The sequence below is a fragment of the Chenopodium quinoa genome, unplaced genomic scaffold (assembly GCF_001683475.1).
Source record: "Chenopodium quinoa cultivar QQ74 unplaced genomic scaffold, ASM168347v1, whole genome shotgun sequence".
Taxonomy (NCBI): Eukaryota; Viridiplantae; Streptophyta; class Magnoliopsida; order Caryophyllales; family Amaranthaceae; genus Chenopodium; species Chenopodium quinoa.
Window position 1 is genome coordinate 1794436 of NW_018742684.1, and position 144179 is coordinate 1938614.

General features: G+C 35.4%; 9 protein-coding genes, 1 long non-coding RNA gene and 1 other non-coding gene across 12 annotated transcripts; 7 read left to right on the forward strand and 4 right to left on the reverse strand.

Moving 5' to 3' along the window:
• Positions 1-19872: 19872 nt before the first annotated feature.
• Positions 19873-21654, forward strand: LOC110722515. Its single transcript, XM_021901785.1, has one exon. It carries the CDS (start codon positions 19873-19875, stop codon positions 21652-21654), a length of 1782 nt encoding a protein of 593 aa, XP_021757477.1.
• Positions 21655-34944: 13290 nt separating this feature from the next.
• LOC110722516 (B3 domain-containing transcription factor NGA4-like) lies at positions 34945-35640 on the reverse strand. Its single transcript, XM_021901786.1, has 3 exons — positions 35396-35640; positions 35129-35236; positions 34945-34948 (listed from the first exon to the last, which is right to left on the reverse strand). The coding sequence occupies exons 1-3, from the start codon at positions 35638-35640 to the stop codon at positions 34945-34947; spliced, it is 357 nt and encodes a 118-aa protein (XP_021757478.1).
• A 3155-nt stretch (positions 35641-38795) lies between these two features.
• Positions 38796-40342, forward strand: LOC110722717 (glutaredoxin domain-containing cysteine-rich protein 1-like). The gene is given in 2 exon segments (XM_021902006.1): positions 38796-39689; positions 39692-40342. Coding segments are annotated over 2 exon segments (1149 nt in total). The 5' UTR covers positions 38796-38878; the 3' UTR covers positions 40030-40342.
• A 4186-nt stretch (positions 40343-44528) lies between these two features.
• On the forward strand, positions 44529-47852 carry LOC110722517. The gene is made up of 3 exons (XM_021901787.1): positions 44529-44983; positions 45100-46286; positions 47572-47852. Exons 1-3 carry the CDS (start codon positions 44529-44531, stop codon positions 47850-47852), a joined length of 1923 nt encoding a protein of 640 aa, XP_021757479.1.
• A 45-nt stretch (positions 47853-47897) lies between these two features.
• Positions 47898-48818, forward strand: LOC110722518 (uncharacterized mitochondrial protein AtMg00810-like). The gene has a single exon (XM_021901788.1). The coding sequence runs from the start codon at positions 47898-47900 to the stop codon at positions 48816-48818; it is 921 nt and encodes a 306-aa protein (XP_021757480.1).
• A 2786-nt stretch (positions 48819-51604) lies between these two features.
• TRNAC-GCA lies at positions 51605-51676 on the reverse strand. Its single transcript has one exon. It is a non-coding gene; the product is annotated as a tRNA-Cys (tRNA).
• A 1723-nt stretch (positions 51677-53399) lies between these two features.
• On the reverse strand, positions 53400-56290 carry LOC110722718 (B2 protein-like). The gene is made up of 5 exons (XM_021902007.1): positions 55444-56290; positions 54608-54708; positions 54338-54421; positions 54019-54129; positions 53400-53901 (listed from the first exon to the last, which is right to left on the reverse strand). The coding sequence occupies exons 1-5, from the start codon at positions 56141-56143 to the stop codon at positions 53860-53862; spliced, it is 1038 nt and encodes a 345-aa protein (XP_021757699.1). The 5' UTR covers positions 56144-56290; the 3' UTR covers positions 53400-53859.
• Positions 56291-68525: 12235 nt separating this feature from the next.
• Positions 68526-69491, forward strand: LOC110722519. The gene is made up of 2 exons (XM_021901789.1): positions 68526-69165; positions 69247-69491. The coding sequence occupies exons 1-2, from the start codon at positions 68526-68528 to the stop codon at positions 69489-69491; spliced, it is 885 nt and encodes a 294-aa protein (XP_021757481.1).
• A 12308-nt stretch (positions 69492-81799) lies between these two features.
• Positions 81800-86319, forward strand: LOC110722716 (auxin response factor 9-like). Of its 2 annotated transcripts, none has more exons than XM_021902004.1 (15): positions 81800-82328; positions 82511-82626; positions 82723-82818; positions 82905-82961; positions 83136-83288; positions 83431-83515; positions 83700-83790; positions 83876-84040; positions 84169-84282; positions 84377-84449; positions 84536-84686; positions 84804-84859; positions 84985-85359; positions 85447-85634; positions 85731-86319. In XM_021902004.1, exons 1-15 carry the CDS (start codon positions 82271-82273, stop codon positions 85870-85872), a joined length of 1920 nt encoding a protein of 639 aa, XP_021757696.1. In that variant the 5' UTR covers positions 81800-82270; the 3' UTR covers positions 85873-86319. The 2 variants fall into 2 exon arrangements, with proteins under 2 accessions (XP_021757696.1, XP_021757697.1); XM_021902005.1 differs by having other exon boundaries at positions 82514-82626.
• A 19989-nt stretch (positions 86320-106308) lies between these two features.
• On the reverse strand, positions 106309-107677 carry LOC110722719. Its single transcript, XM_021902008.1, has 2 exons — positions 106538-107677; positions 106309-106348 (listed from the first exon to the last, which is right to left on the reverse strand). The coding sequence occupies exon 1, from the start codon at positions 107528-107530 to the stop codon at positions 106811-106813; it is 720 nt and encodes a 239-aa protein (XP_021757700.1). The 5' UTR covers positions 107531-107677; the 3' UTR covers positions 106309-106348; positions 106538-106810.
• Positions 107678-132726: 25049 nt separating this feature from the next.
• On the forward strand, positions 132727-135384 carry LOC110722720. The gene is made up of 2 exons (XR_002511632.1): positions 132727-134867; positions 135075-135384. It is a non-coding gene; the product is annotated as an uncharacterized LOC110722720 (long non-coding RNA).
• The last annotated feature ends 8795 nt before the right edge of the window (positions 135385-144179 follow it).

Below are 144179 nucleotides of genomic sequence, written 5' to 3' on the forward strand. Positions count from 1 at the left end.
GAAAAGATTAATTAATGTTGCATCATATGCAAGATTCAAGGTCAAGAGTATTTTGCCAAGCTTTTAAGGGAGTTTCTAGGATCCAAAACCTAAAACTAGGCCAAACACCATGTTTTTGGGAGGTAAGTTTTATTTCATCAGAAATATAGAAGCCCCAAATTAGATCTTCTCTAAAGACCAAAAAAAAAAAAAAAAAAAAAAAAAAAAGAGAAGTAGAACCCCCAAATTAGATCTTCTGAAAACAAAGTCTCAGGGAGTAGTTTTGCTCATTTAATGAAACTTATATTCTCTCATCTTCTTCCTTAACTGTAAACACTCGCAAATTCCCAAATACTTGTTTTAGTGATGAGAGAAACTCACCTAAATTCACAAAAAATACGTACAGATAGGAAAAATAGATCTATTGTCTTTGTCATTTACCAAAAGAAACTACTCATTGACAAAGCCACATGCATATTTAATTGAACTACTAATCAGATATTTGATTACATTCCATTTGGTGGTTATGCATGTATCCAGAGTTGTAATACATCAAGATTTTCGGTAGACGAACATTGTTGGAGGTTGTCATAGTTCTGGTTGAGAAAGGGGTAAAGAGGATCCGAGAGAGACTGAAAATTGTTATTAACAAACAGGGTAATGTTTCTACCAAAAAAAAAAAAAAAAAAAAAAAAAAAAAAAAAAAAAAACAGGGTAATGTTTCTATTTTACATAATCTCTTCTAAATATAAGAGGCCAAACAATTTTATTTTTCAAAAGGGTTTCTGTAGAAACAGTTCCTGGAAAACTAGGGCAAACAGACCCAAAGAATTCAAATGATCTGAGTTTATATATATATATATATATATATATATATATATATATATATATATATATATATATATATATATATATATATATATATATATATATATATATATATATATATATATATATATATAGTATATGCATCCAAAAATTTACAGAAAATGAGAATCACACGAGGACTTCATTTGATGTAAATTTCTTGCATGATATTAGCTGAGTACACATGCGCAAATTAAGTGTAAATCAAACATACAAAAATTAAATGGAGTTGAACTAGCTTAGCCTGACCTAATACATGTACGGAACACGGGAACAATTCCTAATGTTAGCTTGCATTGCAGGATCTTCTAGTCTGGTGAGTAGTAGCCGATGCGAGCTTTCAAGGTAAGGCCGTCTCTACATTACCTAGCTTAGTGTTAATTCGGATGATATACTACAAGAGGGGGGTGAATTGTAGTATGTTCCTAGTGCCTACTTTTCGCGGAATATAAAACTGATTGCTGTTAGGAACTTAGACAATGCAAAGCGGATTTTACGAGGAAACCATCCATGGCCCAATTGGAAGTAAAACCTCGACCCTACCTTAGGGATTTCAAACACACTTCACTATAATAGGGCAAACACCAAGTTACAACCTATTAGACACGGACCTTTATTTCACAAGTTCCTCACTGGACTTGCTACTTGATAGGACCCTATCCTACCCAATCTAAGTACCACACTTAGATTCACTCGTACCACCAAAGTACTACACGTACTGCCAAAGTACAAACTACTTGTACCACCTAAGTACAAAACTACTCGTACTACCAAAGTACTACCCACTCGGCCTCACACTAGAAGCTCAATCGGCCTCACCTAGAAGCTCACACATTGCACTCTTACAATATAATTATAACGAGAATCCTCACGAACTCTCACATCCCAATACATAAAACACTCAGAACCCTTTTTCCCAATTACAAGATATCAAAGAATAACTCTAAATACATACCAATGAATAAAGAGATAAAACTAATATGCTGGACACTCAAGATCTGTCTGGAACTTACTGGACGAACTGTAACTGGAACCTGACTGGAACTTCGACCTGGAGGTTTGACTTAGCTTCGTGGTGAAGGATGAAACCATTAAGCACGACCACTAAGCTTCATCAGCCTCAACTTTGAATGAATACATATGAGTATATTTATAGTACACCCAAATTATTCTTTTCATAAAAGATAAGTTTTATTAAAAGATAGAAATAAAAGATATTTTCCAAAAATATATCTTTTGTTAAGAATATATTCTATCAATAATAATTAGATATATTTACCATAAAATCAGATTTTATCTAAATCTTATATTTTTCAAATATACTAATATATCGTTTAACAAAAGATATACTTACCATATCTTTTTAACAAAAGATATACTTGTCATATCTTTTTATAAAAGATATACTTACCATATCTTTTTACAAAAGATATAATTACCATATCTTTTAACAAAAGATATACTTGCCATAAAATTAGATTTTATTTAAAACTTATTTTACTGAAAATATTTTCCAAAAATAACTTATCTTTTTCCAAAAGGGATTTATTAGAAAATAAATATTTTTATTCTGTAAAACCAAATCCCTAAAAGATATGCACGTATTAAGTAAATATTTATATCATAAAATTCGACCGGCGACCTTTAACGACGTGCAGACCTAAGTTCCGATTAGGTTTCGGAACTCTGACTGTCTCTGAGTTCCTGACAAATCAGTAACTCTAATTTCATTGACTATCATGAGTTCACCTTGGTTCTTTAGACTTGTTCCAGACTGACTTTTATGTCCAACATACTTACATGAATCCTAGAGCAATATGCTTCGATTTCTCCGTCTTCATGTTGTTTCTTTGAAACTCTTGTTTTGGAATCTTGTAGTATTGAGTATTTTAGATCTCGGGGCAAGTTCCTGTTAGGGAACTTAGATAGTTCTTGTTAGAGAACTAAGTTCCTGTTAGGAAACTCTTCATGTACCTGTTAGGGAACATGGAACTCTTCATGTACCTGTTAGGGAACATGGAACTCTTCATGTACCCGTTAGGGAACATGCTCCGGCTTTCGTGGGAAAGCCTGCCGAAAGTTCCTTCTGGATATTGTTAGAGAATACCTTCAGGTTCCTTCGTGGTTTGGTTCTCATGGGAGAACCTGCTTTAGGTTCATTCATTCTCTCTTGTTCCTCTTGAAGTCTTCTATGTTCCAACCCATTGACTTCACCTAAGTCAGTTCCTGTCTTCACATAAACACTTAAGAGAAACATTAGATTGAAGTTTGTTTGTCATAAACAAACTTCAAGTGAGAGAACTAATTAAACTTAAAGCTTATGTAAATACTCCTACACATATACAACTCATGTATGCATAGTGTACTTACCTTATGAAGCTAACATATGCAAACACCTATTTACATAGTTACCTTCATGGTTCTTTAGCCATCATCATGTTTATCAACCATAACACTCATCATTGTTCTTGTTTCTCTATTGCTTATCATATATTGCTCAGGTTCCTTATATATATATATATATATATATATATATATATATATATATATATATATATATATATATATATATATATATATATGTGTGTGTGACTGCTCAGGTTCCTTGTATCCTGTTCCAAGTATAACTTGTTCTTTCTATGCACAACTTAACAAACACATTAGATAGACAATCATCATTAGTTTACAATCATCAAAACCTAATTACTCAACACTTATCTACCTGCAAGAATGTATTAATCGTTTACTTATTTATTACATACAATTCAATAAGATTAATAATTATAACATTAAGGAAATCAAACAAGAAAAAAAGAGTAGAGAGTTTCTTACATTTAACTTGCACTATATGATGCTAAAATAGTTGCCTTTTATCACTCTTATAATAAAAGGTACTGGTTGTGGATGAAGATGAGCATCATTAACCATGTAGAACTCGACATGATCTAGTTCAGCACAAAGGTTTCTAGCACGAACGAATTTACGCCAATCACCAAATATTTCGGGCTTAAGATATTCGCCATTTACCCTCATTCTCAGCAGGAAATCCCAGCAACATTCACCTTCTAGGTCCAACACTTTGAACCAACCGGGACTCATATTGAGATCAATAGGTAGGTTTTCAATTATATGGACGTGTTTAGTTGGGAAAGCAAACCTATGATTTACATCTGTTTCTGTTAGTTGCTTACTAAACATAAAACTAGCATTTGGGTGATTTGCTAAAGCCATTTTTAGAACTTAACTTACCTCTTATAGAACTAATGAATGATTTGTTGATAATTGATTAATGTGTTTTATGTGAACTTGTTATTTAATTTAGTGGTCCTACTAAGTATATTTATAGAAGCCATATTCTCCCTATATGACAAAAGGCGGAGATCATGGCATTGAATAATTTGTGCATCTGTCTATGCACTAGTTTATGACATACTGTAGCTGGTGGTCATGATTATATATAACTACTTTATCTCTTGATTTCCAATACTTTTTTTAATTGAAGTGTTTTTTTTTTAAATAAAATAAAATTATATGTAGTATTTTAAACTCAAGCACTATACATTTACCAATAAATAAAGAACCGTATTCATTAAATATATATATGCCGTGGCATAAAGTTAAAAGAAATGGAAAGTTCATATAAAATTTATTAGTGGGGTTATGTAATTATGTAACCGGGTCCTAGGTGATTAAAAGATATTCTTGTACAAATGGGCTGTTTTTCATGAAAAGAGATTGTAGACTTATTGCTAATTAAGGTCGATTTAGGTCTTCAAAATAAAACAAAAAGATCGATTTATGTGAAGGGAGGGGGACAGGGGTATTGGTTGCCTTTAAAAAAAACTTAAAAAGAGAGATCACTTTTTTTAATTTTAATTTAATTTCTGAATCTAAAACTAAGATAACCAAGGTTGGACCATAAAACCGGCCCCACGTAATTTTTTGGTCATACAATTATGCTTCACATATAGAACTACTACGTTAGAATTTAAAAATCGGTGCATCTTTTTAGTGTGTTTTTTTTCTTTTTAATCGATCTTTATTACTTTTTCTTTCATAGTTAAAGTGAAATCGACGTCCATTACTTTTGAAATATTTGAATCCTTTTAGTTGTAACAATTTATCTTAGTAGCTTTAATTTGTAATTCTCATGCCTGGCTCCTCCCCTATCCTTGCTAGTTGCTCTCTCTAATTCTCTCTTGGCCTCCCTTTTACCGCCTCTCTTAATTCTTCCCCTTCTGGTTTCATAGCAGATGAGATCTCTCCCCCTCTTTCGACTTTTACTTCTTTTTACTTAACTTCCTTAATACCCGCGTAATCAATCCAAATGGGTCGTTCTTTTTGGGACGGAGGAGTATATATAATCATTAAATACACATTAAAAAATAGTATAAAGTTTGAAAATCATAAAAATACAAAACACTTATTACATTGTTTTACGCGTGTTTTTTCATAATTTTATACAATTTTCAAGAGCGTATTTAATACTTATTTATAGCCCTTAGAGCTACATATAGCATTGAGAAGGTTTTCTGACAAATAATTGTGACAAATAACGTCGTATAGAGTATATATTTATAATTTATAAAGGCCAAATGCTTTTGGAAAATCTTTAACATAACTTCAATTTTGTTTTTTTTTTTGTTTTTTTTTTTAAACAACACTTTAACTTTAATTAATCAGAGCTTTTTGTCCGCAACAACATAAAACACACCAATGCCTTTGGAGTTGAGAAAACATCATACAAGAGTAGTCGCATTTTAAGACAAAACCAGGTGCGTGATGCATAGTGGTTTAAATGGTTTTGCATTTACTTTTCTTTTTTTTTTTTCTTCTTAGTTTTAAACATTTTTTGCAGCAATTTAATTTAATTTGATCAACCATTGTAACTGCAGTTTGCTGGTAATGTGGTGACTATGTAAGTAAAGCTTATATGCTCGTATTATTTAATAATTAATTAAATTAAATATAAAGTATAATGGTTACGGTATGCATTAGACCACATACTATACAATTAAAATACTTAACAAAAAGAAGTTAGTACTCTAGTATTAATTAAGCGTAGCATAAGTGTACATACAACTAACAATGTGAAATTTTGTCGTAATCTATATCTATATCTATATGGACTATATCTATAATTTTTTTTACATATATTTAAAAGTGTTTCTAAAACTGAATATGTGTTACATGTCACCTGTTAAGTTCTATAAATGTGCCAAGTAGTCATCAATATATGTCAAGTGTCACACCTTTAACCAATATAAACATGCCACATCACCATCACAACATCTATCAAGCTACGACCTTGATAATAGACTAAACTATTGATAAGATAATTAAAAAGCTAACAAACAACTTTGACTAACCACACTATATACGGCTACTATAGAAGATATATTTGGGACAAATATCTTCTTTGACTAGTTCACAATATATACTACTCCCTCCGTTTCATAATGTTAGTCCCATATGAAATCAATCACATAAATTAAGAAAACAAATATATTTGGAATCTAACATTAAAGTACAACAGATTTCATAATTAGTTTACCTTATTTAACTTTTTTTTATTTTTCATTAGGAAAAAACAAGTCATAATTGCATAATATAAGGTAAAAATTTCCCTACTTAGACCACTCTCACTCATGGGCAAAAAATAAAAATGTCACTCTCTCTCTACTCACTTTCTCACTCCTCTTTTTCATTTTTTCTTATGGGCATTTTATTTAAGAACTCTTCCCACACTCATGGGCTAAACAAAAAAAAAAAAAAACCAAACCATCATCTCTCCTATATTTTCTCTCACAAACACTCATGGGCCCATAGGTACTGTAGCAATTTATTTTTGTCATTCCTATGGGCATTTGATAATCTCCCCATGGGCATATTTTTTTTGCTCATGAGTGGGATAACATTTTTAGCCTTTTTACCATTAAATTCTCCTCATGGGCATTTTTTTGCCCATGAATGAGAGTGCTCTTAGAGTCATGTCATCAATCAACAATCAATTAAAGTAAAAAAAAAAAAAAAATCAAGTCATAAATGAAATATATTCAATATGGGTAGAACTTTTTAAAACGCCCAAAATAGTATATGGGACTAACATTATGAAACGGAGGGAGTATATTTAACACACCCTCTCAGTCGAAGCGGGAGATCCACGGACACTGAGACTGTCCCTAAATTCTTCAAATAAACTAGGGGAAGGCCTTTTGTGAAGAAGTCAACTATATAATGTGGTGAAGGCACGTGAAGTACTCGGACTTGACCACGAGTGACTTTTTCGCTATCAATATTACGTGTCAATATGATCGGTGTAATTAATTTTCATTTAATTTAATAATTCTACTTTTAGTTATCTTATCCAACACGTCTAGGAAGTTCGTTGGTGCCTTAGTAAGCTGTTGCCTTTTGTATCTTGGGAAATTGACGAATATTAGTAATTTGATGGATCTGTGCATGTCAATAAGTTAATTGTGTGAAAACTGCAAGAAATTAAAGGGGCGTATATAAACAAATAAAAATATTCTCCATATATACCAGTATTTAAGATTGTTTAGAATGTTTACTGATGAATCAATGGATGGGTACCTTTTTCATCCATATCGACCATATGTGAGAGTTCATGACATTGAGACTTTTGTGTTTATGATAAATGTATTTTTTATATTTACTGTATGAACCAAACTCACATGCTCTTAATTACCCCCTTACAATACAATTATTGCATTTTTTGTGTGGTTGGCCACACAATAAAACATTAACTAGGAAAATTCTAACCAACTGAGTAACCCCGATCCTGATTGATCGAGTAACCTCAGCCCTGACTGACCGAGTAACTCCCCCACTGGTTAAGTAATCTTTAATTTGACCAAGTAATCCGAACTTATTGAGTATAATTTAGTAAACCTGAAATAAGTGAAAATTAGGTGAACAAAACATGCACAACCTTACGATTCATTAATTCCTAACCCCAATTACTAATCTAGTTCTATTAGTTTGGCCCTAAGTCAATTGTTCATAAATACAAATTGCTCGGATAATTAATTCTATTGCGCTTAATATATATCTATATGCATACGTCATACTATATACATCATGTGTACGCTAATTTCGCTTTGTGTCACATTGTTGGAGACAATGCCGTTTTTTTTTTTTTTAATTTTTTTTAATTTTTTTTTTTTTATATTATATCAAGCCTAGAACACTTGACTTTTCTGCTACTGGACAAGTACCTTTTCAAATATTTGCGTGCGATTCTTTTTCATTATGTTATGCTCGATTATTGCAAGTTTCAGTTTTAGTGATTTATGTGGCCGTCTTTTAATTTAATGAAAGCATCTACAAAAAATAATTGTAATAGCTGATACACATACAACAATCGTATATTGTCCCTATATACACATCATTGGAAATTTGAGACATCAACAGAAAATGGGAGAAAATTAAGAGTCAAATATAAATTGAATTTAATGAAACTTGTGCCTATTATTTTAACCAATAAAAACATGACAAATTAAAATTGTATGTAGGCAATCAGCAACGCAATAAATTCAACAATGTATGCTCCTAACTTGTACTTTAATTATTGCAAGTTTGCAACAAAGATTTATTCGTAGCTTTTTAGAATTTTGTCAAACAATAATATATAACTAGGGCCATGGCCGAGAACCTTTTTTCCCGAATAGGTAAAACACTGGAGTTTAGGACAAATTTCTCTCCATGTTAAACCATACTTATTTAAAAAGAGATAAAAAGAAACTTTATCATCAACAAAATGATCTATACATTATTGTTTACATAAAATGTCCCGATTTACACACCCTCATTGTATTAGAGAGTGAAATTTGGCGATATTTAATAATGAAGTTCAACAATATTGTATTTTTATATATGTTTTTTTAATAAGAACTACATACGTAGCTATGACTTTTTTATTTATTTTTATATATAAATTGACCTATAACGTTAATAATATACAGAAATTCTTGATTAAGGTAGACTATTATTATATTATTGCAAAGTGGGTTAAAGCATTCCTGAAAGTAATTAAAGTTAACCTTATATATTACTAAAATACAAAAGTTATCATTTTTCTAACATAAATTTTACCCGTAATACATTTATATATAATATATTGGATTAATCATATTAGCGTTCATAACATGTACGTATTCTGCACCCATTAAAATTACACATTAAAATACAATTAAACTTAATAAAATTAATCACGGATTAAAATTACCGTAAAAAATGTTAAAATTAGCATTCCTTATACAAGACTTATTGAATAATATAAATTAAAATTGGCACCTTACTAGTAAAAAAAGTAGTGCTAGAAATTACCTTAATGCTAAATTTCACATCTAATAATTAATTTTTATTAGACGCTATTATATATTTATTCCTTGTTGAACAAGATTACTACAATCGTGTTTGTTATAATATAAGTCATGTAACGTATTTATATGCAAGTTGAGACTATTATAATATTATTATACCACATTGAACGAAGGGAAATAAGATGATTAAATAATGTTTGGTGGGGCACTTCACCTATTAACATCTGCTTTTATGATGGTTTTTTGTGAGACCACGCCATCATATGGTTATATTCTCCTCTATAGTTGAACTTTTATACTCTGTATCTCAACAATGATTTTAAACACATCATCAATTTTTGTGATTTTTGAAATACGACTAGTATTTTACCTAGAGAGAAAATGATTCGTTGGTAAGTGATTTCACATCCAGAAAGCTGCGAATATAGCGGCTAATGATGCAAACGTAATTGTAAAATCTTGCTCTAACATAGAATATAGAAGCTTATATATAACAGCAGCGCAAATTTCACAATCTTTTACATATATTATACACTTATACTTACATAGAAGTGTAGAACACAAATCATAGTACACTCATTTTAACGTTTAGAACAGGTGATATGAGAGTATAAGACTTTAGCTAAAAACACAGACGAAAATTTAACTACAAATAAACAAGTAACACGCATCATGATTTTTGAAGATTGAAGATGACAATAGGCTGTAGATCGATCAGACGTCGAACGAACGATAAAATTTAAGTCTGTTGATTAACTTCAATAATCTTTCCTACATGCAATCACAACAAAAACTGAGAAGAGTTAATTTCTGAAGACAATTATCTTAACATACATCAAACATGCGCTGATGCACACTACTTTTAAACGTACTAATTTAATATTGAAGCATAACGACATAATCAAACATTAACATCAGTTCGACGTTATGGTTAGAGTATACACCTACCCTTGCGGAGCTTTAGAGATCACACCAATGAAGAAAGGCTTGTCAATGTAAGAAGCAGGGTCCATATTCTTGTAAAAGGCGATTTCATCATTTTTACATAATCCATTATCTTTAATGAACCTGTTTTCATTGAAATATAATGTACATGTTAGTTTTACAAAGATGTACTCATGTACATGCATAATTCGATCGTTAATTCACGTATAAAAAGGAAACAGAGGACAGCATGCAGTAAAATTGCTGATGTACTTTATCCATCTGATATTCATTGAAACACAAGGATTTTTTTTTTAATAAATGGTAAAGTATTGTTTGACCAAGCTCAATTCCTTGAACAATAAATAGTATATGTGTTTTCCAAACATTTATACAAGTATATATAGAGCTGTAAATGTACGTAAATTATTATATCAATGACATGACAAAGTTTTCTTAGATATTGGCCATCTAACAAGCTAGTTAATCAAAGTTTATTTATTTTTTAGTAAAATTGTTGCGCCAAGCTAAGTATATATACAAGTTCAGAGGCCGGAGGAGAATGAGAAGAGTACATACCTGGTCCAGCCACCCGATATGACAGGCTTAAGAAATTTGCTGGTCCTCCTAGTGGTGCAAGTTAGAGACCAAGCATTCCGCCCTTCAATGTCATAGACCTTAAATTCCAATTTCTCATCATTCCTATTGGGGGATCGATTAAGATCGATTGATGAGCAACGTAAGAGATTCATGTGTTTAGTTGGCCATGACAGTCTAGTTTCAGCATCAGTTTGAGTTAGCCTTTTGGTGAAAATCAACTCCATTGTTTTACTTAGAATTGCACAATATACGTGCCTAAAGACGAATAAAAATCACTGTAAGAGTACACACAAGTACACAACACTACACTAAGCTAGCTGGTGCTAGTTATATACTGATAAATTTGAATGTGTTTGTGCTTGCTCTTACCATATTTCGTGCTCGTATTTATATACTCGTTAATATCTGTTGCTTTTGCCGAGTTTGCAATGGCCCACTGCATGGCCCCATAGCTCTTTTGTATGTCTCTGTCGATTGTTTTGTTGAAGATGACAAGTCGGATCCAAACTCTAATTCAATCATAGATGAAGATTTCTTCATATAAAAAGCACTACTAACAAATTTAAGTATAATGAGTATAAGTTTTGACCAATTTAACTTATTGTTTTCTTTATAATTAACTGTAATAACTATAAGCTGTATTATTGTTGTAACATTTATTTGATAAATGTGGTTATGGTTCATATATAACTTTGTAGTTGAGGCTGTCTGATGTATAGTTAGACTTAGCTGATAAGTGTCTTTTGGTAGAGTAATTTTGACTAACAGAATATTCTTTTAACTTTAATACTTGTGTTTCTTGGTGAAATAATGACATATTTTCACTCTATTCTTGCATAGTGGATTGATCTAGTTAAACAACCTACATTAATTGATCTTTTTTTGTATCATGACAATTATATCGTGTAATCTTTTTGTTTCCTAAAAGATCAATATTTTATCTATATTGAAAAACAACGTTTAGATACATATTCACTTTCTCTAATTGTTACTTATCCTCTGATTTTTCTAACACTAACATATGCTCACACTATTTTTTTTTTTTTTTTTTTTTTCTATATCTGCTTAGATGGTCATGATGGACTAACATTGAGTATCACCTAGAGATTAGAGCTTGGTCAGTTTGCACGTAAGTAATTGTTTGGATCGCTTTTTATTGCTTGCGACAAATTGAAATTAGTTATTAGTCAACAATAACCTTGCAAAGTTTCATTCTAAGCTTCTAGACGTAGTTGGCCCCTCCAATTTGTCCGTGCTATTGTACAATCTCTTTGATTGATAAATATGCTTAGAAGATCAATTAGCATATTGCTATTTTGTTCATTCATTTTCAGGGCTCATGCTACCCCTATCCGCTTCAGAAAATAATTTAAGCACCAGATTAAAATGTCCACAACGCTTGTTGTTGGACTAATATTCCCTTTGCCTTTAATTGTTTACCTGATATATACTTCGTATATTTTTTACTTAATTAAGTTTCGGTTGATTGAAACAAATGTTAGAGAAAATGAATGGTAACGGACTACATATTATTTTTATGGGAGAGTTTATGGCCCACTATCAACATTTATGATTTAGACGTTTTTTTAGGGATGGTGATAGAGTATATAAACCGATCTTAGGCTTAACTATCAGTTTAAACTTTTGGTTAAGTTGGTTTTCTAACATGGTATTAGAGCTAACGTGACACAATGAGACAATGTTTTTTGAACAAAAAGAATATTAAGTAATAATGCAACATTATAAAAGTGAGCAAGTGTTTTTTTTCTCAAAAAAAAAAAAAAAAAAAAAAAGTGAGCAAGTGTTTTTATTCAAGTCAATCAGATACTCCCTCAGTGTTTTTAAGTGTTACAGTTTGACCAAACATGCATGCAGAGACACTACTTTGACCATTAATTTATCTAATTATATGTTAGTAAATTTTTTAAAAAGTTGATATTATGAAAGTATACATTATGACGAATCCTACAATATATTAAACAATAACATATGTTTTATTTAAATTAGTATATAATTAAGTCTAAACCATTATGTGAATAGTAAAAAAAGTCAAAGTGTAACACTTATTAAAACACGGAGGGAGTATTACAAATAACAAAAGCTCATCGAAAGCCTGAACTTCATATTGATTTTTTTTTTCTACTAAATGCTTATATTATACCTGAACTACATACCTTTATTCTTTGTTGATTGTTATATGCATAAAAAGAAAGATAAGTAAACTCACTACCAAATGATACAGGATAGTGTATATATTATGAAACTTCCAAATCAAGGTAACATTACAATTAGTAACTGAAAATTTTATACTCTAGCTAAGTAGCTATAAATTAAAATAAGTAAAATTCTAGTCTCAAATTGTACTTTAATTTGAATGTGACAATGGCAAAGGTTTTATTTTTAAGACCTAATTCAGTTCGTTCTCTATTACTATTTTTTTTTTTCTTGTTGCAAATAATTAAATGTCATTCTTTAAAAATAAATAAATAAATAAAATAAAATAAATGTCAAAGGTTTTGACGGCCGTCAGAATTAATGAAATGGTATCACCATGGACCACTGACAAGCATCAAAATCCATGGAGATATTGTTAGTCGGGTAATTCTCAGTTTCTCTTCTTGAGAAACAAAGTTTGTATCTCATGAGGTTAAATTTGGAATTATCTGAGCACCAAAAAAAAAAAAAAAATTTGGAATTATCCCATGTACAACTAAGGGTAAGAGTGACTTTTTCTAGAATCTGCCAATTTGGATGTTGCTAAGCTTAAAGCCTACCTTTTGACGGAGTTAAAGCTACTGTTAACCAAGTTTCCTCCTTACAACTTACCTCTGTCAGTGCCCAGTTTACCCACCGCGTGAGTTTTCTCCGGCGAATTCCTCAAAAGCCAATTCGATGTTCTGTATACATAGCGAGGTTTTGAAGGCAATTCATAACACGTCCGGCGATGTACGGGTAGCGGTGTATTTGTATGCGGCGAATTTCTCCATCCATTCTCTCACCTCCATCAATAGAATAAAACACGCACTTCTTCAATGGAGGTGGAAGTCAGACCCTACCCTTAAGGGTTAACCAAGCCCTAATTTCTCCGTTATTCCTTTGGATTTTTCGTTTGATTCGGCGGCGAAGTCGCCAAAAAGGCTTAGGAGGTTTCCGACTTTGCTACTGGATCGTCCCTTCAAATTACAGTGCTTGGATGGATATTGAGGAATGAGATCTAACGGCAGTTTTTTAAGAAGTTAACACCGTATACTAGGGTCCACATAAGCAAGTTGAGTGGTTTTTACAATCAGCAAGAAATAATATTAGTTTACAATTCCCAAAGCACAAAAATTTCAAAACTGCCATTAGAGAAACACTCCTTGTTTCTCAAGAAGAGAAACTGGGGTGCCATTGTTAGTCTGTTATTACTCTACTCTACAAGAATGACATGGGCGCAGCACATTGCGCACGGATATGTTCTTATTTTTGGTATAACGGCAAATATTTGGTACTTTCATTACTATGTATTTCTAAATAAATGCTTTGTTAACATATAAGTATTGCATTATACATTGGAAACAATTAATTATATTACAGCAAAGAGCCATACACGAGAAATTTGATTATTTAATTTAGTGAATTGCTTGATACATTGATAGTACTACTACTACTCGTAGTAGCAACCATCAAACAATCATGGTTTATGCATTAAAAAAAAACAAACACGCACAGTACACACAAACTACTCACACCATACAGTGGAAATTATTCAATTTGGGCTATAAGTAAAGACATTCTTTGAGACTTATAGTATAGTCTGGTGAGTGGTGACCCGGCGACCGAAGCTTTGAGCTCTCGATGTGTGAGCGAGCTATTGAGCAAAGGTTCGTTGGTAACAACTAATCTCACCATCCTTGACCAGTACACCCTGCACGAATAATGTATGCAATAGTACACTCATTCATCAGTAATGGTGATAAAATTAATGGCATGTACAAGAGAGGATATAAAAAGAAAGAGCACCTTACTTATGTGTGTATGATGCTTAATTGTTTCGTATCACTTTGATGATGAAAGGTACGGCTTCAGCACGAGCATCATTAGTCATGTAGAACTCGATACAATCTTGACCATCTTGTTCAGCACGAAGGCTTCTAGCACGGACAAACTCACGCCAATCACCGGAGACTTCAGGCTTAAAATAGAGGCCATTTGGCCTTTTGTTCAGCTTGAAATTCCAGCAACATTGACCTTCAAGATCCAACACTTTAAACCAATCAGGGTGCTTATTGAGATCAATAGGCAGTTCTTCTATAAAATGGACATGTTGGGTTGGAAAAGCTAATCGAAGCTTCACGTCTGTTTTAGACAGTGGCTTACTAAACATGAAAGTAGCATTTGGATAATTTGGTAAAGCCATTTAAACTTTGTTATTAAACTCAAATATGATATAAATGACTGATTAAATGTGTCAAGTAGTGGTTCTAGCTACTACATACAATATTTTTCGACCTATCTATTTATAGAACTATTATCCCAGGCCAGAACTCCAAAAGGACAAAAACTGAAAACCCTAGTTGGATAATGTTGATTATGTTAATGCGTTCATATTACTAAGATTAGCGTAGCACTACTAAAATTCGGTCATATTACGACTGTTTTCTTGCGACTGGCTGAAAAACGGTCGCAATTAGTATTATTTACGACCGTTTAATAGTCTGTCATAATTTTAATTTATTGCGACCATTTTGTAATAAATTGTGGCCGTTATAACAGTCTCTACAATTATTAGAATTAATTTTTTTTTAAAAAAAAAATTACGACCGGTCTAAACGGTCGTAGAGCCGGTCGTAAGAGTTTAAATCAGAAATTTAAACAAAATCGGGTTTCATTATGTTGAGAAGGGGAAAAGAAACGTTGAAGCAGAAAAGAAGGGGAAAGAGGGAGAACACCACGACGGTCGATGCTCCGCCGTTGTTCCCACCGACGCCTGTCTCCGGCCAGCGATGCAAGACACAGGTATGTCGTTCAATTTTTTTTTTTTTTTTTATTTCATTAGTTTAGTTAATTTGTTCGAAAACCCTAAATTTGGGTCTCAATTCAACCCCCACGGAGACCACCGTCGCCGGAATCCCTTCCAGGTCGTCTCTCCTATGCTTTCCGACGATTGTATCAAGGTAAGTCGATGGGTTTCATTATTTAGTTAATTTGTTCGAAAACCCTAATTTTGCTTTGAATTTTTGTTAATTTGGGCAAAAACCCTAAAATTGGGTCACAAATCAACGTGTGCAGGGCGAAAATTCGCCGGTTTCCTCCTTCTATCTTAGCCTCTTCCGTCGTCCGTCGACTGTCATCAGGTAAGTCATGCAATTTTTCTTTTTTGTTTTTTTTTTATTTTATTTTTTAAAAATTTATTTACTGTTTTTACCTTATTGTGGATTGATTAATGAAGCAGTTTATTTATGGAATTGGGTTTGATTCATTTTTTGATTGAATTAGGGTTAGTATGGTTATTCTGAAGTCTTATTTGGTTTAATTTGAGTTAAATGGTAACCAATTTTAATTTTTCTTTCATATATAATTGTTTATATTTTGATGATGAAATGTTGAAGTCCATTGATGTTGTTATTGATATATTGTGGTGTAGTCTGATGATTAATGTGATTGTGTTAAAATTGAATTGATTTGCTTTGGTGTAATTTGAGTAGAAAAGAACTAATGTCGAAGTGGATTTCAAGTTTGGTTTTAATTATACTGTTTGGGGTGGCAATTTGATTAGAAAGGGAGCCACTATCACATTGAATTGTTTGGATGTAATGAAATTTTTGTCTTGAATCGATTAAATAAGCCATGTAACTTTGTTTGCTTTGAGATTTACTGTTGAATTTGTACATGATTTTATCTAATATGCAAGATTCATAATGACTAGTTAAGAATTATATTAGACATGCACTACTAGAAATAGGCCGAATTCTGGCGGAAATGTTCCGACGGACACGAAAATCCGTCGCAAATCACAAAATTTCCTACGGAAAAAAATTATGTCGGAAAGTTCCGACGGAATAAAATTCCGTCGAAAATTTCCGACGGATTTAAAGCAGTTCCGACGGAAATTCGTAGGAAAGTATGTTCCGACGGAAAAATCCGTCAGAAATAAAATAATTTCCGACGGATTTAAATCCGTCGTAAATTTCCGACGGAATTTTCCGTCGGAAAGCATCTGACCACATTTATTTTAAAAGGCAAAAAATTTGGTATAAATAGCTTAACCCTAAAACTAACCCCACCCCCTTTCAGTTTCCCTTTCTCCCTCACTCTCCTCTTTCCCTCATCACCGCGCCGCACTCCCTCTCTCTCTCTTCATTCTTTATCTCTCCTCTCTCTTTATCTCTTATCTCTCGATCTCCTTCTCTACTCTTTTTTTCTCCTCTCTCGATCTCCTTTAATTTGTTGTTCATTACCAAAGCTAGCCCACGAAGCTTTTCCGACCATATTCCCGACCACATTCCCGGCGTTTATGGTTTTAAGGTCAAGTTCAACCATGGAAATGCTAGATCTAGCGTTTTCATGGTCGAATTTCGCCTTATATAACCAATTTTCAGACCAATTTCAAGTTTTTGAATCGTTGTGGTAAGTTTTTTGCTCTGATTTCCAACTTATTTTGTTCGGGTTTTTTTTTCGGTTTTCAAGTTTACTATATCTAAAATACGTGGTTATGGTGGCTGTTGAAGTTCGGGTTTAGGGTGTTGGGATTTTAATTTCTTTTTTCTGCTTTTTTTTGTTAATTTTTTTCGGGTTTCGGCAATGGTTTTAGGTGGGTTTCGGCGGTGGTTTTAGGTGGGTTTCGACGGTGGTTTTAGGTGGGTGGTGGCGGTAGGTCTGTTTCATTTTTTGTTTATTTTTTTCTTTTTTTTGTTCTGTTTTCAAAGAATTTTTCGGGTTTTAAGTTTTCATTTTAATTTTTTTTTTGTTTTTCGTTAATTTTTTCGGGTTTGGTGGTAGATCTGGTGGTTGTGGGTGGTGGGATGGTTCTAGACTGCTGATACGAGTTAGGGGTTGGTGGTTGTGGCGGTATATGATGTTGGGTTTTTTGGGGGTTGGAGGTGGTGATACGCCGTGCCAGTGGTGGCGCGGCGTATTTTTTTTAAAATTCAGAAAAGCAATTTCCGACGGAAATTCCATCGGAAATTTTCGACGGAATCAAATCCGTCGGTAATTTTCGACGGATTGTTGCTGTACCTGAACAGAATTTTCCGGCAGAAAATTCCGTCGGAATAGTGTTTCCGGCGGAAAATTCCGTCGGAATAGTGTTTCCGACGGAATTTCCATCGGAAAAGTTCATTTTTCCTACAAATGCTTTTCCGACAACCGCTTCCGACAGAATTCCGTCGGAAACCCTATTTCCGACGGATTTCAGGGTGTTTCCGACGGAATTTTTCCGTCGGAATTTAGCCTATTTCTAGTAGTGATGGTAAATGTGCATTTCAAATAAGCTACCTTATCGTAAATGTGTATTAATACATGGGTTTATCTCATTGTAATTACTTTAATATAAGGCTACATAGTTGAATATTTTCTTTAAATAGTATAAATAGCCTTTTCGCCTAATTTTTGGTTAAAAATGGTGAAATTTAACTCTTAAACTTTTGATTAAAGCTATGTTCTCAGTCTTGACCTTTTGGTTGATTTTTTTTTAATTTCGTTATTTAATCTGAAACAGCTAATTGTGAGTTGCAAATTAACCCCCTTTGCAGCTCCATCGTCGCCAGATTCCTCTTCTGCCCGTCCTTCCTCCTTTTTCTGTCTTTTTCCATCGCCCCCACTAGGTAAGTCGGCTGTAGTTATTTATTTTTTTCATTTTAAATTTTTTTATAAATACCCTGCCTAAAAGTGTAACACTACCATATACCAGGACCACATTCGTCGCCGCCTCTGCTTTTCTGGTCAACTCCTCCGCTGTGTGTTTTTCTTCCCTTCTTATTTATCTACTTCTTTTACTTGTGCAATATGATTCATATTTATGTTAGTTGTTTATGGAGTTGTGATCTCATCTGTTGGATAATTTTAGTTTGTTATTGATAGCTTGGTTCATTGTTGGATTTTTTATGCTTTATTGTGCGTAGGCTAGAACTTGGATGTGTTTTAGTTGGAATAGAAATTTATTTTGCTTTATGTCCAATGTAGGACTATTGGATGGTGTGAACTCATGTGTTGGATAATTTTAGTTTTCGTTTTAAAAAAAATGATTCTTATTGAATTACAATGGCTTTATTAGAAATATGTATGTTTAAGGGGTTATTATAATCTTTTGAACAATAATTTGTATTATGGTTCAATAAAGTATTTTGTAAATAATTTTGTTTTTTCATGAAGGATTACTTGTGGTTGTTTTTTTTTTTAATATTTTTATTTTTGATTTTTGTTATCAAACTCTCATCTTTGTTAAGTATACAAATCATATTGCTTCTATTATTTTATTAATGTTACATAAATTTACTTTGAAATGGTATAAATATAATTTTTTAGTGTAAGTTATAAATAATTTAATCAATATTGTAAATTATAAATAATAAGTATCTTAGAAAAAATGTTGTAAAAATTATAATTATTTATCAAGTTAGAAGCATGTGACATAACATATGTTTAAATCTCTTAATAAAGAATGTGAAATCAGCTTTCCTGTTGAAGTCATGATAAGGACCTTTGGATATCATTTCGATTCTAATTGTATTGTATGCCATTATTGTAATAAATACAAGTTCAGTGTGAATGATTAATGTGATTTGTTTTTCATAGTGTTGTAGAATTTGTCACCATGAAAAGGAAAGAGCGTTGGTGGATGTACGATAGATACGATGGCGGTAATGCTCGTAGACTTAGGCCAGAGTTTGTGGATGGTGTTGAACAATTCATACGGTTTTGTGAAGCTCATCCTGAGAGCCCAGGTATAGATGAAGTAAGATGCCCTTGTCTGTTATGTAAGAATAGACGTCTTCATGATGCCAACACAGTAAAACTCCATTTGTACAAAAAGGGGTTTATACCTGATTACTATGATTGGAAAGATGAAATCTTTTTATCTGTCTGGGAGTCGCTCTTGAATCGAGTTAGTGAAGATACCGGAAAGCTAGTCTTCTTCCCTACATCAAGTGTAGAGCAACCAAATACTTACCGTGAAATGGTTCTCGATGCTCTTGGGAGTAATCATGAACCACCAGGTGACGATAGTACTAGCGGTTCAGACGAAGAGCCAAATGCTCAAGCAAAAGCATTTCAAGAGCTTTTAAAGGCTGCCGAGCAACCTTTATACGAAGGTAGCTCCATGTCTGTGCTAGAAATGGCATCTCGAATTGTATCTTTGAAGTCGGAATACAATTTGCCCCATAGGTGCGTTGATGGGTTTGCTTCATTACTGAACGAAGCGATTCCCGGCAATAATAAGATGGGGAAAACATTATATGATACAAAGAAGATTCTTAACGGACTTGAGCTTTCGCACAAGAAGATCCATGCATGCCCAAAGGGTTGTATGTTATTTTGGAAAGTTGACGCTGAGTTGGATAAGTGTAGAGTGTGCGAAAGGGATAGATACAAGAGGACTTCAAAGGGGTCATTGGTTCCAATAAAAGAACTCATATATTTTCCAATCACTCCAAGGCTACAACGGTTGTTTGCAACAAAGAACGTTGCGGAGGAAAGGACTTGGCATTCCAAAAATCCAAGAGTCCAAGGCACAATGGCGCATCCTAGTGATAGTGAAGCTTGGAAGCACTTGGATAGATCCTTCCCCGATTTCGCATCTGACCATAGAAATGTGAGACTTGGTATGTGTACCGATGGGTTTGCTCCTAATGGAAAGTTTGGGGGTCAGTATTCATGTTGGCCAGTCATTCTGATCCCTTATAACTTGCCTCCATCGATGTGCATGAAAAAACCATTTATGTTCCTTTCTTTTCTCGTTCCTGGTCCTAAAAATCTGAATGGGAACTTGGATGTGTATATGCAACCGTTAATTGAAGAACTGAAAGAACTGTGGGATGTTGGTGCAACAACTTACGACATCTCGCAAAGAAAAAACTTCAATTTGCGTGCAGCAATCTTGTGGACTATAAGTAATTTCCCAACATATGGTATGATTTCTGGATGGGCAACAGCTGGTAAAAAAGCATGTCCATATTGCTTGGACAAATTAAAAGCTTTTTGGCTTGAACATGATGGTAAAATGTCTTGGTTTGATTGTCACCGACAATTTCTTCCTCCCGAACATCCTTTTCGAAACAACAAAATTGCTTTTTGTAAGAACAAGGTTGAAAAGAGGACACCACCTCACATAATGTCCGGCGATGAGCTATGGCAACAAGTTCAACACTTTGCTAAGGCAACAGATGGACCAGAAGCACTTGCAAGCTTGAAAAAGAAGAAACTAGGTTGGTTTAAGCAAAGCGTTCTTTGGGAGCTACCGTACTGGAAGACTCTTCGCCTCCGCCACAACCTCGATGTGATGCATATTGAAAAGAATTTCTTTGACCAACTAATTCACACAGTGATGGATTTGAAAAAACATACTTCAGACACAATTGCATCTAGAAATGACATTGCCATATATTGCAAACGACCACAACTACATGTGACGGAGGATGCGAGAGGCAAAGACACTTTGCCGAAAGCCCCATTCTCACTCGAAAAGGCTCAAAAGAAAGTGTTATGCGAGTGGGTAAAGAACTTGAAATTTCCCGATGGTTATGCTTCTAATTTGAGTAGATGTGTAGATTTACAATCATGTAAGCTTCATGGTTTAAAGAGCCACGACTGTCATGTCTTCATGGAGAGATTGTTGCCGGTTGCTTTGAAGGAATTGCTCCCGGTCCATGTTTGGAAAGCTATTACTGAGATTAGTCTTTTCTTCCGTGATCTTTGTTGTTCCACCATCAAATTGAGTGATATGGAAAGATATGGTTAGATTTTTATGTAATGACTTCATTTGTTTGCTTATTGGTACAAAGGTTCGATGATAACACCGTGAGCACCTCCATTACAAATATTTTTCAAGCACATTGGCGCGAACCATGGCTTAACTATGAAATGGTTGACAAGGATACTAAGACCCACTGGTGGAACTCGTTTACGGTATTATAAAACCCCCAAGTTTAGTTTACTCATCTAACTTTGTTGTTTTTTGGTTACTTATTACAATAAATTATTATACATTTTATTTTTCTTGTTCGCAGAAACAATACCTTTGGAATGCTGATCTTGATGCCCTCGTGAAGAAGGAGTATGAAAAGAAGGCACATAGGAGGCTGAAAGAGATTACATACAATGTTTTGGTCAGAAACAAGTCAGTTCCCAGATGGATGGGAGAGTCTATGTTTGAGCAAATTATGGCAAAAAGAAAGGATCCGGTATTTCTAGAGAGGTCAAAAAAGGCAAAGAAGAACAGGAGGGGCGGCTCCATGTCTAATCCAATTGAGCCGTCACACTTCCAAGGTTCTATCTCTGCATCAAAGCATGCAAAGAAAATGGTAATACTTAATGATATATAATGATACTGATAAATTTTAGTAGTAACATACACTAAGAATTTATGGAGTAATTTGATTTGTACAGGCTCAGAAAGCCGGTGGAGTGCTTCTAACTGCTCCTGAGGTGTTCCTAAAGACACATTTCAAGGAAGTTCCAGGAAAAGGAAAAGTTGCGGCTAACAAGAGGGCACAACAAATCTCGGTAACACATCTAACTTTGGAAACTAATGAAATTATTTTTTAAGGAAGCAAGCAAAACATAGGCACTTATACTTGTGATTTGAAATTTGAGGAACCTATAGCCATGTAAATGCTTGAAAATGTCTATGATTAACCAATTTGAACCTATAAACATGTTTTGTATGCTAAATATGAGTTGTTTGATTGATAAAATCTTAGAATATAACAAAAACAAAGAAAATAGGTAAGTTAGAAGGTCATTTATGCCATTTTAGCCTAATCATGAACCTATAGCCATGAATATGCTTGAAAATGTGTAAGTTTTTGCAATTTTAACCTATAAACATGTTTATTATGCTAAATATGAGTTGTTTGATTGATAAATTCTTAAAATATAGCAAAAACAAATAATATGGCTAAGTTAGAATGTCATTTAAGCCATTTTAGCCTAGTCATGAACCTATAGCCATGAATATGCACGAAAATGTGTAAGTTTTTGCAATTTGAACCTATAAACATGTTTAATATGCTAAATATGAGTTGTTTGATTGATAAATTCTTAAAATATAGCAAAAACAAAGAATATGGCTAAGTTAGAATGCCATTTAAGCCATTTTAGCCTAGTCATGAACCTATAGCCATGAATATGCATGAAAATGTGTAAGTTTTTGCAATTTGAACCTATAAACATGTTTACTATGCTAAATATGAGTTGTTTGACTGATAAAATCTTAGAATATAGCATAAACAAAGAAAATGGGTAAGTTAGAAGGTCATTTATGCCATTTTAGCCTATTCATGAACCTATAGCCATGAATATGCTTGAAAATGTGCAAGTTTTTGCAATTTTAACCTATAAACATGTTTAGTATGCTAAATATGAGTAACTTTGATTGATAAATTCTTAAAATATAGCAAAAACAAAGAATATGGCTAAGTTAGAATGCCATTTAAGCCATTTTAGCCTAGTCATGAACCTATAGCCATGATTATGCATGAAAATGTGTAAGTTTTTGCAATTTGAACATATAAACATGTTTATTATGCTAAATATGAGTTGTTTGATTGATAATCTTAGAATATAGCATAAACAAAGAAAATGGGTAAGTTAGAAGGTCATTTAAGCCATTTTATCCTAGTCATGAACCTATAGCCTTGAATATGCATGAAAATCTCTATGATTAACCAATTTGAACCTATAAACACGTTTTATATGCTAAATATGAGTGTTTGAATGACAAAGTCTTAGAATATATCAAAAACAAAGAAAATGGGTAAGTTAGAAGGCCATTTAAGCCATTTTAGCCAAGCTGTAAACCTATAGCCTTGTAAATACTTGAAAATGTGTATGTTTTCGCAATTTGAACTTATAAACATGTTTAATATGCATAATTTATTTTGTTTGATTTCAGGAAGCCTACCAAAAGAAGCTTGACGAGTCTTCCACTCAAGAAGGGTCACAACCGGACCCTAACCAGCTATGCTGGGAGGTTGTTGGTGGTAGGAAAAAGGGTGTAGTGAAGGGCCTATGTGCAAGTGCTAGTTTGTTTTACATCCCCTCTTATGAGAAAGGCTCGCAATCGTACAATCCTTCTATAGCTTCACAGTTGGAGGAACGTGTGCAAGCCGAGGTTGTCGAGCGAATAGAGGAGGCAAAAGTGCAAATGCAGGCACAGTTTGCAACGCAGTTGCAGGAGGCATTGAAGAAGGAGCGAGAAGAGGCGGCAATTGAGAGTAAGCGAATGATGGAGACAATGTTGCAGAACTTGTTCTCTAACTGTTCAGGTGGTCCTCCATTTCAGTTTCGTAGGGAAGATGACCCGGACATGAGTGGTGGTGGGCTTGGTCACTAGACTCCGGTGTCGTAGTTTTTGTTCATAAAGCTCTTACATTAGTATTGTTGATATAGGCCTTAGTATTTTTTTGGGGGAATATAGGCCTTAGGTTTTTTTTTTTGGGAATATAGGCCTTAGGTTTTTTTGGGGGGGATATAGGCCATTTCGTTATTTTTTGGGGAATATAGGCCTGAAATTGGTATTATATTGCTACATGTTGGCCTTATCTATTTTTTGAAGGAACATAGGCCATTACTTATTCATATAGACCTAACTTAGTTTTAAAGTTAAGCTTATAAAACTATTACTAACTAATTACTATTACTATTAACTTGAACATTATTATTGTTATGCATTGTTCGAAGTTGGACTTTTTAATTATTAATATTATTATCTATATGAATTACGCATTTTATTTTTATTTTATATTAATTTTGAAATTAATTCACATGATAACAGGTTATAGGTTCAGGTTAGGATGGCATCGATAATGCAAATTGTAATTATTTGAAAATTGCATTATAATAATAAATTGTGTTGTTGCAATTCTATGACGAATTGCGACCGTTTATTTAACCTGTCGCAGATCCCATGTTTTTGCGACCGTCAGGGCCTGTCGCAGATCACAGGAATTTGTGACCGTCTTAGGCGGTCGTAATTTACTGAAAATTGCGACTGTCAGGGCATGTCGCAGATCCTGTGTTTTTGCGACCGTCAGGGCCTGTCGCAGATCACAGGAATTTGCGACCGTCTCAAACGGTCGAAATTTACTGAAAATTGCGACCGTTACTGCCTGTCGCAGATCCCCGAGTTTTGCGACCGTCTAAAGCGGTCGTAATTTTCAGCAATTGCAACCGCTTTGCCTGTCGCAAATAACAAATTACGTCAGTTTAAAAGACGGCCGTTGAAAATACGAAAAACGGTCGCAATTTGATCTGCGACCGCCAAGTGGCCGCGATTTTTTTTTATTTTTTGCAACCAGTTAAATTACGGTCGTGCCTTTGCGACCGGTGACGGTCGCAATTCTAAATAGCAACCGTTTTCCTCAAAAATTGCGACCGGTGCTGGCGATCGCAATTCACTGGATTTTTTGTAGTGTAGTACTATATGCTTATGTGGTGGGCCAGGGTTACATGAAAACCTTTGTTGTTGAACCCTCGAGAAAATTCAAATGCGAGTGGTGTGTTATCCCATATTAGTTAATTTTATAAGTGAGAGTTTGTATTAGGATGTTTATCAATCCCACATTGAAGAAATATGAAAGCTGTGCCCACTTTTTAAGGCTAAGGGGTTACTCCTCTCATTGCCATATAATTTTGAGGTGAAACCTCTTTAATAGTATAAAGTGGACAATTGTGACGGGTGTGGCCCAGACCCGTTTATCATTTGTTTTTAGACACACATGAAAATAAAGGTAAAATAAAGAGCTTTCATTATATAATCAAGAGGCTAAGTTTACTCCTAATTGAAAATAGCTAAGTTCAGTTGGGTTGTTCGCATCATTTGATAGACATCATCTAAGACGTCTATGTAAGCCCATATGTTGTGTCTTTATATATTTACTTAGATGAAATAAATGTTTGATTTAAAAAAAAAATTAAGACATTCTAATCACATTTACTAATTCAAATACTTCAAGCTAGTTGAGCATGCGCAAGCATTAGGATATTTTTGTGACGAAAACAATATCTAGCTTGTTCAGGGCACAAGTATAAGCACGAAAAAACTTACAGCAATGAGCAATAAATTTGATCAAGCTTAAAATCACCACCCATCAATCATTAATTTATGCAAATTAAAGTCAATAAAGGATCACATTATTAGGCAAAAAGAGGGCTTGTTTTTTTATAAAAAAAAACAAGAGATCATCAACGGGTCATGCTTCTGCATGTGTCATTTTCACTATAGATATTATCCTCATATTCAACACTTGTTTTTTTTTGTTAATTTTAAGGTCTACATAATTAGAAAGTACCACTACTATTGAGCTTTATTTTCGCTTTGTATTACACTAGATGAAGCCCGTGCAATGCACGGTTTGTTAGTATTTTTAATTTATTTTTTTATTTTATATTTATGTGATTTTTGTTACTACGTATTATATTAGCTTTAAAATATTAGATAAAATTTCTAATCTCAAAAGATAATATTTTGTATTTAATTAATTTAAACTTTAAAATTTCATTCGTCAATTTTGCTAACGTGGCATTTGAATTATTTAATTATAAAATAAATTAATAATTTCTAATTTAATTGGCTACAACTTAAATTCAAAATCCTACATGGCGCGCTAAGAAAAATAAATCCTACGTGGCTCTCTAAAAACTCGGGGAAAAACTTCCCTTTATATATATATACTAGTTTTGTGCCCGTGCGATGCCCGGGTTGTTTATTAAATTTAAAGATATATTTTAATCTATATGTCAAATTTTAAAACATATCATTGATACAAAATTAATTAGTAATTGACGTGTTTTTGTGACGATTTAAACTTGTAGGCATGTAATGACTAATAATAATAATATTGGTGAAAAATATTTTTTTGACCTCGTCTGAAATGACTCGTGACCCGACCTGATTGACAGGTCTACACCCAGTAATAAAATTATATTATATTGTGAAATATATTATTTTAATTGATTAGAATATATTATAAATCGGATGTGGTACGTTTTGAACTAATTCCTTCTCTCCAAAAAAATATTATGATACAAAATATAAATTTATATGATAATTTATGAGAGTTATAATCTAATTATTTTTTGAATAAAATTATACTTCAATTTGTACATATAAAATATTGGTACTTTATCAAAAATAAAACTCTAAATTAACAATTTTATCCTAAAATTCTATCCAAATTTGATTGAAAATAAAATTCTAAACTACCTTTTTTATCCTACAAATTGAAATCTATATAACTCTATCCTACGTGGCACGACATTTGGCGAAAAGTTGAAACGCCAAGTATCGTTGTCTTATCGTCTGGCTAAAAGTTTAGCTTTATATATTAGTTATATGATGATATATATATATTAGAATATTGGGGGACAAAGAAGTTTAGGATGTTTGCACTTTTCTTTTAAAAGGTGCAAAATTAAATTTCTGATTGGATAAGAATCTTTTCAAATATTTGTGATTCACTTAGGTTTTCATTTTGTTATTCTTAAAAAAACAACATTTCACTTTTAATAATGATTGCAAATTTGCAGCACTTATGAAATTTAGTCAGACAATAACTAACCGTACTCCTGTTATGCCTAGATTCTCCTTTGTCTCACTGGACCATAGCTGCACGAGATCTTTTTTTATTATTTTTTTTATTTATAAAGGTAAACTATTAAACCATACCTTATCTTTAAAAAAAAAAAAAAAGAAATTTTGTTTTTAACAAAATGATTGATATAATGGTGTTTGCAATGTCCCACTCACCCAATGTATGTAGACACACAACTTCTTAATAGAGAAGAAATTTTGTGATTTTCATTGGTTAATACTATATTTACGTAGTATTTTACTTAATTGAATTTAATTGAGCGACATTAATATTAGAGAAAATGATGGGACCTGAATTTATTTTTGTGAGAGAATTTGTGGTTTATTAAGGTTGCAAATAAAACAAATGACAAAGGTTTTGACGGCCGCCAGAATTAGAGAAATAGTATCACCATGGACCACTGACAAGCACCAAAACTCATGGAGATACTGTAATTAGTCTACTCTACAATAATGATATGGACACAGCACATTGCGTACGGATATTTTTTGTTTTTGGTATAACGGCAGTTATTTGGTACTTTCATTACAATGTATTTCTAAGTAAATGCCTCAATTTTTTGTTAACATATAGTATTTCATTATGCATTGGAAACAATTTATTACAGTATATCACAGCAAAGAGCAATACACGAGAAAGTTGATCATTTAATAATGTGAATTGCTTGATACATTGATAGGAGTACACATGCAATTACAAAACAAACTACTAGTTACAACCATCAAACACTCATGCTTTATGCATCAGAAGAAAAAACACGTACGCTGGTACGCACACACAAACTCACATGGTACAATATTTGGCCTAAAAGTATTTAATAATATGGTCTTTTAGACTTGTAGTATAGTCTGCTAAGCGGTGATCGAAGATTTGATGAACTCTCTTAAACATCGTAGTACACATCGATGTGTGATGAGCAAGCTATTGAGCAAAGGTTCGTTGGCAATAACTAATCTCACCATCCTTGACTAGCTAGTACACCCTGCACATATATATGCAATAGTACAGTCATTCATCAGTAATGTTGTATTAGGGGGAAAAATGTTGATTAATTAATGGCATTTATAAGAGAAGATATAATAAGAAAGGACCACTTACATTAGTTACATACATATGTAAGATGCATTAATGATGCTTAATTGTTTCGTATCACTCTGATGATAAATGGTACGGCTTCAACTCGAGCATCATTAGTCATGTAGAACTCGATACGATCTTGTTCAGCACGAAGTTCTCTAGCATTGACAAACTTACGCCAATCACCGGAGACTTCAGGCTTAAAATAGAGGCCATTTGGCCTTTTGTTCAGCTGGAAATTCCAGCAACGTTGACCTTCAAGATCGAACACTTTAAACCAATCAGGGTGCTTATTGAGATCAATAGGCAGTTCTTCTATAACATGGACATGTTGAGTTGGAAAAGCTAATCTATGCTTCACGTCTGTACTTGACAGAGACTTACTAAAAATTAAAGTAGCATTTGGATAATTTGGTAAAGCCATTAAGATGTTGTTAAACTCTCAAATGACTGATTAATTATGTTAAGTGGTTCCAGTACATACAATATTTTTCGACCTATTTATAGAAATATTTTCCCATAAGGACAAAAGTCTGGATATGATGTTGATTATATATGTTAATGCGTTCATATTACATAAGATTAGTGTGTACTATATGCTAATGTGTGGTGGGGTTACATGATGACCTTTGTTTTTAGGCACGCATGAAAATATTAAGATATTAATTCTGAATATTACAATACAATCAGAATTATTTATTTGGTGCAATAAATTTTTTTATTTTTTTTATTTTTATTTTTATTTTTATTTTTATTATTTTTATTTTTTTTTTTATTTTTTTTTTTATTTTTTTTTTTATTTTTTTTTTTTTGTTTTTGAGTGTGTGAATGTGTGATACATAATTTTAACTTCACTTTTAATAATCGAAAGTTTTTAAATTGGTATTTTATTTTTTGAACTTTAGCACCATGAGTTCAATTGTTTTCTGTTCTAACATTTTAAATTCACAATTCACTTATGTTAATTAGTTGCAATAATTAAGCCGTTAGATTTTGAGGGATAAGCGGATAACACTATTATTTAATTGCATCATAGATAAGTGATAGTGTGTGAGTAATATATATTATGTGCCATATATTGAAATTAAGAGTTTTCGGTCATTTTATAATCCAAGAAGTCTACTCCTCATATTACTTACGAGTATTTGTTTTAGGATGAAACAACTATGCTAGGTTTTGTTAGTAGATTTCTCTTCTTTGTCTCTCCTCTATTGGAAATCACGAAATGGCATCAAAACTAGCTAAGTTCAGTTGGGTTGTTCCCATCATTTGATAGACATCATCTAAGGGTCTGTTCACATTTACTTAATTTCAGTTCAATTCAATTCAGCTCCAATCAGTTCAATTCAGTTCAGTTCAATTCAGCTCCAATCAGTTCAATTCTGTTCAGTTCAATTCAGCTCCTAATTTCCCTCTCTCATAAAATAATCATTTCAGCTCAGTTCAGTTCATTTTAGTTCAGTTCAGCTCCAATCAGTTCATTTCAGTTCAATACAGCTCCAATCAGTTCAGTTCAGCTCAATTCAGTAAATGTGAACAAACCCTAAGACGCCTATGTAAGCCCATATGTTGTGTCTTCATTTATTTACAAAAATGAAATAAATGTTTGGTTTTTTTTTTTAAAAAAAAAAACAAATTTAAGACATTCTAATCACATTTACTAATTCGGATACTTCAAGCTAGTTGAGCATGTGCAAGCATTGGGATTTTTTGTGACGAAAACAAGATCTAGGTTGTTCAGGGCACAAGTATAAGCACGAAAAAACTTACAGCATAGGGCAACAAATTAAATTGGATCAAGCTTAAAATCATCACCTATCAATCATTAATTTGTGTAATTTAAAGTCAATAAAGGATCACATTATTAGACTGAATTATATAGTTCAATTGTTATACGCAAAGAGATCATCAGAGGGCCATGCTTCTGCATGTATCATTTTCACTATAGATATTCTACTCATATTCAACCCTTGTTTTTTGTTTTTTTTTTGTTTTTGTTTTTTTTTTTAAAGGTTACATAATTAGAAAGTACGACTATTATTGATCTTATTATCGCTTTGCATTACATTATTGGGGGACAAAGAAGTTTAGGATGTTAACACTTTTCTAAGGTGCAAAATTAAATGTCTGATTGGGTAAGAATCTTTGTGATTCACTTAGCTTTTCATTTTGTCTGATTGGGGACAACTTTATTTTTGAGTTTTAATAATGATTGCAAATTTGCAACACCTATGAAATTTAGTCAAACAATAACTAATCAAACTCCTGTTAGTACATATGCACGAGACCTTTTTCTTTTTTAAAAAAGGGAAACTATTAAACCATACCTTATTTTTTAAAAAAAAAAATTGAAATTTTGTTTTTAACAAAAGGATCGATATAATGGTGTTTGCAATGTCCCAATCACCCAATGTATGTAGACACACAACTTCTTAATAGAGAAGAAATTTTGTGATCTTCATTGGTTTTGCTAACAAGGTATTTTGAGATGACTCGGGTTGCAAAACAACTAAACATAAGATCCAAGAAAAATAAGATCGAAAATAATAAGGGATACAAAATATAGGTGATGCGGAAAATCCGAATAACTATGGGTAAAACCCACTTATAAAATAATTAATATTCTAACAAATTTCACTAGTAATGATTTTTTTTTAATGATTGTTTTCATTGAGAAAACAATAGCTTAAGAATTTTAATAAGGAAAAATGGAAACTAATAATCCCACCTTTTCGAATTCCCAAAACAATCCCACCTTTGACCCCCATCTTCTCAAAATGAGCCTTTTACCGGTTTGTGAAATGGGTAACTTATTTTAGTAGATGACTTTCCACGTGTCACCTTCTGATTGGTAGAATTTTAATTTTTGCAAATTAAAAAAAAGCAAAAAAAAACCCACCACCGTCCACCGCATCACACACCACTTCACCACCCCTCCCCTTTCCCCACCTCCCCATTCCTGGTTTCGTGGGTGAGATCGGGGTTCATGGGTGGTCGGGGTTTATAGGCGGCAGTATTTCGAGGTGGTTTGGGGTTCGTGGGAGATCGGGGTTCGTGGGTGGTTTGGGTTTCGTGGGTTGGCCAAGATTCTGGCCGGGGTTGGTGGATTCCGTGGGTTGGTCGGGATTTCGGGGTTGGTGGGTTTCGTGGGTGAGATCGGCGGGGGTGGTTTGGGTTTCGTGGGTGGTCGGGATTTGTGGGTCACTACTAGAAATAGGCCTATTTCCGACAGACTGGTTCCGACGGACACGTAAATCCGTCGCAAAAATATAGATTTACGACGGAAAAAAAAATCCGTTGGAAATTTCCGACGGATTTTCAAAATCCGTCGTAAATTTCCGACGGAATATAAATCCGTCGGAATATATGGGCTTTTCGACGGAAAATTCCGTCGGAAATTAAACTTTTCGACGGAATTAAAATCCGTCGGAAAATATTCCGTCGGAATTTTTTTTTTAAAAAAAATACACCGAAACCCTAACATTCAACCCTCTTTTATTTCATTGAGCCGCAACTCCTCCCCCTTTTCATTCAGTTTCTCGCTTCCCCTTCTCTCTCCTTTTTACTCTTCAATTTCTCGATCTTCCCCTGTCTTCTCTTTCTCTCTCAACTCCTCCTCCCTCCTCCCTCCTCGGTCTCCATCTCCCTCCACTTTCTCTTATCTCACGGTATCCTCTCTCCCCTTAACTTTTGTATTTTCTCCTCCTCTTCTTTCCTCATTCTCTTTCTCAATTCGAACTTAACTATTTTCTCAAGATAAGGGTTCTCACGGTCGCCGCCAATGGTTCTCTTTCTATTTCATACATATTAATGGTTTATACGGCCAAATTCGACCATGAAATCTATAGATCTTGAGGTTTCAGGGTCGAATTTAGCCGTATTAAACCAAATTCGGGTGGAAATTCGAAGCTTTGGTTGTTAAGGTATGTTTTCTTGTTTTAGGTTTTGTTTCTTTTTTGTTTTTTTTTTTTTGTTGTGACTCTGGTTTTTGGCGGTGGTGGTGGTTTTTGGATGGGTGTTGGTAGTATCAGGGTTGTAGATCTAGGTTTGTCTTGGTGGTAGATGTTGATTTGGATGGGTTAGGGTGGTGAAAATGGTCGTTTCGAGTTAGTGGGTGGTCTGGTTTTGGTTAGTGGGTGGGTCTGGTTTGGGTTATGGTGGGTGGATCTGGTTCGGGTAAAGAGGGGATAGTTTAGATCTGGGCTAGAATGGCGGTGGGTGAGGGGTAGAGTCTGGTTGTGGGTGATGTGGGGATAGTGACGGTGGTGGTCTGCTGTTGGGGCTAGGGTGGTGACACGTCGTGCCCTTGGGTGGTGCGGCGTGTTTTTTTTTATTTTAATTGAAATACTTTCCGACGGAAATTCCGTCGTAACTTTTCGACGGACACGATTTCGTCGGAAAGTTGCGACGGACTTTGCTGAAGCCAGAAGATCTGTTCCTACAACAGAATTCCGTCGGAAATTCCGTCGTAAAAAAATTTCCGTCGGAATATGCCGTTTTTCCTACAAAGGGTTTTCCGACAACCAGTTCCGACGGAATTCCGTCGGAAAGGGCTTTTCCGACGGATTTAAGGGTGTTTCCGACGGAAAAATTCCGTCGGAAATGGCTTGTTTTCTAGTAGTGGGTGGTGGAAGTTTGTGGTGGTTGGGGTTCGTGGGTAGTGGGGATTTGGGGGTGGTGGGTTTCGGGGGATTCGTGGTTGGTGGGGATTCGTGGTGGTTGGGGTTCGCGTAGGTTGGCTGGTGTTTGTGGTGGCTGGGATTCGTGGGTTGGTGGGTTTCGTGTGCTTAGGGGTTCCGGGGGTTGGCTGGGGTTCGTGGTGGTTGGGGTTCGCGTGTGTTGGCTGGTGTTTGTGGTGGCTGGGATTCGTGGGTTGGTGGGTTTCGTGTGCCTAGGGGTTCCGGGTTCGTGGTGGCTAGGGATTCCGGGGGTTGGCTAGGGTTCGTGGGTTGGTGGGGTTCGTGTGGTTGCTAGGGGTTCCGGGTTCGTGGTGGCTAGGGGTTCCGGGGGCTGGCTGGGGTTCGTGGTGGCTGGGGTTCGTAGGTTGCCTGGTGTTAGGTGGTGATGTGAGGGTTAAGGGTGGTGGTGGTTATGGTGGATAGGATAAGGTGGGAGATGAGAGATTGAAAAAAAAAAAAAAAAAAAAGTTAACCTGTTAAGCAAGTTGTGAGTTAAAAGGCTCATTTTAAGAAAATAGGGGTCAAAGGTGGATTGTTTTGGGAATTCGAAAAGGTGGGATTGTTTTGAGCAGAAGTGACAAAGGTGGGATTATTAGTTTCCATTTTTCCTTTTAATAATATAACAATGACATAGTTCAATAAATTTATCCATCATAACATTCATTAATGATGTTCACAAAGTTATTATTTTTATAAGTACATAACTATGGCTTTATATATTCTTGTACATAAATTTACCTATAATGATGTAACATAAAATTTATAAATTGACACCTTAGTGACCTTAACAGTAACAAAAAATAATGCTAGCTATTAGCTAGATTTATGCTAAATTTCACATCTAATTTATACGAAGTACTTTCTAACATTTTTAATTTTTGTCGTCGAATAAACTTACTACAAGCATGTTTGTTATTAAGATGTAATGTAACCTAAGCTCGTGGGGACTACTTTAACCACATTGAAGAAATGGAAACAAGATGACTAGATTATAATTGTGATAGAGCACTTCAGCTATTAACAATTGCTTTCATGTTGAAAATTTGCTAGAAACTAATGTATAGGTACATATATATTGTCTTTTTTAATGAGTACAAATATATTTTAATGTGCCATATATATTGTCTTACCATTTTTTTTTTTTTTTTGAAGGAATTGTCTTACCAATTATTGTATGTGCCATATATTTTAATGTGTGATTTTTAAAACATTATTCCGCTAGAGAGAGCATGGATGGATGCGTTTAGTTGATAATGCACATCCCATAAAGTTGGGGATATGCACGTACGGCTAATGATGCAAACATAGTTGTAAAAATCCTTGCTTTAACATAGAAGAAGCTTATATATAACAGCAATTTTACAAACTTTAAACATCATACATTCATTCATACATACACTTAACTTAAACAAGAACACAAATTAAAGTACACTCATTTAAACTTTTAGACAAGTTGAGGCTTTCACTAAACCAAACTCGATTACTCGATTACTCGATCCCACTGAAACACAAATGTATGAAAAGCTGCATAAAAGTAACATTCTTAAAGATTGAAGATCACAATAGGCCGTAGACGTCAAAGGAACGATAAAATTAAAGTATTGATAGTAATGCTTCATATTACACAGAGCCTCGTTCAATTCAAGTGGATCGATAGTTGAATAACTTCAGTACTCCCTCCTACCTGCAAACAGACAAAATTTGAAGATAATAGTATTAAGACTTGCACGCTGCTACTTATAAAAAGTACTAATAATGATGAGGCATAACATTCATATAACAATGATCTGGAGAATGTACTTTTCTGAACATATATGGTTAGAGACTTGGGATAAATATATAAATACTCGTATCATATACCTACCCTTGTTGAGCTCTAGGCGTCACATGAATGAAGATAGGTGAACCAGGATCAAGATTCTTGTAAAACTTGATTTCATCATTTTCGCGTAATCCATTGTCTTTTACTAACCTGTTTTCATCGAAATATAATGTACATGTAACTATGTAAGCTTTACATACAAAGATGTTCATGGATTAATATAATTTGACCAATTTTAAATTTTTGTACAAACTCAAATATATATATAGGATTATTTGTTGTGTATAGGATGATGAGAAGAGTTCATACCTCCTCCAGCCGCGAGATATGACAGGCTTAGGATGTATGCTGGACCTAGTGGTGCAAGTTAGAGTCCAACTGCGCCCTTCCATGTCATACACTTGAAATTCCAATCCGCTGCTCTCATCATCATTGGGTGGTTGATTAAGATTGATTGATGACAAACGGCGTAAGAGATCCAAGTGTTTACGTGGCCATGACAGTCTAAAACCAACATCAGTTGGAGTTAGCTTTTTGGAGAAAAGTAGCTCCATTCTTTCTCTTAAAAACAGCTCCGTGTATACGTACAAGTGTACAACACGAATATCTATCACTTATAAGAGTATACTAAGCTAGCTTTATGCTAAGTTATGTAAAGATATTTTAATTTGTATGTATGTGATTGTTGCTTGTTCTAGCATAGTTTGATTTGCTTCATTCTATTCTTCTATATATATATAACCTCTAAACCGTCATTTGTCAAAGTTTGCAGTGGCCCGCCATGTCCCCTTTTTGGTCTGTATGTGTGGGTTGTATTAATAGAGATGAGATAGCAACGTAACTCATATAATAATAATTCCAAATTATAATCTAATCATATATAGATGAAGATTTTATTCTCCATTGAAAAGCACTTGATGATGACCAAATTAAAGAATCTAAAGAGTACAAGGTTTGACCCTTTTCTATTCTAACTAATAACGGTATGTACGTACAAATGTACAATGTGGGATCTTGTAATTATTTAACTTTATTGGCCATCTACTTCATGTCTTTGATAATCTTACATAAACATCATTAGAGTGAAAAACTTGTCTATGAGACTATCACAGTCTTGACATGTACTTAATTAATTTTGTAACATTAGTATGATAAATGTGCATATAGTTTACATTTATATGATTATGGGCAATAGTTTAGGTTGTGTGAAACGATATAAAAATATTATTAGTAGTAGTGGTACGGTGGTAGTAATAGTGAGATGTATGTCGCATTACTTAGTACTCTATACCATACTTTTGGTGAAAAAGATATCTTTTGTAGAATAATTTTATGATTAAAAGAATATTCTTTTGACTAAAAGACTTATGTCTCTTGGTGAAGTGACCCATTTTCAACTCCATTCTCAATATGTAAATGATGCATGACATACACATATGTGACTTGTAATATATTAATTTTGAGAATTACCTACATAGTTACATTCAATTCACTATCTTCTTGTAAATCTATATTAAATATCCAAAATTCAAGATTATTTTCATATGGCTACAATAAAATTGTAGTCACTATATTAGATTAAATCTTAACCATTCATTAATTTTTGACTAATCTAAGCTAAACTGTTTATGGGATGACTTTGTAGTTTAAAAAATATTTTGATAAAATAGAAAAAGAGAACAAAAAAAATAAAATTGTACTACACGTTTTTTTCGGTTACTATCTTTCAAATTTGTGTATAAGTCTTAGTGAGTCTTAACAGGAATTTGATGACAGCATTTTCAATGGGGACCACCAAAATGATGTCACATCCAAGTCCTAAGACTTGGGGCTAAAACTTGCTCTTAGCCTTAAGACTCAAATATTTGACATATTATATGTAGAAAAGTGTAAAAAAAAATAAATAAATAAAAGATAATAAAAATAAAACTTGAGACTTGTTTGAGATTTAAGAAGAAAAATGGAAAAAGTCTTAAGACTCAAAATTATGATGTCACTCCAACTCTTAAGAATTAGGGCTAAACTTGCTCTTAGTAGCTGCGCCTAGACATGTTATTGGGTTGCTGCTTGCATTGGGCCCTATAAATGCTATATTCAACAATCGTAATTTTAGGCTTTGAAATTTGGCACATGTTGTTGATCTAGGACAGCTGAAAGGCAGGCCCAAATACTAAGATAGCTCTAATGCTCAAGGAACATGGAGGCTACTTTGATAGGCCCAACCGCCCAAATACTAAGATAGCTCTAATGCTCTAACTCTCTAAGGAACATGCAGGATACTTTGATTTTTTTTTTCCCTGAAACAGACTACTTTGATGTGTTATTTCTAACAACCTCATTTAAATACTTTATTCATTTTTTTATACATCACTTTTAACTTTACAGTTTCTGATAAGTATTTTGGTGAGTCATACAGCTACAAAAAAAAAATTTGGACTGAGAGAGTATTATGTTCAAGCTAAATCTATTTTTATTAAAATTAATTACCTTTTGATTTTTATTTTTTTTTGAGTAACTATCTTTTGATTATTTAACTAATATTTAGGCCCGAGCGATGCCCCAAATCATTACTTTATTTTCTTGTAATTAACTTTGTTATACATATTAAATATTTTGTTTAAAAAATTAACATAAATATCATAATTTGGTGGTAAGATGCTTAGTTCTAGAATAAAAGGTTGCAAGTTCAAATCTTGTGGAGATTGTTGTTTTTGTTATTAGTTATGAGTGCATGACATTAAATGAGAGACAAATAGAAAGGAGATCCACGTGGCGTTAAGCGGGTGATGACATGGCATAATAAGACGTTGATTGGATGATGTGGCGCAATGAAGAAATCCTCGTGACATATAGACTGTTTTAATAACGTAGCTAATAAAAATTTAGTCAATCCGAAATAAATTATACGATCTACGGAGTATTGAAATTACAATATGAACGCTTTTAGAGGGTGTAATACACTTGTTATAGTTGTATGCTTGTATCCATCATTATCAAAGAAAGATGCTATAGTACGTGCTGTCTTTAACCTTGATAATAAAATGATTATCATCCATCTAAGCCATTTGAAGCCACTAAGCACCAAAACTAGTAGAACCGCTTATTTAGGTAATCTTAGCCAAATATGTCGATATATATGTGTAACGTGTGATAGATTATAGATGTGTCTAATACAAATTAAACCCCCTTGTTTGATTATTCCAATCAACATCAATCTTAGCTTAAATTATATCAACAATCTACTATAGTATAATTTTATTTATTTTTGGCTGTAATTCATTGATTATTAACAATAAACCTGGCCTTATCCTATATAACTTTAACATAATCTTTCGTCCTTTAAATATTTGTTCTATCTATATACTTAATTTATTAAGAGTTGTATTGAGTAATCGGGTACATTTTTAGTATATGATCTGAAATAGTAAATAGATTAGAAAGAAATTACACTAGCTATAGTTACATACTTAAATATTGTTCCATCTTTCTTACTTGTATTTTTAAAATCACCATATTAAAAAAATGGAACAATAATTAAGGGACAAAGGGAATACGATACAAGAATAATGTTACAGAATAAGAACAAAGAGCAATACTTGGCTAGCCTATAACCATTCAATTACCACCTACACGTGCCACATTTTAAGCCCACATGAGTCGCCCCTTATAGATAAAACCATCTCCTCCCATGCAATAACAACCCCCTCTTTTCCCAACTTAATTAAAAAAGGAAAATCAAAAAGAAAAACAAAAATTCTCCTATAATTAATTTTTCTTAAGTGAGGAGAAATTATGGGGTGTGCATCGTCTAAGAAAGTAGATGGTACAACCCCGTATATCTACCGTCCACCACCATCTAGTTTCGCGGTTTTCGACATCAACGCCATTGAAGAACCTTGGCTTAAGCTTGATAATGCCGCACAAATAAATGATCAGAAGAAATCTTCGCACGTGCCAGCTCACGTGCTTGAGAAGCTCGACACGTTTGAGAAGGATGCCTCTGATGGGCCTCGCACGTGGGAGGAGGTCAGCAAGGAATTGTTGGAAGAAAATCTCAAGAAGCCAGCCGCAGCCGCCAAGCCGGAGCCCGACCCGAACCCGACTCCAGGCCCGAACCCGGGTATTCAGAAGAACTTCTCGTTTCACACGCTTGAGGAGTTGGAGACTAAGAAGTACGATGATACGAAGCAGATGAAAGCTGAGTCGACTCAGGACGAGTCATCGGGGAATAACGAAGCGAAGAAGCAGCTGAATCGATTGAGGAAGTCGGGGTTGACCCGGGACGAGTCGGAGTCGCTGGAGGTTCCGGTTCCAATTTCGAGTAAGGTTGGCGGGTCTTTGAAGGCCAACCCATTTATATTAAGAGACATGTTAGAGAAGGAAAAGGAAGGAAAAGAAGCTGTGTTTGATAAGATAATGAAGAGTAAAAGGGACCCACTTAACGACTTTCCCGAGATATGTCCTCCTGGTGGAGCCCACTTAGTGGTGCTCTATACGACGTCGTTGGGTGGAGTAAGGAGGACTTTTGAGGATTGTAACCGAGTTAGGATGATCCTAGAGAATCATCGTGTCGTGTTTGATGAACGGGACGTGTCGTTACACGCCCCTTCCTTGGGGAGTTGAAGGAGTTAGTGAGCAACGGGGACGGGGCAGGAGTCCCCTGCCCTGTTCCCGTGCCAAGGTTGTTTGTGAAGGGAAGGTATCTAGGAGGGGCGGAGGAGGTGGTGGAGCTAAACGAGTCGGGGCGACTCGGGAGGATAATGAGTTCGGCACGAGTAGAGCGGGGGCTAGGTTGGCAAGGATGTGAAGGGTGTGGTGGGGCAAGGTTTGTGCCTTGTATGGAATGTGGAGGGAGTTGCAGGATGATAGTTGGAGATGAGAAGGAAAGGTGTCCCAAGTGTAATGAAAATGGGTTGGTTCATTGTCCTCTTTGCCACAAATGAAGTCAAAGCTAAGAGTTTTAAGGATTTCAAGAAAAAATGTTTAGATTACAATTAATCTTTTAATTACTACTAGTTTGATCAAGAGAGTTCAACAACATATTAATTAGGTTGCCTACTCTTTACATAAGTTTTTTCCTTTTTTTTTTTTTTTGTTTGTTTGGAAACTCTTTACATAAGTATCATTACTAATATGATCTCTAGTCTTAAATTGGGTATCTGTCATCATAAATTTTGTCATTTTCATAAGGAGTGTTCGTAACCATTTTGTGTATATGGCTCCAAGTAAAATGAAAATACACAAAACGAACTTTCGTAGAACTTTTAATTTTACTTGGAGGACTTTATATTGAAATTCTTGTCCTAAAAGTTTCATTATACTAAAAAAATAAATAAAAATGTCTTTAGATAAAAGGTTTTTTCATCTTTATTTGGCCTTTATTCAATTTATTTTCTTCCCTGATAATATTTTTACATTCAAGAAGTAATGTTAGTATCACTCTAGATATTTAACTTGTGCAGTATTCTATGAGACTCCTTTAGCATTAAAGAGCAAAATGAGAATAAAGTTGAGATCTCCTTCCAAGAGAACATGTTGTTCTCCACCCTTTTATGGCCTACTTATTGAAGTGAGGTACTAGCTTAACTACACCTAACTTGCTATAATTGTCACATTGAGTAAACTTAATCTTCTTTAAATTTTTGCATTGGATTCTAGGTACGTATTGCTCAGTGACATCTCAGGGTTCAATTCATATGCAACATTCGATCATGTATTCTTTGTTGCACTCGTAGAGCTTATTGGAATATGCACTCAATCAGAATAAGTAATACTTCATAATAATAATAATAATAATAATAATAATAATAATAATAATAATAATAATAATACATTCATCATACTTGATGACTTATTATGCTACACTCATCTAAAGTTATTTTATGTTTATATTTTCGTTTAGGTTCACTTACATGGCAGTGTCGGCAATATTCAAAAAGACATTTCAACTTTGATGGATATTGTAGACACCCATTTGTGTCTCCCCAAAACCAAACCCAGTGATGAGTGTCTTTCACGCCGAATCATAATCGAATGAAACGAAAGTGTGGAAAGGTCTAGTGTTGCGGAAAGTTTTATTTCTTTTCTTTTCTTTTCTTTTCTCTTCTCTCTGTTTATGAAAACTTTATTTTAAGAAAACATTCAATCCAGTTTGGTTGGTCCATGATATGGGTCCAATAGTGGTATAGTTATATGGGGCTTGCAAAGACCTTTCCAACGATATATTATAAGTCCAATTCCGATGAATATTGAGGAATTTATGGCCAATTTACTAAACTGGGCCCGGTTTGAGTTTTAAGTACGGCCCAATGATCTAGGGGAGGGCCTAATATGATTTATCATTCCTAATGTAATTAGGAATGGTTTTGGTCTTCTAGAAGGTTCTTATCATTCTTAATTCAATTAGGATTCTTTAGAGTTTTAATTAGATCAAATAGCATTTTCGACTGAAATTATATTATTTTATCTTCTAGTACGGTAAAATTATCAGATTTTCGAAAACGTGTTAAAAGCCGGTTTGGCGTCCAACCCCAAGCCTTGGCGCCAGACGCCAGCCATTGGCGCCTGGCGCTAGCCACTGGTCCTGGCGCCAATGAGCCAGGGCTGGCGCCAAGGTGGTTCTGCGATCTTCAGACTCTGTTTTGATAAATTATCTTTTTTGGCTGATTTTCTCTATAAATATCATATCAAAAACTCCGTTTTCATGGATCATCTACATCTATCGTCCACCAATTCTCTTTATTCTTAAGTCTTCATCAACTATCTTCATCATTCACCAATTAGCATTCATCTACAGTCAAATAATCCTTTTCACTCATCTCTTTTCATCAACTTTCATTAACATTCATTCTTTCTTTTCTAAACTTTACTTTTTCATACAAAATTTCGCATTCACAAGATCTTGAAACACCTAGCCATATTCGAAGTTGCCTTCGCCCTAGACGTGAAAGGTTTTAATTTCTGAGGGTTTAATCTCTATTTCAATTATTTGATTTAATTGTTTTGTTTATTATTTTCCTTGAAGCTACTAACGTGTGTATTTTGTAATTAGAAAGAGGTACGAGGCATCCAAGTAAGTACTTTAATGGTTTAATTGATTTCATGATGTAGATATCATGCTTAAATTGTTATTTTGATGATTCCTAGTATCATGTTTAGGGTATTTTTAATATTAAGCGTGATTAAAAATATGATGTTTCCTATGTTCTTCCTAATATTTATGATTATGATTAATTGATGATTATTATTATGTTGCTTGATATGCATATTTATATTGTTATTGCTTGATCACCTTTTATTGCAGGTTAAAGGGAATTTGGTACTTGTAATCACGCTTGATAAGATAATTAATAATCTTGTTAGGGCTAATATGATTATAATTCAAGTGATCACCAATAATAGTTTATTTGTGCATTAAATTCAACCAACATAGGTTAAACAAGTTTAGGGTTAATCCTATTGATTGTATGTTAGTCAGAAAGCGCACATGAATACAAGCAGAATAAAGTAGAGGCCTATTATTAGGGCAGGTTCAATCTCTTTTAGGTTGGATTTGTACCATCATCCCCGAACCCTTATTTGGTTCATGACCTTATGGAGTTGACGATCTCTTGGATCGTTAAGGGGTGTAACCTTCACCTCGTGAACGGTTTACAAGTTCCTTAAAAACTTGTTGGCGACTCTTTTGCTCTATCTTCTTCCCTTTTGGACGCCACCGTACTTTAGTGTATGATCACAGTGGGGTTCGAGCTAGTGGGATTTTAAAGGCTTGAAATTATTCCCTACAAATATCAAAGGTGGTAAATGGTTGGCTGATAACACAACTATCTACTTGACAATTTTAAAAGACCTCAAACTATAAATAAGTCACCATAATTGCTAAAAATTCTAAAACACACACATATATTGCACATATATTGCATGTATATTATGTATATAAACTACTTTCATACATAATTAGTAAATCTAATAAATTCACAAGAAGGTTCTTCCTTTGCCGTTTTGGAGTCCAATTAACATTCATATAAAGTACTTCGTACATAATAAGTAAATTATTACACACAACCTCTAATTCAATTAAGAAGTTCACAAATTCATATAAATTCAATCAACAAATTATCAAAATATACTTTTATATATATAACTAATTAAATTTCATTACAGAATTACCTTATTCGTATATATTCTCATTGAAACTAACAGTAGGAGAAGGTTGGTAGCCTGCATCTACTGTCTTCCATTTTCAGTATCGAGTAAATTACTCGATCCATGAAACTGCAAGGTGCTAATGTAACCTTCTGGAAGTGAGAAAGTTACCGTTATGATAGAATTATCTAATATCACTTGCAAAATACGAAGATATATTTCAAATTTCATTATGTCCACAAATATAATGATGGTATAAATAGTTAAAATAATACTCCTAACTTATGATTTTTAAAATTAATTCCCTAATATAAATTATCTGTCACATTTGATCAATAAATTCCATTCAATATACAATTCAAGTTTAGCAAACTCCAAAATCATGAATTTAAATTAGTTAATCATAGTAAATCACTAAATCAATACATAACATAGGTGAAAAATATATCAACTAAAAGTCAACAACATAAAGGGGCTTAATTAATTCCTTCGGCCAACCACCTTTAATCACCCAACAATTTCACAAAATGTATATATTATATTTATAATATTAATATTGACATGTAGCAATAGACTCTATTTAGGGTAACGCCTAATAGATTAAGCATAATAACACTAGGTAATCTCACGACACACCCATATGTAACAATATAATGTAACTTATAATATACTCTATGTGAAGTAAAGCATAATAGATTAAGCATAATAATGATTAAGCATAATAACAATACTCCGGCTCACGAGTCACGGCACACTCACATGTAACAATATAAAATTTCCAATTTTACACTCATATATCCATAAGTTGCTATATAATCCTATAAAACCATCAAATATATCCATAAGTTGCCATATAGTTCTATTATCACTGTCAAACAACTAACAAGTGGCATTAAGATTCTAATCGAATACTAATAGATATTATATTTGTTAGATAATATTTGTCGTATATTAGGATATCTTTGTATATATTTTGTTATATCTCGTATCCTTATCATAATAGGATTACGACTCTCTTGTAAATCGCTATATATATGAATCAATGGTACACACTCCAATCTGAGGAGTTTTCCCGAAATCCAACATGGTATCACAACTTAGATTTTAAATCTCAATTTTTTTATTTTTCCCAAAATTTAATTTTTGGTTTTTCGGTTTTATTGGGACCTTCCTGCTTTACGTTTTCCGCAACCTTTCCCCTATTTCTTTTTTTGTTTTGTTCTCCTTTGTTTCCAGATTTCGGCTACTAGTCAACTCCCTTTCCTTGTTCTTTGGTTACCTGCTATTTTCAGTTATCATGACAAAGGATACTGACTCCCCTCCTCCACCACCACCGCCTACGACGGAGTTTCACCCTGCTTTGGCGGTAAATAATATAAAGAATGCAATTCCACTTGTTCTTGACTATGAGAAAGTCCAATACTCCAATTGGGTGGAGTTATTTGAGAATCATGCTTGTGCGTATAATGTGTTAGATCACATTGACCCAACCGTATCCCGTCCAACTGATGTTTTGGATGCCTTGTGGAAGCGTCTTGATGCAATTGTTAAACAATGGATTTACGGCACAATCTCAACCGAACTTCTCAACACGATTTTGGCACCAAAATCGACTGCACAGAACCTTTGGGATCGAATTAAAGAAATCTTTCAAGATAACAAAAATACTAGGGCCGTATATCTTGAAAATCAGTTTAATTTACTTCACATTAGCAATTTTTCTAATGTCACTGCTTATTGTCAACAGCAAGAGTATAGCTGATCAATTAGCTAACATTGATCAACCGGTTTCGGAACAGAAGATGGTGATACGTCTCGTTTCCGGTCTCACAAACTCTAACTTTGACACGATGGCGATGATGATTCAGCAAACCGAGCCATTACCGTCCTTCAATACTGCCAGGTCTCGCCTTCTTCTTGAAGAATCGCGCCGAGCCAACGACCAAGGTCAACCGCAACAAACATCCTTTGTCGCACAACAAGACTCAGACACTTCACAATTGCAGCCCTCATCTCAGCCCGGCCGTGGCTCAGGTGACAGAGGCAGCGGTGGGCGTGGCGGTCGCACAGGGTGGCAAAAGCGGCGGAGGAAATGGACGAGGTAAGGGTCGTGAGACTAGCAACAATAACAAGTCAGCTAATAATTCCACTCAACAGCAGAATCAATTGCAAAACAATAATGGGGCTTCTTCTAATGGGCAGACCTGGGCTCAGCAGCCCCCTTGGCCCAATCCGCATCAGATTTTTTGGCAGCCTCAAGGTTGGGCCGTACCACCTGCTCCATTCCCAACCAATGGGGCCTATCAGGTTCGGCCCAATGCTGGTCCATCACGTGGCTTATACTCCCAGCAGGCTTATACAATCGATCAACCACAATATGGCCCATCAATGACACCCACGGAGTTCAACAGTACTTACTCTTCTATGAATTTCCCAAATCCGGAAAACGGATGGTACATGGACTCCGGAGCTACGTCTCATATGACAAACAATGCCGGTACACTTCTACCCTTTTTTAATTTAAGCACTAATTATCATATTTTAGTAGGTAATGGTCACCGCATTCTAATTACTGGTTATGGTCATACCACCCTCCTTAATAATAATTCCCTTAACCTTAAAAATTTTCTTCTTGCACCTCAAATTATTAAGAATTTAATTTCTGTCCGTAGATTTACTTCTGATAATAAGGTGTCTATAGAATTTGACCCTAATGGTTTTACTGTGAAGGATCTTCGCACGGCGAGGGTAATAACGAGATGCAATAATACCGGCGACCTCTATCCTATCACCTCAAGCTCACCAAGCACTTGCCTAGCCACCACCCTCACTGCAGTCACCCCATGGCATGATCGTTTAGGACATCCCGGAGTCTCTTCTTTAAGTTTTCTTAGGAGCAATAATTTAATTTCTTGTAATAAGGACCATGGTTCATCTTTTTGCAATTCTTGTCAAATAGGAAAACATGTTAGACTACCTTTTTATGATTCAAATAATAATACTTTCTTTGCTTTTGACATTATTCATGCTGATTTATGGACTTCTTCTATTCGAAGTATTAATGGTCACAAATATTATTTAGTTATTCTTGATGATTTCACTCATTATGTGTGGGCCATACCTCTTGCTTATAAATCTCAAGCTACCAATCTTTTATTCACTTTAAACAATATGTGCAAACACAATTCGAACGGCCTATTAAATCCTTTCAAAGTGATCATGGTCGAAAATTTGACAATGACCCATTCAAAAAAATTTGTGTTGAAAATGGCTTGGTTTTTCGCTTTTCTTGTCCCCACACACCTTCACAAAATGAGAAAGTCAAACGTATGGTTCGAACCATAAACAATGTCAAACGCACCTTATTATTTCATGCCTCATTGCCCCCTTCCTATTGGTCACATGATCTAGAGACGGCAACATATCTCCTTAATATCCTACCGACCAAATCTCTTAAGCAAATGACCCCGGCTCAGGCTTTGTTTCGTAGAAACCCATCATATGACCATTTACGGGTTTTTGGCTGTCTATGTTTTCCTAATCTATCGGCAACAACTTCTCATAAACTTGCTCCTAGATCCACTCCTTGTGTCTTTTTGGGGTACCCTTCCAACCATCGTGGCTATAAATGTCTTGACTTAGCAACCCGCAAAGTCATCATCTCACATCACGTCACCTTTGATGAGTCTACCTTCCCTTTTAAAAACTTGGAACAATACACCTTAAAGGAGTATGACTTTTTGGGTTTTGATGAGACTTCCCCTCTTCTACTCATCAATTTATGCGCCTCCCATCTTCTCAAGCCCAAATGCAACCAGGCCCAATACCAAAAGGCCATCAATCCCACACGCCACCTACCTCACCCATTCACAATTGCGCCCAACAGCATACTCCGCAAGGTGGAACTTCTTCTCCACCCACCTTGCGGACCCCACTGCCCCAGCCACCCGGTACAGTCGCCCTGGCCCAGTTAGCCCAGTCCAGTCAGCCGCCACATATACTCTGCCACCTATGCGTGGCATTCCACCTCTACAGCCTAGCCGTCCACCTCCCCCATCCCCACCTATAACCCGTAGTAAACGGGATATATTTAAGCCAAACCCGAAATATTGCAACCTCACTGTTCAAAATTCGGATCCCCCTCACCTAAAATCACCCCTTCCAAAGTCTTATAAACAAGCTTTAAATGACCACAATTGGAATGCGGCTATGAATGATGAGTACAATGCTTTAATTAAAACAGGGACTTGGGAATTGGTGCCTAGGCCTACGGGGGTGAATGTTGTTAATTGTATGTGGCTTTTTAAGCATAAATACAAGTGTAATGGTGACCTTGAAAGGCACAAAGCTCGTCTTGTATGTGATGGCAAATCGCAGGAAATTGGTTGTGGATTGTGATGAGACCTTTAGTCCGGTAGTGAAACTGGCCACTATTCGCACAGTTCTTTGTTTAGCTATGGCTAAGAAATGGTCGATACATAAATTAGACGTCAAAAATGCCTTTTTATATGGTGATTTGCAGGAAACTGTTTACATGCATCAACCTCCAGGTTTTGTTGATCGGAGGGCTCCATCTCATCTTTGTGATGGCAAATCACCATGCCTAGGCCTACGGGGGTGAATGTTGTTAATTGTATGTGGCTTTTTAAGCATAAATACAAGTGTAATGGTGACCTTGAAAGGCACAAAGCTCGTCTTGTATGTGATGGCAAATCGCAGGAAATTGGTTGTGGATTGCGATGAGACCTTTAGTCCGGTAGTGAAACTGGCCACTATTCGCACAGTTCTTTGTTTAGCTATGGCTAAGAAATGGTCGATACATAAATTAGACGTCAAAAATGCCTTTTTATATGGTGATTTGCAGGAAACTGTTTACATGCATCAACCTCCAGGTTTTGTTGATCGGAGGGCTCCATCTCATCTTTGTCGGCTTCGTAAGACTCTCTATGGTTTGAAACAAGCTCCCAAAGCTTGGTACCAACGGTTTGCGAATTTTCTCATCACATTGGGTTTTGTCATTACTAAAAGTGACAACTCTCTCTTTACCTTCCGGCTGGGAGATGATATGGCATATTTGCTCTTATATGTTGATGATATTATTTTAGCTACCTCCTCTGAAAAGTTACGTACAAGGATCATCTCTCAGTTGCAAACTGAGTTTCCCATGTCTGACTTGAGGCCTCTGAGTTATTTTTTAGGTATTGCAGTAACCCGAAAACCTTCTTATTTGCTACTTTCACAGGAAAAGTATGCACAGGAGATTTTAGAGCGTGCAGGTATGACCTCTTGTAAACCTGCAGCCATTCCAGTTGACACTAAGTCCAAACTTAGTGCAGATGCAGGACCACCATTTCGGGATCCTACTTTGTATCGCAGTTTAGCAGGTGCTCTTCAGTATCTCACTTTCACCAGGCCAGATATTGCCTATGCGGTACAACAGGTGTGTCTTTTTATGCATGATCCCCGGGAACCTCATTATGAGGCATTGAAATGCATTATGCGTTATGTTCAGGGTACCATTGATCACGGTTTACATTTATATCCTACTATTTCTCATCGCTTGATTACTTACACTGACGCTGACTAGGGAGGTTGTCCCGATACCCGGCGTTCCACTTCGGGTTATTGTTGTTTCCTTGGGGACAACCTCGTCTCCTGGTCATCTAAGCGTCAACATACTTTATCTAAGTCAAGTGCAGAAGCAGAATATCGAGGCGTCGCAAACGTTGTCTCTGAGGCATGTTGGCTTCGTAATCTTTTACTTGAGTTACATTGTCCTCTACGGCAGGCAACTATCGTTTATTGTGATAATGTCAGAGCTATCTACCTTTCCGGCAACCCGGTACAGCACCAACACACCAAACATGTGGAGATGGACATTCATTTTGTTCGAGAAAAGGTTGCTTTGGGGCAAGTACGGGTTCTCCATGTTCCTTCTAGATATCAGTTTGCGGACATTTTCACTAAAAGCCTACCTCGAGAATTATTTATGGAATTTAGGTCCAGTCTTAGCGTACGACCTCCTCCCGCTACGACTGCGGGGGTGTGATAGATATTATATTTGTTAGATAATATTTGTCGCAGATTAGGATATCTTTGTATATATTTTGTTATATCTCGTATCCTTATCATAATAGGATTACGACTCTCTTGTAAACCGCTATATATATGAATCAATGGTAAACACTCCAATCTGAGGAGTTTTCCCGAAATTCAACATATACTTTACATGAGTTAATCATATTTTTGTTGATTGAGTTTTCCAATTTTTCACCTTTTAATACTTCAACGTTTTTTCCACCTTTTGTTAATTGAAGTCAATATTTTATGGCCAACTAACCCATTAAAATTTCACTTAACCCCGCCTTTAAACAGACCAAGAACATAATCGTTTTTCACCATTTATTATGTACTAGTGTACTACTAACTAGGAATAAGTTAAAATTAGATGAAACATACATACCCTATATATAGTACTCCCTTCGTCCCTAAACATAAAGTCCCTTTCTCTTTATTATTTGAGTAATAAATGCTAAAAAAAGACTTTGTATTAAAGGATGAAAGACGTAAAATAGAGTGAAAATTTAATCACATGTAAAAAAAATACTAAAAAAATCACAATTTGCCATTTTTGGAGTCCAATTAATAAACTACCTCGTACATAATTAGTAAATTATTGCACACACACAACCTCTAAAGTGAGTCCAATATGACCCACAAAATCAAAGCCCCCATAACATTAAAAAAAAAAAAAACAAAAAAAACAGAGCATCAACAAGCAATAAGCCTCCGGGGAGTCACCGGACTTTTAAACCCTGCCGCAATCAAAGCCATCGATCGCCGCCTTAAACTCCTTTCCGGCGAATTCTCCGACGACTTCGCAGCCGATCTCATCATTTGAATCAAGGCTTCTGCATTATTCCCCGACATCATTTCCTCCAACTCTTTACTATCAATCGCCATTTTCACCCGCCAAACACCATTTCCTTTCGAAGGCAAAACCTCAAACGCAGCGTTTTGATCCTTCCTGAAGCTCGTAGGCTCACTCGACAACCCTGTTTCGGATAAACTCTTGCTACTAGACACCCCAAATGGTAGTAGATAGTAAACTTGACCATTAATAAGAAGTTCATCTTCGAACAATGGCAATGTAAGGTGACCCTTTTGATAGATGCCGTAACCCGGGAAATCATCGAGAACTTCTTGAGCTAATTTCGGACCATCGATTTCGATAACCCGACCCGAATCCGTCAGTATTCGGACATTGGTGTGAGTTTTGTTACATGTTGATGATGAACTTCTTAAAGAACAATTACCCATTTTCTAATATTTTTTGGATTTATGGTTAAGTTGATAAATGGAAGAAAAAAGAGGGTGGCATTTATATAAAGGATGAAAAATAAGAAATTGCAAATTGAGAGTCACGAGAAAGAGAAAATTGAGGGCAGATGTTCAAGGATTAGGGAGTCAAAATTAATTTGAAAATTAGTGCGGCGCTAATTTAAAATTAAATTTTATGCAAGTATCGACCGTTGTAGGGGACAGATGAACAGAGGAAGGTAGTTTAACTTCACCTATGCTATAATTACAACTTTATTTTTGGGATGTGCAAGATATAACTTTATGCTTGGAACCTAGTACTTTCAATACTTAATTATGCTTATTTAGGTGCTTTATTTGTCCACGTAACTAATTTTTATAATCAAATATTAATTTTTTAGGTGTTGTAATGTAGGGTTTGTTTAATTTGTGAAAGTGAAAATAAAAATTAAGAAAGTGAAAGTGATTAGGAGACGATTGTGTATATGACTCTTAATAACAACAAAAATTAATCGATGACAAGTATAATATGGGTTAGACAAAGTGTTTTCGTTACAATCCCATATTTTATAAGGTATTGTCTAATTCGGTGTATATTGCGTAGTTACTTTAATTTATTGAAATGAAATTATGAGTAAAGAAGAAAAGCGATGTGTTTGGGAATAGATTATGAGTAAACGGTATTTTCATCGTACTAAGGTCTTATGTACTTGTCTATATATATATCGTCAACACTCTTTATTGAGGATGAGCCATATTTTCCCAAATACTCTTACTATGTTATAAATTAAAGGACTCTAGGATCCCAAAACCAATCTCTAAATATTACACCATATATATAAACTTTTTTTAATGAGATGGATGATTTAAATCATTTGTTGAAATTCAAAGTTCAATGATATTATATCAAATGAACTCTAATGTTTTGTTGATTGTATAATAGGAAGTATAATTTACATTATCGTGTTGATATTATTCATAAACAGTATTGCGTAAGATTAGCTTAGAATCTTCAAAAAAATAGTAATTTTTAAAATAAAATAAACAGGAAAAAGGGCCCAACCGGGTTCGAACCGGTGACCTCTTGATCTGCAGTCAAATGCTCTACCACTGAGCTATGGACCCTTTGTGTGAATAATTATTCCTCAAATTATTATATAAACGTATTAATGAGGTTGAACTTTACATCTGCCACTTACTATTATTTTACACCACATTTAAATGATTCCTTGAAAGCTGGGTCCTTCAAAATTTGATCTGTTCTCTTAATTTAATTTTTAAGAAAATACCAATAGCTGGGATTGTAGGAGGGGAAAAAAAAAACACTTATGCATAATTTTAAACTTTGTTTGTTTACATATATTAGAAATATGAATATTCCTAGTTTCCTTCACTAACATATTTACACCGTACATATTTGTGTTTGAGGACAAAAACTTCATTTGGCTTTTAGAAGCTCAATTGTCAAGACTTGCCAACTTAACATAATTAACATATACCGTGTAACAATTTGAATAATAAACGAACCGAAATCAAGCACATCAAAGTTTGGATAACTAAAACTCCATAGGAGATAATATGAGCTCGATCAAAATATTAAGTTCAACTAAACTTATTGAGTCTGAGTGTTTGACGTCTACAAAGATAACTTCAACTAAACTAATCTTCCTAAAAATGGATATAATACTCTTATTATGTGATTATGAAAATGCATATTGAAGGAAAGATTAATTAGTCCCATAGTTTTAAATAAACCAAGTTTGGCTAGTCGTTGCCCTAAGATTGCAATGGATTTTCTTTAATACAAGTATGTCATTTTTCGTAGACTATGATTAGTAGATATTTAGTAGAAAACAATAAATTCATGGATAATAGTCCAAATTATGAAATAATCAAAGTTTGAATATGACCCTCAAGATTTGAATAAGTTGCAGCGTATAAATGAAGAGTTCCATTTAATAAACAATTGATAGTTCAACATCAACCCAAATAGTGGTTAACAATTTAACATTGACTATTATGTTAAGTTATGCATTGGGTGGTAAACCCCTATCTTATCATAATTCCTAACTACTCTTTCAAATGCGTTAATACAACTTACTTCTTCACTTGGATATATTAGGTACAACAACAAACCTTTACTTTCAATTTACACAAAATAAATAGCAATGACTATAACTCATAACTCATAAGGAAAATAGAAGCATCTCTACATCACTTAACAGAGGGATAGATTATTTTGAAAATAAAGAGAACGATATAGTGGATTGAGGACTAAGGCGTCATATGCATGATGCCCATGTTCAAATTCAACCATTAAAAGCATACAAAGCAGGCGAAAGTATCTAGTTCGAATATGTGACATACAAAGGTAAGGTTGAACGATATGGATAAAAAACATTGTTTTGTGTTTTGAAATAAGGAATGGGGATAAAGGGAATAGGGATTAAAACCCCTCTTATTCAACCAAAGAAGGTCAGATTATCAAAAATAAAAAGAGTTTATAAGTTTATTAATTTAACTTTTATCTCAATCTTATTTTCAAGAAAAAAAGTCATTATACGCGTATGCCTAGTCAACTCGCCCTTTCCACCAGTATACCTATCAGTTGCCATCTCTAAATCCTTATTCTTTTGTCTTATCCCCATCTCATATATCAAACCTAGAGGAAGATGGAACTAAAGTATGTACAAAAGTACCTCTATAGCTTCAAAAAAAAAAGTACCTCTATAGCTTCAAATTCAATCACCAATTGTAAAAGTAGATCTACACAAGTACATATCCTCACGAAAAGAATCTCTCCTCTTTTCACCTGTACTCCAATTTTGTATTGAAAAACAATTAAAGATAAACTAATCACTTAGCTTTAAAACAGCATATACCATATATCACTCATTATGAGTAAAAACCATAAAATTCCACTTATAGATAGGTTAGTACAATAACAGCACCAGCACCAGCACCACCCGCTTTGTGGTAAGCCAGGCTCCATGAAAATCATTATTCGCAGCAGCTCGTATCATCATTCATATACGGAGTACTTCATACTTATTTCCATAAATAGGAAGACATACAGGGGGTAGTGACATATCTACGCCAATTTTACAAAACGTATGTCACAGTCATTAACCATATACTACAAGTATATATATGTATAAACAAACTTTCTGTCTCTGATAGTATGTGTCCTTCAGTCTTCATACTCACCACACTGTATTACTATCTGGCTACTTAGTTCGGTCACTAATACTTTGTAGAATTGTATGATGTGTGCTGTATAGACGCCCCTGAACAAGGGTTGTGTTTTCTCAAGCCTTAGTCTCGTCAAAAATATCCAGAAGGGAAAGAGCCTGCAAATACACAGCATAAGGATATCAGCTTAATAAGACCTCAATAGTTTTAGGTTACATAGCTAAGATAAGTGCTATGCAAATGCCTATCATGTTAGATAGGTATTTAGTATTTACCTCTGGCACGCTTAACTCAAGGCGGAACTTGGGACCGTCATAGTGATGAAGGATTGGCCTGAAAGCATCCTCATCCAAAGGTTCACAAAGTTTCCTAGATTGAACTCTCACCTACAAGTAAATTCAGACGATAAGTACACAAACAAAATCACAGAACACCAGTACTATCTTACTCTAAACTCATCAATACACACATACTCACACCTAACTGTCATGTTTCATAATATAATCTTTCATCTACACAATTGAATCTAGATAACAAGTAACCCACTATGCTACTAACTAACTTATGTAAGCGAAAATACAAACTGTAATCTACCTGAGCAGGAAACCGAGATTCGCCAGGGTTCTTTTTGTCCTCCCAGGCTGATGGATCAATGTTAGTCCCTCCAAAACTTGCAGCCTGTAACAATAAAATACATCATTAGCTCTCATTTTCCATTACCTAATCACACTCAAGTTGGTGAAAAACTGGTAAATCAAAAGTCATTTTCCTTCCTTAAAATAAGCTAATCTAAAGTTATGAGTAACATACAAGTCATAACTAACTACACCAACACTAAGTAAAGTAATTGAAAGTATGACTCACCTCATATATACCATGAAGCTGATGGGTAGAGTAGTTGTACAGAAAGAGGGGTAGCCCTGGAGTTATCTGCCTCACCGAATCGCGGTAACGTGGCGGCAAACCTGTAAAAGTATTCAAAACACATGGTCATCTCGCCCATTTCCAACCACTTCATAGATCATATACTACCACTTTCTAACCATAATCATGTTTTATATTATATGTATAACTAAAACTACACATAATTAATTGAAATCAACATATCAACATTTAAAATCAACCCTTCAACAACATATTTGGATTTTAAGTATGATCTTATCTGATTTGCAAGTATGAACTACTCTTAAAAATTGATTAATTGTAGAATTAAAACATCATATTTGTTGATTTATAAGCATAATCTTATCTCATAAAAACGATTAGGAATCGTCTATAATTAAAGACAATTCATCAAATTCATATAGCATCATCATACAAAAAGTTAGATGATAAATTCAAATTATAATATAGGAAGCATATAAACCGAAAGCGTTTCGTGTTACATACTCCGTAAATTATAAATATTGCATAAAAAAAACATGTCATGTACAATACAAGTCACATAATTCCAATCTCTGAAATATCACATGCTTCCAATATAAATTAACCTAATATATACCCCTTTTAACATTCTAAATCATATACCATGCAAAATACAGTTAAAATTAAATTAATTGAAATCAATAATCCCACCATTGACCGAACCTAAATCTTATTTTTCAAACTCGAGTAATAGGAATAACACCCAGACAACGCACGGACTTAACAACTACGGGATGTAATAACAATAACAATAAGACGGGATGAGATTAACATACCAAAAAGATGCCGCTTGAGATTCTCCTCCATAGTATCATTATTGCAAACAAAGATATAACCACCAACAGTTTCATTTCTCGGAAGTGCTTCAGAAGGAGGTAAAGTCTTAAACCTCTTATCAACCCCACTTTTACTGTCACCATTATTACTGTTACTATCCTTATTGTTATTCTCCTTTTTTACCTCTTTATTCTTCTTCCCTTTTCCTCCTCCAATAATATCATCCCCTTTCAACGCCACATTCTTGTGCCCCTTTAATCCAACATTATTATTATTATTATTATTATTATTATTAACATTATTGTTATTATTATTAACATTAACATTAAAATTCCTCAAAAATTGATCATTCTGATTACTGATATGTCCCATACTACCCTTTGAATAAATCCCTTTGTTGAACCCGCCGTTGAGATTGATACCCGACCCGAGCTTCCAGCCATTGTTGAAGGAGTTGAAATCGGAGTTGTTAGGAAGAGGGGTGTTGTTGTTATTGACGAAATTACCCTTGGGCTTGGGGTTGGGCTCGAGATTTCCGCCGACCCGAATATCGAAATTCCGGCGATCCTCTGTTTTCTTAGTGGGGTAAGAATTGACGCTCCAGATTGAATCGTTAAGAGAAAGATTGGCTAAATTTGAGGTGTGAACACGAAGTTCATCGCTGAATTGAAAGAATGATTGTTGATTATTGCTCTCCATGTGTTCGACGAAATGTCTCTGAGAAAATTAAAAAGGGGTTAATTAAAAAATTTCAAAGTAAAATTGTGGGTTTATTTTTTTGGTGTATGATTTAAGAGAGTTAAGAAATGGGGGAAAATGGAAAATGGGATTATATATATAGAGAGAAAAGGTTTTTTTTGAGGAAAGTTCAAGGAAAATCAGTGAGATAACGTGTTAAGTTGTCAAAGGTAATGTAACTGTACATTTTTTGTGTTTTAGAGTGAATTTACACGGTCAATTAGTCTTCCGAGAATAAGCATTAAATATATTGGATAAAGTAAATTTGTATATTTTATAAATAAAATTAATAACAATTTTACACATCACTATGTATAATTAATGCTAATTTAATTCCATTAGAAAAATGCTAATTTATTATGGTTTTATCTAAATAGTCTTTTGTCAAAATGTCATGGGTAAAAAACAGAAAAAAAAAAAATTTGTATAAAAATGACATTTCGTACTTTATAGATCACTAAAAGGCTACTCGTAATATTTAAGTTATTACAAGAAATTTTCTAGTCACATAAATTGATTTTCTTAAATAGAAAAAAAAAATAGAATACTCCATAATTAAATTTTAAAGAGTGGGTTTAGGTGAGCGAATAGGAGACTAGCGTCGGCAAATAAGACGCGTAAAATTAAGAAAGATAAGAAAATGAAAAGATAGCATCTAGAAGAACGGATTATTTAGAAAAAGTCATAGGAATGTCCTAATATTTCTAGGATGTTCGGTGAGTTCACATTTGGAGAAGATACTTTTAAATGTAAAATAAAAATGGATATTTTGCTTAGTTGCCAAGGAGAGCAAAGTGTTGTAAGTTGAGATAATAAATAAAAGGGGCAAATGACAAGTGTATGAGTGTGACAAATAATAAGGTTGTTGGTATTTGTTAATAAGTAGACTAATGGTGCAATTCTATTGGTTGAGTTGTGTCATGGGGTTTGGAATCATGGGGTACATATTACATAGATGGTGATTGTATTCATGTGATTTTGATAATGTGGGTGAATTTTAGTGAGTGATTTTGATGATGTGGGTGATTTTAAGTGAGCGATTAGGGATAAATATGTGGTGGGTAATTGTGATTAGTGATGGGCTTATGTTGTACATGAGTGGGTTGGTTTCAAAAGTTGGTTTTTGTTGAGTGGAGTGGATTAAGGGCTAGAATTTGAACATGAGTCTTACATGAGTACATGGTGATTTATGGCTTTATTTTTATGGATTACATTGGTTATGACTTTTTATAGTTAAAGACGTGTATTGTTTCGAATTTTTAGATATATCATAAAAAGTAAAAAATAATACTTATAATTTAAATAAATTTAATTCAGAGTATTGAGCAATAAATTTATACTACATAGTAATTTACTTTAATCGACAAAAGGGATATTCAATTCAAATCATAGTTGAAACAAGTATCATAAAGTTTATTTTTTAAAAAATTAAGCGCTAATATAAAAGAAATTAAATGAATTAAACTTGTTTGTATTAAGGATTTTTATTTTGTTTTTGAAAAATTAAGTTTTTTTTTTAGGTCTTTTTTTTTTAGGGAAAGGTAGCACGAGATTTTATTAAATTAAATCCAATTCCGCCTGAGTGATGATACTCTGCGGGAAAGGTCCAGTACAAATAAGTTCATCACAAGATCCGGTATACCACCTAGCAATGTGGTGGGCAACTGTATTACAAGCTCGTCTAACATGAGAAAAAACACAAGCATTGAAAAAAGCTCTATTAGGCCTTAAATCCTGGTACAGTAGGTGGATTGGGGTTAGACCCTTATCCTTTGTCTAGTTTGTTAAGGTGTGGAAACTTTTTTTTTTTTTTGAAATATTATTTTTTGCAAAAGTAGTGTAGTTGTTTATAGGGGAAAAAAAAATTCTCTTGCAAACTATAAATATGCCACATGTTCCATCATAGTTTATCTTTTAACTTATTTATATGAATATATAATATACTGTTAGGGTCTATTCTCATTGAGTGAGTTGAACTAAATATTTTATGAGAGAAGGAAATTAGGAGCTGAACTTATTAGAGCTGAACTGAACTGAATTGAACTTAACTGAAAATAAGCTGATGAGAACAGGGCCTTAGAGGTGATCAAATATAATCCAGACCGATTCAGCCCATAAAATGCTTGGGTTAGGACATAATTTTTAGACGGAATTCTAGTTTGGGTCAAACTAATCCGAAATTATAATATTTTTGTAAAAAATTGTGTAGCCTAAAAAGTGCTTTAATTTTCAACTGAAATTCAAGACGAAAATAGTCGTAAATTGGCTATTTTTGACCTCATAAAACAAGTTTAGCACAAACTTTTCGGTCAAGCCCATCTTAGAATGCACCTTTTAGCCTAGGCCCGACCTAGATCGGCCATGACCATGTATAATTTAGTTGAGCTTATTTATTTTACTAAGGTAGCTAAGATCGTGATGCACGTTCTAGCTAATCATTCACAAAGAGCTCTTTTAGTTGTTGGCAATATAAGAGAAAACTTTTTTTTTTTTTTTTTTTTTTTAGGACAAGCGAGCTAATGCATATTATTAATCAATGGACAAAGAGTCCGAGAGTACATAAGGAGCAACCATTTCAGGACAATGGTTAACCCAAATTTGTTCTATTCCAAAAGGCATTAGCTTAAATATTTTTAAAGAGGGAACATATGTAAACAAATATTTTTAAAGGTTTAAATTTGCAAACATTAGTGTTAAGATTTTGCATTTTTTTTTTAAAGACAATTAACATTTATGAAAGCAAATAAGTATATAAAGCATCTTAGAGTTGTCCAAATACTATTTCCTAAGAGTTAGATCATTGAATCACACAAAGAAGAGCCTACAGGCAATTAACATACTTATCAATATGGGCATAAAAGTTAACAAACATTTTAAATTATAAATTATCCTCACACTATTTATAAGTGGTTTCTCATATTTTTTAAAATGTATAGATAGAAAACTAAATAAAAACAAGTTTAAATAATATCATCAGATAGACACGTCAATTTAGATGTATTGATCGGATTCAAATTAGTTTTCGGATCCTTTAGTTTGGACCGTTGGAATTAGGGGTGTACAAAAATTGGCTCGAACCTAAAAACCGACCTGAACCGGACCTGTAGATTCAGGTCTGGTCCCGGTCCTTGAAATTCAAGGATTCCGGGTTTTCAGGTCCGGGCCGGGTAAAACCTCAGATTCGGACCTGAAATCGGTAAAGCTACTTTTTTTTATTCAACAAGACTAAACAGGTCCAAAAAGATCTAAAAATAGGTCTAAATAGGTCAGCAGTTTTATATTATTTTTTAAAAAAGGAAAAAAAAATCAATAAGCAGGTATATTCAGGTCCAACCCCGGACCGGACCTGATTTTTAGGCTAGACCGGAACCGGACCTGGTGAATCAGGTCCGGTCTCCAATCCTTAAAAATCAAGGATTTAGGTCCCGGCCCATGTCAGATCCGGTCCGGTTTTGGACCGGTATACAACCTTAGTTGGAATTATCCTCAACAGATGGGCCGACAAATCTAACTGTTTCAGATAGGTCTTTTGCATGCTTTTCAAAAATGAAAAGTAAAAAACACAGTATTTCAAAATCAAATCGTCAAGCTAGCAAAACCAAAAAGGCCTTTAAAAGCCGAATTATACTCTCTATGGATTTAGCCCCAAACATAACGAGTAGAGCGGAGCCCATCTAATCTTAACCTCCTCCATTTTCATTTCCAACAATTATTTATTTCATGCATTCATATTAAGAATAGCAAAACAAAGAAATCAGGCCCATCTTATTTGGCCCAATATAGCCTGACATTTTAGCAATTGCTCAAAGGATTGATATGGGACCAATAACCTTTCAGACTTAAAATACGTTTTTGGTCACCTGTCCCTTTGATCAATTGTAGTTAGTACTTCAATATAAGTAAAATTGTGTTCTTGCCTTTTGTTTTTTGCTTGCTTTTTTTTGTTTTTTGCTTGCTGTATTTGCTCCTTTGCCTGGCTTGATGCCTCATTTGAATCAAAAAAAAAGAAAAGAAAAAACACACATTTCATCTTATGAAGTTATGTGAGCTAATTATAACTTATTTCAATTGAAATTTGAGCAACTCTGATTAACCCATATCAAAGCTTATTTAGTTGATTTTCCCGATCCTATCTAATCTGAAGTTATCAACTCTTAGATGTTTATCACAAAAACAACGTACTTCCTCCGTTTTTCTTTTATTGCACCATAAGGACTTTTACACTACTCACTTAATCTTCTTTGACTATCATTTGTAATTTATCCATTAATAAAAACATAGTCATGTGAAATCTAATTAGATTCGTTTTGAAATTTACTTTTCAACTATCAAATTTTTATAACTATTACAAAAGTAAAATTGAAGATATTAATAGCTAAACTAATGCATTGGGAAGTGTGAAATCCCTCTTGGTGCAATGAAAAAAAAAAAGAGGAAGTATAATAAATAAGGCCCAAATAAAAGTGACCGCGTTCCTTAAGGCCCAATATTGCTATGTAATATCTTCGCCATTACAAAATGTTGCCATGTAGTAACATTCTGCATACTACGTATATTAAGTTAATTTTTCTATACATTACAAAATTATAACATCGTTATTTAATCATTCTAGTATATTTAATATGCATAAAATCTAATTAAGCATGTAATCATGATTTGTTCATGGGAATCCTAAATGAATATGCTTTACAGTATCTTCATCAAACTTGTGACTCGAGCAATCGATTTTATTTAATTATTGGGGACTAATTATATAAAGTTATGAACAAACTACGGATGTCAACATGTACAGAACACCTTATACACAAATCAACTTGCAATATATTTTAGCACTAAATTAATATTGAATCATTAGTAATTAATTAGATTCTTGGAAGTATGACAAAATCAGCTTAAATTGCTTCAATAATCCATAGGTTGTTAAAGTGAGGCAAAGAAAGAGAGTTTGATATAATTCTTATGGCTTTAGCACCTATCAAAATCAATGAATAGGTAAATTCCGTTTTTCACTTAAATTTCTTAACTTTTAAATTGACATATGACAAATTATGTTAGCTAAATTTTCTAGTCTTCACTTTACACATTGTGAAACCTAATACAAGTTTGGCAATTAAATACTCGATAAAGTATGAATTTTTTTAGAGGCGTGTACAAATTTTAGATTTGCAGTCGTCTGTATTTTGTATGTTAATTGTTTTTTAATATTCAGTCCCAATATTGCGTGTATTCAAGTTTTCTTGCAAAAATTAATGTGGCGTATGATTACACTTAATACTAAATGAAGTGATACCTTGGAGAAAAATATCACTACTTGTCTTATATATTTGTGAAATTTGTAGCCGGGTCAACCAACAATATTTAGATTTAAGGGTATCAATCAACTTTATAGTTTTATATTTGATTTCTTTGGCATTTATAAAGAATTTCACCATTGAAGTCGATTTTCTGATCTATAATATTTGTAGAAAATGTATATTTTAATCATGGAATATGCCACAAGTCAATTCATCTTACAAAATCCATTTGACAAGAGAAATTTTTAAGGTTGAAATTCTTCACTGTCCTCCAACCAGATCAATGGAACATGGTTTTGCAACTTGATTAATATGGTGAATTTATAGCTTGTGAATTGAAAAGAGTGAGATTCAATATATATGAGGACAATTAGATCAATGACCTCGGGAATTCCCCTTTTTTTTCCTATTATCTTTTTTTGCCTAAAGGACATAATTCGTATGTTACATGCCACGGTTATTGATTGAAGAATTTAATAATTTTGATGGTTAAAGATTGAGTGTGACTTGAATAAGGTGAATAAGGTGTATTGTCATTAAATTTTAAGGTGTTTGAAGATGTAATTAGGGTAATTAGATTGCAAAATCAGGTTCAATGGCAATCAAAGTGTGTAAAATGATAGAAGGGTACATAGGAGAACAAATAGCATATAAAATTTGTTTTAATGGTACGGTGAAAATATATTGATATAAACTATATGTACGAAGAACACACAAAAATTGTTAATTTAAACACAAGCTAGCATGCACCAAAGCACAAAAGTGCATGAATAGTCGATTGTTAAAAAAAATTGAGGAGAACATATTTGCAAACTTCTTCCAAGGGCCTGTTCACAAAAACTGAATTGAGCTGAACTGAACTGATTGGAGCTGAACTAAACTGGATTGAACTGATTGGAGATAAACTGAACTGAACTAAGCTGAAATAAATATTTTATGAAAGAGGGAAATTAAGAGCTGAACTGAACTGATTGGAGCTGAACTGAACTGAAGTTAAGTTAAGTAAATGTGAACAGACCCTAGAGCTTTTTTTTTCTAAACTTTGATGGAGATTGTTCCATGAAGCCCATTTTGTATATGATCATGAAATTTTCTATCTAATGCTTTGGCATTGCACCGCTTGATAACTAACTAGTTCTTTTTTTTTTTTTTTTAAGAACTACTTTATATACATTGTTAATACGAAATATATAATTTATAACATTATACATGATAACTAATTTTAAACAAAAAAAAAAAAAAAAAAAAAAAAAAAAAAAAAAAAACAATAATCAAGTTAATGTGTATATACAACAAAATTTAAATTGTTGTGATTTTTCTAATATAGAATAAAGCTACATTGTACAATTTACCTTTCAATTAAAAAGGTAACTGTTCGATAAACTAAATAAACACAAGGACTTTAATGTGTTCCTCTCCTCTTGCCAAGTTGGTTTTGTTCAAACTCTCAATAGTAACTAAGGGTGAGAGAAGCTAGAAAGGTGCTAATACTAGGGTATCAAGTTAAGTTTTGATACACCAAATCACATATATTAAGCAAAAGCGCAAGAAATTTACTAAATCAATTAATGATAGAGAAGGCTAAAAAGGTCTAAGGAAGAGAAAAAAAAAAAGGAAGTAAAAGCTTTGATTTGCACCATTGAATAAAACTCATCAAGAGGAACCAAATTCCCACTCACCTCCATTTATATTATTAAAAAAATATAATAATTTTAAAAAACACTTAAACAAATTGACATTAAAATATTAATATGAGATAATATGATGTAATTGAGAGGATTAGAGAGTCCACTAACAAACTTTCAAGAAATTGCCTAATTCCCATGATTGTCTTCACATGGATTATAATCTCATATGCTTTGATTTTATTTGCCTTTGTGCCGTACAAAGTTAGTTCATAAACAAATCAATAATTAGTTCACCATTATTTATACTTTATTTCACTTTGCCTTTTTGGAGTATATTTACTCGTATAAAATAATGAAATAAACTTATGAATTGGTGCCAACCTTAATAATGGTGAAACCTAGGAATGATTAATTAAATATATATGAGTAACTTTATTACAATAATATAATTAGTATTATTATTAGAGTAAAACGCTAACTCATAATTCAACTTGGAGTGTTTCTCATTCGCAAGCCAAAGACCAAGTGCAACAGAGATAGGAAACCAACACCAACCGTATTGGTCTCCACGTGAGTGTCCCTCCTTTATCGTTTTCAATTTTTCCTCTTATTTTGGAGTTTTTTTTACCCTCATTATTCCATACTCCCTAATTAATTTAGTCAACATTTTTTTTGGTGTTAAATATTGTCAATATTTCTTCCTTCTATCAAAAAGGTGTGATCAAGCAATAAATAATCATCAAGCAACATAATAATAATCATCATAATGATAACAATTATAAATATTAATAATTAAAATAATCGTGTTAAAGCATAATAATAGCAAGATCCTATGAGGTAAGCTAACAGAAATTAGTTACTTTGAAAATTTCCTAATGAACTAATCATATTGCCGGTTGAAGAACATCCCATCATCATAATTACGAGTATCATTTATCTAAACCTCCAATTAGATAATCTAGTCTTTTCAAATATCAAAATGATAACTAAAATATGCTTGATTTATAGATTATTTGGGTGGTTTGATAATTATCGCTGATGCCAAACTTGTTGATAGAAGAAAGAATTGGAAAATAATATCGTTGGTTCCTATTTATTATGTGAATATGAATTATAGAAGAAAAAAAAAAACATTTTGTCTCGCCCTTTTAAAAAGTTTTTAGTTAGAAAGGAATGTGACATATTTCGTATAAAAGGATGCTTAGCCTAAATATTACATTTCAATTTTATACGGGGTTTAAACTACACCTTCCTCGCAATTTGCTTCCTCATTGTTATAGTCAATCGAACTCCATCATCCTAGTCCTTGTTTCGTGGTCACAACTCTAGGTTCTCCGTTGCTCTTGTTGGTCTCCGTTGTTAATGTCCTTGTATCACTCTTTATGGTCTCAGTTGGCTTCCCACAAAACCTTGTTTTCTCTTCTATTTTCTATTATAATTTTATTTATTTATTTTGGTTTTTTGGTATTCTATTTCGTATAAACCACTAATATTTTTTTTTAAAAAAAAACCACTAATTATTGTAATTGGTCTTTTAATTTCTTTGTGATATAGAGACTATTAGCAGTTGTATACTCTTTGAAAACTCATAATATTCAATTTCAAAAACTTCTACTGATTGACCACTTATGTTATCATGCAGTCTATGCTCCAACACTGCAATACACCACCAATGACTTGGAGTAATTAATATTCTACTCTCTTTTTAAAAAATAAAAATAAAAATAAAAATAAATTATTATCGCAATAAATTACTGTTGGAGATTTGCCTACTTGCCTAAGAGAAGAGAAGAGGTAAACTACAAGTGACACAAATTGTACTAAAAATGACCAATAATTGTCACATGTCGGATAAACCATTTTAGATCTCAAAAAGTAAGTCACAATTAGTAAAAGCTCCGTCCTTTTTTCTGGGGGACTCATGTGATCTGTTTGGTCTATTTCAAGATTCTAATTACTAATTACTTAATTAGGGTATCCAACTCTCTATCTTTAAGAATCCCTCAAACACAAATATACAATCAATGAACGAACATTTTGTTACTTGGTCAATAGTTTCATCCGTAACTGAGTATGTTGGATTACTCATTGCCAATGTGTTGTCAATCACCAAGTACTATTATAGGCGATAAGTACTTTTGTTGATTACTTTAAAAGACGTATAGTCATGTAAACTTGGTCGTATACAACTCATAAGTGTAGCGGGTGATGTAACAACACACTTAAATCACACTAAAATATGTGTTATAAGAAATGCTTCATGAACTTTATTACTCCGTACCACTTTTGAGCTTAGCACTGAATGCTTTGAAAATTAGTGAAGGTTAGTAGATGATAAGATGGATAGACATTACCTTAATACATACTTCAATATATTGTTTCTGCTCTTTAGGGAAAGATTGATATGACCGGATCAACATCTTACACGTTGACTCATATCTATATTCGTCATATATAATATCGTTTCAAAATAAACTATTGTTAATATTTTGCTAATTTACTTGAGATGCTATTAATCGGTGAGTTTTCTACCACAATACTATTCATCATATTAGTATTAGGGATTTTTTTTTTCCTATTATCGTGGTTAATATTGCATTTTGAAATATATAATGATGACAATAAATAATTAGACCATACCTTTGAAAATTTTGTATCGAATACCTATTTATAGGAGAAGCTAATAATATAGCTAGCTATGGTATTACGTATTTAAATTAATACTAAATTCTTTCATAATATACTTTATTAGTTCTTTAATATTTGTTAATTTATATTCAGATGTTAATAAAATTATAATATACCTAGTATTAACATGCAAAATGTTATTGAACTCACTTAATACTCCGTACTTTATTCGTTCTTTTATACTAGCTAGAGTAAGACCCATTATATTTGAACTCACTTATTAGCTTTTGAGTTTATTTTTATTCATTAAGATTCATTAATTTTAAAATTAAAGCACAAGGTCTATCTACTAACTATAAAATTAGATTAAATTATGTCTAATATATTACAATCTGCATTCAATTATTAAAAGATCATCATTTTATAAGAATTTCTTAGTTACAAAATCCTTCATGGACCAGATTTTTTTTTTTACTTCTATTTTATTTAGAATGGACCACATTTAAAAACAAAGAAAAAAAATAATCTTTCTTTAGGTTCTACGTACTACATCGAACTGATCCCAATAATTAGGTGAGTTTATCTTGGGTAGAAGTACTTAGTTGGAGGAACTTGGAAGTGGTAAAGGAGAAGGACCACAAACAAAATATAATTACGTTATAATTTAATATAATCCATAAAGCTTTCATCATTGTCTTTAATGTAAAATTGAGAAATATTTTTGGAATATCTTCACTTAAGTAAGTTTTGTTCTTCATTAAAGTTAAATTAATTTCATAAATTCTAAATCACACTTGAAACTTTACCAAACTTTGTTTATTTTATTTTCTTGTCTAACATTAGTTGATAAGTATTATTATTAGAAGCATAAAGAGATTGACTCTTCCAAATTGGCAAAGGTCGCTATTAAAACCTTTATTATAAATTAATTATTAGTTAATTATACTTTATTATAGATTAAAGCATGGGATTAATTAAAATACAGTAACCAACAGGTGTCCATCGGTAAAGTGAATGATACCAAATCTACCTTCATGCCTAATTTTTGCTAAGACAGACAGACAATACACATAACATACAATTCATTGGTTTGTCTTCAACTATTTGTGTCTAATCCTTTATTAGTCTAGCAATAGGAGATACATTTATAGGGTTATTAGCATATAATGCTAGCTTAGTCGCGCTTATCCACTTGATTAAAAAGAGGTTCTTAACACGGAGTATTAGTTATTAATTATTAAACATAATTATTATTATGTAATTAAAAAGATGAAGGAAAATTATCAAAGCAATGATATAAGCTTGCACCCATGATCATTATTTCATTACTTGTGATTTTCATTGGTGATCATTTATAAGGTGGTTGCCTCTTCTAGTTTAAATTATATTGTATTATTTGCTTTTTGGTTACATACTAGGATGTCATTAGAGAGCTAATTAGTATTTGCCAGCTACATTTCCTTCGTACAATTTCTAAATTAATTTATATATAATTTACTTGTGTGACTTATATTAGTGTCTCACTGAGCTAAACTAATTGACTAATAGAAAATTCAAACTTATTGATGGTGATTCAATTATTGCTTGTATATACACTACTTATAAACTTGACTTTATTATTTTAAACTACAGTATCAAATTCAGTTGTTAATTAGCTAACTACTATTATGAGAGATTTTCCTGAGGGTTGCTAATTAACCTATTGAAGATACTTCCCCGTCCCTAATTACATTCCTACTTCTAGCATTTGTTCCTCACATAATAGAGAGAAATAGAAATGTAATTTAGAGACGGAGGGAGTACTCATTAATGATAGACATCGGTTTGTATTCTACAAGATTGCCAGATTTATTAAAAATAATAATAATAATAATAATATATAGAGTGGTAATTGGAAAATCTCCCCTCCAACAATTAATTTATCAAAGTTGAGGAAAAAGTCTAGAGTGAGGGCAAAATTTTAATTTTTATACTACGTATATATTAACCAATACATACGGTGTTTGTGTTTTGTGCTTTTCGGACTATATTATGAGAGTTTGTGCTTCAATGATATGACCTAATAGTAGAAATCCCTAGCTAACAACTGAGTTTGAATTGTGAACAAAATAACATGTGTGGCTTTAGGGTTTGTTCACATTTACTGAACTGAACTGATTGGAGCTGAACTGAACTGATTAGAGCTGAACTGATTAGAGCTGAACTGAACTGAATTGAGCTGAAATGAATATTTTACGAGAGAGGAAAATTAAGAGCTGAACTGAACTGGACTGATTGGAGCTGAACTGAACTGAACTGATTGGAGCTGAACTGAACTGAACTGATTAGAGCTGAACTGAACTATACTGAACTGAATTAAGTAAATGTGAACATGCCCTTAATTATAAGTTTTTTAACCCACCAAAGCATTCAGACATCTTGTCCGAACCATATATTATTTCACAAAACTTTCAATTTTGGACGATTTATTTGACTTATGTCACTCATCTATTGATTATCTGGGAACGAATATGAAGACAAATATCAAGTAATTATTGGTCAACACTAGATTATATTTTTATGCCCCAAAAACTGTTAGATTATGTAAATAATCAAGTATATAATTAGTTTGTAAATTACTAATGTAGCCTTAACCCTAACCTAGTATACGCTTGTATTATATATTGACTTTTGATCAATGAGAAAGCCACGGCAAATATTCTCTCATCTCTCACATTCTCTCATGGTATCACGAGTCTAGGTTTTTCAATCCGAAACCCTAACTCTTCTGCTCATTTCTTCTTCTCTTCTTCAATGGCCGATTCTAGCAAACTCCATCCGGCCACTACTGTTAACAACATCAAAGCATGTATTCCGGTGACTCTGGACTACAAGGGAACTCAATACAACCTATGCAAGACTCTTTTTCAACTCCACTGCCGTGCAAACATGGTAATTGATTTTATCATTCCTCCTCCGGTTGATCCCTCTGCCAAGAAACCCGACCAAACTGCTGCCGATTTGGCTTTCTTGCAACGCCTTGATGACATTGTTAGACAGTGGATTTATGGGACAATATCCTTTGACTTATTCAACACCATCGCCAACCCCGATGACAAGGCTGTCAACGCTTGGAAAAGGTTGGAGAATTTCTTCCATAATAACAAATCTGCTCGTGCTTTAACCCTTGATGCGCAATTCACAAACACCAAACTTGACCAATTTGATGGTGTTAAATCATATTGCTCACATCTCAAAGCCCTTGCGGATAGTATGAAAAACGTTGGTGACACAGTCTCCGACAATCGAATGGCTTTGCAACTTTTGAAGGGTCTCTCGGAGGAGTATAAACCCTTTCGAACGTCCGTTCGTCATCTCGATCCCCTTCCTTCCTTTGATGCGTTGCGTTCCATGCTCGAACTTGAGGAGCAAACCAATGCATCCGACATGTCCAGTGAAATCCATGAGGAGGCGCATCTATCTCATACCTCTTCCTCGGCTTCACAATCTGTTGGAGATTAATCTCAAAATTCAGCACAATCTCGTGGTGGAAATTCTCGCAACAGTGGTCGGAAAAATAAGGGAAAAGGCGGTGGTGGAAAGGGAAAAACTACCACTGCCGGGGGTGCTGGCCGGAACACCCAGCAGCAGCAGCAGCCCCCGCAGCAGCAGCAGCGCTGGGGTCCTGCTTCCCAACAGCAGCAACAGCCTGGGCAGGGGCGGATGATGCCCCCTCCTTGGCAGTACTGGAATGCAGGGCCTTGGGCGTCTCCTCCCTGACCTTACCCTACACAAGGGCCTGCTTCATATCAGTGGAAGCCACGGCTGGCCGCTTCCCAAGGTCAGCAGCCGGGTCTTCTTGGTTCCAAACCTCCGCAAGCTTATTTCATGGGAAATTCATCCTCCTCTTCGGGTTATGCTCCGACGAATATTGAACAAGATATGCATACCTTCTCCATTGCCTATCCGAACTACTACATGGACACCGGTGCTACATCGCATATGACTAATTCCCAAGGTAATTTGTCTTCATATGTCAATTTGAGCAATAACATTAATAATTCTATTATTGTTGGTGATGGTAGCAAAGTTCCGATTAAAGGTTATGGTCATGAATCTCTAAACCAAAACACACTTCAACTCAAAAATGTCCTTCACGTTCCTAATCTCATCAAAAATCTAATTTCTGTTAGAAAATTCACTACCGATAATAGTGTTTCAATTGAGTTTGATCCTTTTGGGTTTTCTGTGAAGGATTTGCAGACGGGGAGAAAAATAGTGAGATGTAATAGCAGTGGCGATCTATATCCCTTCTTCTCGGATCGTCAAGTCCTTTCATGTTCCACTCCGTCAGCTTTTGCAGTTATTTCTCCTAGTATGTGGCATTCCCGCTTAGGTCATCCGGGAAATGCAGTCTTAGGTTCTTTGCGTAGTAGTGAATTAATCAAATGTAATAAGGCTCGTCTTGATGTTTGTCACTCTTGTCCTTTGGGAAAATTAATAAAATTGCCTTTTTACAATTCGCATTCTCATACTACTATGCCATTTGACATTATTCATAGTGATTTATGGACATCTCCCGTATCTAGTTCTCTTGGGCACAAATATTATGTTCTTTTTCTTGATGATTACACGAATTTTTTATGGACTTTCCCGATTGCCTCTAAATCTCAAGTCTATGACTTATTTCTTCGTGTCCGAACCTATATTCACACCCAATTTGAACGGGAAGTGAAAGCTTTCCAATGTGACAATGGAACTGAATTTAAAAATGACCCTTTTATTAAATTTGGTCACCAACATGGAATGGTTTTCCGCTTGTCTTGTCCATATTCTTCACCTCAAAATGGTAAATCCGAATGAAAAATTAAGACCATTAATAATATCGTTCGTACCCTTCTTTGTCATGCTTCTATGCCTCCCACTTTTTGGCATCATGCTTTAGAGATGGCAACTTATCTTCACAATATCCTACCTACAAAACTTCTCGACTTCAAGTCCCCTACTCAAATTTTATATTAAAAACATCCTGATTATTCACATCTTAGGGTGTTCGGTTGCTTATGTTACCCCCTTTTTCCCTCCACTAAGGTAAACAAACTTCAACCACGTTCTACACCATGTGTTTTTCTTGGCTATCCAAGTAATCATCGGGGTTACAAATGTTATGATATTTCGAGTGAGCGTATAATCATTGCGAGACATGTATGGTTCGATGAGTCTGTCTTCCCTTTCTCTAAGGTTCATTCCCCTCAAGCTCATACTTATGACTTCTTAAGTGAAGATTTGAGTCCTCTTAATCATTCCTTGCTTCGGCAAACTTCCTCAAATCCTTTCCAAGCCACCTCCCCATTGATGTGCTTAATTCAGGCATTGACCCAAGTAACTTATATTGACTTTGTTTGTAACTTTCGATATGATAGAATTAAGTCAACTTCAACAAGAGATTTCAACAAAAAGCACATCATGCTATTGATTTTGCAGCTAGCTGATGTAAACTTCAAAAGATGAAACAAATGGTTGCTGGTCTACGGGACATAACACGTATACCAGCCAACTCTAAACCCAAATAATGTTAATAAATAATGATTAGATTGATATATTATCTGGAGATATAGTAAATAATTAAGTCTGTCTTTGCTCCTGATCAGTCTTGTATGAACATATATGTAGACGATACGTATTCATTTAATTATAATTAATCAATCTATGTCATTGTCGTCGTAAAATGTGAAGGCAAATTTAAAGTATTTTGCAATTTCTACTCTGTAATAATAAAGTATACACAAAATAAGATTTTCTATTTTCCCGTGTTTAACCAATCGACAATATGAAGGTTTGTAAGTAACTATAGAGGCAGGGGACAATCAGTTGCTTGATTTGAAGATTATTTGTTCTCATTATGCAATTTGACATTCGATGCTAAAAATAGCAATCAATTCTTTTATTTATTTACTTTATTTTGGTTAGTTAATATTTTCATTAATACGGAGTAATAGTAGTAAAAATCTACTCCATGATGTCCAAAAATAAATTTACTGTAGAAATTGACTCCGTACCAGTCTACCAGAGTATCTTCAACAGTGGATAAAAAAGGTAAGAGTAATATTTGTGAATTTTAAGAAAAAACTCAAAAAAAGTAAAACGACAGCCATACACGTGGAAAAGGATGTACGGTAAAACACAACAAATCACGTGGTAACAATAGGATGGTACAGTGTGCTGACATAGACCAATCAAGGGGGACCACCTGTAAACCTTTGAGTCTAAAATTACATATTTACAATTTTACCCCTGATTTTAACAGAGGTATCAGTCCACCAGGATATTTCCCCCACCACGTTTTAATAAGATCCCACCAATTGGTCAAGTAATCACTGCCTCTGTTGAATGCTTCTATACTTCGTTCTATCTCTCTCACTAAATATCTTGTGTTTTATTATGCTGCTCCTCTATGCCTCCAATAGTACATACTCCCTGTATTTTCTTTTATTTGCATCAGTTTCACCGGTACAATTGATGAGGCACAATTTTAATCATTAATGTCTTTAATTGTCTATTAATAAAAATTATAACAAAATTATATTATGAAACTAGCTACTCCGTAGACATTATGACTAATCTAATGATATATTATATAATAACATTTATTTATATTATAGAGGTGAAAAAATTAAGTCGATCATGGTATGCGAATAGTGCAAAAATCAAAGTGATGCATTTAAGGAAAAAAACAGAGAGAGAGAGAGAGAGAGTACTTTTCCGTTTCTTTATGGTTGCAACATACACTTTATCACGATACTTGAGATAAGTGGATCACACATGATATAATACACTTAAAATGGGGATAAAAGTTTAGACCGTTAGAACTTAGATTTATAATCAAGTGAGCCATGAGGTTTAAATAAAGGTAATAGTACAATTTTCACTATAAAAACTTTTCTTTTATAGCGTGTTGCAACTATTGTGAAATTTTTATTTTAGGAAAATGTTGCAATCATAAAATAATGGAGGAAATATTTTTTTAAGTGTTACTCCCTCTCTCTCTTTTTTTTTTTCTTTTTTTTTTAATGCATTTTACACTATTCACATACTATAGTTGACTTAATTTTTTCACCTCTATATTATATAACATATTATTATATTCATCATAATGTCTAGTTTCATAATATAATTTTGTTATAATTTTTACTAATTAATAATTAAAGATATTGATGGTCAAAGTTGCGTCTCTGTGTCGGTCAAACTGATGCGAATAAAAAAAAAAGGGAGTATAATTTTTTTTTTTTTATTGTAAATATATATATATATGCATGTTTTGATGATGACCATAGTCGGTTCAGAAAAGCACAACAATTTATATTGTAATACTCCCTTCGTCTCTAAAAAAGTTCTTCCCATTTAAATTGGTTGCCAACACCAAACTTTGATCATAAATATATTATTACTCGCTCATTAGTGAAAAACACAAGTATATAATTGAATAACTACTCCATACAATATATCCTTATGTGGCAAGATCCCCTAATACGTAGTATTTGAATGTTTCCCACTTCCTTTACATCATTAGATGCTTCATTATTTTGGGGGAAGTGTATGAAGTTAATATTGTATACTATAAAGATAAATTGTTCCTCTCCCATAAAATATAGTTGTATAATTTATTAACGTGTTAATTACATCAACGTTTACATTATGATATACTCCGTGTAAATTTTGCTAATAAAATAATAAATAAAAAAGCCAAATCTTAAGTCTTATGTTTTAAAACGAGGAGTGTAGGTAAAATTCTAAACGCACGTACAAGCCTACAAGGCAGTAGAATTTATTCCAGTTCAAAATTGACATTTAAAATAAACAATTGACACAATCTAGCTTAAAATTTTTAAAATTAACCAACTAATCATGTGTTGAAAACTTGAAACCTATACTTATTTCTATAAATAGAACATCTGAAGTGTATAACATTAACCCTGTGTATTTATTACTCGTATATAATTATATGCATTATTAAGATTTGATATTGATGAAGCATGTATTGACACGTACAAATCTAACAAAGTTTTACATATAATTAAATAAACAACTCTTAAAGTGATAATTGCAACAATTTATAATTTAAACATTATGAATCTGTTAAAATTATACATGATGCAATGATCATGATCATATATTTTAAAATCGGTCTACTGGAATAAAGGATAGATGTAAATTGATGAGAGATTCAACCTCAAACACTAAAGTAAACAATAATACTCCATCCTCAAATCATTTGCATGCATTGCTTCTACGTACACCATCTTCATGGAGTACAAGGAACTTAGGAACTCATGTGTAAAATGTGAGATAATAAAGTAGAGTATGTCAAAGGACATAGGCTAATAGGTATCAAGAGATGCCAACAAAAACCACCTAACAAGGAGAGTTAAGATAATTCATACTTCATATTCCCTCCGTTTTTTTTATATGCATCACTTGGGAATGCACATAATTTTAGGAGATAAATATAATATTGTGAGTGGGTGAATAAATTATTATAATAAAAGTATTATGGGGACCATGAAAGAGAAAGTATGTGAGAGAGAATAGATATTTTATTATTTAAGTGGGGACATAGAAGAGAGAGAAATGATAAAATAATTTGAATGGGGTTTAAAGTAAGAGAGAGAAATAATAAAATATAGTATAACTTTACCAAATATAAAAGTGATGCATCTAAAAAATACACCCATAAAAGAAAAGTGATGCATATAAAAAAACGGAGGGGGTATATAGCTGTGATTTTTGTGAAAGTGAAAACTCTAACACAACAACTAAAGCCCATATGCAATTTCTTTATTTGTTTCTTTCTAATGTTTCCACTAGAATACAAAGATTCCGTCTTAAATCATAAATTTGACCATAAGAATTCACAAAATCGTGTGGTATGTACCTTATTAATTTTGTTTCAAAATTTACTTTGAGATATTAATTCTTACAAAATTTATAGTATGATCATTTTCAAATTAAGGTAATATATGATGAGCGGTTTTCAAAAAAAAAAAAGGTAATATACGATGATGAAGAAGATTGATACACCTCACATTAAATGAGAGACTAGTTGTACGTTTGGTAGACGATATATCCTAACGATGTAGAGAGAGTGATGGTGAGGAAACTGAGAAGATATTCAACATTGCTTTTATTGTCTATTTTTTGCTTAAATGAAAAGATTTTCGTGGACAAAAGAGATTGTTAAAATAAAAGTAGTTACACTGAACACTTTTTAGACCCATTATTATATCAAATTTAGGTAACATTAACATAGATTAATAGTTTAATATCATTTTGGTGGTGACAATAATAATTTAATTTATACTTAATTTATCAATAACATGAGCATAAAATACATTAATAAACAGGGTTATATTTAAGTCGCATTATATTCTACTTCCGCAGTTCTTTTTACTTGACCTGTTTCTTTTATCACGCTTGCCAATGCACAATTTTAACCATCAATAATTTTAATACTCTATAAGTTAATATTATAAAAGTTATATATTGTGATAATACTTATTTAGACAATTCTAACAAGATCTTACATGAATATATTTTTTTTTACCTATAATTCTCAAAAGACGGTCAAAGGTGGGTTGGTAAATAATGTAAAAGTCAAAGCGGGTCAAGTAAAAAAGAACGGAGGAAGTATGTACTATCTAAATAAACTAAGTGAATTAATAATTGCCTCAAAAAAAAAAAAGTGAATTAATAATTTTTTTTTATTAATTATTAATAATGCTTATATGGTTGTCAATCTTGTCATTAAAAACTTGGAGGTGAAATTTCTTAGATAACTTAAGTGGATATATAAATATAAATATATAATTGTTTCCTTAGCAAGAACAAGGAAAAAAAAAACACTTTTAGAAAATCTTAATTGCTGTAAATAGAAAAAAATCACATTATTTTTTTAATTTTTTTTATCAATACACTATATAAATTTTTTTTATGTAAAGACTTCTTTTTCATGTTTAACTAAACAACATTTTTACAGTTCCTTATTTATAGATGGTAAAACTGCAGTTGTCTTGGACAATTATACCCCTAAACATAGTTGTTACATATCAACAACTAAATTTATGATTTAAGGTCAAACCAAAATAACTTCCGAATATGCTAGATATGGCGCTCGCATCGTGCGAGTTAGCTGCCCTAATTTTAGAAAGTAATTCATATAATAAAAAAAAACAAAGACAATATTAATTTTGAACATAATATTTTAGTAATGCGTTAAAAACAAATTTTATCAAAGTATTGTATATATAATGTTCCATATTTTTTTTATATCGATACTCTATTTATTATATTTCATTTCCTTTGTTCTTTCTAAATAGCATAGTTGAAGATTTCATGCTTTTGAATTTATAATTGTTATATACTACATCCATTTTTAATTAGTTGACACGTTTTGCCTTTAGCACTATATACACACGTCTCTTTGACCATGTATTGTGATTTATATATGACGAAAATATAGCCAAGTGGGATCTTGTTAGATTTGTCACAATATATATTTTCAAAATATCAAAAAAAAATTTATAATTTTTGTTTACAGGTAATTTAAGATATTAATAATTGAATTTGTGTATTGATGACAAACGTAACTCAAGAAACGTGTCAGCTAAAAAGAAATGGAGGAAGTACTATTTATTATTATTTGAAACATTTGCATTTTTAAACTCATAAATAATCTTCAAAAGTTGCAAATTATATGTAACAAAAGTATTTTATAAAGTCAAAATATTACATTAACAATTTAACATCGATGTTAAATTTGACTATGTCAATTATTATGATTTTTATGAATTCAAATAAAACACCCAACAGAAAACAGATAACACATGTAATTAGTGCATTGATTCATTGAACAATTCAAACTAATATTTTAGCATAATTTTTATTATTAAAGATTCTTCCCATGTCTTAAAATTGAAAAATACTACTCGTACAGTCGTACTCCTAGTACATGTAAAAAAAATTAATAAAATAATCATATTAAAAAAAAGGCCCAAAATTTTCTGCCGGGTTTCCTCTAGCCAACCGTGTTGCCTGCCGCGAAGCAGACAGTGATAGTGACGAGACTTAGCGGTAACGGCAGCTCTTCCGTCACTGTTGTTTCACTTTCCCGTTAAGTCACGCGCTCCTAAACGACGCCGTTTTACTTTTACCACTACTATTCAGTCAATATGTGTCAACCTACTTATTAACTAACGGCTCCGTTAATTGATTTTGTTGTCCCTTACCACAACATTACACCAACATCCTTTTGATCCCGTTTAAGAATCTAACCATGGTTAAAAAATAACTTAACCATGATTTTCTAAATTAAATTAGTTAAGTTTTGTCAATTTTTGCAATTTGCCGGCCTGCCCACATCATGAATGAAAAAGAAGGAAGGTCCCCCACATTATGAAGTACTAGTACTAATGTTTTTGTAATTATTGAAATATTTGTGTGTTCTAGATGTGACTATCTCTAACCACATTATACTATTTGAATTGCAATGTAATGTTATCTTGATTTACCTAGGATTATATAAAAAGGACATGTCCATAGCTTATAATTAAGCTAAGTATAGCAACAAATTTGCAACTCTTTTTCAAGTAATGATAATTTACTTTTTACGTGACTGTGGCAGATGAAAAAAAAAAGTAACAATTAACGTAAGTGATAATATAAAAAATAAAAACGCAAACCTAACTATTGAACTTTATCCATGGCTTGGTGCACATCAATAGACACATGTTGTATGGTGTAAGTAAAAATGTAAAGCCCAAATTTACTGAATTGTATGTACGGTTTTGGCGCACATCAATAGACACGTGTTGTATGTGATAGTGATAATGTGAAGCCCAGGTTTGCTGAATTATATGCATGGCTTAGTGCACATCTATAGACATGTGTGTTTTATGTGTGAGTGTTAATATAAAGTCCAAACTTATTGAACTCTATGCATAAATTGGCGCACATCAATAGACACGTGATGTTGTGGCATATCTAATTACGAGATACATGGTATGGATAGCATAAGTTTCCGCCAAAGGAAAATTTTCTCCAACGTAATCTTTTAGACAATTTGAAAGCATTGTGATTAACCTATGATTTTTTATTTCTTTACTGATGACCTAGTTATTAATCTAAAAAAACACATAAGTTAAATTCTATTTTAGAATTTGAATTTAAATATATGATGTTAACGAAAAAAGAAGTATAATATCTTTTAACAGAATTAGATATGATGTTAGCTAAGATTTTTTTATTTTATTATTTTATATATTTATTTTTTTTTTAAAAAAATGAGTTCATTATATTAAGCTTAATAATAAGATATCGTAAAGTCTATTTCAAATAATATATGATTATTTAATTTTAGACATGAATGTATGAAAATAATAGAAAGATATAGTGGCTAATTTAATTTATAACAAATGCAAACGCTAACATAATCTCAAATTTATTGACCGCTATGCCTGCCTAAGCGCAAAATTAATCATTAGGAACTTAGCATGATATATTAAATCAACATATTTGCCTTCATCTAGCTTAACATACAATTAATGAATGTGTACATACACCATTTGTTTCATATAGATCTTTTCAAAAGTGAGAATAATATCAATATGAAATGTATTGTAAGAATTGAAGTATATATGAAGCATTGTATTCATTTTCAAGCTTAAAAATAGTACTCAAATGAAATGAATTAAACATCACAATACAATTGTATTCACATCATCGATCTTGATATTTTGCTTAGCTAGGTTTTAGTAGGGGTGAGCATGGGACGGGTACCCATACCATTAGTACTAACGGTTCGGGTACCCGATAACCAATATCACTAAAAGTGATATCCATAACCCGAATCGATAAGTTCGGGTACCCGGACTTTGGGTACCCGGATTTTCGGAACGGTTATCGCATACCTAATAAAGTATCCAATAGTGATAATAAAACTTAAAAAATTAGTTATTATGATATTTTTTTAACACTAATTAACAACAATACCACATGATCTTGACCAAATTATTAATAACATTACTAATTATTGATATTATATAGTGATTACGAAGTAATGTAAGAGTTTAAATATTGAAAAGATAGATTTAAGTAGGAAAAAAAAAATTGCTTATCGGAACGGAACGGGAAACCGTTAATTTTAAAATGATACTCAAAAACCATACCTGATAACAAATTATCGGAACGGATACCCGAACCGTTATGGTTATCGGATCGGGTACCTTAATTTTCGGAACGGTAACGGAAGGGTTTTCGGGTTTTCGGTTTTTCGGGTATGTAGTTTTGCTCAGCCCTAGGTTTTAGCATTGTATATTCATTTTCTTCCAGGACAGCTTAAAATAATACTAATGAATTCAACATCACAATTCATAATACAATTGAATTCACAACCTCAATCTTGGTCTTTCGCTTAGGTTTTGATTTATATAATTAGCACGTTTGAAATCAACTAATCTAGTAGTGGAATTTAGCTCTATGATGTGATAAATTTTCTACTCTTAATTCGTTTGTTAATAAGAACTAAAGGGATAGTGCATGACCACTATTGTTGTTCAATAACAAAATCGTTGATTTACCCGTTCATTGAAACACCTTTGTTATCTTATCCAAACCTTTTAAACTTATTGCAAATTATTCATATACTATGTTAAATATTAAGGTATTTAGAAGTTAGAGGACAAATGCTATTGGTAAAACATTTTAGAGTACAACTCAATTTCTTACGTAAATAAGCCTTAGCTTAAAGTGGAACATATCAAAGGGCAATAATAGGTTATTACATCATAGGGTTTTTGCTTATTGACTTATCATGCAAAGTATATAACAAAAATTTATGTGTGTGGCATCACATAATTCACACATACAAATGTGACATCACTACCTCTTTACCGAATATACGTATCATTAACACCTTTAATTGGATATTATCTAAACCAGTTGGGCCCAATTCACTTCTATCGTTTATACGAGTAGTCTTTATAGATACCATCTCAAGTGATAGTAATTAAGTTTAATTTCCAAAATTTACATACAATAATGCATTTTTGTTTTTAAAAAAGGGTCCATGTGTAATAATGTGTGAATTATTAGCTGTGTAAATCATATTAAAAGGGAAATAAATGATTTATTAATGATACCATTTCTTATATGTATAGCAATTAGTTGTCCATAATCTCACATTACCTTCTATTAAGATTTACTAATATATCATCCAAATATAAAAGATTATTTCTATATCATTAAGATTTTTCAAGCTATAAATACAATGGTCTAAATCACTGTCAAATTCCATTCAATAAGTTACTCCACAAAACATATACAAAAATATTCTTGAAGAATTCCTCCATATAGCAAAGGTAAGTCATCACATATTCTCTTAGTATTTGAAAGTCTATCAATTATAATTATATATTCTCCATAGATGTCTTCCAATCTGTTACTTTGTCAAAATATAGCAATTCGAATAATACCATTACTAAATCTTACATTTATATAAATTCATTTGTATAAAATAAAAAGCACCCATGCTTCCCTACAAACAGTATGGAATCATTCTATTTATATACGTACTATAAAATTCTGTATTTTATTTTGTTTATCATCTTTGCTTATAATTAGTTGCATCATTTCTTTTTTGCACTATCTATATATAAAGTTTGTCATAAACTCATCTCTCAATCCTAAATAACTAAATCACATGATTAATCTGCATGAGCATATAGATTAAGAATAATTCAAAAATCGAAATGACCCGATCCAACCTTGCCCGATGACCTGAATTTACATTGGTTTTGATCCCATTTGTTTTACATACTTTTTGTAGTACGCTGTAGTTTTATAATTATGTATAAATTTATGCGATATCAGATTAAACCTAAAGTCATCAAAATGGTGTTACGGCTATGTTTAATTCACCTTTATTATTTCAGGAACTTATTAGTTGTAGTTGATCAGATCATCAGAAAAAAAATAAAAAAATCTAAGCATACTTTATAAATTTATGTGCGAATTTTTTTTATCACTAAATATATTTAATTATAAAAATTACACATTAATTAAATATACATTAATACAAGTCCAAAAAGAACCTATTTGATGTATATTTTTTCTTAAGAAATTTAAATCAAATTAGATAAAATCAATAAAGTGAAAAAACATATCCTACGAGTATATCGTGTAATTATTAGTACAAAAAATTGTCAAGAATAAATTTTGAGCGTCTTTCCATAATCCACTTTAGATAAATAGAATTAAAAAATCGGTAATCTAAGTTGTATGACTTGTATAACTATTTAATTAATTAATTAATTACGGAGTAATATTTATTCAATAAATTTATCAATATAATTATTAAAATTGACTCTTTTAAGATTCATATTAAAATTGAAATTAAATTTTTTACAAAATAAATTGAAAAAATTAATGCAGAGTATTTAATATAAAAAAATAATAATATAGAGTACTAATTATAGTATTGCAAAACATGTCACTTAACTTGCTAAAATCGGTTATCAACCGGTCTTATTCTATTTAAAACAAATGCCCTGGGGACAAAGGTGGTACTAATATTATTTTGGAATAATTCACGGAAGGGCCAGTTAGTTAGGGAAGATCGATCAAAAGTCATAGTATTTCTAAATTTTCTAATCAATATGAAGTAAGATTTTTACTTCATATTTTCTTTGGCCAATTGACCAGATTGGTAAATGAAAAAAAACTCACATTGACAAAAAAAATAAATTTGAGAGAATTTGGTTAAAAAAAGGCTAATCCCAAGTGGTAATTTGTTTATTTTCTTATATTTTTTTTACCAATTTGGTTCAAAAAGCTTGGAGTCAGTTTTTGTTTTTTTTTTTTTTTTTCATCAGTTAGAGGTCTTTTTTATTTACAAATCTAGTTAAGCATAGTTTTTTATAAATGAAAAACTTTACTTTATTTCCTTTAAAAAAAAAAAAATTACTCTTTTTTTTTTTTTTTTTTTGAAAACTTACTTTATTAGTCCTAAAATAAGGAGAGAGAAAGAAGTGATGTCCGTGTGAGTCATGACACGGTGAAAGGCAACAACAAACGGGGTTAGAGGATGCGTATAATAAGACGCGCGTAAAGCGGTTTTGGGATTCTCTAACGGCGTTCATTTCCCCATCAAATCAAACTAACCCAAAAAAAAATAAAATTAGAGAGAAAACTCCAACACCAACAACATTACAACAGCAGAAGAACAAAAACCTGGTTTTACTCGAATTCTTAAGCGGTTTTGTTTAGCTAAAGAGCGGTTTTCCGGGGAGTAGAGAAGTGGGTTTTGTGTGATTTTAATCTTTTGGGGTGGTATTTTTATTAGCAGTTACAAACGTTTCGAAACTCCAAAGGTTGGAGCTTTAATTGCAGACAATAATATTGGTGATAAATTGAGTATTTATTGATTGATTCAGAAGCTTTGTATTTTTTTTGTTACCCTTTTCAACTCATTTTAAGATTTTAAGATTTGAAGAAGCAGAAGATTATTTATGGCAAATAGTATGGCATTTGGGCAACCCAATTTATCTCCTGGTGTTCGAGATTCAGGTACATATTTTTTTAAAGAAAATTTTCCAAATTTATTAGTTTAATTCCTGTGAATTTCTTAATTTTTTTTGTTATTAAAGAAAATTTTCCAAATTTATTAGTTTAATTCCTGTGAATTTCTTCAATTAGTATAAATTGGGTTTATTTATTTTATAATTTTTGTGAAATTGTGAATAATTTAGCAGGGGGTGGTGATGTTCTGTATCCAGAGCTATGGAGGGCGTGTGCTGGTCCACTGGTGGAAATTCCGCGCGTTAATGAGAGAGTTTATTATTTTCCTCAAGGTCATATGGAACAAGTGAGTGTAATTTTTCATATAATTTTGGGTTTTTAATTTTTTGAAGGATTTTATTTTTGGGTAAATTTTGATGAATATTTGCAAAATTGTTTGTAGTTGGAAGCTTCGACAAATGAGGAATTAAATCAGAGAATTCACATGTTTAATCTAAATTCTAAGATCTTATGTCGTGTGTTGAACGTTCATTTGCTGGTAATTGTTCTTTCAATTTTGCTATTTTATTTATTTATTTTTTATATTATAATGTTTTAATTAATTATTTGGTTGTTTAATTGTAGGCTGAAAAAGATACAGATGAAGTGTATGCACAAATAACTTTACTGCCAGAAGTAGATGTAAGACTCTTTGAAAATGATTGTTAATTTGTTTGATTTTGACAAGGCCTTTGCATCTTTTGATTTTGATTTTATTACTTTTTGTGTTGAAATTTCTTTTTGGGGTGTTTGCTTTTTTTGATTTTCTCCTGAAATTGTGGTTTGTTTTGGAAATTTTGTTATTTTTGTGTGTAGCAAACTGAACCACTTACTCCTGATGAATATCCATCCGAGCCACCGAGGCCGGCGATTAGGTCCTTTTCTAAGGTCTTGACTGCCTCCGACACCAGCACCCATGGTGGATTCTCCGTTCTTCGCAAACACGCGAATGAATGCCTTCCTCCTTTGGTATATTCTTGTTTGTCTTAAATCTTTGCTCAATTTTTTAGTTTGTGGTTCTGCTGAATTTTGATGATTATTGCATTTACGGGATTAAGGCTTTGATTGATTGATTGATTGAATTCTCGTGTTTTTTTTCTTTCTTTCTTAGGACATGACACAACAAATTCCATCTCAAGAGTTGGCAGCCGAAGATCTTCATGGCTATCCGTGGCGCTTTAAGCATATCTTCAGAGGTATGATCATTTTGTAGTTCAATGTGATGTTCAATTCATTAATCAAACAATCCTCAATTTTCATAGGTTAGTAAATACACCAAATTGTTGAAAGTAAAGCTGCTTGCTACCTTGTTTTAATCACATGCATAAGGTTGCCTAGAAACCACCTAACGTTCTCACCAATCATTTCATACTCGTGTAGGCCAACCTCGGAGGCATTTGCTTACAACTGGATGGAGTCATTTTGTGACTTCAAAAAGATTAGTTGCTGGTGATTCTTTTGTTTTCCTCAGGTATATTGCTTGTTCCGAAATTACTAGTATTTTGTTTGCAAATTGTCTGTGGGTTTGTATTAATGTTCGTCATTTGGTTGTTTAGAGGAGAGAAGGGTGAATTACTAGTTGGGGTACGTCGTGTTGCCCGTCAACAGAGCAGCATGCCCTCCTCTGTGATCTCAAGTCAGAGCATGCACCTCGGAGTACTTGCTACTGCATCCCATGCTGTCACTACTAATACCTACTTTGTGGTTTATTATAAGCCAAGGTAAGCTTCACTACTAATTATGAACTGTAATTTAGTTGTAAGTCTGTTGCTGTCTTCCAATGATAGGAGTCGAGAACTATAGTATTTTTGTGACATCAGTTGGTTTTGGTTCATCTTAAAACAAGCAGGATGAGTCAGTTCATCGTAGGATTGAACAAATACTTGCAGTCGGTTGCCAATGATTATAAAGTGGGCATGAGGTTTAAGATGAGATTTGAAGGGGACGACACTCCAGAGAGAAGGTATTGGAACGTCACGTGTCAGTTAGATTTGTTTCCTAGATTAGAGTTGCCATTAAATATTCTAATCTATTCTTAAATTCGGTGATTTCAACAGGTTTACAGGTACAATTGTTGGTGTTGAGGAACTCTCACCCCAATGGAAGGATTCTAAATGGAGATCGTTGAAGGTTCATAAGCCCTCCTTTTCTGTGTCCAATTATGAAGTTGCTGCGCTTTGTAGTCAAATTTCTTATTATTTGACCTTCTTTTGTAGATTCAATGGGACGAACCCACATCCATTCCTAGACCAGATAGGGTGTCTCCATGGGAGATTGAACCCTTTGGTTATCCTGCTGCTTTAGATGTTGTAGATCCTGTTGTCAAGAACAAAAAGCCCCGGCCATCTGTTGAAATCCCTGGCCATGGTTAGAGAAGCATTTTCTGCATTACTCCTTATTTTGTCTTTCGAGCTCAAAATTTTTAATGTTGCTTAGATTCTTCTTCTCAACTTTCGTTCCTAATTTCCACCATTTTACTTGCAGCTTCCATGTCAGTTAATGATTCAACTTCTCGGAACCCCATTAATGACAACTCTCAGGTCAGTCTTGAGTCTTTGAATTTCATTAAACATATTTATTATCAAGAATCTCGACATTTGGATTTCTTTTGGATTACTGCTAGTCTGCTATACTTTCTCTATCTTACATGCAAGTTTGATTTCAGGGAGAAATCGAGGATTGTAAAACTGCAACTGCATGGTCCGTTTTCTCTGGATATGCAACCCCACAGTCTGCAAAACAAAGTGGTGACCTAACTGAAGTTGGGAAGAAAACTGAGACCACTTCAAGCTACAGGCTGTTTGGTATTGACCTAATGAAACCTTCCACACCGACAACTGTGGAGGAGAACTTTGTGCAAGAGCCGAATGTGAATGGAGTTTCCAAAGAGGAACAGGGGCGCAGCTTAGACTCAGCTGCTGAATCTGAACAAAAATCAGATTTTTTAAAGATTTCTCAAGAAAAGAAGCAAATGCTACCATTGGCTTCATCCAAAGATATGCCAAGCAAGCAGGGTTCCTCTACCAGAAGTCGTACAAAGGTATATACAAGTGATGCATAAGATAGTACCCTATGATCCTAATTCTTTTTTAGTTAATTAGTCTAATAAGAACATTTGTTGGAATAGGTGCAAATGCAAGGTGTTGCTGTTGGCCGGGCTGTTGATTTGACAACGCTGGAAAGCTATGATCAGCTTATTGACGAATTGGAAGAGCTTTTCGATATAAAAGGACAACTTCGGCCCAGAGTTAAATGGGAAATTGTATTCACAGATGATGAAGGCGATAGGATGCTTGTGGGCGATGATCCTTGGCTGTGAGTTTTCTTTCTCTCTCGGTCTCATTAAACTGAAACAAAAAACTGTCCATTTCCAAATTTGCTGATTCAGTTTTTATATTTGTTTTCATACAGTGAATTCTGTAGCATGGCCAAGAAACTTTACATATGTTCAAGCCAAGAAGTGAAGAAAATGAGTGCGGGATGCAAGTTGCCCTCCTCGTCGTCATTAGAAGGTGATGGCACTGTTGTAAGCATGGAATCTTCTGGGAATTGAAGGGCTGTTAATCAAAACTTTAGTACCTTGATTCTGGGTGATAATCCTTTTTTTTTTTTTTAGTCTTTTTAATTCATTTTGATGAAATGGAAACTGTTTCATAATTTGTTAGTGCTAATGTGGTGAGCTTAGAGAAAAAGGATTCTTTTCCTTTTTGTTGGCAACTCACTTTTTAGAGAGTTATTTTATAAAAACTTGGTAGGCTAAGTAGTAGTCTTAAAAGCCAACTACTAAAGTTGGGTTTTTTTCAAGTGTTAAAAATCAATTTCAAATCATCAGGGTGATTAGTGGGAAGAGAGAGAGGGATAGAAATGTTAGGACTTTTAGACTGTTGTGAATATATAAAATGTTAAGCCATTTTTAGTGGTTCTTTCTTTCTCTTTTCTATGTTTGGTTTGTAAATAACTGTACTTGGCTTGTGGCAATTTAGTCATTTATTTTGCCTTTACCAGTTTTATGGTATTATTGGTATATACAAACAAAGTAGAGTAATTTCTTGTTATATCTCTACCATATGTAGACCAACTAGTTTTAGTGGACTACATGGGATGATTCTTGCAACTTTGCAAGTATAAAAGATTCTGAAGTTGGTACATTTTCTTGCTTTAGCTGTGAAAGTGTGACTACATTATTACCTTCCTAAGCTGCCTATTAGGGTAAAGTTTCTGGGAAGAGAAAATACGTCGGGACGGAATGTATGTGTTTCTTTATGACCATTTGTAGTTCGGGGCAAATTCAAGCCTTCAAGGGGACTAATCAGATAGAAAGATGGGGCAAACTCGAAAGGACAAACTTTGTACCTTTCAAGTGATATAGGGAGTAGCTGAAGAATTCATTTCCAATTTTTGTGTATTACAAAGGAGAATGATAAGTTTTGGATAGTGAATTTGCAATTTCTTTGAAGTTAAGTCTAGCCGCTTTTATGCAGAATATGGAGATTTCCTTTCTACCATCCTTTTCTCCTTAGTATGCTATAGGTTATTTTTCACTTCTTCAACTGCATAAGTTGGAGCTTGGAGACATAGTTGTCGTTTGGAATGAAATCTTACTCTAGCCATTGCCTATTGATTTTGGAATGAAATCTAATTTGGGCTTATAAACGGCTTAATTTTGTTTATATATTTAATGTTAAAAATATTCATTGGGGAAATCTCTTTCTTTTCCGAGGAAGATCAAGTGTAAATTTATCCATATTTCGATCCCATATTACCTATCACTCCATAAACTAGCAGGATAAAGATTTATTAGAATTTGGATCTTCTATTTCTAGAATGGAAGAAGTCAAATCCAATTAATCTATCGTGAGGACGTACTAAAGGAGACACTTCAGGATATGGTTTATCCAATTCAGAAATCAGGATATGGTTTGTCAGAGATTCCTTCAAGCTAATGGTATGCAACATCAACACACACTAATGTATGCACTATGCTACTATGATAACAAGAATGCAAGTATTTGTGGTGTGTACAACTTATTGTTCAGCGTGAATGCAACATGTTTTATTCTAGGTGTAACCGTGTAAGTAATGTAATCCTTCATTCTGTACATTCTCCTCGATAGCAAATGAGTACCTGTAGCTTGGTACCACCATGTCATTTGTCGTCCTGACCAATAAGTGTTGATATTTTAGGTTTTCAGAATGAAGCTTAAGATTGTGTTATGGAATTGTAAATGAATGTTAAGCGGGTTAAATTGTCGTGATTGATAACTTGATAAGAAGTTAGACTAGAGGATAGAGATGATATGGTGGTCTTATTTCATCCAAGATAGAAGAAAAAGGCAGATAGCAGAATGTAACTTACAAAGACAATTAAGTTTTTGATGGGCCTATGCTATCAGAAAGTTCAATTTAGTTGTTCGCTTGATGGTAATTCACGAGTATTGTTAAAGTTGGAATTTAAAAGGGGCCTTGATTTGCAATATAATTAAAGGATAGTGATCCATTGCAAATCTACAATATAAAAGATTATAAGCTATATTAAGCTCACAATTATTTATTACACCTTTTACGACGAGGAATCAAAGATGAATGTTTCTTTAAATTTTGAAATGACTTGTATATCTTTTGCAAAAGACATGTATGTGGTATTTACAACATCATTAATACAGAGATGGATTTCGATCTATATAACTATGTTGTCTTTCACCGTTGCTTCTAAGATACTAAATGGCAAATTTAATGGTTAATAAAGGGCATTAAACTCCCTATTATTTCGTAATAGTTTGACTTATATTTTATATATCAAAGTATTTTCATTGATCATCCGCTTAAAGGTTAAGCATTTAAGTTAGGGCCTATTCTGATTTATTGAACTGAACTGAACTGATTGTAGTTGAACTGAACTGAATAGAGCTGAAATGAATTGTTTATGAGAGAAGAAAATTAGGAACTGTACTGAAATGATCTGATTAGAACTGAACTGAATTAAAATTAAGCTGAACAGAACATATCCTTAGTCCTTTTGTTGGGAGCTACCAGTAATTGCTAACATAATTTTCTTCTTCCATTAGAAATTAAAAAAGGGCTTCCCAACTCACGTAGAGGTTCTGACAGATAACCATGCGTCAATGACCATGCTATATGGCCAATATGGGTCATTGAATCAACAATCTCACTAAGGGATGCCTTGCACGGCTGCACCCCACTATAGAAGTCAAAATCATCACTAGCTATCTAAAACGTGTTCTAAAAAAACTATCATTTTTACAACGAAACAATGTGTACTCGGTCAACATAATATTTGCGGAGTACAATGAAACAAACTTGTTTAGACTTCGTCTGAATTAACCGTTGTAACAACTTTACGGTATTAAAGCACGAGTATGCAAAGTGACGCACTTTGCATTATTAAACACTAAACAGAGTAACATGAGTCGATTAGGAAGCCAATTAAAAAAAATATCTTCTTCATTAAATCTCTACACAATCCTATGAGATTTTGCTACCCATTTCCAGAAACCCCGCTTTTAATAACACTCGTCAGTCGTCAATGTTGTTATCATCATATGCAACTTATATGTTTTGCCAACTTCTATACTCAAAATAAATGTTACAATACAAAAAATGTGGCTTCTATAAAAGCATTTTTCCCTTGAGTTGAAAGCAATGAAAATCCAAGCTTAAGACGTCAAAGTCTTTTTTGCAATTAAATTACAATGCTTAAATTTACGGTTTTCCTCCTCTTGATTATCCTTGCTTCCATCTTTGGTACGGTGATTTGTTCTTCTCCTTCAATTTTTTTGAGTTATTTCTTCTTCTTCTTTGTTAAGGCAAAGATTTTAAGTTAAATCTAGCTAGCTTAGCTTATTAAACTAGTAACGAGTTGTACTTGTATTATTTTTAGACGCTTAAAATAGAAATATGACCTACTTTGCAGTAATTATAAAGAGATAATTTATTATTATTTTTTTTTCGAAAAAGGTGACATTTTTAGTCCAATTAATCAATATGTATATAAATTTATAATAGTATATGACGCATGTAACTATTATTTCTAGATGATTATGTGTTACATGCAATTTCACTTTCATCTTATTTGTCATTTTTATAGATTGGTGTTTATTTTTGTATGTAGGAATTACAAAAGGGGAAAGTTGCACATATTTTGCACAAGTACCTGGAGGGTGCCCTGACATTAAACAATGCACAGAAACATGCAGGCCTTGTTACCGTGGAGTAGGGCTTATACTACCAGAATGTGTGGCACCGGGCGGCGACGTACATTTCTGGGAGTGTAGGTGTTACTTCAGAAATGGGGCACCCTGCCCACCACCAGGCAGTGGCCCTACATGCCCTAAGCCGCCTGGTGCATACAGTGATCAAGCCCATTGAGCAGTCTTAAGCTAGATTCGACTTGCACCGCATTTTGTTGATCCTAAAGAATCCTTTCTAGTCCTTGGTTAATTGGTTATAGTCTTAATTAAAGGACAATAAAATTTGAGAGGTTCAAGTTTGAGCTTTGAAAGAGTTAAATCTTTAATTTGATTTATTTAGCCTACAATTAAATGTTGTAATTGATCATAAAAATCAAGTACACATAATGTTTTTGGTAATAGGAATACATTGAAAATAGTGGATGATCTATTCATACTTTTGAGAGGAGGTTAGACACATAAACACAGGGAGGAACTGTAACATACTTACATGCATGATGTTACCACCTTATAGTACAAATCAGGGTGAAAATTCTAATGAGGTTATATGACTTTTGGCTATCATAATTTTTTAAAAAAATAAATGGTTGAGATTATTTCTTTTTTGATTTATTTTTAAGTAGTAATTTTAATCAAAAATTCTTTTTTTTTAAAATTATTTTTTATACATATATATTTTTTATTTCTAGAATTTTGAAAATATTTTGAAATAATTTCAGGAAGATAAAATGTACGGAGTATTTAATATGATTAAAAAATTATTTTAATTAAAATTACTAATTAAAAATAAATAATAAAAAAAATAATCTCAGTCGTCCATTTTGGAAAATTGTGGTAGTAAAAAGTCATAAGACTACATTAGAATCATCTCAAATTAGGGACTATAAATTGCAATCATTAAATTGGTTTACCAAAAAAAAAAAAAATTGCAATCACTTAAACAGGAAAATATTATAATTTAATTTCGAATAACACACCCAAATTAGAGAATTCGATCTTGACTCAGTGACGCAGGGGCACTACTGCGTGAGTGCGTGCGACCGTGAGTGCGTGTATAATCAAACTTTACATATGCATATTGTTTGGGTCCAGTTAAGCCAATTGAGCCTAGTCATTAAATGATTCTATATTCCAAGGTCAAGGCCCAAGCCTCCATTAAGCCAAGTTAGCATAAAGTCAGCGGCCCAAATTGTCATGGTTAGCCCATGACTACGTCCGGCCCAGTCATCCTCCTCCTTTTGTCATGCTAAGGTATAAAAGCCTTCAATCTGACCATTTATGATTCATTCACATTTAAAGCCTCAAGAATTAACTCTCTTGCATAACTTTCTCTCTAAACACTGTTTGACTTCGGCATCGGAGGGGCCTTCCTCGGATCCACCCCCGAGGCCAGTTTACGTGTGTTTGTTGTGCAGGAAACCTTCGGACCAACATTATTTGGACCAGATTAGTCTTCATCCACTTCATTGGACCTTCGGCAAGGTCCCATTGTTTTCACCCGAAACAATTTGGCGCCGTCTGTGGGGAAGACTTTCAAAACATCTTTTAAGCCAACCAAAATCATCTTGCAAAAATCTTAGTAGCAATGGCTAAGAACCGCAAGAACAAGAGACTAAGTCAAGGAGCGGGCGAAAGGCCTAAAACTCCTACACCATCACCTTCTCCGGACCGAAACTCTTCCAAGGGTGCCAGTTCGGGGGGAGGATCATACCGGGAGGATTCCCTTTCTCCCATAATTCACCAATCTCATCATAGACCGAGTCCTCCTCGGTCTAACAGAAGTTAGTCCGACCATAGGACTCAATCAGTGCCTCAAAGCCAACCTTTGACCATCCTCTCTCACTCTCACTCTCACACTCAGCCGAGGACCCCTCTAACGAGGCCCAGCTCGGAAGAAGTGGCAAGAGCGCTGGCGGTGCTCATGGAAGCAATGAAGGCACAAAATATGCCTCCACCTCGTGACCGAACTCCTCCGCATACCAGGCATCAGCGGAGGAAGCTCAACCACGAGGGGGGGAAACCTCCCTCCTTCAGGGAGCTGGAAGAGTGGGAGGAGGATACCTGGAGGACCGAAAGAGAGAGGAAAAAGAACCCTCACTTTTTTAAAGGATCCTCTACCTCTCGGCCAGAAACTCATAAGAGCAGCAGCTCAGCCTCTCGGCCGGAAACTGCTCACCGAGAGCGACCTGAGACTGTTCGCCGAAGCGTCCTTGACCGACTCGGCGGCAGGGAGTCGAGTGTGCATAGCCGCCTCTCATTTCCTTTAGCCGAGGCCCAAACTTCCTAGCCAGGGACGAAAACCACTCCTACCTCTCCGAGAAAGCAGAGCGCGGTCCCTTCGGCCAGGAACAAGGGTAAGGCGGTGATGCTTCCTACCAGTTCTCCATTCGAGCAATGGATTCTGGAAGAGCATGTGCCGACGGTTAAAATCCGAAGGACCATATTGCCTCTTACGAGGGGCAATGCATCTTTGCCCAGGTCCGAAGCGACCTGGTGCAAATATTTTCCCACCACTCTCAAGGGGGTCGCGCAAGCGTGGATCTCCAAGGGAGTAAAGGAAGGCTCTATAACGGGGTGGGACGACCTGTCCACCAAGTTCAAGAGCAAATTCTCCACGGCAAACCGCCGAGAGAAGACCACTGCAGAGCTCATAGGCTTGCAGCAAGGGGAGACCGAGAGTCTTCGAGACTACTTGACTCGTTTCAGCAACGAGTCGTCCAGCGTTTCTCAGCTGGACCAGGGACTGGCCGTTTTTGCAATGCAGAATGGCCTTCAGCCCGGGAAGTTCCTTGAATTCATGGTCATGCACACCCCGCAAACCCTGGAGGAGGCTCTGAGCACCTCGGATAAATTCATCCGAGCCGAAGAGTGGAACAAAACAAAATCCCAACCCCAATCTGGGGGTGGGAAGCAAAAACAATCGTCTGAAGGCCAAGGCCAGAAGGGGAAAGGAAAGGCAAAAGCCTCGGAGCAATCTTCGGTAAATGAGCCGAAGAAAGAAAAATATGTCCCTTTCACAAGCAGATATGAATCCTATACTCCGCTGATCCTCCCGCGCGCTAAGATCTACAGCGTGACGAAGGAAGAGCAGAGTTATAGGAAGCCGAGATCACTCCCTGAGTGGTATCAGCACAAAAATAAAAATCAGTGGTGTGAGTTCCACGAATCACCAGGACACAACACTGAAGAGTGTATCCAGCTGAAGGACCAAATCGAAGATATGGTTCGGAAGGGATACTTGAAAAAATACATCGCGGATCACCGCGAGAAAAAAGAGGCTGAGAAATCCGAAAAGGACTCTTGGCAAGAACTCTACTTCCCCCGAAAGAACAACAAAAATGCGGAGGGAAAATTTCCTCCAATTAACGTTATCTCGGGAGGAGTATGTTCTCGGAGGGAGCACAAACGTCACCTTAGGGCTCTGACCCATCAGGTGAACAATGCCAGCATTCAGCCTCCCCAGTCGCCGGTGCCGAACATGACGTTCACATCCGCCGACTGCCGGGGGGTGACGTACCCTCACGAGGATCCGTTGGTGATTATCGCCACGGTGGCCAACCACGACGTCAGCAAGGTTCTTGTTGATGGTGGCAGCGGGGCAAACATTCTGTTCCGAAAGGCCTACAATCAAATTAAGCTGAAGCCCAAGCACCTCACGCCGGTACCCTACCCGGTATCCGGGTTTAATGGGGCTTCGACTTACCCAGACGGGAAGGTAACACTTCCTGTCACCATCGGCTGTGATGAAGCAGCCAGGAACGTCATGACCGAATTTCTAGTCATTAACGCTCCTTCAGTGTACAATGTGATCATGGGGAGACCCATTATTCACGAGATCCAAGGGGTAGTCTCAACATACCATCAGCTGATGATCTATGTCTTGGATGCCGGCTACCCTGAAAGGATCGAGGGCAGCCAAAAGGAGGCCCAAAGGTGCAACTACCTCAAGCCATCCACTAGTCATTCAAAAGATGACGACGAGGATGAGGAGGAGAAAGACAGGCAGCCAAGCGCGAAGAAGCCGAAAGGCCTAAGTGCTTCGGCTCAAGGAGACCTGGCCAAAGAAAAAGGGTCAGGAAAAGAAAAGGCTAGCTCATCGTCAGAGCCGAAAGACTCAGAGAGCCAGTCGAAGAAGAAAAAATCTGGGACCCCTGCTGACGTAGACATCAGGCCAGAAAACGAAGAGTCCAGCCCCACGGCAATGGAGCTGGACCAGCAGATCGAAACAGTCGAGTTGACCGAAGGAGACGCCGAAAATTGCGTTACAATCGGGTTGGATCTTGATCCAAAAGTCCGCGTTGAGCTCATCCAACTCCTTCGGGACAACCAAGATGTGTTTGCTTTCTCGGCAGCTGACATGCCCGGGATAAGTCGAGGCCTCATCTCCCATAAGCTTAACGTCGACCCAACGTGTCGGCCAGTTAAGCAAAAGAAGCGGAATTACTCCGCAAACAAGAACCGAGACATCGCAGCCGAGGTCAAAAAGTTACTGGATGCAGGCTTCATCGAACCCTGTCAGTATCCAGAATGGCTGGCCAATGTGGTGATGGTTCAGAAGGCAAATGACAACTGGAGAATGTGCGTTGACTTCACGGACCTAAATAAGGCATGTCCGAAGGATTTCTATCCCTTGCCGAGGATCGATCAGCTAGTCGACTTGACAAGTGGCCATGCCTTGCTTAGTTTCATGGACGCATTTTCTGGGTATCGTCAGATCTTCATGCACCCTGACGACCGAGCAAAGACGACATTCGTCACGAAAGCCGGGGTGTACAATTACAGAATGATGCTCTTCGGATTGAAAAATACGGGGGAAACATATCAAAGGCTGGTGGACCAAGTTTTCGCCGAGCAAAAGGGCCGAAACATGGAAGTTTACGTTGACGATTCAATCGTCAAAAGCATAAAAGACGAAGACCATGTTAAGGACTTGGCAGAAACTTTTGCCACCCTAAGAAAGCACCAGATGAAGCTGAATCCGAAGAAGTGTGTCTTCGGCGTGAAGTCAGGGAAATTCCTTGGGTTCATGGTCAGCAGAAGAGGGATTGATGCCAATCCCGCCAAGGTGCAGGCATCGCTCGATCTTCCCGAGCCGAAAACAAAGAGGGACGTTCAGTGGCTCACCGGAAGAATGGCATCCCTTTCGAGGTTCATCTTCAGGGCCTCGAATAAGGGGTTACCTTTCTTCAAAGCCTTGAAACTCCCGAAAACAAAAGAGCTCGTCTGGGAGGACGAGCAAAAAGGAACCTTCAAGCAGCTTCGGGAGCACCTGGCTCAGCTCCCAACGCTGTCTAGCCCAGTAGAGGGAGAGTCCCTGTACTTGTACGTGGCTGTCAGCCCAGCCACCATCAGTGCAGTGCTGCTAAGGGAGGAAAATAAGGTTCAGCAACCGATCTACTTCGTCAGTCACACTCTGACGGATGCCGAGACCCGCTACCCCTTACTCGAAAAAGTTGCTTATGCAGTGGTGGTAGTTGCTCGGAAGTTAAGACCCTATTTTGGTTGTCATCAGATAGTGGTTTTGACTTATCAGCCGCTGGAAAAGGTTCTCGGCAAAGTTGAAAAAACTGGTAGGCTGGCCAAATGGGCTTTCGAGCTCATAGAGTTCAGCATCAGCTACCAGCCGAGAGCAGCCATAAAAGCTCAAGCTCTGGCGGACTTCCTGGCCGAATGCTCGTACCAGGAAACGCTAGATGATGAAAAGAAAACCTGGACCGTGTTCACGGATGGATCCTCCACCGTGAATGGTTCGGGGGCAGGGGTGGTTATAACCTCTCCTGAAGGCAAGTCCTTCAAGTATGCACTAAAATTTTCATTCAAAGCTTCGAATAACGAGGCCGAATATGAGGCGGCAATTGCCGGCCTAGAATTGTGCATCTCGCTGGAAGCCGAACATGTTTGTCTGAAAACAGACTCTCAGCTAGTTGCATATCAGATTGGTGGCAGTTACGAGGCCAAAGAGCCCTCGATGATATCCTACCTTGCCAAGATCAAATCAGTTATTGCAAAGCTGAGAACTTTCGAAGTTCAGCTGATCCTAAGGGGTCAGAATGCTCAAGCCGATGCACTCTCCAAACTTGCTAGTTCAACTCTCACTGAGCTGAACCGATCAGTTTATGTGGAGGTGCGCCGAGAAAGAAGTGTCGACGAAGCACCTGAAGTGTGCTGCGTTGACCAGGAACCAAGCTGGATGGATCCCATCTTAGCTTTCAAGCTTCGGGGAGAAATTCCCGAAGACAAAATTTTGGCCTCCAAGTTGAAGCGAACCGGTTCAAGGTTCGTTGTCTTTAAGGGAGAGCTGCTGAAGAAATCCTTCTCAGCCCCGTTGCTGAAATGCGTGGGGCCCTTAGATGCAGATTATATCCTTCGGGAAATCCACCTTGGCATATGTGGGAACCACATTAGGGGAAGGACCTTAGCCCACAAAGCATTAAGCGCAGGGTACTACTGGCCCACCATGATCTCAGACGCTAAGGAGCTGGTAAGAAAATGTGAAAAATGTCAAAAGTTCGCACTAGTCATCCATCAGCCAGCCAGGAGCTTCAGCCTGTGCTGAGTCCACTTCCATTTGCTCAATGGGGGTTGGATATCCTTGGCCCATTTCCAGATGCCGCATACTAGAAAAAATGGCTGATAGTCGGTGTTGACTATTTCAGCAAATGGATTGAGGCCGAAGCAGCCTCGAACATTACAGAGCAAACTGTCAGGAAATTTATCTGGTAGAATATCATCACTCGTTTCGGCATCCCGAAAGTATTTGTCTTTGATCATGGAAGGCAATTCGATAATCTGCCGCTGAAGCGGTATACAGATTAGTTTGGCATCAAGCTGGCATATTCAGCGGTATGCCACCCGCAAAGTAATGGACAAGCCGAAGCTGCAAATAAACAGATCCTAAATGCCCTCAAAAAGAGGGTGGAGGATCAAAAGTTCAAGTGGCGGGAGGAGCTCCCAGGAACTCTCCGGTCCCTTCGGACAACCGAAAAAATAGGCAACGGGCCATTCACCCTTTGAATTGGTGTATGGCGCCAAAGCCGTTCTCCCAGTGGAAATTGGCACTGAAATCCTGCGGGTGCACCACTTCTCGGCCGAGAATGAGCAACTTATGAAGGAATCTCTCGATTTCCTTGACAAAGTAAGAGACTCGGCTCGAGTCAGAATGGCTGCATACAAGCAGAGAATCAGCAAATTTTACAACCGAAGAGTTCAGGCAAGGCCTCTCAAAATTGGAGACCTTGTCCTTCGGAATGCTACTGCAGTACAAAAAAACCGAATTCATGGGAAATTCTCAGCTGCTTGGGAGGGACCCTATGAAATCTATGATGAGCTTCAGCCAGGAACATACCGGCTTCGGCAATTGGATGGAACTGAGCTGAAAAATCACTGGAATACTGATGTACTTAAAAAATATCATGTGTAAACCCTTCGGGGCAGAACAATCTTTGTAAGTACATTTTGAATTATTAATGAAAGGCCTCAGAGCCACTATTTTCTACAAACATTTGCAATATTTACTTTCCCACTTTTTCTTTATGCTATCTACTCTTTAAGGGTTTCCTTCGGTCCTGTCCGAAACCTTCGCCCTCAGAGCACGAGGTTTTGGAATGCCGATAAACTCGCTTTTTTTAAAGAACTCTGGTCTTTCAGCTGGGGTGAAAACCTCAGTAAGACTTGTTCTACAAGGCAATGAGTCTATGGAAAAATCTAGGATATTGCCTTAACTGAGCCTTGTATCCCATATAGCCATTATTTGAAACACTGCCTTCGGTTAGCCCTGTGTTTGAGATATCCATTTTTAAGATAGACAGAAAATCAAGAGCAAAATCATAAACTGCTAGAAAATAGGCAAGGAAAGCAATAATGATCTCAGAAATCTGAAGAGCAAGTCTTCAAATCTCTAGGGGGGCAAGAAGCACAACAGGTGCAGACTGCCTCAGCTGAGACCTCTAAGCTGAAGCTTTGTACTTAACAAAAAAAATAAAAAATCAATCAATGCAAGTTCAAAGCAAGGCAATATGAGGGAAATATTTAATTTATAAATACGAAATCATGCTCGGATTACGAGCTACAAACATAAGTGTTTAATCAAACTAAAAGATAATATCGGCAGCTGCCCACAAGCGGAAAATAACAGCTGCCGAAATGCGTACAAGGCAAAAAGTAAATAAGTTTGTACACTGAGGCAAGCTGAAGCAAAAACAAAGGCAAAAAAACAGTCAGAAGCGGCATCCATCACTTTAAGAGCATGTTGATCCGCAAGATTCTGAAGACGACTGCTCGAGTCCCTAGGCTTCAGCTGGAGGATCAGGCATCCCAGCGAGGGTGGAGTCCAGCGCGGCATCAGCCCCAGCTGCAGAAGAGGCAGGTTGAACTGAAGCCTGGACTTCAGCTTCCTTCATCTCAGCTTCTTTCATCTCAGCCTCCTTGATCTCAGCATCCTCGGCCTAGAGGCGGGCCAGCAGATCAACCTCAGCCTGACTGGCTTGCTGCATATGAGGATCCTTGGGGTCTTCAGCCCAGATCTCGCGTTGATACCAGTCCAGATCAGGCGCAGCATGAAGAGCCAGTCTCCGAGCCACCCCATAGCCATTGAGGTAGGCAGTCGAATACTCCTCCTGGGTGTAAACCCTGAAGGCTAGCTAAGCCTCAGCATCGGCCAGCTTCTTCTGCACCTCTTCCAAGGCTTTCTGGGAGGACTCTCGCTGCTCCTTCAACTGAGTCTCGGCATCAGCAAGCCTCTGCTCAGCCTTGTCTCGGGCCTGGGAAATATCTTCCTCCTGGTTCTTCAGCTGAACCTCCAGGCTGGTGATGCTCTGCCGCTGAGACTCTAGCTGAATCCCAGCCTCGACCAGATCCTTCTCCCTCATTTCACAGACTTGGCGGTGTTGTTTGGCGTCAGCCTCCAAGATCTTGAGCTTCTGCCGAGATATCTCTTCTCAGGCCAGCACTTGAGATTTAACCTCAGTGTCGATTTTGTGCTAGATCTTGGCTTTGAGGCTGGGAACGTCAGCCGCGCCGAAAGCCTTGAGCAGGGCCTCACCCTCATCTATTTGAGGCAAGACATCCTTCTCCATTTCATCGCAGAAGGTGTTGAAGGAGTCGATCACGACCTTAGCCCTGTGCTCGGCTTTCTCCTGCTTCAGCTGGGCAAGCTTTGCCTCTGTCTTAGCAATGTCTACCCTTCCCTGGAGCGTGTCAATCATCTCACAGGTCAGGGTATGGTTGTAGACAACCTGCAAAACCAGAATCGAATTTAAGTTAATAAAAGTTACAAGCAAGTGGAGCAAACTAGAAATGCTGAAGGTGTAGAATCTTATTACATACCTGCATCAGCAGCCTCTGGTTGTCTCTAGCTGGATCTGGTACTGAGGGACCGGGTTCGGCAATTCCAGCGGTTGCCCGAACAGACCACTCTCGGACTTGCTCCATTTCAGATAATTCGGAGCAACCACCGAAGTAAGCTTCAGCACTTTCCCTGTGTCTCCCCCAGATTTCGGCCCTAACGCCATCTGGGATAGAACACTTCTTGGCTGAGAACCCCATGTCCCTATACTGAAAAGACTTGAAAGAGGGGAACGAAGTCGATAGAACTTCGTCCGCTTTCTCGGGCTCAGTCGTTGCCCCTCCTTCAGCACGGTCCCCTCCAGCCTGGACCCCTTCATCCTCGCCGAGAGGTTGACTTGTCAAGGCGTCAACCTTCCGCTGAATCTCAGCAGTGAAGCTCCTAGGGGCCTCGTCTTCAGCAGTAGCCGCCTCTTCGGCTACTTCAACAACTTCAACCTCAGGGAGCTCAGCAGCACTCCCCTTGTTGGAAACCGCTTCAGGAACCCCCTCCTTGGGATCAGGAGTCCGCTGGTCCACCTCCATGTCAGCAGTAGGAGGTGGTGGAGGGGTCCTCGGCGGTGGTGGCTGAGCCGAGGGCGGAGGACCCCTTGTACCTCTTGGAACCCTGCCTCGGCTAGCAGCAGGTTCCCTTATTACTACACCAAGCATCGGCCTCAGCGTGAAGTCTCCCGGACCCATAACAGCTGGGCCCGTCCTTCTTCTCTTCCCTGCTCCAGAGGCTGGTCGTCCATATCGTCAGAATCCGAAGAATCAAGTTCTGAAAAGTCGTCTGACGATATTGGAGCCTTCCCTTCTCTCCTTCTGCCCTCTTCCTCAGACTGCAGAAGTGGGGGGGCAAGGAGGGATCAGTAAAAAAAAAAGGAATAAGAAAAAGAAAAAGTAAGTGCTGAAAGCCTTACCAAAGTCCTCAGCCGAGCCTTGGCAGCACCAGAGGTCCCTTCACCCCTTTCTAGGGAGTTGATGGCTCTAGTCACTTCTGCAGCAGCCTGAGCGGCGAGTACTTCTTCGGCTAGCAGGGGCCTCAGAGGATCCTGCTTCTCCCACCAAGGCTTCTGCTTCAGATAATCTGCAGCAGCCTCCATCTGAAGGCCCGTCGAGTGTAGGTGCAGCGGACGATCCTTCGGAGCAGTAATTGCTGGAGCTCGGTCTAAGATGACCCTTTCAGCGTTTACTCCTAGCCGATCGTAGTCGATTTCAGAGGTAGCCTCGCTCAACTCTGAAAGGAGAAGTTGAAGGTTAGCCTTAAGATATAGACAAAGCAAATGAAGCAATAACAAAATAAAGTCCTCGGCCCCAGCCGAAGGTACTTACCGCCTCTGTGCTTTCGGCTGAGGCCGACAACTGCCAACATCTTCTCTTGGAAGACGTAGTGGTTATCTGGAAGCCATCGGGTGGGGATGAACTTCATTCGGCCAGTCCCACCAGGATTTTTCTGCTTCCCGAAGAAGTTCATCTGTTCGTAGCTGGGGTAGCTAGCGACATCAGAGTCTTCGGGACCCAGGTCCTGCATGTTCGGATTGGGGCTGGAGAGGTAACGGGGGAGGGGGGGCGAAAAAATGTGGGTGCTCCGGATCAGCAGGAGCCCTTACCCAGATCCACTAGCCTCTCCAGTCCTTATCCGAAGAGTCATTCGGCCACATTGTCAGGTATTGTGGATGGCTCTCGATTCGCCACCAGCCAGCCCCGTGGTGACCGTATACACTTTGGGTATTCTGCACCAGCTGATGCATCCTTCGGAAACAGTGCAAGTTCGGTTCAACAGCAAAGAACCGGCATACCCATAGATAGGTCATCACCCGCCGAATACTGACGGGTGTCAACTGGCACAGGGAGATCCTGTACTTTATCAAAATGTCCCTGAAGAAGGGATCTAAAGGGAACCGAAGCCCATACTGTAGTTGCCGAGTATATACCCCCACGTACCCAGGGGGAGGGCGATGAATTTTGTCAGTAGGTGAAGGCATTCGGCACCAATACCCGTCTTCCTCAAAGATGCCATAGTGCAACTCAATTTGTTCGGCAAACTGATAAGCTTCGGCGTGCCTAACCCACCAATAATAAGGGGTATTGTCCCTCATAGCTCTCTGGGCTTCGACATTTTGCCTTTCAACATGCCCAGGTAGCAAATCCCAAAGCACAGGAGGCAGATCTTCCTCCTATTCAGCAACCCCAGCCTCGGCACCCTGCTGAGGGGCAGCCGCGTTCAAGGGGACAGCCGGAATCCCCCTTTCCGAGTCTTACTCGATGCGCTCCCCGTTCCATACGTCGGCGCGGACCCTAGGGTCCCTGGCCTGACCTCGTCTTCCAGTCTGGCGACCTCTTAAGCGAGCCATTAATGAATTCGCGAGAAAGGAAATTGGGAAAAGAGGAATTCTTTGGAAAAACTAAGAAAATCAAGGGAAATTCGAAGAAAATTACCTTTAGGGAATCAAAACTCGCCGATTCAGTGGGTCGAAGCAACGGGTTGAGCGTCAAGCTTTGATTTCGGGTGTGGAGTGAAGTTTCGAAGCGGAAACAATGGACTTTTAAAGAGTTCGAAAGTGAATTGGTGTAGAAATGAGGAGAGAAATGGCGAATTTGGTTTTATATTTCCAGAAAATGGGAATTTCGAAAGTCAGAATGCTTAATTTCTCTTAAAAACCTCCTTAAGTAACCGTTAAACTCTCTCTTTCTTAATTAACCGCCCATTATCCACTCAACTTCCCCACTAATTATCCTAATTACAGTTATTTAGTTAATGACTGTTTAAAATTTAAATCTTTTGATTTAATTAAATCATTTACTTCCCTCCATTTTTATTGGATTCAAACTCGACCCGTCATCCTTCCAAATCGGGTCTGGGGGGCAAGTTGTTTGGGTCCAGTTAAGCCAATTGGGCCTAATCATTAAATGATTCTATATTCCAAGGTCAAGTCCTAAGCCTCCATTAAGCCAAGTCAGCATAAAGTCAGCGGCCCAAGTTGTCATGGTCAGCCCATAACTACGTCCGGCCCAGTCATCCTCCTCCTTTTGTCATGCTAAGGTATAAAAGCCTTCAATCTGACCATTTATGATTCATTCACATTTAAAGCCTCAAGCATTAACTCTCTTGCATAGCTTTCTCTCTAAACACTGTTTGACTTCGGCATCGGAGGGGCCTTCCTCGGATCCACCCCCGATGCCAGTTTACGTGTGTTTGTTGTGCAGGAAATCTTCGGCCCAACATCATTTGGACCGGATTAGTCTTCATCCACTTTATTGGACCTTCGGCAAGGTCCCATTGTTTTCACCCGAAACACATATTATTGCCTAGCTCGCATTGAATTGACATGTATATACATTATTATGCTCAAAATAATTTTCACATATATATATGGCTAATAGTTCCATGATTCAAGAACTTTACATATGCACATACATTTATTGCTCATAATTAATTGACATATTTATCTATTAACCTAGACTAAAAAAACAAATTCTTTTATGACACTTGTTATTAATTACCTTGTAAAAAAAAATTCGATTTTTTTTTGACAAAATCTTTAAGTAAACTATTTATACCTTATGATATTTTCTTTAATTTCCATATTGACAATCATATTATGTAAATACCCAAATGAAATATTTCTAAATATCTTTATATACTTTATATTTTGTAATATTATTTCAAAAATATTTAACAAGCGTGCATTGTATGAGATTTTAAACTAGTATGTACATTATGGCCATCCAAAATGATCAAAGCCGCCAACATTTAGTGTGAATGGGCAATCATGTCCTTAGTACTTCACTACTATCTCCCCTCTTGTCACAAATCACTAACACCTTGACACCACCACCCTAATTAATGACTAACACCACTACCACCACCAGACTGGCCGATGACGATCAGCGCCACTGCCACCCTGACCGATGACCCACCACCTTCTCTATCTCTTTTTACTTTATTTTTATTTAAGGCAACCGCGGTAACCAAAGCACAAAATCAATTACCGTGTGTGGTAACTGGAGCCCAAAATTGGTTACCGTACATGGTAACCGGAGCCCAAAACCGGTTACCGTGCGTGGTAACAGGTTTTGGGCTCCGATTATCATAGAATCGGTTAAGGTGCACGGTAACTGATAGGCTTATCGCGTACCTAACAAAAATAACCTAACTATTCCTTCTAACTGTGTAGTAGGGCAAGTAAGGATCGAATCCCAAGAGACTATGGTTCATTCAATTAATCAGACTCAATTAATCACTAAGCACGTCACCAATCAATAATGGATGATAATAATCAACTAATATATTAAATAACACAATTAACTAGAGGAAATATTAATCAATAAACTAAAGCATCCAAGATCAAGCATTACCACGATTATGATTGATAAACTAATAAATCTACCCCCAATATATAAATCAATTGACAAGAAGAAAAGCAATCCCTAATAATAATACCAAAGGTCTCTTCCGAGTTATCAATGGCTTCCCAAATTAACTATCAAGCCTACTTCCGTGGAATCAAGCGAATAAGGGACATTAAACACCATGCCTAGATTCCTAATTATTCAATCATCTACTTCCGTGATGATCTTCAAACCCTTAATTGGAATAACCTAATCCCGTTAATACCCAACTTCCGTTGCAATAAGAACAAAGGGATGATAACAATACTAATTATTCCTAATCTAGTATTGGCATAAACACAATCAATTAAGCATGTCAATTGGGATTATTATTGGGGAATTTAAAGTTTTAATTCATGCATCAATCATAATTGGGCTACCCTAGATCTTGGAATAGAAAATCTACTCACACATATTGAAAGAAACAATAACAATCATGAATATGGAAAACATAATTGAAAAGCAATTATAATTGAAAGAGAATGAAGTAGAAGTGAATACCAAGGATTCTTCAATTGAAAGGAATTAAATTGTTGAAAAACAATGCTCAAATCTAATGGAAAGAATTAAAATTGCTTCAAAGTAATAAACTAGAACTCTAGAGAGAGAAAGAGGAATAATGGAAAACTTAAAACTTCTTTCTAATGAAGATTACAAGGGGTATTTATACCCTTAATGACCTAAAAATAAGAAAATAATAATACGGAGTGTCGCATAACTGTGCCCGGTCCAACCGGGCAAGCACCTCCCGATCGGGCGGTGAGAGTACGGAGTTGCTTTCCTTCGTAGCACTTCTTCCACCACGTGCCCGGTCCAACCGGGCTGACCTTGCCCGATCGGGCGCGTGGGGCGGTCTTCATAAATTGCTTTCTACCTTCGAAAATACCAAAAATCATCTAACTCCTATGTGCCCGGTCCAACCGGGCGGACCATGCCCGATCGGGCACGTAGAGGCTGCAGCAAATAGTTTGTATTTAACTCATCTTAAATCAGTCATAACTTCATATCCGGAGCTCTGTTTGAGGCGTGTAATATATCGTTGGAAAGGTCTTCAAGTCTACTTTCCAATGCAATTTGAATCACTCCATTATCATTTGTATATCAGAAGTTATGAGCATAATAGTGAACAGGTGTCATATTTGTCAAGTATTTCATCAACGTTTTGCTTCATTTTCACTCAAGTTCGTCTCGAACACATGATTTGATATTCTTAAGCAATATGTTTTCATACTCCATGATTATTATACTCAATATTAGCCAACCATACTCCATTTGCATATAAATCACCTGAAATTCATCAAAACACACAAACGAAGAGTAGTAGAGCACAACTTAAGCAAATAATGCAAATATGCACCAAAGATCTCTAATTTTGTAATAAAATGAGCTTAGATACCCACCTAAAACATGTGCAAAATAGGACTTATCAAATTCCCCCAAGCTAAACTCTTGCTTGTCCTCAAGCAAGACAATTAACAATAATCAACAACAATCAACAACCAAACAACATGCTTCACCCCATAATGCAAAATCAAACAAGGATTCAAAATCGAAATCAAACGAGCATGCATCCTAATCAACCAATCAAATTACTCAAACCGTCGATCCACCTAATTAATCGTCAAATGAGACCAACCATTTATAATTCAAGAATCGAAGACTAGAGTATCTCACATCGGTGGTCACTCAACACACTTTTTATGTGGCGAGCTAAAAATGAGCTCGATCTCTCACCATCCCCACCAACAATGCAATCCCCCCATCTCACAACACTCGCGTGTTTAGAGGGTTATAATAACGCTCAACCTAGTCAATGTCGACTTGAAATGCAACATATACTCCAGCATTTTGACAAAAGACTCAATTCACATGAACGCAATGCTATGCACGAAGATCGGAAGGACTTTGTGAAGCTTGTAACGTAGGTCGGGAATAAGAATGGGTAGGACAATAATTTGGGGAATGAGAGCTATAATAGTCTAACCGGGGGGAACTATCAAATGCGATGAGTCACACCTCGATTCATCAACTTCGATCAATGAAACACAAACCCAATTACAATGAAAACACAACCATCATCTCATCCACCTACATTCTCAACTCTTCAACCTTCTTTTACTTGTTTGCTTCATTTCTTTATTTTTTTTTTTTTTATCTTTTTATTTTTTTTATTTCAATCCAACAATTTTTCATTTGAAACTTTTTCCAAATATTTTTCTTTCTTTTCTTTATTTCTCTCTTTCTTTTTCAAGAAATGTTACTTTTTTTTTTCAAGTAATTCAATCAAACCTCCTTTTCTCACTTTTTCTCTTCTTCTTCCTTTTCTTTTCAATATTTTCGCATCAATTGCAACTTGAAACAGAATCACGCAAAAATACCGCATAAAATAGCTCCCCCAAGCTAGACTTGGGAAAAGTAATCAAATTGGGGCCAAGGGGTAATTTTTGTGGAGTTAATGAAAAATATAGTCAAGCTACAACATGGGTAAGCAAGAAGGGAACTGATGTTCTAATTTTGTCTGGAGGCTACCTAATGAACATGGCCTTCGTCATTTCAATGTGCACGTGCAATGCATTACGACACACTACTAAGAGTCTAAAGTCAAAACTAAGATCAATGCTACACCAGGAACTAAACACACACAAGAATGAATATATAAGGCTCAAGCCTCACGGTTAACACAGTCAAGCTCCTGAATCATACATAGTTAAATAACCTTGACTCCTACTAGGGATCAACAAATTCAAGGTCAAATCATGATCTTTTAGTCCACTATGCAAGTCTTTCAATCGAAAATAAATCAAAACCTTTTGGCATAAAGGATAGGGGCACAGGGAAGTAGTTCAATGGCCGTTGGCCGTTCATTATCATGATTCTTTTATTTTTCATTTCTTTTTCCAGAAGAAAGCATTAAACCTTACTGCTAGTGAAAACACACTAAAGTAGAAAGAGAGAGTGAAAGATGTACCTTGTGTACACAAGAACTTCCCCCCAAGCTAAATCAGACAATGTCCTCATTGTCTTAAAGGGAAACTTGTAGTCAAACCTCATCTTCATCATCACCCAAAATAATGTCACCAAAGCCTCGAGGATTGCAATGCATCTCTTTGGAACAAAATTGAGCAAAAACGAAACAAAGTGTTAGTGGGAAAAAGAATAAAATTGAGTCATGTGCACTGTTTTGATCATAACTTTTGATGTATAAAATATAATGCAGTGATTCTAATTGCATTGGAAAGTATACTTAAAGATCTTTCCAACGATAGGTCACATAAAAAAAATCCGATAATTAACCAGAAAGTTATGGCCTGTCGAAATTGAGCAGTTTTGCTGATCCATACGCGCGCCCGATCGGGCGAGCTCTTCCTGATCGAACTCGAACGCAGTCCAGCGAATTCTTCTCCTTTTAAATCAGCCTTTTAGATCAAAATCTGCACCAAGAGAACTCCCACAAGCATAAGATGTACTCTCCTTACCTCTCTAAGAATCAAAGAAAAATGAAAACACACAAAAATTAGAAAAGACTAAAATAAAAATAATGAAATACGGGTTGCCTCCCGCAAAGCGCTAGTTTATCAAGGTCTTAAGCTTGACCATTCTCCTTCCATCAGAAGAATTTAACGCCTTGAGTAACTTATCATACGCTCCTGCAAACATTTCATTAAGCACTATATAGGGCTCAATTGCAAGCACAGTAATCCTTACATAGAAAAGATTAGGAGCACACAAAGATAACTCAAGGTAAAAAGAAAAATCAAAAGAAAAAGATGAAGATACACCACAACCTTCTGCTTCCTCCGCTAAAAATTTAGAATTAATAGAACGAACATGGAGGTAGTCTTGTTCTTTATCATCACCCAATAACGTCTCTATTATTTTACGCTCACGAATAAGTTCATTAGCAAAAGAAAAAGAATTTTCAACCATTGGTTCTACAACCAATGACTTTTCAACCAATGGTTCTACAACTAATGATTCTTCTTCTATTGGAACCAATGATACCTCAACCACTGATTCTATAACCAATGACTCTTTAACCATCGGTTTTTCAACAAATGATTCTTCCTCCGACGTATTATACAAATTATGATAATATTCATCATGAATCCTCCAATAAATTTCATTTAGAACAAACCGTTTTTTAGAATAATCATATATGAATGGAAAGATTCTAAAATCATCCGGAGCTCGAACAAAATACTCACTATAAGGGCAATCAGGGTTTTCATGATAAAGATAATAACAAGAACAATGGCCAGATGCAAGACGTGACAATAAATCATCCATCTCCAAGGCATGTATATCATCAACTCATAAGAGAAAAAGAAGTTAATAATAGCCAAAGCAACAAACCAAAATCTTAGCAAAAACGAATCACAAATAATTAGATGAAAACCGTTAGTCCCCGGCAACGGCGCCAAAATTTGATAGGCTTATCGCGTACCTAACAAAAATAACCTAACTATTCCTTCTAACTGTGTAGTAGGGCAAGTAAGGATCGAATCCCAAGAGACTATGGTTCATTCAATTAATCAGACTCAATTAATCACTAAGCACGTCACCAATCAATAATGGATGATAATAATCAACTAATATATTAAATAACACAATTAACTAGAGGAAATATTAATCAATAAACTAAAGCATCCAAGATCAAGCATTACCACGATTATGATTGATAAACTAATAAATCTACCCCCAATATATAAATCAATTGACAAGAAGAAAAGCAATCCCTAATAATAATACCAAAGGTCTCTTCCGAGTTATCAATGGCTTCCCAAATTAACTATCAAGCCTACTTCCGTGGAATCAAGCGAATAAGGGACATTAAACACCATGCCTAGATTCCTAATTATTCAATCATCTACTTCCGTGATGATCTTCAAACCCTTAATTGGAATAACCTAATCCCGTTAATACCCAACTTCCGTTGCAATAAGAACAAAGGGATGATAACAATACTAATTATTCCTAATCTAGTATTGGCATAAACACAATCAATTAAGCATGTCAATTGGGATTATTATTGGGGAATTTAAAGTTTTAATTCATGCATCAATCATAATTGGGCTACCCTAGATCTTGGAATAGAAAATCTACTCACACATATTGAAAGAAACAATAACAATCATGAATATGGAAAACATAATTGAAAAGCAATTATAATTGAAAGAGAATGAAGTAGAAGTGAATACCAAGGATTCTTCAATTGAAAGGAATTAAATTGTTGAAAAACAATGCTCAAATCTAATGGAAAGAATTAAAATTGCTTCAAAGTAATAAACTAGAACTCTAGAGAGAGAAAGAGGAATAATGGAAAACTTAAAACTTCTTTCTAATGAAGATTACAAGGGGTATTTATACCCTTAATGACCTAAAAATAAGAAAATAATAATACGGAGTGTCGCATAACTGTGCCCGGTCCAACCGGGCAAGCACCTCCCGATCGGGCGGTGAGAGTACGGAGTTGCTTTCCTTCGTAGCACTTCTTCCACCACGTGCCCGGTCCAACCGGGCTGACCTTGCCCGATCGGGCGCGTGGGGCGGTCTTCATAAATTGCTTTCTACCTTCGAAAATACCAAAAATCATCTAACTCCTATGTGCCCGGTCCAACCGGGCGGACCATGCCCGATCGGGCACGTAGAGGCTGCAGCAAATAGTTTGTATTTAACTCATCTTAAATCAGTCATAACTTCATATCCGGAGCTCTGTTTGAGGCGTGTAATATATCGTTGGAAAGGTCTTCAAGTCTACTTTCCAATGCAATTTGAATCACTCCATTATCATTTGTATATCAGAAGTTATGAGCATAATAGTGAACAGGTGTCATATTTGTCAAGTATTTCATCAACGTTTTGCTTCATTTTCACTCAAGTTCGTCTCGAACACATGATTTGATATTCTTAAGCAATATGTTTTCATACTCCATGATTATTATACTCAATATTAGCCAACCATACTCCATTTGCATATAAATCACCTGAAATTCATCAAAACACACAAACGAAGAGTAGTAGAGCACAACTTAAGCAAATAATGCAAATATGCACCAAAGATCTCTAATTTTGTAATAAAATGAGCTTAGATACCCACCTAAAACATGTGCAAAATAGGACTTATCAGTAACCGGAGCCCAAAATCGGTTGTCGTGCGTGGTAATCGGAGCCCGAAACCAGTTACCATCCACGGTAACCGATTTTAGGTTTCGGTTACTACGCACGATAACCGATTTTGGGTTTCGGTTACTACGCACGATAACCGGTTTTAGGCTCCGAATACCACGATTGCCTGAAATAAAATAAAATAAAAAAAAGAAAGAAAAACCACTACCTTCTCGCCGGCCAGCGAAGGTGGTGGGTTGTCATAGTGGGGGGGGGGGTGTGGTGGGTTGTCATAGAGGGGGTGTGTGTTGGGTCGTCGGTCAAAAGGGGTTGTGGGTTGCCGGGAGGATGAAGGGATAGTGAATTAGTAAGGATACGATTGTTCAGTCACACCAAATATTGGTGGTGGTGATCATTTTTGTTGGCGGTTTTTAGCAATCCACTTCAAGAACTTTAATACTTTACATATGTACATTATTCCTCATAATGAAACGACATATACATTATACTAAAAATAATCTCAGCGCATATAGCTAAGTTTACAGAACTTTACATAATTACTTATCCGCATGGACCGCATTGCTCATAATTAATTGGCATATACTACATAGTACATTCTTCGCTTATTATGATCTTAACATTTATAGCTAATCTTTCCAGGCCATAATACATTGTTTTATTTATTTTTGACGCTAGGAGTTTCATGGTTAAAAGTTGTAAAACTAACATTGTTATTTATTTATTTATTTATTTAATAACGATGTAAATTTAAATACGAGTGTAGGGAAAGCTCGAGGAGATGATTGTGATCGAGGAGATGATTGTGATAGAGTATAAAATAAATAAATTTACGGAAGCTAGATCGTAACCTAAAGTTCTGATACCATGTTAGTGGACCAACTCAACCAAAAGCTTAAGCTAATGGTTGAGGCCCACAAATATATTTTATACTCTATCAGATTGTGCTGCGGCCCCTTGGTAGTTTTATTCATCTTTGGGAATGTAGGTGTTATATCTTAAATGGAGCCCCGTGCCCGATTAGTCAACCGGGTTGTCCTCGTGCGAGCTTAGTACCTCCTAGTCCTCTTGGATTCACCCAAAACACAACCGCCCTTCTAAATTGATGTGCCGCGCACTTTCAATGATGAAAAATATTTTCCTATCTTTATATTATAATTACGTTAAATATTTGTTAGAATAATCCCTTAAAAAAAAATTATAGTTACTTTGGTATCTATCAGCCGTATCAGGAGTAATAACTTTATTTTGTTTGTTTGTTTTTTTTCTTTGAGGATACTTATTTGATATCGAGTCTGAAATATCATGTTTAATACTTGTATATTTGTATGCATGTTTTGAGATCAACAAAGGGTTATGCCTTTGTCAAATTACAAAATTGGCGTAGATACTTCCAATTGAGGTCCTCCGATTTTTAATATTGCACCACTTGCCTTTTAAGGAAGTTTTACAAATATTGCACCATATCCATTTTAGGAAAAGATTTATTTGTGTTCACACTATAAATACCTAATATACCCTTGCTTTTCAACACTTACATTTTATTTTGTGTATACTATTACATGGACAACTTTGTATTTCTACCTTTCTCTCTCATCCTTTTTTCCACTACCAAAAAATTTATGTCAATCTCTTATGATGCAATAATAAAAGAACGGAGGAGGTATCTAGTGATCTAGGGCAAAATTTTATAAACAGTGACTTTTAACTTTAGACAAAATACGGAGTATATTGATTGATTAGATATCCCAACGGATCTAAAAAAATCTTATGCTATCTATTAAATGCAGTACCTTCACTCCATTACCGCCCTTAGTTGCAATCATAAATGAATTGTTTGTATCAATTTCAGCCGCAATTATAGTGGTCCTCTACTAATTTTGTTATGGTACCAAATACCAATATAATGCTACGGCCTAGGACCAAGGTTGGGGTTTGCTCTAACTAGAAAAAAACGTTAGCCACTGCTGTTATCCAAAACTCCTACAATTCATGCATTTCACACCACATATTCAGTAAAATCGAGACATACTTGCTCTATTCCTTTTTTTGTCTCGTTTATAAATTTTAATGTCCTTGAAAATTGCTTCATTGTCTTATTAGGTAACTAAATTTTCTCTCTTGTAACTCTCTCTTAGCTTCTTCTCTCTTCTTATCAGTAACAAATAGCTTAGGAAATAAGAACATCAATATATGCATGGTTTCCTAATTCCTACTTTTCTTCTAGTCTAGCTAAAAGTCTACAACAAATGCAAGCGAATCGTTGTTTCACTTGGTTGTTCTCGCATAAAACATTATGTAGGGCGTATTATCAATTACTAGTATATAGTACAATAGTACCTCTTTAATTTCAGCCATACAATTGGTTTCACTAATTTTCTCTCATCAACTCTGGCCAGTCAAAAATGGAAAGAATGATTGATATTTATATTTATTTCAATGGAACAAATAAAAAAGATAACAAATTAAGGGTTCATAAACTGTTTTTACTTTGTACATATTGGAAGACTGGATGGGAATACAGCTAGCATAGGCTCCTGAAATGTCACATTTACTACAATTTTCCACACGTTGCTAAAATTGTCCCTTTTCCCAATGTAAGTTATGGTGTAATAACAAGTCCAAATGAAAAGAAAAAAAAGAGTCCAAATGAGAGGCAACTCTATGCTTGTCCATCTATATATCAAAATGCATACAATTTTGTACAAGTTAATGTCATTGTGTGTTGTATTCCTGTTGAGATAGAATTAGGAAACTAATTCTATCATATAATATATTGTGATAATATCTTTAGTGATATGATAATATTTCCTAATTTATGTGCTGTATAGAAATAGGAAATATTATTCTAGGGTTGTATTATATATATGCTGTGAAGTTGAATGAAGAGGTTAAGCGGAATTCCTTTCATATTATTTGTCAATTCCTCGTATGTAACAATGCTTAATGCTTGTTAGATTGTTGCACACATGAATCTTGTTCAGGCATCACATAGACAATATGCGCTGTCCTCTTTAGGGACATATAACAAACTTTTTTTCCATCTCAGATTTCTTATCATCACTACTTTCTCTCTCATAGTCCGTGTTAAATTATTAATTAGTAATCATTTTTGTATATAAACAATCAATGAGACAAATAACATGATTTGCTTTATGCTAAATCGTGCATCACATGTTGCCTAAGTAGTGGAACATGGTGGGGTTTGCAAATATATTAAAAATAGGTTAGGTCGTCCCATGCCATGCATGCACGGTATATATATTAATTTACATTATTAAATTATCAATATATTTAACTACAAAATTTCTAAAAACTATTGTGAACAAACTTTTACTAAAATATAGTTAATTTCTTCTTATTTATGCCTTTACAAAAATTTAAACATTGAATATCATGCAAAATAGTTGTGTACTTGTGTAGTACTTTAGTCAAATGAGTATTTTAAAATTATGTCGAATGACTGATTTTTAAAACGGTCAGTAATTAGCGACCATTTTTAAAATCATTTGCTAATATTTCATTTTACCGACCGATTTAACGTACGTTGGCAATATTAATTGCTAAAAACGCGTTTTCTTGTAGTGGACTTTGATCGTATGAGTAATTTTCAATTTTTAATTTAAGATAAAATTGATATATCATTTTTTATTTCTTACCATTAATCAAAGAAGTATTTACTTCATATAAATTATATATATAGGCTTTTTTCCCCCTAATCTAGTATTTATTCTTGTCAAGTATATGAAGATTATATTCTTAAAAAAAGATTCTCAAATATTGCTTTTTTTTTTTTAAGTAATTATATATGTTGCCAAAACACATACCTATAGTAGTTGCATATCCATCTATAGAATGTAAAAGATCTCAACTTATTTTATACAGTTAACTATGACAATTATTATTATTGTATGTAATAATTTCCTAAAATATAAATTTTTATAAAAGGATTTTTTTTTTAAATAAAAAAAAACTAAGAAAACATTAGATTTTGACATATGTCATTGCTGGTGTTTTTTTAGTATATAACTAATTTAAATCCCGTGCAATGCACGGTTATTATTAAATTTTATAAAGAGTTGTATTGAATTTTATAAAAAAAAATTAAACTCATAATACTAATTCAAAAATAAATATAAGTAACTCTATCAATGTCAAGATTAGTGACACTTAAACTTGATTAGAAAAAAAAAGAGGACTTTACAATTTTTATTTTTTGTAAAAAAATTCTAAGGATAGTACCCGCACATGCTGCGTTAGTATTTATACGAATTTTAAGAATAGAAAATAAAGTGTGTGTGTGTGTGTGTGTCTGTGTGTGTGTGTATATATATATATATTAACAAAATGATTTTATTTTTAATTGAATTAAACATTATTGCAAAAGTAACAAAATTGAAAGAAATAAAAAAAGTTAATAGTATTATTGAAGACTAAAATAATATATAGCAGTATTGTTTAATAATAATTACCTCATTTTTTTTTACAAAAATAATACCAAATTTAGAGACTACTTATATGTAAAAATATATTAGTTGGGTTTATATGGAGAATTATTATTGTTAAGAATTTTAATTGGAATAAAGATATTTTAAATTATTATAAAATGATTTCCTTAAAGATTCTGGGTAAAAACGGAAAATAAAATGGGCGGAAAAATTGTTAATGAGATTGTGACAAGTGTCATTTTAGATTCGCTTTTAGTATAGGTTAATTGATATTATTAAATTTTATAAAGACTTGTTGTATTGAATTTTATAAAAAAAAAATAAAATAAAAAAAATAAATTAAACTCATAATACTAATTCAAAAATAAATATAAGTAACTCTATCAATGTCAAGATTAGTGACACTTAAACTTGATTTTTTTAAAAAAAGGACTTTACAGTTTTTATTTTTTGTAAAAAAAATTCTAAGGATAGTACCCGCACATGCTGCATTAGTATTGATACGAATTTTAAGAGTAGAAAATAAAGTGTGTGTGTGTGTGTGTGTGTGTGTATATATATATATTAATAAAATGGGCGAAAAAATTGTTAATGAGATTGTGACAAGTGTCATTTTAGATTCGCTATTAGTATAGGTTAATTGATAATATAGTTATTGATGACTAGCTCTTTAATTTGGCATGTGCAACGTATAAGCTCTTTGTAATAAAAATAACTAGTGTTTGGCCCGGGCGATGCATCGGGTGTTTTTGTTTTATTTTAAAGAGCTTGAAAGATGTAGTTTGTTGTTTTTTATTTTTCAATAAATCATAATACCATGACAACAAAAATTAATTTTTATTATTTTCCCATTTACGATACATCTAATATGCACATTTTTTTAAAATTTTTGTAGATTTATAGAATATGAATTAATGTAATTAAGATGGTAATAAATGTTGTCTTTATTAAAAGAGGACTAGTGTTCAAACCTCTTTGCATGTATTTTTAATTTGGTTAATTATGACGTGAAACGGAGATTGTTAATGATGATGTGGCCGTTGATGTGGTGTGATTCTACTGCGAGAATAGATACACGTGACACATTGACATTCTTAGGAACGTTTTTGAAAATATAACTAGCTTTTGGGCCCGTTCTATGCACAGCTATGTATAAGTTATTATTTATGCTACAAAAATTATAAATTACTAAAATAACTTTTATGTAACATTCTCGTAGCACATATTTTGCACAACGTTTTTGAAGGTATTTTATGTCAATTTTATTAGGGGAATTTAGGTGATGTCAAAAATGTATAATTAAACATTTACAATGGGAGAGGAAATAAGGATGGATAATAAGGTCCAATGAATTAAATTAAATAACACATTCAATTAAATTGAAATTTTTGCAATACTGAAGTCGAAGATGAAAAGATTAATTAAATTAAAGAGGATGATACAATATTTTAAGAGCTATTGATAAATAAAAAGGGGGGGGGGATGCTGGAGAAGTTCTACAATAACTAATGAAAAATAAATTCATTAAAAAATATCAATAAAAAAAAAGGATCATAAAGAAATGTAAAAGGAAAGAAGAGCACGTGGAAAATATGGTTTGAAAAGGAGAACATGTGACAAATCGGTTTGTGTTTTTAATTACTAAGCAGAGTATAGATATAGATATTAATTTAGATTTTTTTTTTGTCATGTGCTAATTTCACTAGTAGAAAAATACAAAAAGGCACCGCTCTATGGCCACCGGTTTTTGAAAACCGGTGGCTTAAAAAATGGGCGGGATACACTAATTCACATTGCCACCGGTTCAAACCGAACTGGTGGCATATATGGTAAAGGCCACCGGTTTGAACCCGTGGCAATAATCAATTAAAAAAAAAACGCCCCCCTTATAAACCCCAAACCCTACCTCATTTCCCTCTCAGCCGCTCTTTCTCTCTCCTACTCTCCCCTCTCCTCTTTCTATCTCCTGCTCTCCCCTCTCTTCTTTCTCTTTCAATTCGTCTTCTCTGTTCTCATCTCCTTTTCTTCGATCTTCTCCTTCGATCTCCTCGTCTCCTTCTATCTCCTCGTCTCCTTCTCTTTCATTTCCACCATCACCAAGACCACCACCGAGGTTTATGTTTAATTAATCGATTTTTCTTGGTTAATTAATCGGATTTTGTTGTGTTTAATTGATTGATTTTCTGGGTTTAATTAATCGTTTTTGGAATTGTTTGAGTTTCTTAATCGATTTTAATTTGGTTTTTAATCGATTTTAATCAATTAATTCTGGGTTTTTGTTTTTTGAGTTCGTGAATCAATTTCTTGGTTTTTTTTTCCTCGGTTTTTTAACTTATTTCTGGGATTTTGTTTTTGTTTTTGTTTAATTTTTTTTTGGGTTTTCTTCTGGGTTTTTGTTTCATTACTAGTTATTGATTTTCCTGGGTTAATTAGTCGATTTTGGATTTTTTGAGTGTTTTCATCGATTTTAATTCGATTTTTAATTGATTTTAATCGATTCTAAGTCGATCTCGTTCTGGGTTCTATTCGATTTAATTCTGGGTTTTTTTTTTTAGTTCGTGAAAATCAATTTGTTTTTTTGAGTTCGATTTAATTCTCATTTTGTTTTTCATTCTCGTTTTGAAAATCAATTCGATTTTTTTTAGTTCGATTTAATTCTCGGGTTTTCACTAATTTCTGGGAATTTTGTTTAATTTTTTTTCTGGGTTTTTTTTTCTTTTTTATTTTTTGGGTTTTAGTTTTCTGGGTTATTTTCTGGGTTTTTGTTTAATTTTTGGGTTTTGTTTATATTTTTGTGTGTTTTTTCTGGGTTTATTTAACCGATTTAAATCGATTTATGGGTACCATGCATACTGTTCTGGTTTTTATTTTTTTCGCAGCTTATTTAATTTATTTAATCGATTTTTTTTGTTTGATGCAAGTATATTGATTTAGATGTAGATGTTAAATCGAAGAATAAAGATGCAGGATTATTGATTTAAGTGTTGATATACGTGTTTTATACAATGGTTTTCCCCGGTTTTACTTAGTAATTTTATATGGTTTTGAGCTCTACGGAGCCATTTCTTGCTAACAATCTCTTCTTTAGTGTATTCGATTGTTTTAGTAAGCTTTTCAGGAATATGAAGCGTTTCTAGGCAATTGGACGTGTTTTTAGTAGATTCGGAAGAGTTGATAGCCAAGAACTGCAATTTATGTGGAGTGCCCGACCGGGCATGGCTTGCCCGGGCAGACCGGGCAATGAAGAGTTCACAGGAAGAAGCCCAATTCTGAACGGTGCAACGCGCGCCCGATCGGGCAGGCTTCGCCCGGTCAGACCGGGCGATGAAGAAGTCAAGTTATGAAGATGCAATTCTGGAAACGTGTTACGCGCGCCCGACCGGGCGAGGTTCGCCCGGTCTGACCGGGCAAAGAAGGAAAACTGTCGTATTTTACGCAGCCTTCCTCCGCCCGATCGGGCGAGGTTTGCCCGGTCTGACCGGGCGATGTTCAAGATTGCGCGATTTCAGCTATTTCCGAATTTCTATCTTTTGAGGGTATAAATACCCTTTTGTAATTAACTTTTAAAGAGAGTTTTTCATTAGTTTTTCTCCTTAAGCCCTAGAAAACTCTCAAGAACCCTAGTTTTATTTCCTTTAAGCAATTTCAATCTTTTAATCCCAGATTAATCAATTGTTCATCAACAATTTGAGTTCTTTCAATTGGAGTAATTGGTATTTATCTTACTTCACTCTTTTCTGATATTCACTGTTCTCTAAATATGTTTTCTTTACTGTTTCTTGTTTTTGAACTTGATTTTGATTTTATTATGATGTGTGAGTAGTTTCCTTAATCCGGGATCTTGCTAAGCCCGATTATGATTGATGTATAAAGTAGATCTTTAAATTCCCCAATAATAATCCCAATTGACATGCTTAATTGATTGTGTTTATGCCAATACTAGATTAGGAATAATTAGTATTGTTATCATCCCTTTGTTCTTATTGCAACGGAAGTTGGGTATTAACGGGATTAGGTTATTCCAATTAAGGGTTTGAAGATCATCACGGAAGTAGATGATTGAATAATTAGGAATCTAGGCATGGTGTTTAATGTCCCTTATTCGCTTGATTCCACGGAAGTAGGCTTGATAGTTAATTTGGGAAGCCATTGATAACTTGGAAGAGACCTTTGGTATTATTATTAGGGATTGCTTTTCTTCTTGTCAATTGATTTATATATTGGGGGTAGATTTATTAGTTTATCAATCATAATCGTGGTAATGCTTGATCTTGGATGCTTTAGTTTATTGATTAATATTTCCTCTAGTTAATTGTGTTATTTAATATATTAGTTGATTATTATCATCCATTATTGATTGGTGACGTGCTTAGTGATTAATTGAGTCTGATTAATTGAATGAACCATAGTCTCTTGGGATTCGATCCTTACTTGCCCTACTACACAGTTAGAAGGAATAGTTAGGTTATTTTTGTTAGGTACGCGATAAGCCTATCAAATTTTGGCGCCGTTGCCGGGGAGCGAACCCGGGTCACCCGCGTGACAGGCGGGAATACTTACCACTATACTACAACATAAGGAGAGAGAGAGTACCACATGTACGAAGCAACTCCCCAAGCTAAATGCGGCAATGGCCTCATTGCAGCGTAAGGAGAGCATAGGAATCTCGACGGCTCCTCAAAAGGAACCGGAGGGGCCATCATCATCATCACCAACATCATCATCCTCGACATCATCATCATCACCAACAGCTGTGCCACTGCCACCTGCCATATCTCCCGCACCGGGAAAGTGATACCAAGAAGGATGGGGACCATCCCTCGGGATATTCCCTTGCCTGCAGAAGTAGTCATAAACAGGATACATAGCCAAGCGAAAATCCTGTTGGCCTGCGTTAAGCTCCCGAAGGCTAGTCTCTATGGTCTGGACTCGGGTAGAAAGGTCCAGCTGACCTACCCTAAGCTCCCTAATACCGGCCATAATGGCCTCGTTATCACTAGGAGGAGGCGGAGCAGGGGAGGAGGTAGACTCTCTCCTAAAATAGGTCCTAGTGGGGGCAGCTGGTACAGGGGTAGACGAATCACTAGGGAACTGGAGAAGGTAGGAGGGCTGGTGAGGCATAATCTTAGTTAGGGCAGGGGAAGGTAAAGGCACAGAAAACCTGTTGGTTCTCCCTATGATCCAACTAAATCTATTAAAATCTATGGATAACCAACCCGCAGTAGTGAGATAATGCTGATCTAAGGTAATGGGGCCAGGCACTGGGCATCGGCTGGCTTCATCAAAGCCTTCCCGAAGTGCTAGGTGAGTGACAAGGCCTCCTAAGACGATAGGAATGTTAGAGCGTTCACCATTCGATTTAATTGTCGTATATGTGGTGCCTTGCTTTTTAAGGTGAAGGGCAAACAAGTGTGCAATATTCATTGTAAAGTCTCCATCCTCATCCCCACGCCTTAAATAACTACCTAGGATCGAAATCTCGTCCGACCTAACATTATTAGGTTCGATTCTACCAAAAATAGTCCACCCAGTGAATCTAGTCCACAGCCTAAGGACTGGTTGGTGGATTTTGTGTGAAGGGGCGTGCTGGAAAACAGTTGGAAGACCTTCCCGTAAGGGAACCATCAACGATAGATATTGAGGGAATGAGTGAAAAACAGGGGATTTTGCAAAATTCTTCTTCGCCCGGTCAGACCGGGCAATGTCCGCCCGATCGGGCGCGAGAAGCAGTCGACGAAAAACAGGGGACTGTGCGAATTTCTTCTTCGCCCGGTCAGACCGGGCAAGGTCCGCCCGATCGGGCGCAAGAAGAAATTCCAGACAAACAGAAGAACATAAGCAGCTCTTCTTCGCCCGGTCAGACCGGGCAATCACTGCCCGACCGGGCGGGAGATCCAGACAGCCTAATTCCAAGGAATGATGTTCAAGAAAAGCCACGGGAACCGATCCCACCTCTCGCCCCATACATGCCAAGAGTCCCTTTCCCACAGAGGTTAGCCCAGGCTAAGTTAGAGAAAAAGTACGGTAAATTTCTAGACATCCTTAAGAAACTTCACATTAATATACCGTTCTTGGATGCAATTTCTGAAATGCCTTCTTATGCAAAGTTTTTGAAAGACATGCTATCTAACAAGAAGAAGCTTGCAGAGAATGCTACTGTTTCTCTAACTGCAGAATGTAGTGCCATTCTGCAAAACACTCTTCCTAAGAAACTAGGTGATCCAGGCAGCTATTCAATCCCAGTGAAGCTCGGAGATATAGAGATCAATAGAGCGCTATGCGATCTTGGTGCAAGTGTAAGCCTTATGCCGCTCTCCATCTGCGAAAAGCTTCAAATGGGTGAGCTAAAGCCTACAAGGATATCTCTGCAACTTGCAGACAGGTCAGTTAAATTTCCCCTCGGTATACTTGAAGATGTTCCATTGCGAGTTGGTAAATTCTTTATTCCATGTGATTTTGTTGTTATGGAAATGGAAGAAGATGCCCATGTCCCTATTATTCTTGGTAGACCATTCTTAGCTACTGCAGGTGCAATTATTGACATGAAGAATGGGAAAATAACATTTGAAGTAGGGGATGAGAAAATGGAGTATTCATTACTGAATGCTATGGGAAATCCGTCTATGGGTGAGACTATTTGTCAAGTGGATGTCCTCGATGATCTACAACAAGAACAACTTCCCCTGATCAAAAAGGAAGATGCTCTTGAAACGGTGTTGATAGGGAGTATCCATGATGAAGATTGGGAAGTAAGGGAGTACACGAGGCTACTAGAAGACGCAAAAGCTAATCCAATCATCGCTCCACTCAAGGAAGTCCTTAGTACATCGAGTGTTGGGGAGAGTTCGACGCCTCCCGAGGTAGAGTTGAAACCCCTTCCATCTAATCTTAAATATGCATATCTTGGTCCTAAAAATACATACCCTGTTATTGTTAATGCTGAGCTTAATAACATTGAATTAGAGAAACTTCTCGCTGTTTTAAGAAAATATAGAAATGTTATTGGGTATACCATTGATGATATCAAGGGTATTAATCCCTCTTTTTGTATGCATAAGATCATTCTTGAGGACGATCATGCCTCCTCTAGAGAACCTCAAAGAAGGCTAAATCCAACTATGATGGAGGTAGTCAAGAAAGAGGTTCTCAAATTGCTTGCTGCAGGAATAATCTACCCTATCTCAGATAGTAAGTGGGTTAGTCCTGTACAAGTAGTACCAAAGAAAGGAGGTATGACAGTTGTCAAGAATGACAAAGGCGAGCCTGTTGCCACAAGAACTGTTACAGGGTGGCGGATGTGCATTGATTACAGAAAATTAAATAAAGCCACCCGTAAAGATCATTTCCCCTTGCCTTTCATTGATCAAATGCTCGAACGATTGGCTAACCATTCCTTTTTCTGTTACTTGGATGGATATTCCGGTTTTTTTCAAATCCCCATCCGCCCTTGTGATCAGGAAAAGACTACATTCACATGTCCATATGGCACCTTCGCATATCGCAGAATGCCATTCGGACTGTGTAATGCCCCAGCCACGTTCCAACGGTGTATGATGGCTATTTTCTCAGGTCTCATAGAAAATTCTATGGAAGTTTTTATGGATGATTTTTCTGTTTATGGTTCATCTTTCGATATTTGCCTTGATAATCTAACAAAGGTGCTCCATAGATGCCAGGATGTCAATCTGATATTGAACTGGGAGAAGTGCCATTTTATGGTACAACAGGGAATCGTTTTAGGCCATGTAGTTTCAAACAAAGGGATTGAAGTGGACAAAGCCAAAGTAGAGGTAATAGAGAAACTTCCCCCTCCAAATTCTGTGAAAGGAGTACGAAGTTTTCTTGGCCATGCAGGTTTTTATCGCAGGTTTATCAAGGACTTTTCAAAAATTGCTCGACCCTTAACCGAACTGTTAGCTAAGGACGCCCAATTTGATTTTAATGATGCTTGTCTTGAAGCTTTTAACAGGTTGAAGGAAGCCTTAACCTCTGCTCCTGTTATGCAACCCCCGGATTGGGCCCTACCCTTTGAAATCATGTGCGATGCTAGTGATTATGCGATAGGGGCCGTCCTGGGGCAACGAAAGGATAAGAAATTGCATGCTATATATTACTCTAGTAAAACTCTTAGCCCTGCTCAAATGAATTATGCAACTACTGAAAAAGAGATGCTAGCTGTCATATATGCAATAGATAAGTTTCATTCTTATTTAGTTGGGTCAAAAGTGATTATCCATACAGATCATGCGGCATTGAAATATCTGATGAGCAAGAGCAATGCCAAGCCGCGGTTGTTTAGATGGATCCTCCAATTGCAGGATTATGATATAGAGATCAGAGATACGAAGGGGACAGAGAATGTCGTCGCAGACCATCTCTCTCGCCTCCTCCTTGATGAGGAGGATGAGGATAACCTCCCATTTGACGACTCTTTTCCCGCTGAGCGTTTGTTAGCTCTTTTACAGGTTGAATCTCCTTGGTATGCTGATTTAGCTAACTATCTTTCTACAGGTACACTGCCTCACGGGTACTCCTATCAACAAAGGAAGAAATTCCTTTATGAGGCACACCGACACTTTTGGGAAGACCCTTTCTTGTACAAACTATGTGCCGATGCAGTGATCAGACGGTGCATTCCCGAATGTGAGGTAAGCAATATAATTTCTCATTGCCATGACTTACCTTGTGGTGGACATGCAGGCCCCTCGAAAACAAGTGCGAAGATCCTACAATGCGGATTTTACTGGCCCACTATGTTTAAGGATGTGTACTCCTATGTCAAGGCCTGTGACCGTTGTCAACGAACGGGAAATATTTCCAAGAGGAACGAAATGCCACTCACCAACATACTCGAGGTCGAGTTGTTTGATGTGTGGGGGATAGATTTCATGGGCCCTTTCTCTTCCTCTAAGGGGAATCGATACATTTTGGTAGCCGTTGACTACGTGTCAAAATGGGTTGAGGCCATTGCTACACCAAGCAATGATGCCCGTGTGGTAAGTAAATTCTTCAAGAAAAACATTTTCAATAGATTTGGTATCCCACGTGTGTTGATTAGTGACAGGGGAACACACTTCATGGAGAGCCGATTCGAAGCAATGTTGAAGAAATATGGAGTGCAGCATAAACTTGGAATTGGCTATCACCCCCAAACCAGTGGCCAAGTAGAGGTATCAAATCGAGAGATAAAGTCCATCCTAGAGAAAACAGTTGCAAGAACGAGAAAGGATTGGGCTGACAAAATTGATGATGCACTTTGGGCCTACCGAACAGCTTACAAAACTCCAATAGGTACAACCCCGTACAGACTTGTATACGGAAAAGCTTGTCACTTACCCGTCGAGCTAGAACATCGAGCATTCTGGGCCATCAAAAGCCTAAACTTTGACGCTAAGGCCGCGGGAGAGAAGAGGCTATTGCAGTTGAATGAGCTAGATGAGCTCCGCCTCGAAGCCTATGAGAGTTCAAAGCTTTATAAGGAGAAAACAAAGAGGTGGCACGACAAGGGCCTCATAAGAAGAGAATTCAAAGAAGGAGAGCAAGTCCTTCTATTCAATTCAAGGTTGAAACTATTCCCAGGGAAACTCAGGTCAAGATGGTCGGGCCCTTTCACGGTCTACAAAGCATATCCTTATGGCACCATTGAATTATGGAACAACACCGGGGGCACCTTCAAAGTCAATGGACAAAGGGTGAAGCACTATCGAGCGGGAGATCCTATTGAAGAGAAGTCAGATATCACGTTCTCTTCCCCACCACAAACTCAATGAGGATGAATACGGTCAAGCTAATGACCTTCTAAACAAGCGCTTGCGGGAGGCAACCCGATTCTTTTTTTTTTTTTTTTTTTTTTTTTTTTTTTTTTCTTTTCCTTAGTATTTTATACTTTATCTTTCAGTTTATGTCTGTGTTATGCTGTTTTACAGAGAGTATCAAGCTAAGCACGAAGTGGGATGTCAAGAGAGCAGTCAAAGATCGAGTTACCGCGTTTTTGCTCTTCGCCCGGGCAGACCGGGCAAATTCCGCCCGATCGGGCGCGAGAAACAAAGAGCCAAAAAGAGAATATGAAGTTAAGCTTTTCTCCGCCCGATCAGACCGGGCAATGTCCGCCCGATCGGGCGCGAGAAACAAAGAGCCAGAAAGAGAATATGAAGCTAAGCTTTACTCCGCCCGATCAGACCGGGCAATGTCTGCCCGATCGGGCGCGAGTAGCAGAATCTGAAAAAAAAAAAAAAAAAAAAAAAAAAAAAAAAAAAGGTCCAGTCTCCTTCGCCCGGTCAGACCGGGCAAAGAGCGCCCGATCGGGCGCGACAGAATCCTGCGGGCTTAAATTAGAGATTTCAGCGTTTTCTTTTCTTCTCCATCCCTCAAACTCTCATACCCTCTACTCTTTCTCTCTCTAAAAATCCCCAATTCCACAACCCTAACTTCATCTCCCATCCAATTTCATCAAGATTCAACAATCAAATCCCTCAAATTCACCACGAAAACCCAATATTTTTGCAAAAATTTCTGCAATTCCGTCCCTCCTCCTTGTTTAACCTCAAGAAATCCCCAAGCTATCTCATCACTCACATAATTTCGGGCTCTTGATGATGTCTCAAAGGAAAAGAACGAGAAGCACACCACAACAACAACCACAATTGGACTTGGAAAGTGTACCCGGGTACCCACACGTGGTCTTCGTCCCGGAATTTCCAAACCAAAAGCAGCGGTTCATCGAGCTCTCGCGCCGAAAGGTAATCCCTACCCGATTTTTTTGACCGTTCATTGCTTTCTAAGCTAGGAATAGATTCGGAATGTAAGAATTTGTTTGCAAAATTAGGAATGTCTCAATTATTCAATATGAACTATAGAACTTATGAAGATTTAACTCTTGAATTTTTGAGCTCATTTGATATTGAAAAGGGTAGGAATGGTTTGGTGAAGCATGTTGTGTATAGGTTGCTGAATAGGTCTCATAGAATGTCCTTAGAAGGCTTTGCTAGGAAGTTTGGACTTCCTTGTACCGGCTTAACCGTGCAACCTAGTAGCTTCAATTCTGGGGAACTTTGGTTTGCCATGACTGGTGAAAACATTGAATCTTTCCAGCACGCCCCTTCACACAAAATCCACCAACCAGTCCTTAGGCTGTGGACTAGATTCACTGGGTGGACTATTTTTGGTAGAATCGAACCTAATAATGTTAGGTCGGACGAGATTTCGATCCTAGGTAGTTATTTAAGGCGTGGGGATGAGGATGGAGACTTTACAATGAATATTGCACACTTGTTTGCCCTTCACCTTAAAAAGCAAGGCACCACATATACGACAATTAAATCGAATGGTGAACGCTCTAACATTCCTATCGTCTTAGGAGGCCTTGTCACTCACCTAGCACTTCGGGAAGGCTTTGATGAAGCCAGCCGATGCCCAGTGCCTGGCCCCATTACCTTAGATCAGCATTATCTCACTACTGCGGGTTGGTTATCCATAGATTTTAATAGATTTAGTTGGATCATAGGGAGAACCAACAGGTTTTCTGTGCCTTTACCTTCCCCTGCCCTAACTAAGATTATGCCTCACCAGCCCTCCTACCTTCTCCAGTTCCCTAGTGATTCGTCTACCCCTGTACCAGCTGCCCCCACTAGGACCTATTTTAGGAGAGAGTCTACCTCCTCCCCTGCTCCGCCTCCTCCTAGTGATAACGAGGCCATTATGGCCGGTATTAGGGAGCTTAGGGTAGGTCAGCTGGACCTTTCTACCCGAGTCCAGACCATAGAGACTAGCCTTCGGGAGCTTAACGCAGGCCAGCAGGATTTTCGCTTGGCTATGTATCCTGTTTATGACTACTTCTGCAGGCAAGGGAATATCCCGAGGGATGGTCCCCATCCTTCTTGGTATCACTTTCCCGGTGCGGGAGATATGGCAGGTGGCAGTGGCACAGCTGTTGGTGATGATGATGATGTCGAGGATGATGATGTTGGTGATGATGATGATGGCCCCTCCGGTTCCTTTTGAGGAGCCGTCGAGATTCCTATGCTCTCCTTACGCTGCAATGAGGCCATTGCCGCATTTAGCTTGGGGGAGTTGCTTCGTACATGTGGTACTCTCTCTCTCCTTATCTCTCTTATCTTTCTTGTTTTATTTTAGTGTAGTTATTTTAGTTTTTTTTTTTTTTTAAAAAAAAAAAAAAAAAAAACATACAAAAAATACGATCCAATGAATAATAAATCATGCTTCCCTGTGCCCCATTCATGAAAATTGTTTTAATTCTTGGTATATGATGACGAGTATTGTGGATAGGTTAGCCATGATTTGATGTTTGATTACTTGGATGTCTTAACATGAGTCAATTTTGCCCAACTACTTGTGAATATAGTGCTTGACTAGTTGATTTGGTTAGGAATGTGTGTTAGTTCCTGGTATGTCAATGAAGTTGAGTATTGGTTTATAACTTTGAGTAATGTTTGCATGACTCATTAATATGCACATTGAGGAGGACGAAGGCATTTGTTCCTCTAGGTGGCTTTCAGACGATATTAGATACATTTGTTCCCTTCTTGCTACCCATGTTGTTGCTTGTGCCCTTTTATTGTTTATTTTGCCACATTACAAGCCTATTTAAGCCCCATTGGTTACTAGTCCCAAGCTTGGCTTGGGGGAGCTAATAGTGAGTGAGGTGAGGGAGTTGTAGTGTGCATGTAATCTGCACAATTTTGGGTGGATTTGAGAAGTTTTTATTTGTTCTTATTGTTGTGGATTGAAAAAATTGAAAATTTATTGTGCAAAGAAAAAATTCCAATGTGAGATGAAAAAAAGGGAAAAGAAAGAGCAAAAGAAAAAAATTGTTTCAATGTTCAAGTGTTCTAATTGAAGGCTGCTCAAGAAAAAAAAGGAGAGTTCAAAGTTTGTTTGTTCACTCAAGTTCTATAATTTTATATTTTGTATATATGAGTGAAATTTTAAGTGTTGGAAATTTTTAATATAATTGGATGTTTGGTGAATTTTTGGTAGAGTTGAGTTGTGTTGGAGATGATTTGGTCATTAATTCATTTTGACCTTGGTTTTATTTATTAGGATTTTGGCTCCCTTAAGCATAGCTTTACTCTTACATTTTCCCAAATATTTCCTACCTTTTATCCTAGCCTTACATTACAAGCTTTGAAGACCTTCTGACCTTTGTGCATAGAGTTGTGTGAATGTGAAATTAGTTGTTTTCCAATGCAAAGAATGATTTGATATATTTCGAGTCGACTGCTAGGTTGAGTGCTTGTTTTCTTTAAACACACGAGTGCGTGAGTTTGGGAGGGCATTGTTCACATTTAAAGGAGTTGGATGGAGAGCGATCGAGTATATCTTTTACTCGCCACATAAATGAGAGTTGAGTGTGTGAACACTAGTCTTGAATTCTATATGCTCTTGTGGTTTGCTCTATTTGACTATTGTCAGACAGGATGAGTAGTCAGATGGATTTGATTGGTTGACTTTGATGCATAACTGTCGAGTTTACCTTTAATCGTATTTATTGATTTGAATTGCTTTTGGGGTGAAGTATTGATTTATTTATTCATTGCTTTGCTTAGGGACAAGCAAAGGTTTAGCTTGGGGGAATTTGATATACGTGTTTTATACAATGGTTTTCCCCGGTTTTACTTAGTAATTTTATATGGTTTTGAGCTCTACGGAGCCATTTCTTGCTAACAATCTCTTCTTTAGTGTATTCGATTGTTTTAGTAAGCTTTTCAGGAATATGAAGCGTTTCTAGGCAATTGGACGTGTTTTTAGTAGATTCGGAAGAGTTGATAGCCAAGAACTGCAATTTATGTGGAGTGCCCGACCGGGCATGGCTTGCCCGGGCAGACCGGGCAATGAAGAGTTCACAGGAAGAAGCCCAATTCTGAACGGTGCAACGCGCGCCCGATCGGGCAGGCTTCGCCCGGTCAGACCGGGCGATGAAGAAGTCAAGTTATGAAGATGCAATTCTGGAAACGTGTTACGCGCGCCCGACCGGGCGAGGTTCGCCCGGTCTGACCGGGCAAAGAAGGAAAACTGTCGTATTTTACGCAGCCTTCCTCCGCCCGATCGGGCGAGGTTTGCCCGGTCTGACCGGGCGATGTTCAAGATTGCGCGATTTCAGCTATTTCCGAATTTCTATCTTTTGAGGGTATAAATACCCTTTTGTAATTAACTTTTAAAGAGAGTTTTTCATTAGTTTTTCTCCTTAAGCCCTAGAAAACTCTCAAGAACCCTAGTTTTATTTCCTTTAAGCAATTTCAATCTTTTAATCCCAGATTAATCAATTGTTCATCAACAATTTGAGTTCTTTCAATTGGAGTAATTGGTATTTATCTTACTTCACTCTTTTCTGATATTCACTGTTCTCTAAATATGTTTTCTTTACTGTTTCTTGTTTTTGAACTTGATTTTGATTTTATTATGATGTGTGAGTAGTTTCCTTAATCCGGGATCTTGCTAAGCCCGATTATGATTGATGTATAAAGTAGATCTTTAAATTCCCCAATAATAATCCCAATTGACATGCTTAATTGATTGTGTTTATGCCAATACTAGATTAGGAATAATTAGTATTGTTATCATCCCTTTGTTCTTATTGCAACGGAAGTTGGGTATTAACGGGATTAGGTTATTCCAATTAAGGGTTTGAAGATCATCACGGAAGTAGATGATTGAATAATTAGGAATCTAGGCATGGTGTTTAATGTCCCTTATTCGCTTGATTCCACGGAAGTAGGCTTGATAGTTAATTTGGGAAGCCATTGATAACTTGGAAGAGACCTTTGGTATTATTATTAGGGATTGCTTTTCTTCTTGTCAATTGATTTATATATTGGGGGTAGATTTATTAGTTTATCAATCATAATCGTGGTAATGCTTGATCTTGGATGCTTTAGTTTATTGATTAATATTTCCTCTAGTTAATTGTGTTATTTAATATATTAGTTGATTATTATCATCCATTATTGATTGGTGACGTGCTTAGTGATTAATTGAGTCTGATTAATTGAATGAACCATAGTCTCTTGGGATTCGATCCTTACTTGCCCTACTACACAGTTAGAAGGAATAGTTAGGTTATTTTTGTTAGGTACGCGATAAGCCTATCAAGTGTTATATGGGTTTTTTTTTAATTTTAATGTTGTAATTTTTTTTTGTTTTTTATTGTAATTTTTTTTTATTTTAATGTTGGAATTTTAGTTTTGCGTAATTTGATTAATTTAGTTCTTTTAAATTGGAATTGTTGTATGAGTAATTTATTTGTAGTTATTAATTTAGTTTTTTCACTCTTAAAAAGTGTACAATTACTAGATACTGATGAATATATATGTGTTTTTATGTATTTTACATATATATATATCATTTCTACTACAATTTAAGTGAAATAAATGCAATTTTTTTTTTTGTTTTTTGTGGGCATTATTGCCGCCGGTTAACAGGTGACTATACTTATTAATACCATTAAAAAAAAATTGCGGGAAGCATTATTGCCACCGGTTAACCGGTGGCAATATTTGTTTTGAACCGGTGGCTTTTTAATAAGATTATTGCCACCCCACAAATGGCCACCGGTTCAAAACCGGTGGCATAGGGGGGTTTTAAACCGGTGGCTAATTCATATTTTCGTCTAGTGTTTTATTCAACAAATATAGAGTTTGAAAGGGAAAGAAAGGGTTGAGAATTGATCACATTCATTACAAAATTAACTCATAGGGAATATGAAAGATATATGTAATACGAATTATATTGCATGTATGATTTAGTTTTAAAACTAATTATTTTTAGGAAAAATTGTAAACAATAATCCCAACTTTAATTTGCTCAATTTCTTTTAATAATAAGACTTGGATTATTCTAGAATAATCCTAACTTTGATAGATATTTACTTTCTTCAATCCTAAATTGTTCAACAAAAGCCAATAACCTATTATATCAAGTCACTTGACACGTGTCAAGCCCTAATCGGTCCAAAAAAATTATAAAAACAAAAAAAAACCACAAAATATTACCAACACTCATCCCTTCCTCCCACCGGCCCACCTAAACCCCACCATTACCCAGTCCGCTGGCCGCCGCTGCATTCCTCACTGGCGTCGCTGATTTCCCCTTTCCCCGAAACCCCCTTCCATTTAGCCATTCCCCCATGCATCACCAAACAAACCCCTCCCCCACTCCTAAAAACTCCAAATTGCCCCTCCTTCACCACGAAACCCTAGCAGGTATAGTGTTTTCGATAGTATGGGATGGGTGTTTGGATGGTTTTCGAAATTGGGGAAGGTGGTTTTAAGACTTTTTGAGTGTTTCAAGGGAGAATTGATGGTGGGGGAGAGTCGGGATACAAGGGAAGGGAGGCGGTGAATGGGTGGATCGAATCATCGGCGCGGTGGAAGAGGGGAAGCCAACGCGGAGGGACAGGGGAAATTAGCACATGGGAGGGGGAATAGAGGGGTAGGGGGCTGCCGGCTGTCGTCAAGGTTCTTAGCCTGTGGTTTACCGGCTTGAGGGAGAGAAGGGTAGTGACGGTCGTCCGGCGTCGAACGACAGGGGTTGGGTGGCCGACGTCGAGCGCTAGAAGTTAGGGTGGCCGGATTTTATGGAAGTGGGGTTTGGTTGGTAGGGCTACTAGGTGGTTAGGAAAGTGGTGGGGCCGGGTTTTCTAACTATTTTATTTTCATTTTTGTGTTTTTTTAATATTTTAGGCTAATTAGATCAACACGTGGCATTTATGAAGAAAAAGAAAAAAGAAAATAACCTCTTTAACCTGTAACCGGCAAAAGGGATTGAAGAAAGTAAACAACCCCCAAAGTTAGGATTATTAAAGAAAATGGAGCAAAGTTGGGATAGTTATTTACAAATTTTCCTTTTTTTTTAATTGCTCGTATAAATTATAGACGTTTATAAATACATATCGGTTACAATTAAATTGGCCAAAGCAATTTAAAAATATTGTAATTATTGTAATTATTCATTGTTCTAATTGAGCCCAAAATAAATACAATCGGTTACAAAACTTAATTTTGATGATGAAAATTAATGTAATTATTTTTTGTAACAATTGATTCAATTGAATTATTATACAATCAATACTATAATAAAATGAATTAATCATATAATTTAGGGCATGTTCACATTTATTAAACTAATAAACTGAAATGAACTGATTGGAGCTAAACTGAACAAAACTGATTGGAGCTGAACTAAACTGAACTGAACTAAGCTGAAATGAATATTTTATGAAGGAAGAAAATTAGGAGCTGAACTAAATTGAACTGAATTGAACTGATTGGAGCTGAACTGAACTGAACTGAACTAAAATTAAGCTGAAGTGAACAGGCTTATTGTACATATTTATCATGTACATGCAATGTGATCTCTTATGTGGCAAATTGATGATGTGGCTAAATAAGAAAAAGAAAGTGACAAGTGGAGATATAACATTCCTTGCCTTTGAGTTTTAATAATAAATAGTGTGTGGCCCGGGCGATGCCTCGGGTTTCCAGTTTGTACTTGTTTAATTTGCTAATCAAATCCGACAGTTTAGATAATAAGACTTGTTGGTTTCAAATTGAAATCTTGTTATCTAGAAACATTTTTTAGTTGTCAAACTCAATCATTACATATTGGAAATAAATAGTATAATATAGGACACAAATTAACTTATCAAAGTTAACTATAATAGTGATGGATGAAAAAACACGGTTAATAAATGGTTAATAGGGTAAGACTCTTAAGTTAAGACTTATTGGTCTTGAATTCAAGTCTTAGGGCATGTTCTCATTGACTGAACTCAGCTGAATTGAACTGAATTGAACTGAATTGAGCTGAACGGAACTGAATTGAACTGAGCTGAGCTAAACTGAACTGAACTGAACAGAACTAAAATGAATATTTTATAAGAGAAGGAAATTAGAAGCTGAACTGAACTGAGCTAAGCTAAACTGAACTGAACCGAACTAAAATGAATATTTTATAAGAGAAGGAAATTAGAAGCTGAACTGAACTGGACTGAATTGAGCTAAACTGAGCTGAACTGAACTGAACTGAATTTCAACGTAAGAGAACAAGCCCTTATTATAAGCATTTTTTAGATGCGAACTTAATAATTGTGAAAGTGACATGTCATGTTTTATAATGACATGTGGCACATATTGCTGACATGTTGAACTTGAAAAAGGTGACACGTGGAACATATTCTGTTTTAGGAACGATTTTTAATATATAAGTATAGATATAGATAGATAAGACTTCAATGGGGAAAACAAAAAGAAAAGATTAGAATACATTCTCTTTTAAATGTATATTTATAATTATTAAATGTTTATTTATAGCCTTAAAGACTACATATTAACATATATAATTGCCCTTTGATAGAGTATAAAACATATTCTTAGGCCTCAACCATAAGCTTAAGCTTTTGGTTGAGTTGGTCCTCTAACATATATGGTATCGGAGCCAATGTGACATAAAGGTCACGGGTTCGAATCTCATCCACCCTTCACTTTCAAGTGGAATATTAAGCGTTGGATATGAGGAGGGCCATGCCGTATCCACACTTCTAGCCCAAACGGGCTCTCGTGTGAGGGGGTGTGATAGAGTATAAAACATATTCTTAGGTCTCAACCATCAGCTTAAATTTTTGGTTGAGTTGGTCCACTAACACCCTTATTGTTACTATTATTATTAATTATAAAGGAAAAGCAGTATAAGCTGTATAGCCTTATTATGGTAAGAGTGGTGCACTGGCTAGCTTTGAAATTGAAAAAAATATAGGACCCCAGATGACAGTATCTATTTCTATTACTTCATAAGTTGATATTACAAGGCTTGCTACATTATCCAACGAGAGGCCAAGAGGGTTTGTGGGGTTTGTGTTGCGCCTTGAAAGACTCTAGAGAATTCATCAGGTAATCTCTTTAGATTTTATTTTCATCTTTTATTATGTTTCTACTTCATTCATCCATCTAAGCTATGGCTAATTATGCTCATAATCATCCTATCTTTTCATATAGAGTATTTGATTAGTTTGCTTTAGTGGTTGTAACTTATACTTCGTATCATTCATCTTAATCATGTCATAATTTATTTTTTTTGAGGAAAAATCATGTCATAATTACATCACTTACATGTATGAACGGCATATATAGGAGTAGTAATATATTTGCCCATTTTCATGACTAACTACATAAAAAATATTGGGGGTTTCAGTAATTTAATTTTTTCTTTATTTTTTTTCGGAAGAACTATTAAGTTTGGTGTAAATTTTCTTTTAATTTTCTCTCTTGAAGTTATATATGATAGATTGCATGTCTTTTATATATATGACTATCTATGGCCATTATGTTTGTTCAGTTTACTTGATCTGATTTTATATGAAATTTGTTTATATAATCTAAACTATTTTAGTTTGATGTGATATTTTCTTATCCAATTAGGATTTTTTTTTTGGTGTTTTAATTTTTTTATTTATTTTTTAAAAAAATGGATATGATATTATACTATAAATATTTATTATTGCATTTGATTTTCTTAGACGGAGTTCCTAATATATTTACCACCATTTGAAAGTAAGTGTTGAAATTTGAATTCTAATATCAAAATTTTAAGATTGAATATTAGAACTGTTTTTTGATTAATTTTAATTGGGTTGGGTAGTTTTGGATAGGTTTCGACTTACGCTTGACCATCTTGACCCAAAATATTTGGTTTCACACATAATATTTAATTTTTGAACTTTGTGTTCATGACCAATTATCGGGATATTATTGAACTATTGATGCCGACTCGAAAATTTCCATGTATATATATATTGTCCATTAGTTTAGATGCGATGGAAAGAATTTCAAATATTGTCCATATATAATTTAACTATTATTACACCAATAAAATTATGGGCATGTTCTGTTCAGCATAATTTCAATTCAATTTAGTTCAGTTTCTAATTTTCTTCTCTCATAAACAATTCATTTTATCTCGATTTATTCAATTCATCAGTTCACTTTAGCCCTAATCATTTCAGTTCAATTCAGTAAATCTGAACAACCCCTAAATGGGGAAATTCCGTGTTTCTGATGGTGAGAAACAAATTTGTTTCTTATAATGGCATTTTCGTGAATAAATCAACAACTTTTTCATTATTGTGGGCTCCACAATTGAATAAAGTTGTTGATTTATTTACGAAAATGTCATGTGAGAAACAAAAACCATGAGAAACTAGGACATCCTCCCCGACCCTAAATGTAGTCACTAGTTTAGTAAGGAAGCAAGTGTTCTATACTTTTATTTACTAGCTATACCTGATTTTTACTTATTTGAATTTATCTTAACTTATTTGAACTTATTTAAACTTGTTTTAGTTGTAAATTGAACTTGGGTAACCCTTATCAGAACTTTTTAATCCTGAACTGAATTTCTTATCTTAATCTAACTAGATTTATATGAACTTATATGCACTTATTAGACCTGACATAAGTGAAAATAAGAGGAATGGAACATGCCCTAATTATTGAGTAGGAGATGTTGATTTGATCTAATATGACTTTTCCTTGCCTTATTTGATGATACTATTTGAAATAAGTTCAATTAAGCGTAGCCTAAGATTCTCCATCCAACTAATTGATATTTCTTGTCGTTGTTACATGTCCTGTTGGGAAATTTGAATTGATGAAAGTGAATATTTTGAAGTAACATTTTTTTTGTTTGTAAATGAAACCTTCATTTTTATTTTTACTTTTGACAAAAAAAAAAAAAAACCTTTATTAAGGTGCTAGAGCAAGTTTCAACAATATGTCAATAAATAAAGGACCATATTTTATATATATATATTTTTTTTCCTATTTTTCAAATGTGAGTACAACAAGCCATTCCCAGAAATCAATCCACCAGAGATCAATGCTCAATTTGGTGATAATAATGTCCTAATCAGAATTACTTGTGTCATTCAAAAGGGAGTTTTCAGTAAATTAACCAGGAAGATTGAAGATTGTCATCTCTTTATTACAAACATGAATGTTGTGCCTATCAATGGTAATGTATCCCATTTAACAATTGTCGCTGAGGTATGTATTTTCATCTCTCTCTATCTTTTAAAGTTATCCTTTTCAATTTCAAATTATTTGCAACGATTTGATATTAATTTTTGCAAATATGTTAAAACAAAGATTTACAATATAGTATTATGTACAATGACTTTAAAATCTTTGTTATAAAACTAGTTCATATATATAAAGTTATAATCTTATGCAATCATATTTTGATACTTGTAGATGGAATCGGATTTCAGTAAGAGTCAAGAAGATTTGGTGAATGATCTTCATTCGATTTTCCTGTAGTCAACAAGATTATATACGTATATGATGCATTTATCCATAATTATGTACTTAATAAGTTAGCAATTTGGTCAATTTTCTTTCATTATTCTATCTCTCAAAAATCAAGTCCTCCCTATTTCTTTGTAACTCTAGAGACTATCAGTGTATCGTTGGTCTTCCAGGCTATTGATTGTAAATCGTAAGTATCTTTTCACTGTTATTAATTGCTTATTAGGAGGATAATGCTCAGAATAAAATTTCTCTCTTTTTATCAAGTTTGTGAGAGTTTAAGGGAGTATCTATGGTTTTTTATTCAACATCTACATTGTTCAATGGTAGTGATGTGATGGGAGTTTGGGTGATATTACGTGCGATAGATATTGCTTTTTGTCAAGGGAATTGCTAGAATGAGAAAATAATATCCTAACATATGTCATTGTCAAAATATGAGAAAGTTCAAAATAAAAAAGAAAGGAATTTGAATTTTAAACCAAGATAATGTGTCAAGGGATTAGTGATTTTCTTATTTTAAAGATGCTTATATGAAATAATAACATGAAGAATTATACATTTAAAACGTTAAATCTTATCTGCGATGATCATAATTTTTTTATTACACTTTGTTTGAATTAGAAGAAATGGAGGGAAAGGAAGGGAAGGGAAGTGGAAGAATACACTACGTAATATCTTTTATTTGGATAACAAATGATGAGAGAGGAATTGAAGGAAGTTGAAAAGGAGAGAAAGGGAGAGATTAATTTGTAAGATATTGATCTCTCTAACTAACCATGGAGAAATTTAAAGGAAAACTCATATGTTTTCCGTCCCCTCCAATAATCTATCCAAACACACTATATTATGCTATGTTTGCATAACAAATTAGAAGGGAAATGAAAGGGAGGGAAATAGGAGGAAGGGGAAGTGGAGGAAATGATGAGCACCATTTTCCTTCCAAATCTCTCCAATTTTGAAGGGTGCTCTTTATTAAAGGAGGAGGGAAAATGGACCCCTCCTTCCCCCTCCCCTTCCCTCCCCCAACATATTATCCAGACAAGGTACTTTGTCTCCCTCTCTTCCCCTTCCCTTCCTTTACTCCTATTTTTTGTTATCCAAACATAGCCTTAGGGAAGATTTTGATTCAATTTGGTATACGTAGCATTAGATTATTATGAATTATATATGTTACTTTCATTTGATAAAACTATTCTAAAATAAGAACTTAAGAAGAAAAAAAAAATAGAAAGTGAATTAAATTTAGTTTAATCTATTCCATCTATAATAAAAAGTGTTTAATAAGACTTTAATGTTTAATATTCAAGATTTTACATTTTTATGTAGTCATACACAACCCATGCATATTAAATTAGTAGTATATCCGGTATAATCTATTCCGTATACGATGTTAGAATTAGAAAAGGCATACAAAATATGTTAGATCCATGCAATACCGATGCCTTAATATGTATATACTTCGTATGATTAAATTTTACAATCAAACTCGTGTTATAATCCACTCTATTAGTATATATACAGTGGCGGAATAAGAAATTCTACATTAAAAATACCTTAAAAATCCCATATTAAGTCAACTTAGCTGAATATTTGTTTGAAAACATTTACAAAATTAAATTTTAAACATTATCAAGGGGTTGGCCATGGCCTACCCCAACCACCCCCTAATTCCGCCCCTGTATATATATGTGTGTCAATGAAAAGTTTCATTTAACTTATCTACGTATAAGAGGAAATTTTTTGGAATATTAGGCATGCAATGCAACCTATATAGGCTATAATTTTTTGGGAAATTCTCTTTGGTAGACCTCTAATTATAAACATTCTCATTGGTCAAATGCAAAAAAAGTTATTATTCTTGGTGAACCATGTTTTAAAAAGTTTAATCAATGGTAACATTAAGCAAGGTAATTAGACATTTCTTAACCATGGTAAACCATTCTAAGTAAAAAAAAAGTTGTGATGCCTAAAATACCCCCATTTTAAAATTAATTAAAAAAAATAAAAACCACCATCCTGCCACCACCTTCCCCACCATTCGCCACCATTCCCTCTCCCCCTCCCCCTCCTACACCCCCGCCGGCACTGGCGCCCAGCTCTACCTTCGCTGGTGCACCGGCCTCCCCTGTGACGCCCCGCCTCCCCCGCCCTCACCCCCTCTCTCTCTCCCCCCTTTTCGACCCTTCCTGTTTTCCCCACCCAATGCCCACCGCCGATCACTCTAACCACCACAAAACCGGCGCCCTTCCCCGACGACCCCCCTCCCTTGTTCGCCGGCCAAAAACCCTTAAAAACCCCAAAACACCAGAAAATACCCAAACCCGTTTAGGGTTTCGAAACCAAACCCAGGAAATGGGTTTCGGTTTTCTGGTGGTTTTGGATAGATTTCAAGGGTTTGTGGTGGTTTTTTCGGGGAGGGGGTTCGTCGGGGAGGGGTGTTGGTTTTCGTGGTGGTTTTGGGTGCGATAAGGGCCCACGAACGGTGGTGGGGGAACTGGGAAAGAGAGGAGGCGGGGCAGGTGGTGATTGATGGGGGAAATGGGAAAGAGAGGAGGAACGGGGCCGAAGTGGGGCGTCGCCGGCCGGAGGTGGGAGAGGTCAGGCGTCGCCGACCAGAGGTGGGAAGGAAAGCCGGCTGGGGGTTAGCCGCCGGTAGTGGTGCTAGTGGCTAGGTGATGGGTTTGGGTTTTTTTTTCCTTTAAAAAAAAATCTAAGAAGGGGTTAACCATAGGGTCAAATTAGTCATTATATCATTAGTTAACCATAGTTACGCTTAAAATGCCTAATTACCTCGCTTAATGTTACCATTGATAAAACTTTTTAAAACATGGTTCACCAAGGATAATAACTTTTTTTGCATTTGACCATTGAGAATGTTTATTATTAGAGATCTACCAAAGTGAATTTCCCTATTTTTTTTATTATTATTTTTAATTTACAGGAGCAAAGCAACCTATGTAGTTGGTTTTAAAATATAGGTTAGGATTAGAATTTGACATAATTTTTCCATATTTCATAAATTTTTTATATTTCATATTTTATAGATGTATAATAATGTTTAATTTTGGAATGCTAAGTTCTAAAAAAATATAGCATGTTGGGAGCTTAGGTAACGGATGTTGGGAGTATTCGTACATTAGCTTTGGATTTTTTCAAATCTCTTTATAAAGTTAACTCTGAGTCTCCTTCTGAGATTCGATCCTCGGTTTCTCAGTTTCCTTGGGAATCTCTTCACTTGCCTTCGTTGTCTGAGTCTCAGCGTCAGATGTTGCTAGTCCTTTTTTCTGATGAAGACATAAAACATGCTATGTTTAGTATTGGCGACGAGAAATCTCCAGGACCAGATGGGTTTCCTCCAGCTTTCTTTAAAACTCATTGGGATAGGGTGGGTGATCAGGTCATAAAGGCTGTTCAATTCTTTTTTGCTCATGGGTATTTGCTTAAGGACTGGAACCGTAACTTTTTGGTTTTACTCCCGAAAATTGATCATCCTGAACTTATTTCTCAATTTCGCCCTATTGGTTTATGTAATGTTGTTTACAAATGCATTGCAAAGTGTTTGTCTCATCGGTTGTGAGGGGTGCTTCCAGGCTTAATTTCCGAGTTCCAAAATGCTTTCGTTCCTGGTCGACTTATGTCTGATAATTGTTTGATGGTTCATGAGTTGAAATCGTTCATGAATGCTTCTAAAGCCAGGAAACGCTTTTATGCTGCTTTGAAACTGGATATGAACAAGGCCTATGACAGGGTGGCCTGGGATTTTTTAGCTCGTGTTCTTCAGGTGTTTGGTTTCCCTCCGTATTGGATTCAGCTGATTATGCAGTGTGTCTTGACTGTCTCTTACCAAGTCTTAGTTAATGGTGCTCCGACTGAGAGTTTCAAGCCTCATTGTGGATTACGTCAGGAGGATCCTCTTTCGTCTTATTTGTTTGTCCTCTGCATGGAAGTTCTTTCTGCTATGTTGCGCAAGGCAGAATCTGCAGGTTTTTTTTTCAAGGAATTAAAGTTGCAAGAGGAGCTCCGGCCATCTCTCACTTATTTTTTGCCGATGATTCCTTACTGTTTTTCCAGGTGTCGCCCTCTGCATGTGATCAGGTGATGCATGTGCTTTATGATTTCTGCGATATTTCAGGTCAAATGATTAATATGCAGAAATCGTTTGTTAAATTTAGTCCTAATACACCAGAGGATTATCGTGACCATCTATCTAACTGTTTGAGGTTGCGCTCTGTGTCCCGGCTTGGTTCTTATTTGGGACTCCCGGTTGATCTAGGGCGAAGTAAATGCTCGGAGTTTAATTTTCTTTTAGATTAGGTGGTTAAACGACTTGAGGGTTTTGCGTCTTTGCATCTCTCTTTTGCAGCAAAATTGGTTGTTATTAATTCTGTGTTAGTTGCTTCTTTAATCACATCTTATCGGTTTTTAAAATTCCTGAGACCATTTGCTCCAAGATAGATAACTTGTTAGCTAGGTTTGGTGGAAATCTTCTCATTCGAGTCGAGGAATGGTTATCAAGTCTCACGCTTTGCTGCATCTCCCAAAGGGATTGGGAGGTTTGGGAATTCAGAGTGTTGCTCCTTTCAACTCTGCTTTGCTAGCTAAGCAAAGCTGGCGTCTTATCCAGTCCCCTCAATTGCTGGTTTCTCGTCTTCTGTTCGCGAAATATCCTTCTTTGAGGAATAGGGAGGCTTCTTTGGTGTCTCGTCCGTCTTGGGGTTGTAGGGGTCTGCTCGCAGGTTTTTCGGTGTTATCTAGAGGTTTAGTTTGGAAGGTCGGTTCGGGTACCAAAGTTCGGATTATGGGTTCCAGGTGGGCCGGTCCAATTTAAGGATCGGTCGTCGGAGCCGGCTAGGCTGTCTCTTGTTTCTTCTCTACTTGATCCACGTTCTTACGCGTGAGATGTTTCGGTTGTTCACAACCTTTTTTATTCTCATTATGCGATGAGGATTCTTTCGTTGGATCGTCCGAAGTGGCTAATGGACGATTTTGTCTATTGGAAGTTCACTAGGGATGGTGTCTTTTCTACAAAATCGGCTTATGCTCTTCAATGTCAGTCTAGCATTTCTCGGGGTTTAGGATGTCAACTGTCTCCTTCTTGGTGGTGGAAATTTTGGAAGTTACCTTATCTGCCCCGTTGGAAATCTTTTGGTTGGAAGTTGCTACAGGACGCTCTTCCGATAGCCGCCCCCCGTTCTATTATTCCGTGCCTATTTATCTAAATACACGACAATTAAGGAGGATGGTGGAAGACTAGAAGTAGAATAATATTCTATTGGAATACAAAAAGTAGAGAATATTGTATGTGAAAGATAAAAAGTAAGTAATGATTATGAACTACTCCGTATTTTTAGAATATTTATAGATAGATTTTTGTAATCCAATTGTTAATTTGATAATGTTGTCCTAGGCTTCTTCAAGTTCCCAATTAGTCTTTCAAAAAAAAAAAAAAAAAAAAAAAATTCTCAATTAATGATGAAAAGATGAGCACATCTTGACCAAGTGTTTCGAAAGTAGAAACATTATCAACTGATAGTTGATAACTTGATATGCACAAAAATTAAAGAATTCATCAACATTTTGTAGGTGTTGTTAGGGCCCGGCGCTTGGGCAAGGTCTTCCTTGTCCTAAGCGAACTTCAGTTTTGGCCCATGATCATTGCCTAATTCATGCAAGTATATTTATAGTACAAGTCTTTCAATCTTCCAAGGATAAGTATACTTAACTTTTTAGCACGAGGAGAATTCCTATCAGAAAAAAGAATAGTAAACATGCTATAACTATTACAAACAACAATATCATATTATCAAATACTAAGTGACTTACATAGTTTAGCTACATCCAATTTGCTAATGATTTACCTTTTGACAGATACGCTAAATACTCTAATTGTGAAATTCAGTGATGAGAGAAACTAGTGTCTTCAATAATAAATGCTCGCTTCAGCAAGGAACTATCCAAACAAAACTTTAGTATTTATAGAATATTAGATTGAAATTGTTGTAACGGGATTTGACACAAATGAAACTTGGATTGGATTGGACATAACACCATACCAACCAAGTGTTGGCGGACCCTAGCTAGTGTAAGGAAAGGATTTTTAAACCTTGAAATTAGGGCTTTATACTTACTAGGGGCACTTCAACATTAAGAATCCCTTACTCTTCCTCCATTCACAGAGTGCATGTCTTTCCCACCTCTCCCTTCATTTTTAATAATGGATTTTTATTAAACGTGGGTCTGGGCCACACCCGCAAATCAATAGAGAGTTCACTTCACAAGTCCAAGAAGGTTCCATCCCAAAACCATATGGCAATAGGAGGAGTAGCCCTTTAATCTTATAAAGTGTTTAATTCTCTCTTCTTCAACCAATGTGGGACACTTACATGTGGTGACACTTGAGAGGTTTATTCTTCAACACTCCCCCTCACATGTAAGGTCCCTTTAACTCAAGGATCACTTGATCCAATTCAATTTGGCCCAGAATACTTAATGCCATTAAAGGTCCCAAACTTTGGGCCTAGCAATATACTCAAACCATTAGAGGTCCCATATCATGGGTCTGACTCTGATACCATATTAAACGCGGGTCTGGGCCACACCCGCAAATCAAGAGAGATAGTCCACTTCACAAGTCCAAGGAGGTTCCATCCCAAAACCATATAGCAATAGGAGGAGTAGCCCTTTAGCCTTATAAAGTGTTTAATTCTCTCTTCTTCAAACAATGTGGGACACTTACATGTGGTGACATTTGAGAGGTTTATTTTTCAACAATTTTGCTAACGGACGTCTATGGGGTGCAAGATAAGCATACATACATTTTCTAAAATGGTATTTGTTTCGGGTATTTTTTGGAATCCCTCGGGACACTAGTCACGCACTGCTGGCAGCAAGACTCAGACACCTACAAAACACAAATATTCCGGTGACAGAATATTTGCCTCCGACGGTCAAGTTAATAATATAACCAGAAATCGGTAAAGCTAGAAAGAGAAAGTAGAGTGAAACTGGAGCTATTTAAGAGCCTTCAAGGTAAGCAAATCTTATTTGTAGTGTATGTAATTTTAAATTTTATAATATCCCTTATATTAGCAAGAAAACAATATTTTGATTTTAAACTTACATGATTCCATCATAAATTCATGCTTGGTTGATGCATTTGCTTTAATTTGTTGTTAACTTTTAATCAAATGAGTTCATATAATTTTTTTGTTATCAACTTATCAATTTATCATTATTACTTCACTAGTCATGTAGTCATATATGGAGTGCGGCGCTCCTAACCGTAATGCTAATCCTTTTCTTAATATACAGTTATCATATATCTTCTGAAATTTTTTATTCCATTAAGACTTGGCTACAAACAAACATAAGAGACAGTGAAAGTGATGATGAGAAAATATCAACGAAACTTCCAATAATTGTTGTAGATCTACAACAAAGACTCAGTCGTGTGGGGAACAAGTTACTGAATAGTCGTACATAATCAAATTGCACCCAATAATCCAGAACTCCATTGTCAGTGAAGTCAAAAGAGTGTATGTACCTCTCAACAGGAAAACAATGATTTGATGAAACATCAATATCAACTAAGATATATAGGGATACAAATTCAAGACCATATATTTATATATCAATTCTCAAAGCTAGCTACAAATATATACTAATATTACATGCATTATTTAAGAAAAAAAAAGTGAACTATAACACTAAGGGTCTGTTCTGATTTACTTAACTGAACTGAACAGAGTTGATTAGAGTTAAATTGAACAGAGCTGAAATGAATTGTTTATGAGAGAAGGAAATTAGAAACTGAACTAAACTGAACTAATTGAAGCTATATATACTGAACTGAACTAAAATTAAGCTGAACATAACACATTAATTCTGAATGCGTCAAAGTAGACTTGTATTGTAATTGATTGGGGAGAAATAACAAAGTGCGAATAATAGTGACTAATGCATAAGTGAACATATGTACTATGTGTAAATTTAAGTACGTGTGTCACTAAACAGGGGCAGAAAAGTATATACGATACAAAATTAAATTTAATACGGAGTAATGAAAGTTATTTACATTATCTGTCCCATAATACTTGGATACGTAGTTTAAGAAAGCTATAAATAGGTCCATTTAAAATCGGAGTAGAATATGCTACTTTCTCCATCCCTTAATACAAAGTTTATTTTTAATATTTATTACTCACATAATAAAGATAAAGAGGCTTTGCATTAAGAGACGAAGGGAGTACTTCGTAAGTTCATATACTACCTCCGTTAACAGTTATCTGCAACAAAGGGGCTATGCGCGGACTCCTAGTGTAGACACCCATTTGTGTCTCCCCAAAACCAAACCCGGTGATGAGTACCTTTCGCGTCAAATCATAATCCAATGAAGTGAAAGTGTGAAAAGTCTGGTATTGCGGATAGTTTTAATTTCTTTTCTCTTCTCTCTGTTTTTGAAAACTTATTTTAATAAAACAGTCAATCCATTTTGGTTGGTCCATGATATGGGTCCAATAGTAGTGTAGTTGGATGGGGCTTGCAAAGAGCTTTCCAACGATATATTATAAGCTCAATTTCGATGAATATTGAGGAAGTTATGGCCAATTTACTAAATTGGGCTCGGTTTGAGTCTTATGTACGGCCCAATGATCTAGGGGAGGGCCTAATATGATTTATCATTCCTAATGCAATTAGGAATGGTTTTAGTATTCTAGATTCTTCTAGAAGGTTCTTTTCATTCCTAATTCAATTAGCATTGATAAATTGACTTTTGTTGACTTTTCAGAGTTTTAATTAAAATCAAATAGCATTTTCGAGGAAATTATATGATTTTATCCTCCAGTACGACAAACTTATCTGATTTTCGAAAACGCGTTAAAAACAGGCTTGGCGCCTGACTCCGGGCATTGGCGCCTGGAACCAGGCCTAGCGCCTGGTGCCAGCCATTGGCGCCTGGCGTTAGTGTTGGTGCCTGGCGCTAGTTAGCCAGGGTTTGCGCCAGCTCTGTTTTACGTGCGCCAAGTGCTCTGATTTGATATTTTATCT

Excerpts from the sequence above, each read along its gene's own strand:
- LOC110722515 (XM_021901785.1), top strand. The coding sequence starts at position 19,873 with ATGGTTCTCGATGCTCTTGGGAGTAATCATGAACCACCAGGTGACGAT.
- LOC110722516 (XM_021901786.1), bottom strand. The coding sequence starts at position 35,640 with ATGGAGCTACTTTTCTCCAAAAAGCTAACTCCAACTGATGTTGGTTTT. Across the intron at positions 35,237-35,395 it reads ATATCTCGCGGCTGGAGGAG|GTTAGTAAAAGACAATGGAT; the intron begins GTATGAACTCTT and ends CGATGAAAACAG.
- LOC110722517 (XM_021901787.1), top strand. The coding sequence starts at position 44,529 with ATGACAAAGGATACTGACTCCCCTCCTCCACCACCACCGCCTACGACG. Across the intron at positions 44,984-45,099 it reads GCTTATTGTCAACAGCAAGA|CAAACCGAGCCATTACCGTC; the intron begins GTATAGCTGATC and ends ATGATGATTCAG. Across the intron at positions 46,287-47,571 it reads ATGGACTTCTTCTATTCGAA|GCACAAAGCTCGTCTTGTAT; the intron begins GTATTAATGGTC and ends TGACCTTGAAAG.
- LOC110722518 (XM_021901788.1), top strand. The coding sequence starts at position 47,898 with ATGGTGACCTTGAAAGGCACAAAGCTCGTCTTGTATGTGATGGCAAAT.
- LOC110722718 (XM_021902007.1), bottom strand. The coding sequence starts at position 56,143 with ATGGAGAGCAATAATCAACAATCATTCTTTCAATTCAGCGATGAACTT. Across the intron at positions 54,130-54,337 it reads AATCTCGGTTTCCTGCTCAG|GTGAGAGTTCAATCTAGGAA; the intron begins GTAGATTACAGT and ends ATTTACTTGTAG. Across the intron at positions 53,902-54,018 it reads TTGAGTTAAGCGTGCCAGAG|GCTCTTTCCCTTCTGGATAT; the intron begins GTAAATACTAAA and ends GTGTATTTGCAG.
- LOC110722519 (XM_021901789.1), top strand. The coding sequence starts at position 68,526 with ATGGCCGATTCTAGCAAACTCCATCCGGCCACTACTGTTAACAACATC. Across the intron at positions 69,166-69,246 it reads CAATGCATCCGACATGTCCA|CACAATCTCGTGGTGGAAAT; the intron begins GTGAAATCCATG and ends CTCAAAATTCAG.
- LOC110722716 (XM_021902004.1), top strand. The coding sequence starts at position 82,271 with ATGGCAAATAGTATGGCATTTGGGCAACCCAATTTATCTCCTGGTGTT. Across the intron at positions 83,791-83,875 it reads GATTCTTTTGTTTTCCTCAG|AGGAGAGAAGGGTGAATTAC; the intron begins GTATATTGCTTG and ends TTGGTTGTTTAG. Across the intron at positions 85,635-85,730 it reads GTGGGCGATGATCCTTGGCT|TGAATTCTGTAGCATGGCCA; the intron begins GTGAGTTTTCTT and ends GTTTTCATACAG.
- LOC110722719 (XM_021902008.1), bottom strand. The coding sequence starts at position 107,530 with ATGGATGATTTATTGTCACGTCTTGCATCTGGCCATTGTTCTTGTTAT.